This window comes from Camponotus floridanus, unplaced genomic scaffold (assembly GCF_003227725.1).
Source record: "Camponotus floridanus strain SB8 unplaced genomic scaffold, Cflo_v7.5 scaffold184, whole genome shotgun sequence".
NCBI classification, from domain to species: domain Eukaryota; kingdom Metazoa; phylum Arthropoda; class Insecta; order Hymenoptera; family Formicidae; genus Camponotus; species Camponotus floridanus.
Window position 1 is genome coordinate 20,965 of NW_020229308.1, and position 116,133 is coordinate 137,097.

Here is a 116,133-nt window from a genome sequence, read left to right on the forward strand (position 1 = left end):
AATTTTTAATCGCAGTAATGAATGATTGCGATTCGATAAAGATTTATCGTTGCAATACAGTTTCATGTCGTTAATTAATTTTTAATTAATTAACATTTATTAACATTCATAGCAAATTATGTTTCAAGACTAATCATAATCGTGTTTAACAAGAAAAATTATAATATACGAAGCGATTCTCACCACAACTTTATTACTCGAGAGTCACTGTGCGAATGATGACAATGCGGTAACGTTTAAAGCGCTACTGTTTATATTTTATATTGCCAAAGTCGAACGCCATGTTATCGATAATTTGCTAAAATATTTTATAAATTGTAAAATATACATTAGCGTGGAATATTAAATTATGAAGGTATTTTTATTTATTGAGTAAAATTGATTATTTATCATACAATTCACAAAGCTTTTGTTATGCTAATTATTTGCATCTATAATTCAATTATTTTACTTTGTGTTCTCTTACAGTCCCCCCTTCCCAAATTATATTTAGATTGTTAAGTAAAACGATAAAGTAAAACGGATAAAATATATCTGTGATTCTAAGTAATAAAATAATAATTATTGTCCGGAAAGATCGCAACAATCTAAGTGATGATTTAATATTTTGCATTATCATTCATTCGATTCTCGATTAAAATGTATATTGTTTAATTATAACAATAAGGATTGAGAAAATTTAAAGCATTGGTCGAAATATAGTTAATTCAAGTATTGTTAAAGAAATTTTATAATAATCAATGATGGATATCATAACATATAATTAAATCTTTTATCCTCTTTTACGTACCTCGTGTTTCAATTTTTATTTGCAGTAATAAATGATGCGATTCGATAAAGCTTTATCGTTGTGATACTGTTTCATGTCGTTAATTAATTTTTAAATAATTAATTTTTGTTAATATTTATAGCAAGTTATGTTTTAATATTAATCGTAATCGTGTTTATTAAAAAAATTATAGTATACGAAACGTTTCTTACCACTACTTTATTACTCGAAAGCCACCGTGCGAATGATGACAAAGCGGTAACGTATATCGCGCTACTGTTTATATTTCATATTGCCAAAGTCGAACGCCGCGTTATCGATAATTACGTGACATGTATTATTAATAATAGATATGCAGCAATAGAATTTAATAAGTTTTATATCACGTAAATAATCGTGAAAGAAGAAAAAGAATCATTAATAAAATTATTGATCGTTTCTTCGACTGTGAAAGAAAATATTTGGATTACTGGCTCATTTTGTGTAAATTATCAAAGGAAATATTCAAAATGAATAGAATAAACTTCGAAACCAACAATTAAATTACTAAATAAATTGCGATTTAAAATTCGCGAGAAAACGCGACGAATAAATAATTCGACAATAATCGGAATATTCGATTGCAGTTGCGCGAGTTAATAATAAATTTATAAAAAATTAATATGTGTATAACACTTATCATATTACACGTTATTTCATTATAATAATTAATCATTTGGCTTTACATTAAGTTTAAAAACTATATCTACAACAAATTCTATAATGGACGAGCTATAAGAAATTAGAATAAGATAAGTGAATAAAATAAATACGTGTTATAAGAATAAATTAGCATCAGATGTAATTGATACAATTTTTAATGTTCTTTTCAATAAATTAGATAAAATTACAAGAATGATCTTTTCTCGATCTTCTTTCTTTATGATTACTATACTGTAATATTTTCGCGATGGATGCAATACATTTCAAACAAATTTATTAAAAGTTATTTAATCTATCCTAGCTCATCCATTTTAAGGCAACAGATTTATCTACAATCTCCACTGTTACCTTAAAATTAAATAAAAGTTTTTATCACTCACCATGGCATTAAAGTGCAGCAGCGGAGTTATCGTTATCCATTATTATGTTGTCGTTAAAACTACGTCTGAAACATACAAATATAAAATTCATTTATAACAAGGCTGCGGAATTTCATATCCGGTGTGTAAAATAATAAGCAGATATAAACACATATGGGAAGATTTTATAAATTCTAAAATTATTTTTTAAATAGAAATTTTCATATTTATAAAAATCTTTCTCTCTAATTTTCTCTTTAATTCCTTTAAATTATAAGAACGAATTATTATGCGTACGATTTATAATAATTAATATACAAATAATAAATATTCACCATCAGGTTGCTTCGCCGATGCAAGATGCCTCTACCAGGCCTCCTCCTCCTCCTCTCATGTTGGCGCGCGATACTTTGACGACACTCCCGCACTCGCGAACGATATTTTTATATCGCTATTTTCGTTATTTTACGCGCGATACTGAACGACACTCCCGCACTATTTCGATTAAATGCGATTAAAAATTTTATATATAATCGCGCGATGTATATACTTAATATGTATATACCATTAACGGCACTCCCTAATATGTATATACCTAACGCGACGCGTTGACGAAGCGCTTGCCGTCCGCGGCACGTTGACGGCACCAACGACGCGAAAGGGTACTTAGCTTCCCTTTCAGGCACCTTAAGATTTATCATAAATAGAAAAATTTAAGATAAATCTCAAGACACCATCCAAGTACTAAGCCCTCCCACCGCGACAAGGTGTACCCCATGGGAGGGTTATATAATATATAATTTTATATATAATATAATATATATAATTTGGAATTTATTTTGTATATAGTATATAAACTTAAATTTACATAGCAAGACCGTAAAACAAAATCACTAGGATGATACTGTTTATGTTGGATACTATGTTGTTGTTTATTGTTGAAATATTTTAACATATTAATGTATCTCATATATCTAACGTATTAATGTATCGTAAGATTAAAAGATTAAAGTAATTACATGTTGTCATACATAACAATTGTTTAATTAACAAAGATTTAATTAATAAAAAGAATATTTAAAGCATTGATCAAAATGTAGTTAATTCTAATATTATTAAAGAAATATTATAATAAGCATCAATGAACGATCAATGATCGATATCATAATATAATTAATTCTCTTATTCCCTTTTACGTATCCCATGTTTCAATTTTTGATCGAAGTAATAAATAATTGCGATTCGATAAAGATATCGTTTTATGTCACTAATTGATTTCTAATTAATTAATTTTTATTAAAATTTATAGTAAATTATGTTTCGATACTAATCGTAATCGTGTTTAGCAAAAAAATTACAATATACGAAGCGTTTCTCATCACAACTATATTACTCGAGAGTCACTGTGCGAATGATGACAAAGCGGTAACGTATAGAGCTCTACTGTTTATATTTAATATTTCCAAAGTCGAACGCCGTGTTATCGATAATTTGCAAAAATATTTTATAAATTGTAAAATATACATTAACGCAGAATCTTAAGTTAATGAAGTATTGTAATTTATTGATTAAAACTGATTATTTATTAAACAATTTATCACGGAGCCTTTCGTTATGCTAATTATTCGTATCTATAATTCGATTGTTTTATTTCGCGTTCTCTCACATCCTAAATTATATTTAAATTATCAAGCAGAACGATAAAGTAACACGGACAAAATATATTTATGATTCTAAATATTAAAATAATAATTATTGTCCGTAAAAATCGCAATTATCAAAATGATTATTTTATATTTCAGATCCCTATAATTTAATCAATTTTCGATTAAATTGTGTATTTAATTAAGAATGATTGAGAAAATTTAAAGCATTGGTCGAAATATATTTAATTCTAATATTATATTCTAATATTATAAGGAAATATTGCAATAAGTATCGATGATCGAAATATCACAACATAATCACTTATCCTTTTTTATGTATAACATGTTTTAATTTTTAATGGCGGTAATGAATGATTGCGATACGATAAAGATTTATCGTTGCAATACAGTTTCATGTCGTTAATTAATTTTTAATTAATAACATTTATTAATATTCATAGCAAATTATGTTTAAAAAATAATCATAATCGTGTTTAACAAGAAAAATTATAATATACGAAGCGTTTCTCACCACAACTTTATTACTCGAGAGTCACTGTGCGAATGATGACAAAGCGGTAACGTATAGAGCGCTACTGTTTATATTTTATATTGCCAAAGTCGAACGCCATGTTATCGATAATTTGCTGAAATATTTTATAAATTGTAAAATATACATTAACGCAGAATCTTAAGTTAATGAAGTATTTTAATTTATTGATTAAAATTGATTATTTATTAAACAATTTATCATGGAGCCTTTCGTTATGCTAATTATTTGTATCTATAATTCGATTGTTTTACTTCGCGTTCTCTCACATCCTAAATTATATTTAGATTATCAAGTAGAACGATAGAGTAACACGGACGAAATATATTTGTGATTCTAAATATTAAAATAATAATTATTGTCCGTAAAAATTGCACTTATAAAAGTGATTATTTTATATTTCAGATCGCTATAATTTAATCAATTTTCGATTAAATTGTGTATTTAATTAACAATGATTGAAAAAATTTAAAGCATTGGTCGAAATATAGTTAATTCTAATATTATTAAAGAAATATTACAATAAGCATCATTGATCGATATCATAACATAATTAATTTTTTTATCCTCTTTTACGTATCCTGTGTTTCAATTTTTGTTCCCAGTAATGAATGATTGCGATGCGATAAAGATTTATCGTTGCAATACAGTTTCATGTCGTTAATTAATTTTTAATTAATTTACATTTATTAATATTCTTAGCAAATTATGTTTTAAGACTAATCATAATCGTGTTTAACAAGAAAAATTATAATATACGAAGCGTTTCTTACCACAACTATATTACTCGAGAGTCACTGTGCGAATGATGACAAAGCGGTAACGTATAGAGCGCTACTGTTTATATTTTATATTGCCAAAGTCGAACGCCGTGTTATCGATAATTTGCTGAAATATTTTATAAATTGTAAAATATACATTAACGCAGAATCTTAAGTTAATGAACTATTTTAATTTATTGTTTAAAATTGATTATTTATTAAACAATTTATCACGGAGCCTTTCGTTATGCTAATTATTTGTATCTATAATTCGATTATTTTATTTCGCGTTCTCTCACATCGTAAATTATATTTAGATTATCAAGTAAAACGATAAAGTAACACGGACGAAATATATTTGTGATTCTAAATATTAAAATAATAATTATTGTCCGTAAAAATCGCAATTATCAAAGTGATTATTTTATATTTCAGATCACTATAATTTAATCAATTTTCGATTAAATTGTGTATTTAATTAACAATGATTGAGAAAATTTAAAGCATTGGTCGAAATATATTTAATTCTAATATTATATTCTAATATTATATTCTAATATTATAAAGAAATATTGTAATAAGTTTCGATGATCGAAATATCGCAACATAATCTCTTATCCTCTTTTATGTATAACCTACTGTTTCAATTTTTAATCGCAGTAATGAATGATTGCGATACGCTAAAGATTTCTCATTGAAGATTTATCATTGCAATACAGTTTCATGTCGTTAATTAATTTTTAATTAATTAACATTTATTAATATTCATAGCAAATTATGTTTCAAGACTAATCATAATTGTGTTTAACAAAAAAAATTACAATATACGAAGCGTTTCTCACCACAACTTTATTACTCGAGAGTCACCGTGCGAATGATGACAAAGGGATAACATATAAAGCGCTACTGTTTATATTTTATATTGCCAAAGTCGAATGTCATGTTATCGATAATTCGTTGCCAAAATATTTTATATATTATAAAATATACATTAACGTGGAATATTAATTTATGGAAGAATTTAATTTATTGATTAAAATTGATTATTTATCGATCAATTCACGAAGTCTTTTGTTATGCTAATTATTTGCATGTATAATTCAATTGTTTTAGTTCGTGTTCTCTCACAATCCAAATTATATTTAGATTTTGAAGAACGATAAAATAACACGGATGAAATATATATGTGACTCTAAGTATTGAAATAATAATTATTGTCCGTAAAAATCGCAATCATCGAAATGATTATTTAATATTTTGGATTACTATCATTTAATCGATTCTCCATTAAATTGTATATTGTTTAATTAACAAGGATTGAGAAAATTTAAAGCATTGATCGAAATATATTTAAGTTTAATATTATTAAAGAAATAATATAATAAGCATCGATGATCGAAAGATTATGTTTAATTCTCCTATCCCTTTTTATGTATTTTCTGTTTCAATTTTTAATCGCGGTAATGAATGATTACGATTCGATAAAGATTTAACTGTATCATTGCGATACAGTTTCATGTCGTTAATTAATCTTTAATTAATTAATTTTTGTCAATATTTATAGTAAATTATGTTTCGATACTAACCGTAATCGTATTTAGTAAAAAAATTACAGTTTCTTACCACTACTTTACTCGAGAGTCACCGTGCGAATAATGACAAAGCCGTAATATAGCGCGCTACTGTTTATATTTTACATTTCCAAAACATCGAATTGCTCGAACATCGTGTTATCGATAATTCGTTACCAAAATGTTTTATATATTATAAAATATATTGTACATTAACATGAAATATTAAATTATAGAAGCATTCTAAGTTATGGATTAAAATTGATTATTTATTAAACAATTTGTCACGGAGTTTTTCGTTATGCTAATAATTTGCATATATTATTCGATTGTTTTACTTCATGTTACTTCATTTTACTCCGTATGTTCCAAACTTCCTTTCTTCTCTTACGTATCTTTCGTTATTTCTTTTTGTGGCATTCACTCGCTCACGAAAACACGATTTAATTATAATTAATCAAATACGTGGCGCACTTTGCACGAAACTCTCAATAATCATACAAAATAATTATACGAAACTTATATACGCACTTAAATGATAAAAGAGCAACATGATCTTTTTGCTACAGCAATTTTCGAGCTTTTTAAGAGACATTTTCGTGTATTAAATTATTCCATGTAATAAATAAAAATTATTTTGTATTAAGTTTTAAATTATATTTTACATTCACTTTTGTATTAAACTCTGTATTGAAAGAAAATAAAAATAAAATTTAAAAAAAATTTTTTCCTCGTATCTCCACCTTACAGAGGCATTTGCCGAATGAGGTTTGAGTCACTCTAATGAACCTAAGAGCTATGCCGGCAGTAACGTATAATACGCCGATATTCATATATGTAGACTATTTTTATATTTAAAATAATCTTAAGTATGATCTTAGATCGCGTCTTGAGATTCCGATCAGTTAGTAAAATAGTTGTATTTTAACTTACTTAAGACGATCTTAAATATAAGAATGAATTATGAATGCTGGCCTTAGATAGGGTTACCTATGCTGGACAAGTCGAAGGGAAAGAGTCAGACTAAGAAAGATATCAAAATTATATATATATATATATATATATATATATATATATATATATATATGTTATTTTTAATTATATTAATATTTTTGAATAAAATAAAAGAAAAAGAGACAGTAATTGAGAAAATAGAAAAAAGACAACTACAGTGATTTGAATATCTCAAATCCTTTCTCCTTCTCTTTCTCTCTTTCTCTCTCTCTCTCTCTCTCTCTCTCCTCTCTCTCTCTCTCTCTCTCTCTCTCTCTCTGAGTGATTTGAATATCTATACTCGAGAGAACAAATGTCCATAGAAAATATTTCCATGAACTCCATAGGAAGGAATAAGCATGACAAATGATGATAATCCCTATGATTTTAACACCAAGGAATATACAATAAACCATAATAATCCAAGAACTCGAAGAAGAAAATAATAGATAATAGAAATAGATAATAGAAATGCATAATGATTGGAAATGATTAGAAATTAAAAGACAGTATGAATACAACCTATTTATAAATAGTAATACTATTTTGTAATTATATTAAATTTTATAATTTAGTACATTGTATTATATAAAATATTAACCATAAAAATATTATGCAGGTAAGAAAATTATAATAAAAGTATATAAATAATGTTGACTATATTAGAATGGAACATATGAATTCTTTATATTTTATATAAAGGAAGAGATATTTAAAATATTTTGCAACTATATTTTTCAAATCTTAATTATAAAAACTTTAGACCAATCAGTGATTAATTTGACAAATTCTATACATGTATTAATAATTAAATAAGTAATAAGTAAATAAGTAAATAATTAATAATATAATAACTTTTTTAAATAATTAAAAAAGTGATTAATAAATATCAAAGATCAGTTTATTGCTAATTAAGATTTATAGAAATAACGGTTAAAAATGTTTTTATTTCATAGCAGGCATTTTGTGTTTTGTAAATAAAAATATATAAACATGGCAATGAATATAGAAAAATATTTCATCTTTGAACATTACATTGGAAGATTACAGTATCTTTCACGATTGCATAATTTATTTACTATCAATTTATATACATGAGTGTCTTGTTATACTCTGGTTACCGACATTTCATGCACATAGCACGGAACGAAACCAGAAATTGTGCACATGATACCCTCTGAGAACATTCATGTATATTGGCTTTGTAGTTCATGTCCACGTTTTCAAAGTCCATAGAGGGAATATCGCTTTCAGGGATCACCTAAAAGCAGGCCATGACATCTCTCAGTCTTCTCTCTGTGTCTATTTTGTAAATGGCTATTATCATGGAAATTTCATATAACTTCAACAATAGTAAAAATAATTATATAATTCAACAATAGTAAAAAAAATAAAATACATTTATAATTACATTTATAATTAACTTCTTTTTTGCTTTTACATTGACGAAGGTTCTTCATTTCTTTTGGAGTATATTAAGTTTCTTTTATATTTAACTTTTATAAAAGGTATAATTATTAATTTTTATAATATTTAATATATAAAAATAAACTAGAATATTTTGTGTTATATTTTATTTTTAATTTTATAGTAAATCGTTGTGATAAAAAAACTATTATATGATGACCATAGCGATTAAATATTTTACAAATTACTTTTTACACAGATTAATAGACTTTTTATTACTTAAAGAATGTTTATCTTTATATTACAGTAAATGGCGATAACCATAGCGGTGATAGTGATGGATATGTTCTTAATATACACTATCAGTTAATATTAATAATAAAAAGAGAGAGAGAGAGAGAGAGAGAGAGAGAGAGAGAGAGACCACACAAAATTTATTTATATTAGAAATTTATTTAATATACATAAACGTCTTGCGTTACAACACTCACGTTACCGACATTTTTGTGCACATAGCACAAGCAGACATCGTGCACATTATGTATTATCCATAATTGAATTCCATATTTTTATGTCCACAGAGAAAACGTATCTTTCGGGAATTATCTAAAAACGGACCATAGCGTCTCTCATTCTTCTCTCTGATATATCTTGATTATATTTTTAATGAAAGAAAAAGAAATTTTATAATGATTTATTAAAATTTATAGCTATTTATTAATCACAAATCTTGAAGAAAATTTTCGATGTTCTATGAATTTATATTATCGATTGCGAATTTCGCATAAGACAAAATTTTTCAACTATTTGATGATAAAAAAATTTATATGATTTCTTGATTCTGATATTATAATTCAACATCACCATAGTAAGTAAATCAGAATTAATTAATAATGACATGAGATCTGGATATCATATTTCATTCAATATTATATTTATTTAACAAAAATTTAGATGTATACACATCTGCATTGATACCAACACTGTGTGTCAACACTAATAAATATGGATTTTATATATAAAATTTGTTATTCCTAAATAAATCTATTTAATTATTATTGATAAAACTGACAAATCAAAGAGAGACAATATCTGGACTTAACAATTCAAAAGGGACTCATAAACCAACTTCTTTATATATATATTTTTCAATAACAATATTTTATAACAGTATTGATCAATTTTAATATTCTTACAATCTCCTTTTAATATGAGGAACTCCTTTTAATATGAGGATAAAAGGAGATTAGAATGAAAAAAATTCTTGGAACTATAGAATTTGTTCGGTGTGGCTCTGACTATTAAATATTAAAAATTAAATCGATCGCGACATTTCATTCAGTGGACATTGTACTTTGAAATCAAAAATACATTGTCATACATTATCATAAAGTATAAATTTCACTGCTTTATTCGACAATAAGGATACATATTATTATAAAAGAATTTTCAATTGAAGCATGTCAAATGAATTGGCAACAATATATTGTAATACACATGATAATTGCATAAGCGCTTTTAGTGACATCATTACAATCCTTTGATTTTTTAAAGAATTATGAAAAATGCAGTATAACTTACATTTATTTTATTATTATAACTTACATTTCTTTTGAACTTCATTAATTATGATTTAAATTCCAAACCCAAAGATTGTACAATAAATGATAAGATGTCGGTACTTTCTTCAAGCTAAAATAAAATATTTCCTCTATTATCTGATATTTTTTTAAATAAATTCAATTACACACACACACACATCATCATCATCATCATCATCATCATCACTTACCACTTTCATGGTTGGTTTTCCACCTCCATGACCTGCTTTAGTATCTATTCTTGCAAGTATTGGATTTTCCTGCTTTGATACGTTTCTAAATGTATACTGAAGAGTTGCTATTAATTTAAGAGTATGCAAGGGTACAACACGATCATCGTGATCAGCAGTTAGAAGCAATGTTGCCGGATATTGTACGTCATCAGGAGGTATTCTTACATTGTGTAAAGGTGAATATTTCAACAAATTCTGGAAATGCTTGGCATCATCCGAACTTCCATAATCCGAAACCCAAGCGGAACCAATAGTAAACTTATGAAAGCGCAACATATCCATAACTCTATAATCAAAAAAATTTTTATTATGTACCCCGCGCGCATGACAATTATAAAAATGCTAATAACAACTAACCCCACTTGAGCTATAGCTGCACCAAATAAATCAGGTCTTTGATTTATGCATACAGCAACAGCCAGGCCACCATTACTACCACCTTGAATTGTCAATTTTGTCGAAGTAGTATATCCATTTTCTACAAGATATTTTGCCGCATATTGAAAATCATCAAATACATTCTGTCTATTGAAGAAACGTCCTGCATTATGCCATCTTTCTCCGTATTCACTATAACAAAAAATGCCGCATTTTTCATAAATAAATTATTTTACAAAAGGTTTTTTTATGTGTTCTATATTCTTACATACCCTCCTCCACGGACATTAGCAACAGCAAGTATTCCATTTAAATGTTGTATAAAAACAAGTCTTGTAACACTGAATGTAGGTTGAATACTTGCATTAAAACCACCATATCCATAAAGTAAAGCTGGCATAGTTCCATCTAATACAGCATCCTAAATTAAATATTTTTGATAATTTTAATATTGATTTAAAAAAATATAGACAAAATACATACATAAATTTAAATAATAATCTTAAATATTCTTAAGTCAATATTACATTTGTCAGGATAGTAACTTTTTGTATTTTTAGAAATTTCCTATTATAAGCAGCCAATCAAAATGTTAAAAAGTTTATTGTATCACAAATGTAATATCAGCCTTAAGTTTTTATTTATTAAATGCTCACAAAAATCACATCAATAATTAACACAGTTAATATTTTATTAAAAATGTTTTTTTTTAATATACATACACTCTTTGTTACTATAAACATGGGGATTTTTGTACCATCCTTGCTTGGATAAAATATTTGACTAGTTTTATATAAACTTGCATCAAAACCTTTCACTTTAATTTCACGCAATATCTATAAAAACAAAAATATAATTTATCAATTTATAATTATATTTGATAAAACTTTTTATTGTATGTGAAATATATATATCATACTTGTTTTAGATATTTTTTTTAAAAAACAGATACTAACTCGTGGTTCCTCTTCTTTTTTCAAATCAATTGTATATATAATGCCAGGGGTTAGGAATGATGTAAATTGGTAAAATATTTCGGAATATTTCTTCTCGCCTGAGAATCCAACAACAGTACCAAGATCAAGAGGGAATGTTCTAATTATTTTACCAGTTTTTAAACAATGCAGTTGCAAGATATTCTATAAAATATGCAATTATCAATATCTACTTTTTGCAGCCGTTATTCTAAACATATTTTGTATATATATTTACCTTAACATCTTGTATGTAACAAGCAACAAATTTGTCTCCATCTACAGCATCAGCCCAATCCAACACATTCTCAGGATGTTCTGGTAAAAGATCAACCCATTTGTCCTGCCCATAATCTAACAAATCTATAGCTATTAACTTGTAGTTAGGTGCATTTTTATTTGTGCGAAACACAGCTTTGGTACCAACATTGGTTATATACTGAAAATATATAAAATAGGAATAATATAAATGTTACAAATAATCATAAATTTAAGAGCCAAATATTTATTACTAACTTCATAATCAGCTTCAAGTTTATCAACAACCTGCGTCAATGGCAAATTGTTACTTATGTCCATTCCAGCTTTTAATGGAGTAAAATATACTAAATTATCTCTGCAATCTTTCAGAGGAGTAACAATGAGCCAGTTGCCACAATCGGATACTTCGGCACCTCTAATAAGATAAAAAAATATGTATATTAAATATATATATATATATAAAGAAATCAATTTTATAATTTATTTATATAACTAATTTTTCAAGCGTTATGTATGAGTATATAATCAGATTTTTTTTTAATATTAATTTATCTAAATATAACTAAATAATTTAAGATTTGTAAAAGTGTATATAACATTTTATACATATAGATATCTATAAATATACTATAGTATAAATATATATAATTTATATTATATTGTTATGGAAAAAATTAAAAACTGGAATGGCAGAACTCACATCCTCCACAATGGTTCTTCAGGAAATTCAATTGCAACAACATCATCTGATTGTGATGTACCAACAATGTGATAGCATAGTTTTTGATTTTGATTACCTAAAGTTTCTGAACCGTCAGTTTTTCCTTGTTGGTCTCGATATTGTCCATAAAAGATGCCACGATTGTCATGTGTCCATGTAATTGGTGAGAATTTTACTTTTTCCAAAATTTCTGGATATTTTTCACCTATATAAATAAAAAAGAATTTATATATCTAGTAAACACAAATAACAGTTATATAACCAATATAGTATATAACCATTAGTACCAAATAGTATATAACCATTAGTTATAATTTCTCACTCAACAATATAACTGTTACACATGTGTTATATTACATTTATATTGTTAAAAGTAAATTATAATTCATATACATACATACATACATACATACATACATACATACATACATACATACATACATACATACATACATACATACATACATACATACATACATACATACATATATATAATATATATATATATATATATATATATATATATATATATAATATATATTCCTAAAAAGTAAAATATTATCAAGAAAAATAACATTTTTAAGATTTTTTTTACATCATCGTACCAGTTTGTGCATTCAAAAAATGGATAGTACTCCAATCAGAACCACTTTCAGATAATCCATATGCAAAAATGCTACCATCTTCGCTAAAACTGCTACTAGTAATTGCAACTGTACCATCTTCGGAAAGAGTATTAGGATCGAGAAATACCTTTGGTTCACTTTCAAGAGTATCTTGTACATATAAAACACTGCAATAATTTATTAATTATTAATTTAAGACCTGCTCTCATAAACCTATTTATATATAAAAAATATGTATCAAGCATTGTACCTTTGGTTTTGTAAACCAGTATTTTTATAAAAGTAGTACTTTCCACCATGTTTGGCAGGGCAGGAATATTTTGGAAAATCCCACAATTGTGTCAATCGTTCGTGAATACTGTCACGTACCTTACATGCAGCCAAATATGGCTTAGTGATAGCATTTTGAGCATCGACAAAGGCTTTGGTTTCCGTCGAGTCTGGATCTTCCAGCCATCTGTAAGGATCTGCTATCTAAAAATAAAAGTATATATTTTTCATACGATATAAAAACTACAAAATTATAAGCTACAGATATATCTTTTCCTTGAAATACAGCTTGAAATATTTAAATTCTATTTATATAAAAAAATGCCTTTCTTTATACAAACACTAATCGCTATTAGATAAAACATATGTAAAATATACAAAAATCAAGAGATCAATCGAGCATTGTTGATTGATAAGCGAAAATAAATATTCCCATAAATTAACATAATTTTCTTCAAGAGACACTAACCTCAACACCGTGATAATTATCGACGACGCTCTCATCCCTGCGCGCCTCGGGATACTGTATCCTCGTCATAATCGTGTTCCTTTTTCTTTCAGCGTCCTCCCGCGCACGATAAATCGTCGCCTATAAATATACACCGAACTTTGCTAATGATATATTTACACGCGCGCAGAGTCTCTTTCCACACGCGCCAGTTGTCAGTGGAAACCTAACGCTGCGAATCACGTGAGCCGAACTGACACCTCAGCGTCGATATGCTCCGCTTCTGTATGAGGACAAATTTTTCAGCTATAGATTCCAAATAATTCCAATGAAAAGCCGAATAGATTCCGTCTCAATCAAATTTATGCATAAATTTCCTTTCTGAGCGAATGATGTAGAAAAAGACGCCAGTCAAGGTCACGTGATCGTCGCGACGTTTGTCTGTCAGTGTATGTGTGTGTATCCCGATATAGCCGAAAAGTCTGCATGTGCACACATGCATTTCCATTCATTTATAACGTACTATCGGTTAAGACTACGTTCTGCTTCAATTAACAATATATTATTTATGAATGAAAATATATGAATGATCTTTTTATTATTGTCCCTGCTGGCACCCTCTATATCGGGATGCACAGAACACATATGTCTGCATAAATGGAGCGACTGCGGTGACAGATAATAACGCGTATGGAAAACGAGAACGCACGAGAAGATGTGTCTTTAACGAATTGATAAATTGATGATAAATTCTTACAGATGTAGATATCAGGCAGCTTGACGATTGTAAGTCACCGACGATCTTTGCCAAGATGTTGAGACTTCCGAGTATCCTGCAGCACCGAAATCTATTCAACGCGCGTATCATCACGTGCGTACCATCCTCTCCTCGCATCGCGCCTCGATGTGACTTGCGAAAACGTTCTATTTCCGTGGCGCGGTTTAATTCGAGCGCTCTTTGTTGCGAGGTGATAGTTAAATTTTTACTTTTTTGTATAATAAAAATACATACATATAATAAAAATATAAATAATAAAAATATATCAAATTATGCACATATGAATGCTTGTTTCTCTTATAGAAAATAAAAATATTCCTATTATGCATAATTATTTTAACCAACTTTCTTATAGAGAGAATTTGCGTTTCAAAAAATTAATTATTCCTAGATTAATTTTGTTAATTCCTTCAGCTCGTTATAATTATCGATATTTCTCTAATTCAAATGATTGAATCAATTATTAGTTTTAACGATAGTTAATATGCAATCAACGTATATCAATGTATGGCAGTAAAATTATTCGGATAAACATGTCATATAAAAGTAGTAATGATCATATGTTCGGGTTCATACTGATCATATGTTAATTGCTTGACACGAGACAAGCATCGAGAAGCGATATTGATCCACGAATTTTGTTCCTTTTTAATTTTTGTGCATCGACATATTTAAGTTCAACGTCAGCATTATTATCCATGGGGGGGACGGAAGGGTAGAAGGGGTATAGAATGATAAGGCCTTATCAGAGGACCTCGATAGCCCTCTCTAGGAGTGTAGCGATAGCAATTGACACGTGAACAACTTTGCAAGTGGTCCAACACACTATATATTGCAACATATACACGCACTACTATCATAGACGTGATATCTCGACATAAGTGTTATAAATAGTCAAGGAGAGCGGTAAAAAGAAAAGATTTGAGTGCATTAATCAGCTCGAACGAAGTAACGCGGCAGTTGATACGATGTTTGTTGCGACATCCATGATCGATTAAACGATCATGTACTTTATTCATATATTACATATATAATGTCTTTGAAAGATGACGGAAGATAACTGGGACACCCTGTATATAGCTTGGTATTTTATAAATATATTTTATAAATTCGAGATATGTATTATAGATAATTCTAATATTAGAAAATTTAAAATTATAAAAGTAATGATCAGAGAAAAGAGAAAAAACATTAAATAGTTTCTCTTTAGATTTTTAATTCTATTAAAGCCACAAATTTGTTGATTATATTTTCATTCCATGATCAATCAATACTAAGGTTAAAATCAATTGTGTTTTCAAAATTCAGAGAAACTACATTTAAGATACATAAGATTTTTTTCAATCAGACTTAATCGATGCCAGAGTTCTAGAGTATCAATGAAATTTTATATAACGAAATTTATTCGCGTGAAAATAAGAGATATAACGAAGCTTTAAGAAGCTTTAAGAAGCTTGGACAAAATTAAAGCTTGTCATTCCGATAAAATATTACATCATTATATCAATAGTGATCTTGAGAGTTGTTAACTCGTACAAATACTAGCAATCCAAATCAAATTATTAATAGAATTTGATTTGACCAAATAAATATCATTAAATAAAGCTTGCACATCAGAACTCCTTTTTAATGATAAATGAGAAAAGATGAAAGAAATAAAAAACAAAGAAAAAGTGTCATATAAAAAACATCTGTTTTATATATATATATATATATATATTTTTTTTTTTTTTTTTTTTTCCCTAATTTATAAGTATATGAACTTTCTCTGATTAAACCTACAATTCGCGCAATATTAAGATCATGATTCTTAATTTTCACATGTTATTGATAAGAAAAAAAGAGAAAAAGCGAAAGAAAATATTTATAAAATATATATTAAAACTTTTATATATAATAAAAAAGAATTATTACGTAATATTTTCTTCGTATACCCTTGTATGTTTATACGTTTTTTACACGCATATTAGCTATAAAATCGACATACAGTCAATATCGCAAAACAAGACGCCATAATGTATACATGGTTCGAAAACGTACTTTTCAGATAGCAGGCAAACAGGAGGGTGGGGTTCTTATCGCAATATTTACGCATCTGAAATTCGGTCGCGAGTGGGGATGGATGGAACAGGCGAAGAGAATGGCTGTCGCGACTAATATCACGCACCGGTCAGCTGTACTTTGTGCCTCGAACCCAGATAACCTCTCCCCGAGAAACTAAACGAGATCCCCTCTCTCTTTACCTTCGTCGCGGGAAAAAGTCGCGCATCGTCTTCATATAAAATCTAAATCCGAGAGCACGTCTCATTCCGCGCTCACCGACTGCAAGCATCGACGAATCGAGGAAAGTTACTTGTATCTCGTGCGAACTACAGCAATCGTCACCAGCGGGCATCGACGGTACCTCAGAGATTCTTACTTCCGGCGCGGGTGAATTTAATTTGAAATTCGAACTGTCAGCACACGGAGGAATGCAAAAGGACTGTCGAGATTGTTTGGGTATCCGGTACCGCATCTACTCCCTGGATCAGACCTGGAAGTGGCTGCACCAGACTATCGCCCTGCACGACTACCTGATTTCCGTGACCGCGACTCAGACCAACGTCACGAGACGTCTCCGCCATTAATAGACATCGAGATACACCGACCAAGCCAGGGTTGATCTTGCAAGAGGTTAGAATTTACGACGCGAAAACCTCGCGATTTGTTTCAGATCAAGATTAATATATAGATAAAGAGACGGCACACGTTACGTCACAGGGTGACGTTAATCAGGTAGTTCGCAGTTAATCTACCGTTCGTGAGTCAGGGAGTTCTACGGTTTCTTCGCACACCACGCAATGTTTCTGCCAACCAGACTGATCGTTATCGCCAGACGCTGCCTCCCGCGTCTCGATAGCATTGGAGTCGCCAGACACGCGTCCACCTACAAGACCACCTACACCAAGAGAAATGAAGGAGTGGATTCGATCAAGAAGTCGGTATTCATGTCGCAATCCACGAACGTGTTCGTCAATCTGGCGCTGGAGCATTGGTTGTATCGCAACTTTAACTTTTCCAATCATCACGTATTGCTCTGCTATATAAACGATCCTTGCGTGGTGTTCGGTCGTCATCAGAATCCCTGGCTCGAATGCAACGTTCACGCGGCCGAGAAGGAAGGCATAGCTCTGGTGCGACGAAATAGCGGTGGTGGTACTGTTTACCACGACAAAGGCAATCTCAATTTGACCTTCTTCTCGCGAAGAGATAGATACAATCGAAATTATAATCTCAAAATCATCACAAACACTTTGCTTCGACATTGGGACTTAAACAGCGAAATCAACAAACGCGATGATATTATAGTCGACGGAGACTACAAGGTGATTATCTAGAGACGTCTTATTTGTATCCGCGAAATATGTAATTTAAACATTTTTATTTATTATTGTGTGAATTAAACGACTATTATATAAGATTTATATATAACATGTCAGTAGATATAATAAATATCATTATATAATGATATATAATGTGAAAACAAAATATTTCATTACAAATGATGAATGCTCTTTAAATGTATTCATGTGATTTCTAAAAATAGATTATACTCGTTACGAAATATTATAATTTATTTATTCTAAATTTATTTTAAAATTACAAATTGTTTCCGAATGTTACTAACGTTGATACTGATTTTTTGCAAGCAAAAAATTTAAAGAAATTGATAAAAATAATTTTTCCTATTTTAATTACACAATATATAATATATTTTTTGTATTATTATGTAGGTATCTGGTATATATTTTTTCTGGTATATATTTTTTGTATTATTATGTAGGTATCTGGATCAGCTGCCAAATTAGGAATGTCAAATGCTTATCATCATTGCACACTTTTAGTTAAAGTGAATAAAGCCAATTTGAACTCTATTCTTGAAAAAAAAGAGGTAAGATTTTTGTCTTTGATATAATCGACACATATATGCAATACATGTGCTTTTTAAATATGTGCGTGTATATACATCCTGAAAAAAACACAATTTCACAAGACAATAATATTGCGGTGACATATCAATATCACGCTATTGTTTGCAGATAATTTCATGATTTATTGTTTAAATATGAGAAGAAAAAAGATAACTAACTAATACATTCTTTCAGAATGGTATCGTTACGAATGCAACAACTTCTACACATTCAGCAATAATGAATTTGTCCGACATAAATCCAAATATCCACATGAAAAAACTTATAGCTTGTATTGGCTGGGAATATATGCGTACGAAGGCTCTTGTTTGTGAAGACGGAGAATATGATTTCGTTCAACAACAAAAAGGCTTCCAGTATATCAATCCAAACGAACATTGGTTTCCTGGTGTGTATCGGAAAATTGATTTATTACTCGAAAAATATATTGAAAATAAAAAACATGATTTATTTTTTTTAACAATTTTAGAAAAAATGCTTACTATCACAATTATTGAGAGAATAAAATACATGTATATCTAATATTCGCTAAAACTTATTAAAATATCTTCATAAAATGGAATTATGTATGTACAGGAATCAATCAGTTTATCAACGACTTTGGTTCCTGGGATTGGAATTACGGCAAGACGCCGAAATTCACAATTACTCGTACGTTCGATGTTTCCACTAATGATGATAAAATACATCGCTTAAATTTAAACTTGGAGATAGAAAACGGTATCGTGGAAGGAATCAGAATGAACTTACCCGCTGGATTAGTATCAACTAGTGATCAAGATGTGAGTGTGATTAGCAATCTTCGTGGGACAAGATACAACCATGAAGTGACAGAAAAAATAATCTCCGAGATTGGTAAGATCGTTACATTAAACACGATCCAAAGCATAGATGAAAACAATGTAAGACGATTTGATGAGGCTACGCTACAATGACCTAATACTTCAGATAGTCACACGTCTGTTTGAAGTTTATGTTAATAAAAAAAGGACAATATATATTATAGATATATAGATATAATTATTAAAATTATATACTTTGTATTATGTTATTGTACATATAATGTATAATGTGTATATAGTATTTTATACACACAAAAAAAAGTTAAGAAATTTTTTATTTTGTAATATATGTTATTCAGTAATATATGCTATATCATATCAATGCATTGTTTATTTATTTTAAGAATATCAAACAATAAAAAATTATGCGCATGAGTCTTTCATTATTGAAATAATTAAGAATATGATGTATTTTATATATTAATTTTCAGTTGCATTATATAAGTTAAGCTTATTATATAAATACAATAAATTTTTTAATTAAAATTTGTATTAAATCGTTGATTGGCATATAAAAATAATTTAAATTTTTTTTTGTTACTATAATGAAGAAAGATTTAAAATAATATATATTGCATTAACAGCATACTCTGTTTCTACGAATTTTATCTATAAAATATATTAAATCTGTTAAATTCATTTTTTTTAATTTAGAAAATTTATTTTATCTCAAAATCATATTTTGCTAGATATTTTTTCATAAATGCAAACAATATAAATGAGTACTATCAACATATTTTACATTTATCTATGCATTAATGTCGTTTTACAAATTAATAATAATATAACATTATCTTATAATCTAATTATACCCTGTACTATTTGTGGCAGCATCATCATTTAAGTTTAATGTAACGCTTGGATTACGATAAAGCCCTGGTCGCAGCATGACTTCACGATATGGTGGCGGTGGAGTATCAGGACAAGATACCGCGTCTTCATGGAAAACAGAATCTTCAAACTGCCATAAACTTTGCAGTAACGAAATTCTTTGAGCATCGTTATCTCTTGGCTGGCGATAGCCACAGCAGCAAGATATTTTCTTTGTGAGCCAAATATAACATGCAAACATGCCACAGGCATTACCAACTAAAAATCCAAGTGCGAGGAGCCAATACGACGATATAGCATTTAATGTTTTTGTAAAGTTCGCATTGTTTGTCGCATTAACACAAGTAGTCATATTTTTGTATATCGGTGTAAATGTAGAGTGCTTTTTTGTTATCACATTTTTTTTAACGTTTGAATCTGAAATGATCGAGGAACGATGTTTTATCTGTGGATTATAGACAATCATTTTTTCAAATTTCTTTGGCTCTAAATTTTTTTTGCATATTGGATAATATTGTATATTCCTACGAGCCAAATATATTTGTAAATCACGCGTAAGTTGATCACAGGACCAAGGATTTCTGAAAAAAAAATTGCATAAAGAACATACAAACATCAATTATTAAAATATTGAAATATAAAAATTTTTCTAAACATTTAAAAAAAATTACAGATATAATAATATATAAAAATAAGCATTTTATGAAAAATTGAATATTAAATTAAATTAATAAATTTCTCGTCGTCTCACCCCTCTATTGATAATGTTTTTAAAAATTGCAATCTATTCAAGACGACATTATCTAATTGAATCATCAAGTTATTTGAAAGATCAAGATTACGAAGATGTGAAAGTCCGAAAAAAGCATCCATCGGTACATAGCTAATTTGACAAGAACTCAGAATTAAATCCTACACAAAAAAATGAGAATTACATTTATAGAATTATTTCAATGTAATATTGTTAGTGTAATATTTTCATTGTAATGAAATTACAACACATTTACACACATGTATGTCCTTTTGCTACGTTTTTTAAATTATTTACATTCGAAAATAATTTAAAAAACAAAAGAATATTTATATATATGTATATATATATGTAAATGTGTTACAATTTCATTATAATCAAAATATTACATAATTAGCATTGAAATAATTTATTTGTGAAAAATATATTGGTATATTCTTATTCGTAAAACATTATACATTTTATATAAGATAAACATATATATGTAATATGACTGTACATATTTTTTAATGTTTAATTTATATTATCATTACCGTGAGCCAAGAATTCTTCAATTTTGGTACTTGAGAATTAAAATTATTTTTTGAGAGTCGAAGTATTCGTAAATTCTTTGCTGATATAAAAATATCCGACAAAAGGTAGTAAAGATGATTCTGAGATAAATCAAGAACTGTTAATTCAGATAATCTATCGAAAGCATTTAAGCCAATCTCGCTGATTGCATTTGTAGAAAGATTGAGGTATTTAAGTCTCAACAATCCTGCATCCTAAAACAAAAAAGAAAGCTCAAGTTATTTGTAAACAATCAGCGGGAAATATTCAGAAATTAAAGCGTTTATACATGCTAAAAGAAAACCTCCACTCTTCGATATATATTTATGTATAAATGGATTTATTAATTGAAAATATTTTATAATTTATAATAATTTAATAATTTATAATAATTCGTTTGTTCTTCTTAGAATATATTTGAAATTTTATTTATTACATACTACGAAAAAGTTTTCCTAATTATTCGTTGAAATTTAAAAAAAATTATATTATTGTTTTAAAAAACGGTTTTTTGATTTCTTAAGAAATGGCATGTATGACAAAGCTAAATATTCTGTATAAAAATTTATTTTCTTTCATTTTTACTGCGTGTGTGTACGTATTATATTCTTTTTAAGTATTATATATTATATTATATTCTTTTTAAAGATGATCTTTTCTTTTTTTTAAAAAATAATTTATGACCAACATCTTTTATATAAAAAAAATAAAGATTTATAAAAAGTATGCGTAAAAAAGAAAATATTACAACTCAAATGTCATAATGTTAACTGAATTTTAAATAATAGAATTTTAGAATTGTAAATAAGAATTGTAAATAATAATTGATGTTTGACAATTGTCTAACAAAAGAGCTATACATAGATCATTTTGATTTATTGTTATTGTTAGAAACACAACCAGTATTTTACCAGGTATTTTAAGTTAATTTATTAATTTTTTGTATCAACCATGATGAATAAATAGATGGATTTTTTGTTAAATATCCGTTGCATGAAAAATGCGCCTGTATGCATACTCACCGCTAGTTCATAATTATTTAAAATAGATATCGAATTATTCGACAAATCTAAAGCTTGCACGGTGCTTGGCACACCTGTATGAATGCTATAAAGATGGCGTCCGACACAAGAGGCAGATTGCAATCCATACCAAATATCGCAGTCGCATAACAGTGGACATTTTTCGGATGTCGAGTGCACTAAAACACCAATTACAACTACTTGAAAGACAAGAGTAATAAATAAGGTTCTAAATGTTTTACGTGTCATGGCGAGCCGTTCAAATTGTACAGAGAACGCAAAAACGATAATTTCGAAGACGAATCATCATTGATATCTGACAATTTTTCATTCGATATACATCGTCGGTTCTTCACGAAGCACGAAATTGCCGTGCACTGGTTTAATCTTATCTCGCTAACGTGTGGCTATGACAAAGCGATGTATATACTGCGACGCATCATACTGTTATCCAGTTTTCCTTTGTACAAAAAATGTGTTGCTGATGTCTAGATTTCTAGTAATAATAAAAATTTATCGCTATTATATCTATTAGACAGCTAATTGTATAATTGTCTATTAGAATTGTTTATGACGTGTAGAATTTATAGCAGCAAATTCCAGTAATATTTTCTAACAAATTTAGATTCCATCGCCGAATATTAATCACTGCATTTTATAAAATTTCGACTACAGTTGGAATGATCTTTGTTAAAAAACGATTTTTCTGTGTATCAGTCAAATTTTATAATAAGCATGATTAATTTAAATGTGAATAAACGCAACAGGAAGATTGTTTTTCTAAATTTTATTAAGAAATCAGATTCTAAATTCTATCTCTATCATTTAGATTGATTAAATGAAAAATGTATGCGATATTACAATATTTGTTAATCATCATTTCATATTTAAATTCTATTTTTATTACTTAGGTTGATTAAATAAAAAATATATACGGTATTACAATATTTGCTAATCACCAATTGACATTTGTTAATCACCATTTGTCCTCTTTTAGGTAGTTTTTTATAGAATTATTTTTCAGAGAGTTATTACTATTGCAGGAGATCATTTTTTTTTAATGCATGCTTTTTAAGAATTGGCTTTGCAGGAAATGCTAATCCTATTAGGAGAAGCAAACACGTCCAGACAAGACATATTCTATGGGATTTTAAATGATTTATGTGAATTCTATCTTTGTGACTACAGCCTGACCTTATATAAACTTTCTCTTTAACAGAGAAATTTCTATACTTTTAACATACATTGCCAAACTTTCCAATTACAATTTTTTTCTGTAAACTCGAATGGAATATGTTCAATACACAATGGCATATTCTATTGCGTATGAAACACTTTTCTTGGAAAAAATGCTTTATCGCAAACCAAGAGAAAGAACCGCGATAAATTTGTACATCCTACCGAAAAATTCTTCCGGTTGAGAAATAATCTTCCAATTTTAACGGAAATGAACGCAAATTCTTCAAAATTTTCAAATATAGTAAAATTCGTCAATTTATCAAACGAAAAATGGTTGAGTTAAAGTTATTATCATTTTAGTATATTATTATTTATCCTTTGACCTTTTGATATAAATAACTTTGTCAGTAATTTAGAAAAAAGTACACAAGAAGAGATCTTAATTTTTTAATTCAGCAATTCTTTAGATACATCTATATCTTAAGTTGATACATATTTTACTGTAATTTTTACGATTATTTAATAAGTAATTTGTAAGAAAGAAAACACAAGGACAATATTATCTCTATTTGTAAAATTAACTTTTGATGCACTTTTGCGATCAGTTTTATTTACCGATGTAATTATTAATAGTAATACGATATTCAAATTAATTTAAATAAAAAAGAGATAAGTATATATATGATCTGTATAAGAAATTTCGTGAAACAAATTAGAATTTTTCGTCGTAGCTTTTGTTGTGACTATAATCTTGTGATTTCGAAATATTCTTATATATGTTGGCGATATATTTATACTTTCTAAGGTCTACAATTGAAATATTAGCTACTGTATGGCTTTCCTGATAAAAAGAATTTTATTTATTTATTGTTATTAAAACTAACAGATAAGAAAAGTTAAACACCATATTTCAGAAATGTACATATACACATAAACATAGATTCATGGTATTATTAAGCCCCGATTAATCGTAATGACGGGATTTAAATGAATCGCGCTGGCTGAAGAATCGACAGAGACATCGGGTCGCGACGCGTCAACGACGGGGACGACGAGAGTCATCGGGGCCTTCGGTAAACGACGCTCATTACCCTTTGGCGCGTCTTCCGTACTTATAATGAGGGTCAGCGATTACCGAGCTTAACCAGCGAGGCGCGTATATTGCGCAACCCGTCCACGGAAATAAATCTAGGATAGGCTGCTGGGAACGCGCGTGGACCGTTGCCTTCTATTTCGCCGGTTCGCCTTCTCCACCTCCGCTCTCCCCTTTCACCCTTCCCCCTCCATCCCCCGTCACCATCGTAACATCTTCCGGCCATTTTCATCGGGGCGTCCTCGGCGACGCCATGGCGATCACCGCCGGGGAAGCCTCACCTTCGCGACCAACGCCGGGCGGACGATGATCGATTGACCCCGACAGAGGTCTCGAATTAACCCGGCATTAATAATCCGTCCTCGTCACCCGAGGCTCCTCGCCTCTCCCGCGTTCGACGAACGACGCGAACGTTCGTCGGGCCGTCGATTCAGGAAAAATGCGTCTACTACGCATCGGAGAGCGGAGTACGCGCGACGGGAACGGGAACGACGTTGCACGCAGCTCGCGCGGACCGTCCACTCTCTCGCGTTTCGTCACTGGCGCCCTCAGCTGACGCGCGTCCCCTCCCTGCGTCGCCGGCCCGCGACTCGCCTACGTACGATATGCGTCTCTTGGAGCGTCTCTTGGAGCGTCCGCGCGCTCTCGATTCTCTCGCATTAAACGAGAAACGATGGGAAAGGATGTAGCATGTACGCGACAGGCGACGCGGGCGATTCGTCCTCGTTATTCGTTAAGAAGGTGAGCTTTCGTAAAAATATCTCCTCGCCCCGCGAGGCGTCCCGCTGCTGAGCAGACTCTCCACTCGCCGCGTGTCGTCATCGAGCGACTCAGCTGACGCAAAATGGCCGCTCGACGCTGACAGCTGAAGCGGAAAGCGTGTTTTTCTCTGCAAAGACGCCACGGGGGGCACGAGCGAGATCGTTTCGCTGAACGATACGCGGCTCGTCGATCTCACGTAGAGGCGCTTCGATAAAATATGACGTATTTCGCGAGAAATAGGACGCAGTATGGCATCGAGGGATCGACGGGAATGTCTCGCGAAGCTGGATGCTTTGCCGAGCGGCCGGCTGCTCGTGTCGTTTCGTCACCGACATTCTCAGCTGACGGCGAAACAACCGCCTGGGCGTTATTTTGCGTAACAGCTGATCGCCGCTGCGTGACAGCTTCGCTGAAAAATCGCCCGTACTTTCATCCGCTCGTTGAAATTCGACTCCAAGAGCCGGTCGCGAGGCGTCTCGCGTCCCGCTGGTCTCGCATTCGTCCGAGGGACACGCGCATAAAGTCGGCGTCGCTTCGCAGAAACGCCGGGAACGCCGAGTACGCACGGCGGAGAGATGAGGGAGAGAGGGGGAAGCGGAGTGGAGCGTCTCGTCGGGCAGGCGCTCTTTGCCTAAGCGCTCTAGCCTGCGATTTTTTCCCGTTTCTCTCGTTGTCCGGGCGGAGGGCCAATCGGAGTAAGTAGGTCAGAGCGAGCGGCCAATCGGCGCTCGAGGCCGGGTCACGTGGCTTTGTTGTTATCTATCAGCTGTTTTTCCCGGACGGGCGGGCGGCCGGCCGGCGCAGTGAAAGCCGCTTGGCAGTCTGTCCTCTCAGTCCCTCCCGGTCGCTCAGCTGTGCATCACATGTCGGGTAGCGCGAGTCCTTCTCCCGTACGGATCACTGTTAAACGCACGACCGCGACCCGGTTAAGCCGTCGTCCAGCTTCGGATTACCGTCTTCTATCATCGGCGCGCGTCAGCCCCGTATTATTATGCTGTCAGCCAACGTGTGCACGCCAACGCATCGCCACGAATCGATCACGAAGTGCCTCGAATATGCGGACGGCGTGACGAACGCGGGCGACGGTGCACGCCGCTTTGTTGATACGCTGAGTTCTGTGTTCAGGCCGCGGAGGCCGCCGCGTCCCTCCAACGTCTAGAGACTCCTTCCCTTCCTTTCCCCCCGCCCGCAAATTTAAACTGCCACCGCCGCCGGCGGCAGGCACATACCGGTGTGATCAGTGCGTGACGAAAAGTTGGACGGTACGATGACCTAAAGCGGGATAGAAGAGAGCGAGTGTGTGAGAGAGAGAGAGAGAGAGAGCGAGCGATAAAGCGAGCGTTCCCTTGGAATTTAACCGTGGTGGCCGAGTGAGCCGGCGTCCTTAGGGGGGTGCGCGTCGAACACGCTTGGCAAGCGTGCGCGTGTTGTATCCTCGAGCTTGAAATTTCGAACTCTCGCGTCGTCTTGGCTACGCGCGCTCCCGCATCCGGGGTGACTCTGTGGATCCGCGAGTGCGCCGTATCCTCGTGTCCTCGTGTCGACCGTCCCCTCGAACACTGTTGAACGGAGCGTGCTCCGAGAGGAGGACGTCTGTCAAGTGCCACGTGCAACGGGACACTCCGCGCGAGAGGAAGACGGGCGATCGTCCTCGTCGAGGGAATCGATCCATTCATCGATTCGCGAGCAAGGTCTAAGAGAGAGAGAGAAAACAGGCATCCCGACCACCGAGCGATATCGCGTCGTCGGCAGAAGCTCTGAGAAGCGAATAATGTCGACGGGCAAGAGGCTAGCGAAGCGCAGCATAATCGGCACCAGGGTGTGCGCTCCCGGCGAGGACGGCAAGTACTACAGCGGCGCCATTTACGCGGTGAAGACGCCGCAGGCCGCGTCCGCCTCCGCCTCCGAGTCGCCGCCGGGCCAGAAGAGCGTGACGCCGAAGACCCTCTACTCCGTGCGCTTCGACGCCGTCCCGGGTGGATGCCCGCCGAACCCCAGCACCGAGTACTCGGATCGCGACCTCATCGGCCCCGGCTTCGGTTCCGTCACCAGCGCCCGGCTGGTACCCGGTCAGAAGGTATACCTGACGTACAACGGTAGGGAGATCCACGCGGAGGTCACGGAACATCGCCAGCATCTCGACGAGGTGGACGTGGTCATTGCCCCGAACGGACAAGAGGTGAGTTTACATTATGCGCCTTTATGTACGCGCGTGTGCGCGCGTGCTACGCGTGTGTAAAATCTCGATCGTCGGTTCGCGCCTTGTCACACGTGTGACAAGTGTGACGAAATTTATCGTTGGCGTTATTCCCGCGGAATTACGCGCCGTAAATTATAGCGCTGCGAAGAGAAATAATATTTGAGTTATTCGCTTCAACGTGTACATGCAGCGTGAGAGGTGATTTAAATTCTCAGCTGACATCGACACCTTTCGCCGGTTCTATTTTTTTTTCTTGTATTTTACTATTAATTAATACTATTAATTAATCTAGTAGTTAATTAATACTATTAATTAATTACCGCGATATTTTTCACCCCGTGGAACCTTGGGAGACTGTGAGGTATCCGCTCAAGTTTACATATCTTGAAACAAAGTTGCATGCGCAATTCATTCGATGAGAAACGCCCCTAGTGCTTTCCTGACTTGTCGTTAGCTAACTTTAAGAGTGACGCGACGTGCATTCTTAAAAAATCGTGACGCGTTTCTTCTCTCCGGGAGTCATTTCGAGTAAACTTGGATAAGATCGAAAGTCGCGCGGCCTTGCATTTTTATTTCGCGTAGAAGAGACGCATTTGAAAGGAAGAGAGGTCGCGACGCGTTCTCGGGGGAACCGGTTGTAGACGCCGCACATGTCACAATGAGATTGGGGTATTCTTAGCGACTGACGGGTTAACGATCCTTGAGAAGATTAACGAATCGAAGGCGTAATGCTGCGGCCGGCATACTACGAGATATACATGGCGTCATATCCCGGGCCTCTCTCTTTCTCTCTCTCTCTCTCTCGCTCGGACGCAGATTAGCGACCTGTCAAAGAGCGCGCTTGCGCGCGCGCTACCGCCCGTTTCGCGAGATGCGAGTGCTCCATAACGGAGCAATACGCTCGCCCGATAACATCGAGCGGCCAGTATCACTAGATCCGTGCGTGATCTAATTTCGTCAGATTCATGCCGGTTTCCCCCTTCGATGGAACGCGACGCCGCGTCGATCCAAGATGTACGCGCGCGCGGGAGGGCCGCTGGGAATAATCCGAGTTACAACTCGGAGCTTGTGAAGCTTCTCGCGAGAACGGAACGAGAAAGAAAAAAAAGATTCACGGCGACAAGACGAAGAGGATACGGGCGGGCTATTAAAAAGAAGGAGAATCTCGTAAAATTGTCGACGCGAACCGGCGACAGCGACAGGGACGGCGCGGTGTGCGCGCGTGTGTCGTTAATCAGAAAATTTAATTTTCGTGACCTCGTTCCTAAAGTGGACGATCGAGTGGCTGGCCCATTTACGCGGTGCGCATGAGCGCGCGGACTCTCCTCTCGCCCTGCGTTCATGGGATAGATGATGGGCGAGCGGTGAGGAGGGGAGAGGAAGAGGGAGGCTTTACCTCACCACGCGTTGCATCCCAATTCGAACGCGTTGCTAGATGCTTGGCTTCGAGACTCACGCCGGAGAATCCAGCCGCGCCTCATTTGGCCTTCTTTCCCTTCTCATCGTCATTTTCGGTAGAAAAGCTTCCCGAGCGCTAAGAGAATGATTTTATATATAATGAGACGAGACACACGGAGTAAACTTGAAAATATCCGAGTCCTTTTCGCACTTTTCTCTCACGTTTTTTTCTAAATAGATTATTTTTATTTGCTTCGTTAAATGTCCGAATTAAATAAATCATATGTGTATTTAAAGAGTTTGATTTTATAAGCATCTGATTTTTGATCTCTCTCATCTTGTTAACGGAAAATATGGATCTTTTCAAACGCAAGTATAGAGTAATTGTTTATCATTTCTTGGGGTATTATTGAAATGTCAATAATAACTTAAAAATTGTTAAAAAATTGTTATATCTAAAAAGTTCAATATAAACTGCGTTATTTTCGCGGCTAGCGTAACAATTTATGAAATCAATATGCGACACACATGTACGAATATTAAAATAATACAATAAATTTACAAAGTTGACCAAGAAACCAGGGGCTCGTGCAACGAAATCCGAGATGGCAAAATTGAAAGTCGATAAGAGCGGGTTAACGAGTGGGTTAACAGAGGGAAACGCGTCGTTGACGTCACACGCCTCGCGATCTGTCAATTTTCTCCCGGCTCGAATTACGGGCCATTCCGCCGCATGCATTTTTGCACGCTCATGGAAACGCAGTATGCCGTGATAAATGCCTATAACGTGAGGACTAAATCGTCGCAACTACAAAATTTCCACACGATGACAATCTTTCGTTTCGCCCTCCTCTCTCGCTTACAGGGGGATATTTCTGTCGGACGAAATTAAATAACTCGCCCAACGCAAATAATAATATTGACTTAAAATTGAATTTCGTTAATTCGCAATCGGTTTTCAATGATCGATAGGCTTCGCTGATCCTTGCAAAGGTGGAAAATCTCCCTCGCGTCAAGCTTATATTTCTACGCCGGAATTTCCCGACACAAAGGGAGTCTTATCCCTCGGGTGTAGTTCGTCCACGCTCGGTGAAGCGTGCCGGAGAAATATACACGTAGTCGTGATACCGCTACGTATAAGCGCGTCGAGATTCGTAATGAGAGGCACTGGCAGCTCCGCGCGCACGCACGCACGCATGCACGCTCGCATGCGTGAGCGTGCGAGCGGGTACGAGGCGATAGCCGCGGCTTTTATGCACGCGCGAAGCGGATACGGTAGTACTCGCCCGGTGCACCGGCTACCGGGGGTGACCCCACGTGGAACGCATTAACGCGATATCTCCTTCTCCCTCTCTCTCTCTCGCTCCATCTCCGTTAGACAGCTCAGGCGTGACCGGCGCGCGGCTCCATTTCGCAGAAACCGTGTTGCGCTGGAAAAACGAGCCGTATCCGTACAGTACGCGTCCGGTTTTTCGCGGCTTTTATTGTACAAATCCCTCCCTGTCTCCCCACGCCCCCTCTCTCCCCTCTCCGCCGAGCGTGTCACGCGTCCCGGTATCATTTCGTCGGGATCGCTCGACTAACCGTGGCGCGTCGTCTATGATTTATACGATTGGATTTCTACGTCAAATGCGTGTATCTCTGAAGAACGGAGCGAAGTGTCCTCCGGCCATGAGTTTTGTCTCGATCGCAAGGTAAGCAGTTATACGTCTTTTTGTTTTCGCGCAACCTTGCAATTTTGCGGGACGTCCTCGCGATTTCCGTACACGTGCGTATGCGCGTGTAAATGATTGACGCAATCAATGCACGACGTCTCGATTCCCCCGAGTTTTTACGATCCGGTTTGTACGCTCTATCATCGGCTATAATCGCGAGGCGCCGCGATTAACGTCTCGATAGAATTCCAAGGCGTAGTAACGATTCTTCAAACGAGATATCTCCTAGACATTTGTTTACACGTGTAATATAGATAGGCAGAAGAAGAGCGCATGTATGGCAGATTTTTAACGTCGCCGAAGGTCGCTCAATCGTGAATCGATAAATAGCGGAGCTCGTTAATTTAAATACGTATAATACAGACGGTGATTTTCGAAGCTTACGTATGCTTTTGCGCTATTTTTTTGCGTCTAACAAGTTTATGTGAGACGCAAACATTTTCCTCCTATGTCAGAGTTTACAACGAAATGTTAATTCATCATTAACCTTTAACTGTTTGATGAATCAGGAATATTCGAATAAGCGTTTGAATGAGATGCTTTCGTATACGTGCATATAAATGCTATACATATAATTTCATAAATTATCATCTATTTAGTTAATTAATTAATTAATTAATTTTTGTCATACAAATAATTGGTAATAAAAATTAAATTTCATCTTATTAAATGTCATTTTATTCCATACAAACAATTAAATTTAATAAAAATTAAATTTCAGATATTTATTAAAATATAAAAAAATATAACTTTTTTATTGTTATACTTTTTAATATTAATATTAAGGGAAAAATGAAAGCAAACAATGAAATCTTTATACCGTACGCAGTCTGTTATGTTAATGATGCATAAGCAGCTGAGCTAAAGGTTAATGAGTGATTGAGATGCACTATAAATTTTTTTTGATACGCGATACGCATTGAAGCGTAAAAAAAATTACAATTTCGTTATGCAATTGAAATTTATGCGCAAGTAGAAGTGAAAATGCAAAATTTAAATGTTTCAATTATTGTTGAATGTTTTAATTATTAATTTTGCGCGTCAAGATTTTAATTGCGACATTAGTAATTAAGTTTAATGGTTGGTTCATGTCAGGAATAATTAATACAGTATAGTATCGTTGCCAAAAGATGTCGATGTCATTTATAAACGTATCTTTAGTCGTTCAATCAGTCGTCTTCATCCGAGACAAATATAGATTTCACTAACCACGGTCATGACTTATCAGCGCAACCTTGCAAGGTGAAGTCATTCAAATACGTAAAACGTCAACGCACTGACGCAAATGGACGATCACATGACGGATGAAGTTGAGTACCGCTGAATCGCGCATTTTATTGCGAGATGATGGCGGAACTCGGCACACGATGGGAGAGTGTTCTTCGTTAAATAAACATACACACAACCTTTTACATTTTTGCATGAAATTTACATCTCTAATTCCGAAGATATATAAATTACATTTTAATAATTAAAAATCTTTCCAAGGACGATAGAGAACTCTCTATCGATAAAACTTCTCATGTGTTTTATTGTATTTTGTCAAAAAAATCGACTGAAGTAAATAAAAGAAAGCATTGATCTCGAATGAGGGAAATTAATTATAATTTTTTTTACTTGGACAATAATTAAATTTATAAGACTATCGCGCGTTTTTTCATATTTATATATTTTTTCCTATTTACTATATTTATATTTATATTTATTATATTATCGTATGTATTATATTTATATAAATAAATATATTCTAATTGTATTATATTTATTGTATTATATTCTAATTGTATTATATTTATATAAAAATATATTCATTTTTTATTTATTTTTTATATTGTCTATAACTATTATCGAGAGGATAAAAAAAGGATTAAGATTTTTAAATTTATAAAATATAAATTTGGAATTTTGCGTTATAAATTCACCGCCGCCTCTATATCAAATGCAGCAAAATTGCAAATTATTTGCTCGTCGTGGAAGAGAAAAAGACGGTCGCGATTGACCACCGCCGGCTCCGGATGCATCTCACTCGCGATGATGGGAAGGTAGAACCTGGTGGAACTCTACGACGTTACGCGATTTAAGAATGCGTTTCGCGGAAAGTGCACCGGCCGTGCCACGGAAATATCCGGCTGTGCATTCGAAATAATGGCCGCGGCGTTTAACGGTGTCACCAGTCACCGGTACGGTACAGTACGGTACGGTACGACGCGGTGCGAGCCGATTGAGTAAGAGAATTCGCGCGAGCGCTCACACGCTTCTCTCGTGCGTGAATCCAAAGATAGACATCCCGGCACCGGCCGGCCCCGCCGGTCGAACCTGACTGCCCCCAATTGTAACACATACGTATAAGCGCGCGCGTCTACGACGACGCGAGACGTAAACAACGCGTCGAACTCGTGCGTGCGAGACTCGCGTCTACCGGCGTGTCGTAGGCCGCGAATGGACGAACTGTGATGTATAAAGGTGAGGTATCAACGAGACTGCACATATATAGGGTGTCAAGGCAATCTCTTCCCCCAAAAAGACTCTTGTAGCTCGAGAGCTTTTCAAAACACTATGATAAAATATTTTTTCATTGAGTATTTTTCAAGTTATGAGACTTATAATCTCTCAGTTTTACATAAACCATAAAATATCTAATAAAATATTCATTTTTCGATTATCTTAGAAAAAATATGTAACTTGCAATTAACGATTACGATTTTTTTTTTCTCGAAACAATTATGTGTTTTCTTTTGATTGACACCAATTGATTCCTCTCATTATTTTGTATATAAAAGTATTAAGGTAAGATAATCGAAGAATGAATATTTTATTATTAATATTTTATGAATATTTTACTATAAATATTTTATGGTTTATGTAAAAATTAAGAAATTATTTCAAACCTCATAACTTGAAAAGTACTCGATGGAAAAATACTTTATTATAGTGTTTTGAAAAGCTCTCGAGGTAAGCTACAAGAGTTTTTTGTTTGAGAAGAGATTGCCCTGATATCTTGTATATAGGGTGTCCCCGAAATCATCGAAACAATACACCTGAATAACTCGTAAACAGTAGAAAATAATTGTTTAAATAAATTTATAGAGTATATAGATGGCAAGCTAGGAACATGATGTCATCACCATCTCATCATTTTATAATTCGACGTAAATCATCCGACTCAGTTTTCTTTATTGAAATCACCTGATATTTTTATAAATCAATCAACTCAATAAAATCAGCATAAAAATTTATAAAGGAAGGAATGAAATAATTTATTTAGGATATTTTATATATACTTTAATTTGATATCTATATATATATATATATATATATATATATATATATATATATATACATCTATATATTTGATATATAAATTATGAAATATCTCGTAAAATATTCAATTTTTAGCTATTTCGTTTGAAACTTTTTACGTCGAATATTGATTAGTCCAATAAATGTACGCTAAAAAATATAAAGTGATGACATTACGTCCAGCTTGGTCCTACACACTTCACAACTTTTATTTAAATAATTATTTCTCTTACACCTGCTGTTTACGAGTTATTCAAGTGTATTTTCCTCCGGACGCTCTGCACATATATATACGATGTTGAATCGTCATTGAGTAACCTCATTGATTGGTAGTCTCTCGTAAAGCGTTTGCTCATCTGGTACTTTATTTCGTCATTGACCCAATATCGGAAAAACGAGCTACGCACAAATATACCGCAGAAATTGTTACGAACATTGCTAATAATTGGATAACATTACAGCGTATCATTAGCGGAAATTACTGACTATATGACTGTACATGTGTACGCACGTGTATTTTGTATACGTACACGTGGTGTGTTGCGAGATTAATGTACAAATATTTGATCGAACCAACATTTCTGCGACGCGCAAAGGACGTCTCGCGGATGTTTCTCCGTAAACCGCGCAATCAGGCCGCATTATCTGGGCCGGGAGCTAACGCTTCCGGTAAATAACTCCGTCTTATCTTTCCGCCGGTGCGGCCTCCGGAGTTTTAATATCTTCTTGCTGTTTTTTGTTCCGTCGTAGCCTCGCTTATCCCACGAATGCCGGTTCGTTTCGGATTCGTGCGAGAGAGCCTGCGCCTCCCGTCCATCCAACAGCTGTCGACGGCCACAAGATGATACCCAACGGATAATTCATCGCTCCAGTTACTCGCCACGACAGCAGGTGGTCAATCTCTCTCGTCTTGTCAAGGTTATCGCGAAGTTAAACGCTAAGAATCCATCATGCGGAGAATTTGCTCGCGTCGCTTTCCACAGATCGGAAGTTTTCACGACAAGGCCAACATCCGGTTTAGATCATGCTCGCTCGTTTAGAATAGAGAAAAAGAAACGTGATCATTGTCGATCGGAGAAAGTTTGCTCCTGGGCATATGATATCTTTAATAAATTATCGTTTTCTCGACTATTGATACATTCGAATTAAACGCGATATAAAAGGCGATTAAATTTCTGCAAAATATACAGAGAAAGTTATTGAGGAGACTGAAAAGATAAATAAATGTAAATGTTTCAAGACTACAAAGAAACATCACGTATATTCTTAGTTCTATTCAAATAAAAAATTAGATTCTCTTATGATGTTGAACACGACTGTCACTTGGCGAATAAATCCAACATTTAAATGTACGGTAAGAATACGATCTGCGGAGGTAAGACTATTATTGTCGAACGTTTAAAACGGTATTCGCGATGATGCGAGAGATTTCTCGGCGTTGAATTATGTCATATGCGCTCGCATCGCTTGGTCAGTAAATAGGTTACGCAAGATGGATCGCGGATATCTACTTTGCACGCTATTAAACCAGGCCAGCATCGCCGGCGTGTGTGCACGCGTTGTTCGCGAGTCTAAGCGCATGATAAACAGCACGAAGAGAGAGAAAGAAGTCGTTCTAGAAGTGCTGCCCACATCATATACGTATATCTTAATACACTTCCCAGAGATCGACACGTTTTAAAGTATATATCATTAAGTCAATCACTTCAGGAGAGGGGGCGGGGAGAAGAGGGGGATATACAATTCAACTTAGACGAGAAATAAAAAAAAAAGAGAGGAAAAATATGTTTGATAAATATTACATTTTATAAATGTATTTGCGAGTAAACTTATCGAACTCGTCAATCTTACGTTTGACACACGTTAAATGTTGGCCGGTAAATTATTGCCAGACTGTTATTACAAATACGTGGCTGCATAACTCGAGCGATTTTTCCAAAAGCGTCTCGAGAAAGTGCATCTGGTGAATGTTAAGACATTTATGACACCTAGCTTAGCTCGCGCTCTTCGACCAGGGTTCTGTTATCCGCGTCGGCCATGCGTGCAGCAGCGCGACTTTCTTTTTATTAATATAATCAGACACGCCTGTTGCCACGAGCTGAGTAAGCCGTGGAGAAGTCGACGAACCTAACTTACGCGTCTTAAGGACTCTCTGTCACGGAGTTCGATTTCTAAATCTTTCTCTTTTTAATTTCTTTCGTCGTCACGAGTCGGTACGACTCGAAGATCTCCTCTTGCGACATCGTATGCTTTCTCGATATTTCGCGAATTCTTTCGACATTAATTCGCGAGTGTAATCACAAAGAATGCTAAAGAGACGTTTCTTCTTCTCACACACCACCGTTAGATATGAATCATTTTTTACAAACAACTTTAATTAATTTAATTACTTCCATAATCTATTATTGCATATATAAATACTAACTATTATAATACACATTGAATACGTACTAAATATTATAATACACACTGAAAAAAAAGTAATGTTGAATTAACATCAGTGTAATTGAAATTTATTTTATTAATTCAATAACATTACTAATCAAATCAATACATGATATATTGATTTGATTAAAAATGTTATTGAGTTAATAAAATAAATTCCAATTACACTAGTATTATTGGTTCAACATTATTTTTTTCTTAGTGTATAATTATTAAAACATAAAAACACAATCTAGAATTATTGCAACATAAGTACATGGTAAAGAGAGAAATGCTTGCGTAAATAATGATTAAAATACTATGATAGACAAACGCGGAAGAGAAATAGACAAATATAGGATGTCTCAAAACTCATAATGAATTTTTCAAAGACAGATTTCTGGGATCATTTGGAGACAATTTTTCCTCAGCGAAAATGTCGATGAAGACCATCATTTTTTGCATGTTCCCGATTTTGTCATCATATAATATATCTTTGCAATTAAGTCTTAAATTAAAACTCAACTAAAGTAAACTCTATTTAAAATTAATCGAAAAATGTGGTTTTGTTAATATTTTATTTCTGCAAAGCTTAGTTTACGAAAAATCCCTTATTTCCAATCACTTATAATTCGAAAATTATTATTATTAGTGGCTCGACATTTTCGTTGAGGAAAAATCGTCTTCAGATCCCAGGAATCTGTCTTTGAAAGAGATTCATTATGAGTTTTGAGACACCCTCCATATGTATCAGAGCTTCTTATAAACAAATTACATTTACAATTATTCTTGCAAGCAAATTACAATTCCTTTTTAATTTTTGCAGAAATTAAGCTACTAACGTAACGAATGCTTATACAAAAAAGTTTGCTAGTTTAATATAAAACAAAACTTTCTTTTTAACCCGAGATCATTCATAGGTTGACGATCGGTTTTCGAGAAAAAAAAACATCATCTCAAAAACTCGAATTATAACAACGGGGCTCCAAGTTCCATTTGGTCTCCGTTAAAGAAAAAAGTCCCAGTGTAATCGAGAAGTTTATGACATAAGCGGAAATTCATCCACTCGTGCTCGAAACGATACCGATATTCCTCGTGATACGATTGCAACGAACGTTATCGAAAGCTATTTATATTCGCGACGAAATAATTGTTTTTATTTTTACAAAAGCCGCGGATAAGATAAATAATGTAATCCGAGCATTACAGTCCTTCCCACCCTCTCTCTCTCTCTCTCTCTCTCTCTCTCTCTCTCTCTCTCTCTCTCTTTCTCTCTTTCTCTCTCTCTCTCTCGACTCGCGTTCGAATTCGTGCTTGGACGACAAGGCGGACTGAATTCGTAAACTCGACCGTAGGGCAACCCGGCAATGCAACACCGCTGTCCTCACCTCGGGTTGCTGCCGGCCGGTCGACCCCGAGAGAGTTGGTTTCCTCCCCTCTCTCCCCTCCCACCCTCCCCCTCCCTCTCGCCGCGATTCCGCGACGAATGCCAACGTCGTGTCGCAATCATTAGCACGCTCGGGAACAATCACCTTGGATATTGAAACGGCTTTGTCACGGCTCGCAGCGGCGCGATGCATATACGCGCGATCGCGCAAAGGTTCATCGCGATTCGACGTGACGTTTTTCCCCTTCGCAATAGGTTAAATTGCGCGTCTCGGTCGTCGCCGCGAACCAAGAGGAGTCGTCGGCGAGAGAGTCGGAATTGCGAAACGGAACGCGCGCGTGTCGGTATGTCTTCACCCGGCGTCGTCGTCGTCGTCGTTCTGGAATTCCTCCATCGGACGAAATAATCGCCGCCGACTCGCCCACGCTCGCCGCGCGTGCCGGGATACGAGAGCTCGCGCTCTCGTATCGCGAAACGTGTTACGACCCTGTCGCCGGCGAGCGAGACCTTCGCTGGCGGCGATCTCCCAGCTCGCGTAAATCGGGAGATCGACCAACGATTTTTTTCCGCCTCGAATCAATGTACCGCGAAATTTATGCAAATTACTCATTCAAATGTGAGACAAATGGATTCCTGCATGTTTTTTAGATTGAATTTCGAAGGCGAGTGATAAGATATTCCGAGTCGTGTAAAATGCGATCGTAAAAATGTTGCGCGGCTACGATACGATTTAGATATTGACTGCAGGAAGTGGAATCGAAGCTACGGTATCTAAATTATATTTTATTAGCTTCGGCACTTGTTTGATTGAAAAGCGATTCTTTTTTTTTCCAGTTTCTTTCAATATATTTTTGTGGGACTCCAGTTGCTCGATGTATGTCAGATCCCAATTTTTATGCCTCGTTATGAACGCGAAAAGTACTATAAAAAATTGCATATTAAATAATATAATATATTAATTAATTATATATTAATTAATATATATTAATATACAAGAGAAAGTGTGTTATGGAATATATTCAACAATATTGCAAGACAAATGAATTTCGCCAAAGTGACAACTCCGAATTTCGACTCAGCAATTTTTTTACGACCTTGTCATGCGCGATTGATACATATTAATTGGCGAATCGAACAGGACGCATTCCTGACATTTCGAGAATGCTCACGTACATGTAGCAAGATTCGTGCACGTGTTCTAAAGGTGACGCCTTACCTTACCGTCCAGCTGAATACGAGAAGCTTATCGGTTATAATAATTTCAAGTTTAAGTTCGCCTTTGTAAAATCAGCTGATGCCTCGCGGGACACGTACGTTTGCGCGCTCTCCCACCCAGCGATAACTCGCTCGTAAACCAAGTCCCAGTGACGTAACGATGCAGTACACGTTGTAAATTATGATCGATAATGTAACCTTGTGCGTGCGGAGGTAACACACGGGAAGGGAACGGAGGGGAGAGGGGGAGCACACACCGGCTTCCGCGAGAGACTCCCCGTCGATCTCTCTCTCTCTCTCTCTCTCCCGCGGTCATTATTATTCCTTCCACTTAACCGGCAAGGAAATCATCTTGCTGCGCAGCGATAATACGCCTCGCTTTAGCTTTATGCGTGGGCATTTTTTTCCGACTCCGCGATTTACGATTAGCAAGAAGCGGAATATCGAGACGGGGCGGGTACTGTAAAGCGCGAAATTGATCGCCGACTGAATTCGCTGCGTTTTTTGCGGCGCGCGCTGTAAACCCGCATTTGCGTGGATTACGTCGGTTGCATCGCTGCCGCAATCGTAGACGAAACGCAAAGTAACCGATGCGCGCACCTAGCTGTCCGTAAATTATACGATTGGTCGCTCAAGGGTAACACTTATCGATTTTCCAAGTACGAGAATGCTCGCATTTCGAGAACGGAGACGGGCACGACAAATTGAACTTTTTTTTCTTCTCATTCTTCGTCCGTCCGCCTTGATTTCGCGCACTCGTGCGCGATGAGTTCTTCGAGGGGAAATTTTCTCGCGACCGAAGATTAGCTTCAGCTATGATGCTCGTGCGGAAACATCATTTTCACGATGCTCCTGGATCCGTGCAATCAGGCTGTTCGAGGGAAACAATGCGTAAAACTCGGTCGTTTCGACCGACGTTGCGTCGATGGCGCGAACGCACGAGAGGAACTCGCTCTCGAGAGGCTCGCGCCGGTTGTTGCGCCGCATAGAACACGAGGACGAGGAAAAGTGGCGCGTATTCGCTACATCGAGGAGAGAAAAGCGAGGTCGGGCCTTTCTCAGAAAAGTGGGTCGAGAAGGTATCCGATTGTATACACATACGCGCAGAGGCGTCGGCCACCCGCCGCGGCGTCCTTGTCTAAAACGTCGCACGTGGTTAGACCGCTTTCACATATATGTCACGATTTTTCGTCGTGCGTTTCGTCCGATAAAATCGGACGAGATCGTAATCGAGTATTTAGCCTTTCGGATATCGGGCGGGTGTCGAAATGCGTTGCAATTGGCCGAGGCCTCAATCCGCTAATGTGTCAAGAACGACCGACAGAATGCAATAAGAAAGTTTACGCAATATGTTTAACGATACGTAATGTATCTTAGATCTAGCATTTTTTGTTGGCATGCAATTTGTATAATCGAGCTTTTCTTCGATCGATGAGAAATATTGCCATGTGTTGCAAGCCTTCAGTTTCTAAACATTGAATCTATATCTAATTCTTAAATTGTAACCATTAAATAAAAGATTATCCGTGATTAAATTATTTAAAATAAATTTTAAATTTATTTAAAATATGTAAATAAATTATATCTGTAAATTATTTAAAATATTATAGGAGAAATTAAATGAAAAATAAAAGTATCCGTTTATTCTTCCGTATTTACTTTACGAAAATTTCTTTGTTGTTTACACACGTTTGTAATTTAAGGACAATTGCTCCCTCAATATTTTTCGAGAAAAATTTGCTCCAAATGCAGAGAATTCATAGGTAGTTTTATGGCGATGTTCCGTTATGAATTCGCACGGCGGATTTACTATCGCGAATTCACGGGGATGTAGGATAAACGAGTGACCGCTAGTCTTCCGCTTCATCGATTTAAGTGATTTTGCAGCGGATGCTGCGCCGCGAAGAAATTTCAGACCGGGAAAAGTAGGCGGAATAATCAAGAATAATCGGAATAATCGCGTTTACTGCGTGTGACGTTTTATTGCTAGCGTCTATTGCACCGGCAATTTGACCGAGTTGAGAGTGCGAAGAAGTCGGATTCTCCGTTTCGCGAAAAGAGGCGTGATTCTCCCGCGCGCTGAAGCGTGAATAATTGGCGTTTGTACGTGTGTGTGTTTGCGTTATGTTATTGTTACAACTAATTACGGCTCGCGAGCGACGTGCCGGTGTTTGTCATGACAGAGTATCACTCGAGGAGTGGCGATACTTCGTCACAAAAGTAAAAAAAAAAACTCATCTGAATATGCAAATCCATTGTCGGTGGCTGTTTGTGGATTTCGTCATCGCTCGCGGTAGCGGCTTTAACGAACGAGGTGAAAACTGCCATTTTCACGGTATTATATCATGCACGCGAGCCGCGCACATCAACGTCGGTCACGAAACTCTCGAGGCTCCGCTCATCGGCAGGAGAAATAAAATATCGCTCGAAAGTCTTTTTTTTTTCTTTTTTTTATGAAGGCGTTGCTTGATTCCACCACCTGAATCTACAAAGTGCCGTAGAAAAAAATGACGTAGAGAGTAGGAAGTTCCATAATTACATGTTATTCTTGCACACCATTTCCTCATGATATACCGCACAATCCGACATCGATATCGTTTACGCTACACTTGCTCAACTTTCGAATGCAAATGCGCACGTATAAATGCATCACACGCATGAAATCGCGAGCGTTCTCGTGCTCGTTACGCGTAATCTTTTTTATCTTAATGCGTTCTCTTCTGGCTACCTTCTGGCTACCTTCTGGCTACCTTCTTCGAAGGGAAGAGAAGGAAGGAGGGAATTAAGATTGCGTTTCGAGCCATCTTTATATGCACACGCCCTTCTAGAGCCGTGATCTTATATCCGTTATGTCGAAAACAAGACACCTCTATCTCTTTCTTTCTTTCTCACCGGATGGGTGGTGCGAGGACGTTAAACGCGTTCATTCATCGCACAATCACTTTAATAGCGGGATGTCTCAACGTCCCGGTTTTTCGACAGTTCTTTCCGTCCTGACGGACTTTCTCGCTTAAATGTCCCAATTCTCCAAGTATTTTAATAACATTTTAATTTTATACAATACGGAGATATATATATATTTTTCCTTTTTCTCCAATACTCTCGCATAATTAAACACTGCCAGATTTTCTCATTTAAATACCTCGAATCCCAAAAAAATATTTCTACAAAACTTTAATTTTATATCACAAATATATGCGTAAATCGAATATATTTTAATTAAATTCTGCATCTCCCTGAAATATATAAACATTCTCCGAAGCATCATTAGGCGATACCGCTTTTAATCCGTTTCTTCGATTCACCGGTGAATTAAATCGAGCCGATACGAGGATTAAGAAAGAATTCCGATAAGGAGGACGACGGTAAAGAGCGCGAAGAGCGGATGCGGGGGCGGGGACGGAAGGAACGAAAACAAACTTTCGCTGCGTACGACGGGGAGCCTCGGCGTGGTTTCATACGCGAGTAAAGGCGCGTATATAAAGAGCCTCGACGACGCGATTCTCTCGTCGAGGCTCGGAGGCTCGGAGGGGGGTGGGGAAGGGAGAAGAGGGAGAGGGCGGTGAGGAGGCGGAGGGCAACGCGAGAGACGAGAGGGATCACGAGGGGGATTTAAAAGGGGGCCAGGAGAGGGGCGAAAGGCGGCCACGTACGTACTCTGTAACACAGAAGAGGAGCGTGTGCCAGGCCGTAGAGCGCGTGGTATTTTACGCAACGTCGGCTGTGATATAACGGCGAAGTATAGCTTCGCCTCTCTCCCCCCCTCTCTCTCTCTCTCTCTCTCTCTCTCTCTCTCTCTCTCTCTCTCTCGGACGTACTACGCCATACGCGTGGGACACGCAACGTGCGTCAAAACGCGGCGCGAAGGCGCGCTAAAAACGGCCCGCGTATGCTTGGTAACGAGGACGTCGAGTCATTCGCACGTACGAATCGTTAACGGTAAATATTGGCCGATGTGCGCTCTCGTCGAAATCGATCGTTCGATGCCGTAATTCGCGAATCGTACAACGGCGTCACGGGAAGAGGCGACGTCACCGGGCCTCGTCCATCTCGTTGCGAGGCTCTCCGTCTCGCCAATTCGCGAGATACGCGATACGCGGATGAATCCGGGCATCACGGGGGAGAAGCGACATCATCGTTCATCGTGTAACGTATACGCTCATTTTTCGCGACACGTGTTGCTGCGGAATATAAAATTTCAAACACGTCCCGAGACCCTTGGGATACGTATTCGCGCGCAACGAGCTTTACAACGTCTCGATATTTAGGATGAAAAATATTCAAAGATACTAGATTTCTCTCTCAACGTCGATATGCGCGTATTAAAGTATCGTTCTCCTGGAAATCTTCTCTTGGCAATCTCTAATTCGCGAAACATGCCATGCGATACGCAAAGCCGCTTTGCATATTGCGGTCGCCGCATGCCATTTCGCCTCGACAATGAGAGCCGGCGGTGCATAATAGCCGCCGTTACGTCGGAGCTCCTCGTGCACGGGCGATCTATCCGCCGCGCATGACGCGCGCGCGAGAGAGAGAGATTCATGGCAATGGGTGTGGGTCGCGTTTACCCGGTTTCGCTGGACCCGGCCGAACCCAATGACCTAAATGATACGGCGAAGCGGGTCGCAGCCTAGATTCCGCCGCGGGGGCCGGCCTTTTGCCGCGCGCGCCGACAATGGGCAAACGCGGCGGTATCTCGCGCAGCCCAGATTTTCACTTTCGCGCGGGAGTCGACACTCTCGTCTCTCGCGAGATAACCAAGTGTATCGGGGAGACTCGCGGATAATCGACTCGAGGGCGAGGGAAGGGGGATCTAGATCTCGGAGACTGCTTTCGCCGGGTATCGCGGAACTTATTATCGCCACCGCTGCGTGCGCGTGCATCGCGAAAAATGCGCTTGAGCGGTTGCACCTCGGAGTATCTCGTACGTATACGTGTACACATGTTCCGTCATCTCGGTATCGTTCGTTTGAAATTAAAATGCATTTCTCTTCCCGTTTCTTGTCTTCTCTCTCCTGTCGGTCCGTCTTAGGTTACGTGCGTTACGAGATATCAATGCGGGTGTTTCGATGCGTGTACGCACATGGCCGCAACATCGGGGGCGTCACCCAAGTTGGAGATACGTCCGGCGCGCTCGATAAAAGTAAAAGACTAGGAGATAATAAGATGCGCCCGCATGTGTAATAATCGACATGGCCGATTACGAATGCAGTCATTGATGCGATCGAGCGTTACGTCATTACGAGAGGCCGGTAAAAGCGGCGATACACGCATACGTAACGAGCGATCGCGCCAGCCCAGATTTTCACTTTCGCGCGAGTGAACGTTGACACCCTCGGCGTCCTTCGATAGACGCAGAGAGAACCGCATCGCCGTTCTATCATAGAAACTCGCCCATGGGCGGTCACGACGGGGGAGAAACGTAATAATTACGTTTCTCGGCGATAAACGCCTCGCCTTGTTGGTTAACAATGCGAGCATGCTCGCCCTGTGATTAAAAGCGCCGCCGATAATTGGCCCGGCCGTTTTATGCGGGATAATAAATTATTTCCGATAATTTTACGATTTACAATATTACTTTTTTGCGACTGGAAAACGGGATAGAGCAAAGTGCGCTCCGCCCCCATCGCAACCGTGTTGACAGCAACTGCCCCGTCGTGTCAATTTCGTAATCATCGCTCGCCGATGACGTCAGCGCCGGACAAAAATTGTCCCGTGACGGGATCTCACGGTGGCCTTTTGAGGTGAAATTACTGTAAGCCACTTTTTCCTGCCTTTTTTTTACACAAAGTGCAAACAACCTTGTGTTTTCCTCTCAAACGTAGTATTATAAATTTTGTTCCGGAATAAAAAATTTGATTTTTTTCCCTTGAGAAAGATAGAAAGATGTAAGAAAACGAGATTTTTATATTACGAGGGACTTCCCCATCTGCTTTTCGAGACCACTTTGGAGAGTCTCGGAAACGCGCGCGTGTCTTTGACAATTCGCGAAACGAGTAGGATTGAGGCAACGAGTCCACGGAACCGGCGTTCGGTTGCGTATGGACTTTCCAGAAGATTGCTAACTGCGTAATGACCTGTAATGATGTGTGGGAAAGTCCGTTGCGTTCGGGATCGCCATTGTAACGTCTCGTCGCATTCTTTGCTCCACGAGTAACTACGAATAGTCACGAGTCGAATAGAAAGAGAGGACAGAGGGGAACTTCTTTCTCCGCGAACGTCATTCGTTGCGTCGATGTGTGGACTACCGTTATCGCCGCGACGTGACCTGCTTTTTGGACCCTTATGTCCTCCCGCTTCCTTCTTCCTCGTGCCGTTCACTTGTACAGGTAACAGCGCTCCGACAGGCTAGAAATGGGAGACGGAAATGAAGAACTCGCTAGAGGAAAATGCGACCAATTATTGAAATTGACGGAAGCAAATCCCGCGTCCCAGAAAGTTACTCGCTCGCGGCCGAGCGGAAATCCCTTATCGCGTGAAAGATACGCAAGTATCCTCCTATCCTAGCGCGAAATACAATTTCGCTACCGAAGCACCCATCGCTACTTATCTCGATTTATATCGATAAATCCATTTGGAAAATTGTACTGTGTCTACTTAATGTTGTAAAAAAATTTCCCGAAAGTGTCCTTATTTTTCAGATATTTTTGTTTAATATTCCAGGTAAGGAGAATATTTTAAAGATTGTTTGGTGCAATTTCCTACAATAAATTTGTTTATTATGTGCGTGTTTATTATTGCGTTTTTTAATGTCTCACTCATACAAAGGAAAAACACACACTATTTAAATTTCAAATGTCTACAAATATACTGAAAAACTGAATTTTCTCTTTAGTAAGATAAAAACTTTTAATTTACGCAACATTTTCATTTTTTATCACTAAAAATCGCAATAAAATGTATGTATTGTATGTTCAACGTTTTGATAAAATATTAAATATATAAAAATTGAAAAAATAGATATATATTTATATTTTAAATCGTATCTATCTCTGCTTATGATATAACAATAAAATTATCAAAGAGAAATTTTTTTTATTTTCCGAGTCCGATAAAATTTCATGAGAATTTTCTGATTTTTCTCCGGTATAAAAAAATTTTCCGAACAAATCCAGATTTTCCAGAGAGTAAAGACACTTTGTTCTAAATATATATTCGGAAGCAGCAGCGTATTCGGCGAGAAATTATCGACATTGTTGCCGGAACATGAATACTGATGTATTTAATCGAGGCCGTCAAAGTTACGCAACTTCGTTTATAATGTATCTAAATTAAATCATTTATTTTTTTTTAACACACAAACATCGCGATTCTTCGATGGTTACCTGATGAAACGTTTTAACAGGATCATGATGGTTTCTGCAATATGTGTGAACGCAATGATGAAGTGACGTAATAAAAGACCGGTAGCAAAAGAGAATCGATGACGACAAGCGCGTTAAGGTCACAGAATGAATGGGGAATTTATCAGTCGCGCGATTGACCATTATCTATTGCTATTTATCTCGAACCAAGGTTTTACAAAGTGCGAATCGCACAAAAAAATATTTCGATTCCTTCACGATATATTGATGGTGCGCTAATTTTTTAAATTTTTATTTACATTTTGCAAGAAGCGATTACAAAATATATAGGGAGAGACAGAGAGAGAATTTTCTTAAAATTTTTGCAAGACTCAATTCTAATACAATCACATAATTTTGGACATCAATTATTCGGAATGAATCATTTCTTACAAAGATGTCTATTTTTGGAACAAAAATTTATATCAACTATACTCTATCTTCGTTTCGTAATATTCTCACTTTGGAATCATACTTTTATACTTTATTTATCGCAGTGTAACAATTAATTTTAATTATCGCTAGCAGCGCTCGGAAATAAAAATCTCGAAAATAAATGCATTTTTATTTCAGTTTAATCAACCCAATTGAAAAGAGATTACCGCATTATCGCTGTACGCTCGTTTAATGCAAATTAGCAGGTTTTTTAATCGCGTCTTTTATCGGGAAAAACGTCATATAGATGCTTTTTATTAGCCAGTTTCTGCTTGTACGCTCGGCGACGCATTATCTCTTTGCAGCTGACAATCGCTCATACTTATTCCTTATTCAGCTTGATGCTGCTCGCGGATGGGAAAGGAGGGGGGAATTCGCGGATTGAACAGCGGTATGACGTCAGTGGTAGTAACTCGACACAGTGACACCGATCGCCGGCTCTGCCGGAGACAAGCCGGCCGGTGTCATCAGGACGGTCTCCGCTCATGCTGTTTTCATTCCTTCTGTCATTGGCAAAGAATAGTGATGTAAATATATACACAACCTCATAGACTTTCACTTCTATACGAGCATCCGCTCTTTACGTTTATCTTTTTCTAAAGGCGATGGCTCTCGCAACACTTGACGACAAGGATAGACGGTTGCGAAGGTACAGACCGGCCGGCATGTTTATGAAATCGTCAATGACAGATAAAAGTGGCAAAACAAGTCTAAAGCAACTCAAAAACATTGCGTTGCATGAAATTCTCGACAAAGGCTGCACCGCCAACTTCGATAAAAACAAGAAGGAAAATATCCGGAGATTATTATCTCAGATTACTGCGTGTCAATTGAGGGTTAATCAATTCGATAAGGAAACACACAATATGCTACCTAATATATTCAGCTGCAGATTATATGGCGATAAACTGATTATATTCGACGTGATTCAATATCTGTAATTAATTTTCCGCAAAATTGTAGTATCTACTTATCTTCATTACTCACTAATGTTCTACCTCTTGTAAACATTTTGTTTTTATTACATTTTAATATTATTTATTACGTATATATACGCCATTCAAAATATCATCGAGGATACAAAGCGTGGAGAGAAACTCTGATAATATTTCATGTGTAATTAACGCTCCCGCAAAACAAATCTTCCGATACCGTATGTCTCTTTGTTCGTTATTCCGAGAACATATTAGCAGGTGATTTGCCATGAGCGATCTATATTCTATAAAACATCAATCAAACGCATGCCTTATCTCCTTGAGATAAGAGATGTCGTCGCGCATACGAAGATGTCGCGAGTCTCATTGTGCTTGACATGACAATGACAAAGCTCAGGACAAAAATATGTTGAAAAATTACATTTTTACATTTTACGCCAAGGTTCTTTTTCCCATTTCAGTGCTTCCACATGCATTTGTTTCCCAAAAAAATAATATATATTAAAATTAATTTAAACAACAAACTACATTTAAAAGCTGTAAATAATCGTTTACATAACATTAATTAAGAATACGAAAAAAATTTATGTAAAATGTAGTAATTTCAAAATAGCATTTACAAATCGAATAATACATGATAGGTTTTTATTAAATTAAACTATAATAAAAATACTAAAAAATCTTATAATATAAAAGCTCTGAATATTTACTACATGAAATTTAACAATTGATGATTGGCTAACAAAATTTATTTCATATTTTTAATCGTATAACATTGTTTTTCCCGGTAAATGATTCTACATGTTCAAGCACCATATCCTTTGTTTATATCTTATCTTTTATACAGGATGATTGATCTTTCGAGACATTGCACCATGGCATTGACACGTTATCAGAGTCAAATGTAACGATATACGAATCTAAAATGGCGACGAACGTGAGATAACGTGTCTGGTATTGTCACTTGGAATGCGAATAAATATGTATCGAAATTTTCTTCACGTCGTTCCTCATCGTTACGAGAAGTGGAAACGGAAATTGAAATTGCCGCTTTGATTATCGATATATAAATAGTTAGTTTAAAAATAGCTCGGTCAGGTAATTGCTCCGCGAGCAGGTAACGGGAGACGTGCGATTTCAATGTCAAGTTATACTACCGGGTTGTACAGATAAGAATTCTATTCTCGCGGCCAGGAAACGCACAATGCAAAGAAAAGAAAAAAATGAACGACGAAACATGTGTTTACGCGTATATCAACATGCGAATAAGTATGTAAGAGATGCTCTTTATCGATTTATCAGATACAAATCTCGCGTAGCACGCGGCGCGAATAAACAGAAGTGACATCAAGTATCCTCGTTGCCGGATTCTCGCAGCCTTTTATTTGCCTATAATATATCAAGAGAGAAAGAGAGAAAGAGAGAGAGAGAGCGAGGATATCGATGTATCTAATACCGCTCGGAGAACACGTCACGCACATGGTATTCGTTTAATCGATTGCATCTTCACAGACTGACCGCTCTATTTCACTACAGTTATGATGTATTGATGAAATAAGTTTTCATACGTTATAACTTCTTGATATCTCGAGCTGTTACGAGCTGGTAAAGGCAACACGGGGCAAGGCGTATTAAATAAATCAGTATAAAAATAATTGCATAATTATTTTTTCATGATTGCTCTCGTGGTTCTCATGAAATATAAAAAATTTAAATTTTACTTATAGAAATTTTACTTATAGAAGGGAAAAGAGTGTTATAATAATGTAATCGATCATTAACTATTTTTAAAGAATTTTTTTTTTATTTCTTGAAAAATATACGGTTTATATTAATGTGTGTGTGTGTGTGTGTTATATGTCTAATCGTTTAAATGATACGTACGGCAGTAACAAATCCTGATAAGTATTTATTATGCCACTGGATGATATTTTTTAATGCGCCTTCTCTTTCGCTCGTTTTTTACGTCGTCAAAATTTTGGTAAATGACATTATTTATTGATACACGAATGTAAACTTGAGATAACTTGAAAGTCCCGCCTACTATCGCTCTTGATTAATAGAAGATTTATCAGGTAAATATTACTCCTCGCGATATAAATTGGATAGTGCAAGTGCATTTGTTTGTTTGAAGATAAACTGGTGGTGCTTCCTATATAAAAGAAAACATAATTCTTGCCGCGCATATCACTCCAAGTAAATTATAATTATCGTCACAAGTTTTTTAATTTTTTACAGTTGAGCTTAACATATAAAAGCATTGTATAGGTACGTCACGTTTAATATACATACATATATAGTCTTGCATGTATTATTTATCGTTATCAATAAGTATTGTATATCTAATTATTTTGGCAAAATTTATGGATTTTTTACATTTATTATTATTTAAAATTATTCTAAAATTACTTCGTTAAGAGATAACCTGTGATTAATTGCGTTTATTAAAACAATGCTTAAAATGTTAAGAGAATGTTTTTTCTGCAATATGCGCATTAATTTTTAATCATGCCGAGTAAATACCTTTAAGCAAATTTTAATTATCTATATCTGATTGAGGAATATTATTGTTAAATTCGTCGAACTTGATGAATCATTTACCAATCTTTTAAAGTATATAAAAATAAATATTGTCCAGAAGAGCATGAATGAATAATCACGTTACAGCACTTTAAGAAATTATATATATATATATATATATATATATATATATATATAATACATCATAACTATAATTATATAAATTTATGTACTGTTATTTACAATGCATAATCTCTTATTCATTTTTTAAAAATTGTAACACAACAATATTTTATTGTTAAAATTTTCCTGTTTTCTGTGATAAAATTCTTTTTTACTATTATCAATATATTATGACACATATACTATTGTTTAATAATAACTTTTATTACAAGAAATCAAATTCCTACATATATTAATATACTCAAATGATAATTTATGCTAGTATGCTATTTTAATCGCAAATTGATTGTTTTTATCAGTTAACATGAAATTGATGTTAAAGATTAGGAAATATTGTAGAATACACTTTTTCCAAATTTGAAATAAGTAAAAAAGAAATTTATCAGAATTAATTGCTAATTAATTGCTCAAAGATACCGTAAATTATATACGGAATACATTTAAAAAATAATCAGAAACGCTTCCTCAACATTTGTATATTTTTATATTTGTATATTTTTTACTGCAAACGTAAATTATATATTATCTCAAAAATAAACGAGCAATTAATTTTATAAATAACAAATAATAAATTAACGAAATTATGAAAAGCTTACCTCATGGTTTCTCCGTCCGATGTCTTCTCTTCCTTTCTCGTTCGTTTTGTCTTTCCATCCCATCGTTCTTTCTTTTATTGCTCCTTCATGGCACTCACTCGCGAAAACACGGTTAATTAAGACTGCGCACACACTAATCACTGAATATGACGATCGCCTCGCACTTTATTTCCAACATATAACACGTATTTTATTTTACATTGAGAGATGAGAGAATGCGGAAATGTTCACGTTACACGAAGCTATGATCCTCTCAGTATTGAAAAATCAGGCGATTAAATTCGCGCAATGTACTTCTCTATTGTTATAAATGTAACAAATGATATATACGCATTTTACAGCAATGTTATTATCTTTCATTACAATATTTTCATTACAAAAGTGAATATATATATATATATATATATATATATATATATATATATATGTATATATCTACAAATTAAAATGAAAAATATCGATAAAATGTGATATCTCAAAGACTACGTTATTGCTCCGTTGTATGTGCGATCGAATAAATCACAAACTATTTCAACAGATCATGAGTATTAGTACAGAATTTACGCGCGACACGCAGTCGAGAAATATTAAAATATGATATAACAACGATCCCTAAGAATAGCGACGTGTTCTGTTTACATTCTTGCCGGTACGTCGGTGTGTTACGCCCGAGGGGCACGCCCCACCACAACGGGAGATGTCGAGAGAGGGGAGAAGGACAAATATGCGTAGAGAAAGACTATTGTTATTCTCTCAACGATCATATGTCGAACGAGTCGCGTTGTACGTTGTTCCTCAATACAAAAATTTATCGATATATCTTGATAGAGAAATTACGATTCCATCCAATAAAATTAATCTTTCTTATAGTTATGTTTTTTAAATTAATTAGACGCGTTTTTAGTAACACGCGAGTCGATTCGTTTTATATCTGTAATATTTTATTAATGACTGAGAAATTCGAAAATGGCACCGATAGCTTTAATCCGATAATGTGCGATCCTACGCGATATTATGTTAATACTAGATTAATGCTAGTTGAGTCGCGATAATCGCGAAGATTAATTAATCATACAAGTTGATAATCGATAAATGATACTAGGAAATGATCATTTGGCATCTTCTAACACTTTGTCGCGATCATATTTGAAGAATATACGAATCGCGTGACGTATTATTTTATAATATATTGTTTATATATTTTACATGTGTATCCTTTTGTGTATATCTTTTGTTTACGTGCGGTGATCCTGTTATCATTTGCGTGACGAGATCCAACAGAACTGTTACATATTCGATGCGTGTATTATCTCTTGATTATTCCTTGTACAAGTATTACTAGCGATTATCAAGTGATTAAATTAATCATTACGATTATCGTTGATTAGTCATTATCTTGCGTAATACGCAAGAAAGTGTATTACTTTAATCTGTCCAATATCACTTTCAAATTTCTCAATCATTAATAAAATATCTCTATAAGATATGAAATAAATTGACTCGAGCATTATTGAAACGCATTTAATTAATAATAGTTATTAATATATTTTAATATTTATTAACTGCGTAACTCTCTTTTTCGTAAATTCAGAGCTTACATTGATGATCTGTTGAAATTACGTATATTTTATGTTATTTATATTCGATGGAACCAATCGCACGAGTCATCGAGGCATACAATGTATTCTTAGATATCGCATTCTATGAATATCAATCATTTAATTTCAATTTTGTACGTATATATCTGTTTAATTATTGCATTGTAATGAAAAAATTAGCAAAATTACCGTAAAAACAAGATAGATGTTATACGCGATCTTGACCGCGCAATTTTCCAGTGTTGAGCAGATCATAGCTTCGTATGACCGTGAGAATTTCGCATTCTCTCGCAAATGTAAAATAAAGTGCGTGTCGGTAGTGCTATGTAAAGTGCGGAGCGTTCGTCATATTCTAGTGATTAGTCTACGTGCGTGGTCGTAATTAACCGTGTTTTCGCGAGTGAGTGTCTCCACGAGTGCCTTGGAGGAGCAATAAAGGACAAATGGAAAAGGAAGAGAGACCCGAGAGAAGACAGCAAAATCACGAGACGGAGAAACCATGAGGTGAGCATTTTGCAATTTTATTACTTATAAAATTAATTGCTCAATTATTTTCAAGGTGGGTAAATTTACACAAGCAGTGATAAATGTTGATCAAGCGTTTTTTATTACTTTTTAAACTTGTTTCGTGAATAATAAGTTGTAATATTTTTGAGCAATTAATTAACAATTAATTCTGATAAATTTTTCTTTTTATTTATTATAAGCATTTCTCGAAAGTAAAGATGCTACAATTATAATACTAGAGAGCATTACATTTATTTAATATCAATTTTCTGTTAATTGGTAAAAGTAATAAATTCGTGATTAAAACATACCGACAATAAATTAACATTGTATCGAAATTTGATTTTTCTCGATAAAAATTTCAGATTAATAAAAACACATTAATAAAAATTAATATACAGAGTGTTTCATAAGTGGTGGGCAAAATTTCAGGAATGGATTCCTCATGCTTAGAGAAGAAAAAAAAGTTAATCTCACAGGTCCAAGTTCGGCGGCCTGAAAAACATTGTTGATGCCTATAAAAGGACTAAAATTTTGTATTACAAAAATCTTAATAACTCAAAAATTAATCATTTCCGGACCTATGTTGATTAATTTTCTTTTCTTCTCTAAGCATGAGGAATCCATTTCTGAAATATTGCCCATCACTTATGAAACCCTATATACTAAATATTATTCTAAAAAAAATCCATTAGAAATTTATTAAAGAATCTGCGATTAAAATAATCTTTGTTAAGCTTAAGACGTAACATCGAGACTTGTCTTTCTCTTTATATCGTCAATGTTATCGCGCCGATAATGAGGGAAAAACGTCGGCAAAATCTCGGCCATTCGAGTCGAGAGAGGAATCCTTGATGCAACCTCGTGTAACAAAGATCCGCGGCTCGCCGCGGCTTTGTCCTTTCTCGCGATTGGCAGAATCGCTGTCGGGCGGCCGTTTCTAGATTCTCGTGTGGTCGCTTTCCTAATAGACGCTCGTTACTCACGTTCAGGTGCAAGCTGCACGTGGAAACCCGATTACGCAGTTGCCGTTGCGAGCGGGAATAAAGCCGGCGCGCTGATGAGGATCGGGCCGATCCAACGGAACAAAGAAATCCTTGAGGCTCGGGCGCGATGGAGATAGCGGATACAATTCGCGTTGTTGGGTGCCCCTCTTAGATAAGAGCCGTCGACGAGTTTCGCAATCCGCGCGTCAATTAGAACGCAATTTAGAGCGCTTTCTCGCGGCGAGTTCGATTATTTTTCCGGGGGAAGCTTGTCGCGATACGTTGCAACGTGTAATTTCATATAACTTAGCTCTCTTCCTACAGAGAACGAATGATTATCGCGGCAATTTTTATCCCAGTTTTGCCGGATTTGAGCGATAAATGACGCTAGATTACGGGAGCGAGATGGTTATGATTCCCGGTAATCTCGAAAATCTACGCTAGAAATGTCTCCCGCACACGTAATAGAGACACGAAATTCGAGGACGACGAGAGCGACGCTTTAACCTGCTCGAATTCGCGAATTATGATGTAAAGTACGCTTCATCCTTGAAATACGGGCATTCTTGAAAGTCACTCGAGTGCGTTAACTGCGATTAGCGATTTTCGTATCCATCCCTGTGGAAAATCTCGGGAACGTGGAAATTTACCTGCCAATCGACAAATACATTTGCACCGAGATACATTCTAGTCTAAATTATTCCGTCGCCTTCCAGATAACGCGTCTTTCTGACCACTGATAGGAGACTGTCCCATGCAATGGTTGCGTCAAAAAGACGCTCACACACTTGCTCCATTTTTCACTTGACATTTTCACGGGATATTAATTGCAAAATTGTAATTTCGGAGCTGTAAATAAAAATTTCTCGAAATTATTAAATTTCTTTCTTTTCAATCGGCTTAAAAAATGAAATGTCTTCTTGTCCATAATCGACGAAATGGGATATTAATTGCAAAATAATAATATGTAATTTCGGAGCTGTAAATAAAAATTTCTCGAAATTATTAAATTACTTTCTTTTCAATCGGCTTAAAAAAAGGAGTGTTTTCTTGTTCATAATCGACGAAATAGGATATTAATTGCAAAATAATAATATGTAATTTCGGAGCTGTAATTAAAAAGTTCTCGAAATTATTTTCTTTTTAATCAGCTTAAAAAAAGAATTGTCTTCTCGCCTATAATCGACGAAAACAACAACAAGCAAGAACCGTTATCTCCCGGATAACTTTATCCGGCGATTGAGTAATCTTAGGAGTATTCCTTATATCTATGATATTTACACAGTATATATTAAAAGCTCTCAGAAGCTAAGACAATATGCATTACATTTGTAATAAAACAAACAAATCAAGCATGTCAGGAGCGTACTTTCGGTTATCGCGGCTCCGTTTGTCCATCGTGAAACAATTTAATCAGATTGATAAGAGAGAAATCCCGGTCAATCTAAAGCATCGTCGAGGAACAAAGGAAAGCGTGACTTATCTGCAGCGAAGAGATACGTTGATGACAAGGTACGCATTGAAAGAGCAACTGATTCATCGGCACGCAATGGTTCGTTGCGACAATGACAAAGGTCATCCTTGAGTCCCTATTTGGCCGACAAATAATATAACTGGTAATAATATAACTGGTCCTTTATGGACAGGCTATCCGTGCGGTGTCATCTCGAAGAAAAAGGAAATCAGCTTAACGCCGAGCGACAGCATCTCGCATACTGATAATTCTATTTTTACTCTCGGTATATCGGGCATGATTAGTAAAAACTGGCAAATGTTATATCGCGATATATCGCGGTTACGATAAAGCTGCACCTGATACGCGACTACCGGCATAACCGGCTTCTCCCGATGATGTAACGCCTGTTTTGCTTATAACTACTTATTAATAAGATGCATATACATTTATTGTCGTAACAAAGATAGCTGATGACTGAAATTTCGATTAATCAAGGCATAAATTATGCAGAGATAAAGTTATGTTGTCCATGTGAATTTAATAAAACTCTTAAAACTCGTGAACTTTACATAACTCTTGTTCATTAATCGGTATACAGATATCGCGAGAGAAATGAAATTATTCAATACAGCACGCATAATACGAAGTTACATCATAGATATCAAGGAAAAATTTGGCGAGTGAGATGAAAATCTGTTCCGTGACAAAGCGATCTTGCAGAATCGCTCTCCAGATTAGAAATAGACTTTAAAGCAGCGTACATATGTATAATTACGTAATGTGCAATTGACGTGTGAGAACTGCGAGTGGTTCTCATAGTAAGGTACCTCGAAAAAAGACTGAAATCAACCGTTATTATTAGATTTCTTAATATAACGACAATAGACAAGAGTTCAAGGTGGGACAAAAATAAAGCACACAGCAAGAAGTGCAACCTTGAGGATATTATGCAAGAAATTGAAGCATAGAGGCAGCATGAATGACGCTGTTGCAAGAGCTTCAGTTAATACAGAAGAAAAGTTTTCATTGTTCGTGAGATCTGCAACTCGTGGGCGATCGAAGTCGTGACGTCAGAGACGCTGTAATCCTTTCTTAACGCGTCGTCACGATTTTCTCGCGGCGACCTCTACGGTTCTCTCTCTCTTTCTCTCTCTTTCTCTCTTTTTTCTTCTCATCTATATTTTCTGACGTCATTGCTACGCCAACACGAGGCGAAATAAGTTTATAATAGAAGCAAAAATCCGTTAAACGAAAAGAGACGAGTTCCTGTGCAGGAAAAGATCATAAAAAATAATTAACAGATTTAATTTAAAAATTTCGTTAAAATATTTTTGCAATAGACAAGAACCTTTCTTCTTCAATCTTTGTTAAGATTATTTTTCGCAAGTCGACAAAAATGCGATTCCGACATCATGATTTTCACAATATTCCTGCAAGTCTAACTGACGCGTGTGCGTGACGTCAATGGAATCATTCCGTTCATGTTTTGCAGGAATCATATTTATGACGATTTAATAACTACAAAAAAAAAACGGTGATGACGGAAATGACGCAACATTAGCAAAAAAACAATTTCAAAATATTTTCTTCACCGAGATATAAAAGAAATACCCCAATATATAATGTCAAAACAAGGTCTACGTTCGCTATAGACAGATATCCGATCGAAATCATTTTTCCGTGGTAACGAACTCGATTGCCATAAATATCCTGTCATAATTTTTGTTCTATAAATACTTTCTACGGTACGATCGCCGAGTTAATATAACATGGCATCAACAGACCGGCAAAAAACATTGCGTTTTTTCTTATAAACGTCTCGTCTGAACAATATATAGGCGAATACATCTTTGCAAGTAAAATAAGAATTCGAATACCGTAGCACTTTAAAGGAAGTATAACATGACATGAATAAAGTGTTTACACTCGCCTTCTCAAAACGCACGTATTCACATACAATTAGACGGATAAATAATAATACTTATCGCTTATAATAAATTTTTTTTATCTATTCTCGCAAAAGAGAACATCGCTAAGATACATTAAGAATCACGAATTGCTGGAGAATTGCATACTAAATTTATGGACCGTATCTGAAATATGAGAATAGAAATACCCGTTATATCTGTTCTTCGTATGCAATCAAAGGTTACGACGTTGAATGCCGTGAGGCATTCCCAACGTTTCAGCATAAAATTTCTACGTTACGGTTGAATATATTATATTATACAAGGTATAACTTAAAAGCATGAGGTATAAATCATTTATTTAAACGATAAATCGTAATTCAGAAACATAACGAAATAAAAAACATAATTTGTTCAAAGAGAAAAAAAATAATCTCTCATCTAATGAATATTGAATAAATAGGAAAGATTGATTTTAGAGAGCTTTTCCGAAAGTTTAACGACGAGAGGCACCCTTTATCAAGATAAACCAGTTTTTTCGCGAACCCAAAGAACGGCAAAATTACGAGAGAATTTCGATTGAGCAGAGCGAGCATCTGTTTATACGCTAGTAAACTAGTTTGGTAAAGATGACGTAACGTGTTGCATTCGCATCGTTCGATATCCGGTCGATTGTTTCCTCGTAAACCGCATCGCGATTGCTTTTCAGAACAAAGTCGTGACGTCAGACGGGGGATAAAGGCTGCATGTGCAAAAAAGCTGCAAAGGAAATGTCACAACGCTCTTTATGTTAGCTCACGTTCGCCGACCAAGTGCAGCTGGTCTCACAATCGGACTCTCTCGATTCGCGAGGAGCGAATTTTACCTGGTCCCGTTACGCGTCGACGAATCTCGGTGCATTCTCCGATTCGGGTCACGGCTCCGTAAACACGCCTAATTTCCTGCTGACATTCTTGAATCACACGTGGACGTGGAACGCCCGAATTCCTCGCGAACGTCTTCGTTTACAGTCTTTGCACGACGACAAACTTGCGTCGATTCCGCGAAACGCGATATTTCGGGTATTACTATGAAGAAACATCCGGCCCATACATCCTACTTTCGAATCACCTGACCTATCTAAGTAAAATATTGTAATTACCTTTTTTTTGTCATCATCCGTGCGCTACTAATCGTATCCTGTTCATGCAAATGACCTGTTGAAGCATGGGAATCTAGCGGTCGTATTTCGCATTTTATTTACGTAAATTAAATAACGCGAAGACATTTGCGCGAAAAAATAATACCGAAAAAATAGTACCGAAAAAATAGTACGCAAGCATTGTTACGTGAATATTAATTAATGCGATAGTGATGTATTACGTGGAAACAATGGCAAATTAAACAATCAATCGTCGCTTTCCATTGCAATTAATACTCGATAAAGGGTTAATAAAAACAAGCAATCTTTCTTTATGGAAATATGCCTTATTGGCGGTTACGACACGGAAGTTTGCGAGTTCTTTTCCACGATCCGCTACAAGTATAGTTTTATACGTCGAGCTCGAGTTTACAGTTATCATTGTGTTGGAATGAAACGCGGCATTTCTCTTTCCTGTTTCGCGATACGGTCTACGTCGTAGGATCCGACATAATTAAATCCGGAAAGTGTCCCCGACACGTGTCCAGGATTGAACAATTGATTCGGTATCCATTACACGTGTACATTCCTCGCACGAAAGACTATAAGAGGCATACCAGGTACTCGTGCGTTGTCTAGTTTCACAGGTGTTCCAATAAATTCGTGCTAGACAAACACAATCAATCGTTCTTTTGAAATTTGTAAAGATTAAATATACACATGCTGTAAATAATTATATTTTATCACCGTTTGCCCGCACGCAAATTTAAATAATATCCATTTTACAAATAGGTCTTTACAGACAATATTTTGCGATAATAGTTGCAAATGAGGTAATGTTGAAATAATTCAGTAAATCAATTTTATCTGAATAATCCATTCGGTATATTTCTCTCCTCTAGCAGGGACAATTTATTTCTTTAATTAGTTAAAAAGTGTGTAAAATACGGTATCATGTACTTATTTAAGATATGAGAATTATCTCTTATAGATTACTGATGTCAGTATTAATTAGTAGTAGTAGTCAGTATAAAACAAAATAATCTATTGTATCTATTTTAAAGAGAAGGACAATTTAACGCGCATAAAGAAAAAAAAACAAATTTTGATATTAAAACCTTAAACGTAATACATACAATTATGATAATACCATGCATATAAAATTTTTCTATATTACAAGAAAAAAAAGATATAATATAGATATCTGTATAATGTAATAAATATAATTAAAATTTATCTCAGTACTAGAGGAGATAAATATACCGAATGGATTATTCAGATAAAATTTATTTATTGCATTATTTCAACATTGTCTCATTTGCAACTATTACCGCAAAATACTGTCTATAAAGACCTATTTGTAAAATGGGTATTATTAAAATTTGCGTGCGGGCAAACGGTGATAAAATATAATTATTTACTTAACCGCAATTGATCCATGATGACAATGAGAATATTAGGTTAACAGCGAGGAAAAGTAATAATGCCAAATATCCAGTCGAATTAATTCCCTCGAAACAAGTCGAATTAATTCCCTCAATCATGCGCCGTTTACTCGCGATCGTCATAAATACTATAATTCTTCGTCGTTAGATTTTGTTTCAATTTAGTCACATAGTGTATATATCCACTGGAAATTCCATTAATGCTGAAAAAAGTCGCATAAACTAGTAAAGAAATTATATTGATCGTTTTGAATCTATTTAATATGTTTTTTACATAACTCTATTCGACTTCAAATCACGACACTACATTCAATAGTACATTTAGCGTTAAATGTACTATAAATGTCATCCTTTATTGAAAAAGTTAAAAGCCATTTTCGTATTATGCAGATAAAATGAAGGCGATAACAGAATTAAATACGCAATAAATATATAGACCCAGTTCAAGTCTAATTAATTTAATCTCTACTGGAAATTATTATGAATAATTAATATCACTACTCTCGTAACAAAAAATACGTTTAAATATCGAATTGTAAAAAGCATTTAAATGACACATTTTCCTTATTGAAAAAGATCGATTAAGATCTGTGAAGTGTTCTAACATCTAAAACGTGGTATTACTTGAAATATGATTGACAATATTAATCGCCAACGAATGCGCATTCCATGCAATAGTATTCGCGGCAGCTGTGTTAAATTTAATCTCGAGCGTATTTTATATTATTGCTCAAGTAAATCCCGTTGCCCAAGCGAGGCGATTTTGTCGTTGCGACACGCTCGGTATAGCGAAACACTTCACCGTCTTCGAGTAATCCGTCGTGCCGCGCTTTAGGGGAGCACAGCTCACTTGTGAAATGAAGCAAAATGCACTTTCACCCGGCATTGCGTTTCGCAATCTCCCGCGGCGCGGATTCTCCGATCTCCGACTTGGTGGTCGTCGTCGTCGTCGTCGTCGTCGAAAGCAGATTCCCCAGTTCGCGTAGGAATCTCCGTTGCTCGTCGTCCTAATTATCGCAAACTGAGTTTTGCGGCCTCGTTATGCCTCCGTCTGTCCGCGCGAGGCTCGACACTTTCGACTTCACCAAGCATTATGCGTCGTCCGATTCTCTGTATCAACGCACTCTTTGAACGTGTGTTGTTGTAGCATATACGTATATCGCTGCGGAGAAAGCAATAAAATCCTTATACGCGGGAATGTGTACGAGCATTAACTCTTGACGCTCCAACCGAGTTATAAATTATGATAAAGAGAGAACATTAATTTTGTAATACATTTTTCGAGAATACATAATTATAAATAAACATAAATATTGTATTATATCATACACATTTGCATAACACACGGACACACACGCGCGCGCACACACGCACACATACATGTATATTATATGCATGACTATCGACATCGCAGAAATGCGTGCAAAGCGTTAAACCAACATGATTTCGGTGAGTTGAGGGAGATATTTGAAATATTGCCCGCAGAGAAATGAGCCTCGAATCCATTCGTGATAACGAAAACATGTCAATTAACGTAAGATACATTTTGCCCACTGACTCATCGAAATCTACGTCAGTTTCAATCTCTGATTGTAGACGTTAACGCGCATCGCCGTCGAGTTTGCGGTTTTTCGCTGTCCGAATTCTCCGCGGCCGAACGGATGATGTCATCGGATTTCGATATCGTTATTTAAACGCGCATATTTTTCAGGCGTGTCATCGCAAGATATACAAGCGCAGCACGGACGGAAGTTTAAGGAAGTGGCAAAGTGAGATGCACGAGTTTAAACAAGGAGCGAAGGTAAGGTCATCGACTCGCGCGGCCGCGATTCCTCGTCTTCCTCTTTCTCTCGGGGGGAGATGTAGACGTTATATTGCCGCGCGCGCGGGCGCGATATCGCGGGGAAAATGAGCGGGCGGAGGAAAGAAATTGGAAAGTGGTCGGTGAAAGTGTTGAGGCGGGCACGAGGCACGTGGCCTGGCGAGCGTGGCTCACACGAGTGGACTTCCTTCACCTCCTCCTCGTCGTTCCTCGTCATTGTACCCTTCACCTGTCACCGTTCCCTGTACTCGTATCGTCTCGGGATCAATCCACGCCAACCTTTTCCTCTGTCCCCTGACCTTTGAGTCTGGCCGTAGAGGTGAAAGGGTTCAACCGGAAAAATCTCGGCTCAGAAGCTTTCAATGGCGAGCTTCTCTTTTTCTCTCTCTCTCTCTCTCTCTCTCTCTCTCTCTCTCTCTCTCTCTCTCTCTCTCTGTCTCTCTTTTTTTCTAAGTGGGGAGGGATTATTATTTCAATCTGGTTTCCTATTTCCTTTTTCTGCTGAATATTCCGTGCACGAAGGCCTTACTCGTGTCTGCGCGCAACGCGATTGTATGATTTTATAGAGAGACATACATGCGGTAGACAGCGGGAAATAATGCACTGTCATTAATATTGTAACAACGATATGAGAGGAGATAAGAGGGAAAGAGTAAAGATCGTAGTTGCGATATACGCGTTACAGATACATCGGCGAGAACGTTAAACGAATAGCTTGTTCATAGAATGCGATTTTCTTTACTTTATTTGTGTCGCTTTCCGGATTTTGCGCTTAATCAAACGGCATCAAGTTCAGCTTTCGAGATTCGAAACACGAAGGTCGGGCAAAGAACCGCCGCTTCAACTCGTACGATTTAACGTAGCGCGAACGTCGCGAAAGCAGATAAACCGAATATCGAATAACGCTTGACAGCTGCATATATTTTAACAGCTGATGACTGTTGAAAACGCATCAGCGGGAACACGACGGGCAAGCGTGGGCTCTCGCCACACCAGCGTTTATAATTCAATCGCTTTGTTTCCATTAAATTATGATTAAAGCCTTCTCACGTCGCGGTCCGATGATGAACAACGTAATAAATATGCGCGACATGTATCTATCATACGTGTTACTACCGTATTTACATGCCGAATTCATTCGCGCGTGATTCCTACCTCCGCTAGAGAATTCAGGTATGACACCATAGCTGTATCGTAGATTATCCGAGATTAATTGAATCTCCCCATCCCCATCCGCGCGACTTAATGTACCTCGGATACGTTTACGTATCAGGAGAATGCGCCAAGGCTAATCTCGTGCTAAGCACGTGCGGAATCTCACTATCGAGACACTCGATCTCATTTATTGGCAAGTACCGTTAATTGAATTTGATAATCTACACGCACGCATTTCGCGTAGGTCTACCTTAATCCATCCGTATATCGCTCTATCGTCGCGGGAAAGTGAACGTCTCGCGAAGTGAAGCGGTCGAGAGTTATTGCGGTTAATTAATCGCGAGGCAAAATTTTGATCGCGCAAAATTAGTATGTGTCACATACGTGATTGATATTTCGACCTAGGAATTAAAGCCGTCGGGGAATCCCGCGTGTTCGAAGAAAAGCAATTAAGTAATGGAGTTATATACAGCGGGAATATATGTGGCAAACATATTATTACATTTGCCACATAAATCATCCGCCATAAATATATATTTCACAGATGCAAATTGGGTAATTATAAGGATCTATTAAAATTGACATTTTTAATCTGTTGACGAAGAAGCGATCGTTTTCATCATGAAACCTGTTGGATTACGAATAGAGAATAAAAATATGTTAATAAAAACAATGTCTCGTAAATAGCCACATGTGTGCGCGAGAAAACAAGATTAATAAAGTATCTAGCGAAGAGAATGATATACGTGAAAAAGTTTGCAAGTAAGCGCCTTATATAATTTTCCACTACACAAGTTGGGAATATCAAACTTATATCGTTCAATTTATATGGAAGATTTTTTCGAACAAAAGTTTACGCGACATAAATCATGTAGAATAACAGATTTGGAAGAAAAAATGCGAAAGATAATTCCTTTTTTGGATATTCAGAAAGTATTTTAAATAGAAATTTAAAGTTTCTCGTGCGCGAGAAACAATAAATCGAGAAATAATCATACACGATACTTTCCAGCGTGTATTTTTTCATCTCTTATCATCTCATTGATGTCCATAAGAATCGATAAATTTTGCAAAAAAATACATCGTAGGATCAATTAGCGTATACCGTGCGTCAAATAAATTTCCGCGATGTATATTTTCCGCATCTTCTGCTCTTGTAAGAGCTGTGAAGCTCTTGGCGAGATTCTTGCCCCAAGCTATCGAGAGGAACCGTCCCTTTCCGTTTGGAATCCCGGTACGGAATTCTTCGAGAAAATGCCATTAGCGATAGCAAAGATATTCTCATACAAGATATCGAATACTCAAGAAGATGCGATACATAAATCCTTTTTTACTCTTATTCACACGATCGTTTTGCAGTAAATATGAATTTTTTGCAATGAAAAATATAATAATATTTAAATAGTATTTTTATTATTATCGTTAGCAGTCTTGAAGATAGGTCTAGAAAATAAATTAAATACTAAGTATTATGCGCGTATTAAGATTTACATTAATTAATAACAAACGATATATTCATATCTATAAACTGCTCCTTATGTTAATTCGAAATTGCTACTGATTAATTTATTACCAAACAAATCTTTATATTATTTAACACATAATATCGAGGGTAATGTAATAATATACATGTATAATATAATGTATAATATACATGTAATCGTCATCGATGTGCAAAACTATTACATATATATATATATATATATATATATATATATATATATGCTTTTATATATATTTTATATACGCGAATATACCGATTTATCGTATAATATATATCAATATTAGTTTGATATTCGTAAAAATATATTTTATTACACATATCCCAGCGAGATGTGTGGATACGTTACAATCCACACAAGTAGCCATCGATACCTTTTAAGTAAACACGTTTGCTTTGCGCGAAAATCCCGAAGTATCGATTTCGAGGAGCGTCGCGTTAACATACGATGGTCCGCGAGCTAATCGCGATAAAATCGCGCGCGTATCATCGTCATCTACGCACGCGGAGGCACGATAATGCGAATATAATGATGACGTTGCCGCGGGTTAATAGCCTATGCCTCGCCGACTTGGTTTCGTGATCATTTGTAATATAAATATGCGCGAGCGACACGTATGACACGCTTACATGCGGTATGTCGAAATACAATAGCACGACACGGAAGTGTCCCGTGCATTCTTTACAACGAGAAAATATGGGCGCTAAAACGTGACTTTTACGTGACGGATTCGGCTGTAGCGACATTCCTTAATGTTTTTTCGCGGGATTAATCCTTTGCGAAATTGTTTGCGAATTATTGTAATGATTGGTATAAAAAAAGTTTGAAGAAAATAAGATAAACTCATACACACGCATATGATCCATGCATGTGATTTAAATATAGCTTTATATTTGACTTTAGCATTTATAAATGTTTTTTGTGGACTTTAAACAATTAAAATAATCTTTCCGCTGTTTTCTCTTACAAAACATGACGTGATATTTTAAGGTATACAAACGAATTTAATTGTTATATTTTTAATAATATACAGAGTGAATTTTATTTCGTGTGTCAATCTTTTTATCATGCAGGAGATTATCGACTGTATGATAAATTGATCGGTGCATAAATGTCAATTTTTTGATCGACCGTATCGAAGGTCCGAATTTAATATGTACAATAATAATAATAATAATAATAAATCCATACTACATAAGTGCAGTTTTTAATTTGCTTTAATTTTACACATTATATTCGAGCCTTTGATACGGTCGATCCAAATAATAATTGACATTTATGTACCGATTAATTTATTATGCAGATAATCTCTCGCATGATAAAAAGATTGACACACGAAATAAAACTCACCCTGTATATATTTTAATATTATTTAAATATATATTTTTTCTGACTAATCGATGGAGATCTATATCTCTTTGGTATCAGAAATGTAATTTATTACTCGAGATTATGGCATACACAACCAAAAACACACACAAACAAATGGAATCATACTTAATTCAATGATTCAAGAGAATAATGTTCACTTAATTGTCATTGATATGTATCTTTGTAAACGAGTTGTTTTACAAGAAGATTTTCGTCGAGCATATATGTTTATACAAGACAAATGCAAAGTCGAAACATAAATTATTAGTTGCCTGCTAATTTTTAAACAGGGCGGTGGTATCAAGTGATAAAGACTCTCACGCAATCGAAAATTAAATCGATGTAAAACCTTGAACATTTAAAAATATCGATAACTAAATCTAAATATAAATTTAAATTAATAAATATTTATTACGTTTTATATAAACATTGTTCTTGACAAAATCTGATTTCGCAAGCGAAAATTTTCGTCGTTGAATAACGAGTCCATTGCGAAAGTCCTGTTAAGCGTTTCATTTGACGTTTCGCTCCAGTTTGCGAGCATTACATATGTATATCATACACACACGTGTAAGATTCGCGAAGAAAGGTGCGGCAGCGAGCAACGGTTCTGCTTCCTCGTAAACACTCGAAACCGGAACTTGCAATAACCGCATACCACGCGCACCGTGTTGAGCAAAATTACCAAAAGCTGTCACGTTGCATTTCTTTCGGGTCCCTTACGAACATGTTTGTATACGATTTATGTACACGAACGATCTCATACGTGACTTGACGTCGTTACGTATCTGTTTCACGATTATCGCACGATTAACATCGTGCCTCGACGTAACCGACAATTTGAAAAAAAAAAAAATATTTCGCAACACAAACTTTACATGGAGACGTGATGAAGGGGCAATCGCGAAATGCGATAGTTGGACCATGTGTAGTTCCGATAATACGTCCATTGGAGTAGCGCGCTCGGAGGCAATTGTAAAGGGGAAGTGTGTAATTGTTCGCAATTAAGTCTTGCCGGTTGCGAGGGAAAGTCGCCAACTCGCGTCGGGATAGGTTCAAAATTTTGCACTTTCTCCGATGTTGCGCGAATACTTGAGCGTAATTACGCGAGTTTGTATGGAATGCCTTTGGAAATTCAATTCAAACTTTCGATTTACGCGGTCGAAACGTTTCATAGACGGATGAACAGCTTTCGGCTGGAACATTCCATCCGAGATTGAAAGGACGTTATGTCCTCGTTCATTAGTGTTTGATAGAGCATAGGATCTACGTGTGCCGGTGATTTCTCACGTTGCAAGAGAATCGTTCAGAAATCTTACGGTTTTTTATCTGTACATGCATTTGTATAGCTAAGCTCTTTGTTTCATTGAAGGCTGTGCGAAAACTTTATCAAACGTGGTCTGCTAATTAGACTGTGAAATATTTCATTTAACAAATAAATATGTATACACATGAGAAAGAGAGATGGAAAAGAAAAGAGATTGCGTGTGTGCTTCATATGCATTACACACATACACACACATGTATTTATTTATTCTCATATTAAATATAATATTAAATATAATGTGTTTAGCATGGATAAGAATTTAATATAAGATTCTTATGGTATATATTATGTTAGATGTATAAGAGATTTTCTTATTATTATATTATCATGTTTATTAATTTCTGCAAAATTTGAAGAAACATGCAAGTTAGAAATTTATTATTCGGAATGTTACATGTCAGAGAAAACATGAGATTTTTATAAAACATTGAAAATCAGAGAAACTGCATCTGATTTATAAATTGGTATTTAAATTTTTGTTACAGGGCACCATGAGCCTAACCAAACGCATAGACGAGATCAGGTTGCTCGAATCACGTAAGAGTGCCCGACTGGCTGATCAAGACACGGATTTTGCCAGACTCGCCGATATGGCTGGCGATCGTAAGCGAGCGTCCTCCCACTCCATCGACGTGCCACACGTGATGGCGTAAGTTTCCTCTCTTTTCCCTATTACTGTCTCTTATCTGAGATACTTTTATGTTGGGCCAGTAGAGATAAAGTCCCGTACGTACGAACAGCCACCGATTGATAATAAACTCCCTAGCCAAATTACCTTTTTGAATGTCATTTGAAAACAAAATACATTTCAAGAAGTAATGCGGTTTCACTCTGATAATTATGCAAATTTTACACATTCCTTCGGTAAAAGTTATTCAAACATTTCGTGTTAAATATTCTGAATTTTGTTTCGTATGAATTTGTTGCATTTTTGCCGTGTCATATGCGATATTATAATTTCGCGTATAACCTGAAATGTATGTGTTACTTAAAAATCATGATTGTAATTATTGGAGGAGAAATTGAGAAATTATTCGATTCGACTTGAATATATTTTTTTTGGCAAAATATCCTCTTATATCTATTTTCGAATTTTTTTCAAATAATAATCAATTATTATTGAATATAAATTTTCTAGATCGCGAACTGCCCTTGTCTCAGTCCTATCCAGTTCTTTCCTATCTATGACCCACAACCTATGGAAATGTCCTCTTGATATACATGTAATAGATTCTTTAAAATTCTCCTTGCTCGTGAAAACTCAAAGTGACGTAAGTACAGTTATATTCAGTATGTAAGTATCTAATTTGGCGCATTATATTCATGTTAATTGATTCTTAAAAAATCGCTCATAATAATATAAATCAATATAAAAATATTTGATAGTGATATAAAATATAATAAAAAAATCAGTGAAATTCGCATCATAGAAGCTTAAGTATTTCACAAAAGAAAATGTATAATTAAAAGCAGAATAATTATTCGTAAATCTTTTCTATAAAATTGAAATATAAGCGGATTTTTTGTCAGGCAGCCCTTGTTGCCAGATACCTATTATATACTAAAAATCTTCTTAGCAATCTTAGGTTATTGCCAGATGTCACACAATAAGATGTGATACAATAAGATTTATAAATTATTAGAGCACCATTTCTTTATATATATACGTATCAGAGAATCTTGCTTTTCTCGTCATATAATGCTGGCAGGTCGACAAGTACAACTTTCTCTTTTTGCACAAATATATATAAATATATATATTGTATGGAATATATATATATATATATATATATATATATATATACACACATATTCCATACAAAATATAGCTATAAAGACCTTATACGAGGCTGAAAAGAAAAAGCTGAGAATCTGCAGGTTGCGTATATAAAGCAAAAAACGAAGGGAGAGTCCATTCGCAGATCGTTAGACCGTGAATGCACCCTCGCTAGGCACCTGTCTCTCACCTTTGTATCGCACGCAAGTCCCCAGAATGCTTTGTAACTTTCCTCACCCCTGGTGAATGTCAGTGAATATTCGCTATATTCGGAATATCACGGCAGCAAAATAGTCAATCGTCCGGCAGATATTTTAGAGAAAATTTCTAACACGAATGCAACGGTACAATTTGTTCGTGATTGCAATTTCCGTTTCGTATTTCAATTATATGATTGGCCATGTTATTATTAATAGCATAAATTTAAATTAAAAATATATAGTAGTTGTGTCATTCGAGACTGTGATACATCTCTCGTACTTCACATTCATGAATGAATAAATATAAATAACAATATTTTGTTATAATAAAATACGTACGTACAGTTATACGTGAATTGTTGTTACATTTAAATAGAATCCAAACATGGCGATCGACGTTGCATAGAATTCGTTTATAAAATTATTCGATTGAAAAACAATAAAGTTTTTATTCCGCTTATTCATACATAGCGAAAGATTTTCGCACTCTGCGAGCCGTCTCGGGCCTATGACCTGCGAGTCTCATTTCAGACGAAATTCTCTCTTTATCTCGCTCCCTCTTTATCGTCGTTTCTCTTGAAAAGGATAGAGCGGTCGTAGCCCGACCGAACCAGACGACGGACTGGAAGGTTAATGACCCCTCCCGTCGACTTTTCGTTTAGTATAAGCGAAGTCGGTCCTCGACCTCCTCGAGGATCCTCTTACAAAGGACACTGGAGTAAATTCGTAGGTATAAGATGGCTCGTAGACGTCGCGACGTAGTTATACCCAGGTAGAAAAATGCCAATGTTTTTGGTGGAACGTGCGCACACCTGGCCCTGGCACGACCTGCCCCACGTGAAAGGAAAGGTCACCGAAGAGAAATCGAATGCCTTTCAAAGTCCGATGATATCGACGACGAAAGCATGCGTACATTCGGACTACTGTCCAGCAAGACCTTGTATCGCGTCCAAGGTTTTAAATCTAGTAGAATTAATCTAACGATCGTGCAAACGTTTAAGCAGATCGAAACGATCGAAACAATCTTCTTACGGCTCGATAATATGGCAATTACGTCTGCATATCCAGGAACGTGCACGAAGAAAGTAGCTTAGATGGAAGATTATTCTTATTACGTTGGACATATACGCACGCACATAATATATCGTGTCTTGTTCTATCTGAAACTAGAATTCTTTCTCTTATAAAACCTCGATTTTATATGGTAGATTGAAATGGTTGAAATAATCGACGATCTTCTACGATTCGCAATGATATGGAAATTACATTTGAACATCTGGAAAACGTGTAACAGTACTTTAGCTCTGTTTATTCAAATATTCCTTTTGCAAAATAAATAATGCAAGAATTTATATATATATATATTTTTTAAATTAATTATCGTGTCGTTTAATCAAAGGAAATTAGACAAACTAGAATCCTTTTATATAAAATCTGCTCGATTCTAAGTAACAATTTTAAATAATGGTAGGAAATTAGAAAACCCCGTTCGCAAAGTAACTCGCACCAAGGTATTTTCTCTGTTATATGTCGTACATATATATACCGTTTATTCTTTCTGCCTTTCGCACGCAATCGTGCACGTCAGATGGTGCAACGTGAGTACGTGCGCGTGCGGGTTTGCGATAATTGATGCCGGCAAATTGAGCAACATAGCACTTCTCCCCGTTCCCTCTCGTGACGTAATTCCATACACTTTCCGCGCGATTTTTCGCCCTCTCTTCCCTTCCCCCTTCTCCCTCTCGCGAATACATTTGTCTCTAACCGTTAGCGAGAACAATCAGCTCCGAGCGATGAAGAGAAGAAAATATTAGCTCGTCTCGTAATAAAGCACGAGATCCCTATTCACGTGTGCGTCGATTTTACATGCATTCTCGTCCGATACATTTTTTACGGTCGTGCACACACACTTTACTCGCTCTCATACATCGATGAAAAAAAAAGAAAACACCCCAAGTACGGGGACGCGAGATGGAGACCGCGAGATTGGAACGCGAGGGAGGAACGATAGCTCCGAGCATGAGAGACGCGAATAGCTACAAGAGGAGATGGAGGGGCAGAGGGATGGAAAAGGGGAGAGGGGAGAGGGGACGCGGATAATCCGAAATACAACTCTGAATTTTCCGAAGTTGCCACGTCAACGGGCGCAGTGAGTCAGTAGGTTAGCTTACATAATTTCGAACGGCGGTCTCCGCGCGCCGGCGAGGAGGCAGTCGACTTGGTTTAGGAGAATTAGGTCGATCAATACCGCGGCCGTGCTATATAGGTCAGGTGCACTACCACGCTCCGCGTATGCGAGAGAGCGCCTGTGTTCCCCCCTTCTTCCCTGGCCCGACACCTAGCAACCCTCCCGCGCGTGCCACCCACCCAACCTGGTCACGAGCCACCCATCGGCACCGGGACAAAACCCACCACTCCCGCTTTCAACTCAAAACTCGGCCATTCCCTACTTTCGTTCTCTCGCATCCCGCTCCAGTTACTTGCTCGCGTTACGTTAACGCGTTAATTGACTCCAATCAATCCGGGGACTTGTGTTCCAGTTGGTTCTTTGCGAGAGATCGAATTAAGTGGTCATTATCTCGGTCGCTAATGGTGCGGAATTTGCCTGGAATGCGTGGAGCTCCTTATTTCCCTCTGTCTCCGCTTTCCTTCATGAGATATTCAGCGAGGAATGCGGAAAAGAAATTGAATAAATTAAGGTATTTGTCTCGGAAATTGACCAAAGATCGCGATAATATATTATAAGTATCTAATACGATAATGAATGCTTTTTTTTGCAGATAAGTATTTATTTCTAAAAATCTTTAATTTTCTTAAAATGTGGGATGATAACATCACATTCTTAAATCATTATTTTAGTATAATATTCATGAAATATAATATTAAACTATCTATTTTAACCTTGAAAACATTTTCAAAGAGAGACACGAGGTGCACGAGTCGTATATGGCTTCGTTTGTTGTATACTTCGTGCTAAGTCGAGTTAAGTTATTTGCTCCATGACCCACAATAATCATCAAGGTGCCGAGATCCGGATCGAGGAAGCGAAGCGAGGAAGGTTTCGCTATTCCTATCTCGAGCCGGATACGTGCGAACGGTAAATTCGCTCCAACTCGCGCGATCTATCGTTCTATCCACACAAAACGCCCTCGTTTGACTAAATTCCCGTTCTTGCACCAGGACCTGACCTAGGCCAAACGCTTTCCTCGAGCCATCATGCATGTTCGTGCAAAGATGCGCCCCCAGAAGGCTAGAAAAGAGGATTGTTCGCAGCGTGGTCTGCAATCTAGACACACGTACGCACGCATCGTCAAGGTCTTTTGCGCGACAAAATATGTCAGCTACCAGCGCGTGATCTTGACCTACCCAGCATAGCGACACGCAGATGTCATTTCAGTCGTGCGACGAGAACGCGGCCTCATACGAAGCAGAAAAATTAATGCAGATTATGCGGGCGAATTGCGTAATTCGCGTGCGTATATCATCGGGAAAAGGCCCGATAAGTCTCGAAATTGGGAATCGCACCGCGCGTGACGGCTAGTAGTCGAACCGGTACACGCACACATAAATCACACGGACACGTGTAAGCGTCAAGGTGTAGTGCCGGTCACTTATCGGCGTTACACGCGTTTCCACGCCGCTCCCTCATTCATATTTCATCGTTTTGCTATCGCAGTGACGTCATTCATCGACCGGAGACAGGTGGACGCGTGGCATTGTTTTCGGTTTGCCAAATGCCCCGTCTCCTACGCACCGGGAAAATGTATGAATTGATAATAGAATCGCGCCAAGTACCCTCTATTGTCGATGTCGACGTCTTGCGGGGGATGTTCCGGGATGGTCGAGGCGGTGGTGATATGCGGTGGGCGGTTAAGGTGGCCAAACAAACTGTAGATCGTGCCAGACTGGGGCCGCGGATCTAGGTCGATCGATACAGCTACGTACCTACCGGCGCACCGGATAAATGGGTCAGGTACACGTGGAGAGAAGTCTCGCGCTTCGTTTTCATCCCGCTCGTTCGCGCTCCCCCATCGGATGCTGTATAACGCGCACGATATCGCTACTTGTTGAAGAAGAAAAAGTGGAAGATGAAAAAAATGATAAAGCAGAAGCAAGAGGAGAGGGTGGAAGGGAGAAAGGGAAGGGAGGATGAAGAGGAAGAAGGAGACCCGCGGCTCTCCTTGAGCAGCACATGGCGCTCGGTCAAGGGGTAGGTTGACTGCCTAGATGGCAAATCTGGGACAATGAAACGAGACCGCGTGCTACACGTGTACTAACACATTGCATTGTAGTATGCATACGTCGCGCGCATACTAGTGTGAACGATGCGAAGACCTTGTTCGAGGAAACTTTTCTTATACGTGAGAGGTCGGCGAATAAGGCAATCTCTTGTTTGCCACTAAGTGATTCTACTTAAAGAGAGCGCTCTCTAAGATGTTTACAATAATACTGTCTCTCGCTAACCCTTGTAGCATACGTTTTCTTGATGACAAACTCCTCGAGATATTGAATCTTGTTTAAACTAATACCAATAAGTATCAAAGATTCTTCGCTAGCTTTGAAAAAAATGATGTTTATATGCGAAATGTCGTAACGTAATAAATAAAAATGCAATTTTAAATAAATCCCAAAAAGATTAAATAAAAAAATTATTATAAAAGTTTCATTTTTATAATTTAATTTATATAATTTAATTTATATAATAGGATAATTTATCGTATATATTTATATGTATTTTACTATCCAGAGATGTTTGTATGTATTATATTTTATCCAAGAGTGATTCTATTTAAAGAGAACACTCTCTACGATGTTTACAATAATACTATCTCTCGCTAACCCTTGTAGCGTACGTTTTCTTGATGATAAACTCCTCGAGATATTGAATCTTGTTCAAACTAATAATACCAATAAGTATCAAAGCTTTTTCGCTAGCTTTGAAAAAAGTGATATTTATATGCGAAATGTAACGTAACGAATAAAAATGCAATTTTAAATCAATCCCAAAAAGATTAAATAAAAAACTATTATAAAAATTTCATTCCATTCCATTTCATTAAATTATCCATTTCATTTCATTAAATTATAAAAATTTCATTTTTATAATTTAATATATATAATTTAATTTATGTAATAGGATAATTTATCGTATATATTTATATGTATTTTACTATCCACAGATGTTTGTATGTATTATACTTTATCCAAGAGTGATTCTATTTAGAGAGAGCACTCTTTAGGATGCTTGTAATAATACTATCTCTCGCTAACCCTTGTAGCGTACGTTTTCTTGATGATAAACTTCTCGAGATATTGAATCTTGTTCAAACTAATAATACCAATAAGTATCAAAGATTCTTCGCTAGCTTTGAAAAAAATGATATTTATATGCGAAATGTCGTAACGTAACGAATAAAAATGCAATTTTAAATAAATTCCAAACAAATTAAATAAAAAAACTATTAGAAAAATTTAATTTTTATAACTTAATTCATATAATAGGGTAATTTATCGCATATATTTATATCTATTTTACTATGCACAAATGTTTGTATGTGTTATACTTTATCCAAGAGTTACAACCGTTCTATACTTTGTCACTTGACATTGAGCATTTTTTATCGCGCTATCAATAACTGATTTCTAAAAAATTGATTAGACATCTTCGAGATTAATAATAATCGGTACATAGTTTGAAGATATAAATCATACTTCACGCACGTGAATTTGAAGAGGATGAAATATAAAAGAAAGAAAAATAAAAGAAAATAAAAGAAATAAAATAGAAAGAAAATTTAAAGAAAACAAAGAGAGAGAATTGCTGTTCGATTCACTGTCGTACATTTCTTCTGTGCAAAAAAATGACGGTATCATCTTGTCGCGGATACGAAAAACGTCGCGTTCCGAATACTCCTCCGCCGAGGGCAGGTCACCAGGGTAAATAGCGGTCCCTGCGCACCCTACGGCGAAAATGGATTTCTAGCACAAGGACGTCGGCAACGGGGACGAGTCCTTCGAGCGTTCCCGTAACGTAAACGGGGAATTGGGTCGCCGAAGTGAGGTCGGCGAAGTTGAAATCAGGTTGGCCGGGTTGTTCTATCGCGAAATCAGGTCGCTCGATACAGGCCACAGCCGCGTTCCCGTAACCGAACCCCCGTGACTGACCCCTTTTGTACGACTTTGTAACCTGGATACCGCCGGAAACTGGATCACCCCCCCGTGTACTCGTTATCGTGTCTCTCCCGAAGGTTTTGTCCGCGTCGGCCTTGCTTCCGTGATTCCAGAAAAATACTTCCCTTTCGCGTCATCCCCGCCGCAATTTTTCCATCGCGGGAAAAATATCCTTCTTGCGCACGCGAAGGATAAGAGGGGTCGCGTGTTGGTATGGTTTCGCGATATGTGCTTGCGAAAGAGATGCGATTATAAGGTATCGTTCATATGAGTTTTATTGTTAGCACATATATTACAATTTCGCAAAAAGAGAGAAATTTATTTAAATGTTTATTTCGATCTTAAACCTAAAGTCGAAAAATACAGAAGATTTAAACGTAGCCAAATTCATGTATAAAATATCTTAAATATTCCTGATCTACAGTTATTAACATTTAACGGTAGAGAAAAGAATGATAACAATTAAAAGTCAAAGCGGCATCATAATGTCCAACAGCTACATTTCACGCACACTTTGCTCGCATGAAGAGTAATACCGTTACATACGTTAATCTATTTTTCTCTTTATTATCCTTTACAAAAGGGCGTCACCTGTCGGTATCACGTTTGATCAAAATATAAAAAAAATACTTATTAAATTAAAATATGCAGGGGCTTCGTGCGACATTATACAAGCGTCTCTACAAACATTTACATCAAGATACTTTTTAATTTATTAGATATGATGCAATTATATGCATTTAAGGTTTACTCTCTTTGCAAGCGCTTCGTGTCTCACGCTAGACCGATGCCGCTTTGTAAACGGACAAGTCGAGTTATTATGGGCTTCGCAATCATCGCATTGCAACAATATTAATCCTCATGTGAACGGTACTTAACGACACAAACGAGAACCCCTTCACATGCATACGAGCTCCATCGGACCGTTGGACGGTAACCTAGTTTTGCGGGCGCTGGAACATTCAGCGACCCAATTACACCCCGCGGCGGGGATGCTGCACCGCGAATACGGATCAACAAGCTTCCCGACCTATATAACGTGTCCCGGATCCACGAGCTGTACTTCCTCGCGAGAGCTCGCGCTGCCGCGGATCGATCGTTTGCGCGTTACGTCATGCTGCTTTATCGTCAATCTCTCGCGTGAAAAATTGAATTTGGAAAAGCGAAGAGCCACTTGTCAATATTTACAAGCGGTATCAGCAATATCTCGGAATTACGCGTTTAGATGCGGATAAGGAAAGTTTTGCCGGTCTTTCCTCGAGCGTGAAATCGGATGCGGATGTGAGCCGCGCTCGTTGTCGAAGAACCGTTAAGCTTTTTGCCACGCAACGGACGTGGGTAAACGAGGTAGTGATTCGCGATATCTCGATCGCTCGAAAAAAAGAAAAAATTATCAAGGGGGAACATGTTCCTTAACGATCCGTCAGATCCGGCCGGTCTGTCTAAGTCGCGCGCTCGTCCTCCAACTGATCGCGTTGCGTAACGTTATGTCACGACGGTAATAGCATCGTGTAACATCGGCCAGGCGTGCGGTACCATTTTGCGATTTCCACCAACGAGCTCGATTGACTCGTCAGAAGGCTCGCGATATGTATCGGCGTGGCCGCATAGCGGATAACGCTTCGCCATGAAGTCGTTCCCGCTAATGGCTTTATGGTCACCTCGCTTTTGCAAGGCTCTACCTGCGCGCGTCAATATTTACAGCATCCGCGTCGCTCCTGCCACGATACGCAGACATAGATAAACGAATCTATTCAACGAGGAATGCCGCGTATTCTCCTTAAGAATTTCCTGCGATCTTGAGATCCGACACGAAAATAATTATTAAAGTAAATTGAAATTATTGCATGCGTTTTTAATTATTTTTTATCAATTTTCAACATTGATTACATATGATCGGAAAAAATAAAAGTTTATTAACTCAATTTAAAAAAAAAAATTATTTTTGCCAATCAAATTGATATTTCGATTTTGAAAAGTACAGTCAATTTTATCGAAATTATCATAAACACATTTGTTTTCGTACGCTTGATATACAACAAAAGGAAAATTGACATAATTATTTTATAATTAGCGGCTATCGTGTTCGCCGAGCAGTATTATATCAATATTCATTAATGCAAGTAGAGAAAGAGGAAAGGAAAACCTCGTTTGGCCGAGTTTGGCGAGATTTCGATTCTCACGACCCAGTTTTTTTTCTGTCGCTGTAATTTACACATGATACTCAAAAATTGTTCCCTTCTCTTTTCTCATTTCTCCTTTTTCTTTCTCCAACCGTTGTCCGCTTTAAACGTTTCGGTCAATTCATAAACAAATCCGTGTGCGAAAGAAACTTAATGAGTAAAAGCGACCGTAACGAGGTAATTTACTTTCCTTCTCATCGTAAAATTCTGCGAAACGCGGTCGAGAAACTTCCGGTATCGCGACTAAGAGCGAAAACATACCACAACAAATTTCTTTATCGATGAACAAGCATTATATGATTTTTTCAGACAATATATGCGTTTATATTATGCATTCACAACCGATGTATAAGTTTTTTTTTCTCCGTGTTTTGAAGCTGTTACTGCTTAATAATTGATATTACGTGGTACATCATGAATATAATTGGTATTATATAATACAGTGACGGTGTATAGTCATATACGAACCGGCTGGTAGGCGTGTGTACTATATTTTACATGCTAATTTTCAATGTCAATTCGTTGGAAATATTCAGCATTGCGTATTCACACGTATCTTTCTTTATCCAGAACCTCGAGAAGGTAAACTATACCGTTTTATTTTCGATTCAAGTCTGTTTTTGACTCGTTTTTAATTATTAGATCATTTTAATTTAATTAACTATTTCTCTTAGCAATTTTGAATTTAAAAAACTGATGAATTTTTATTCGATTAAAATCATACAGGTGTCCGTTTGAACTGGAATGTACCGAACACGTATAGGATGTGCAAACAGAACGGCAAGATTAAAAAGATAAATCCAATCAACGAATAGATGGATAGAACAGTCGATGAGCGGTAAACGACGCGTTTTCTGGCGCGTTATTTCTTATTTTCGACTGAGATACTCTCGAACGGATTTCCTCGCGTAAAGAAATATGCCCGTTTCTTTTTAATTATCCATCGGGCCGATTATATCCGCGTGCTCGATCCCTCAAGCCGTGCAAGCGGTATAATTCACGCATACCGGTTAACGGTACAGCTTAGACTCCAAACGGTTTCGACTCGTTTCTCTTCGTAGATCGAGCGATCTACGCCGTTTTAATTAAACTCTTGAATTCGTTACTTCCGCAATAATCATAAGTCGATCGTAATCTCGCAATTAACGAGCAACGATCGTACGTGCGTATCGGGTAGATTTAGAAAACTGGGAAAGTCGGGGAAATGCGAATGCCATTAGGACGAGCTAATTTAAAATTTCCAAGCGAATAAAAACGAAATGAACGCTGCTTGATTTTGCGATATTTATAAAGATATTTATAAAGAAAATTTATTTTGACAGATCTTGATTAGCATTGCACGAGACTAGTTTTGAAGATTTTTAAATAATTAATGTCAAATTGACATCATTGATCCTGTCAAAATTATTGAATTGTAAAGAATCTAATATATATATATGTAAATTTTTTAAATAAAAAAATATCACTATATTATGTGAATTTAAAAGATTTTGTTTTAAAATAAAAATATTTATATTGATAAATTTGTAGATATAATTAATACAATATGAAAAATACGATTAATATAATATAAAATTTTACATATTTAGCTACACAAAATTTTGTGCACGCGGTTCTCTGATTGTACAGATGCATGTAAATCGCGTCCTAACATCATATTGTATGTCAATTACTTTTTTATGAAGATAATAAATATATATATTAGAAAGCAAACGATGATATATAAATAATAATTATCTTAAATTATATATTATAAGTATTATTTTCAGTCTCACTATTAAATAAAAATTAATAATAAAATCGAGACAAGAGACAATCTATACACAAAACCAGATGTTTGCTACAAAAATTCACTCAAAACCGAGACAAAATTGAAGTTTTCGATATTAACACAATATTTTTACGAATATCTTACGCAACCCTGATCTTACCCTATTATCAGCCTCGGAATCGACTCGGATCTTCTCGCCAAGTGGCGCAACGCATATAACGGATCGGTACACGAGAAACGGGACAGCCGCAAAGTGTGCACGCTCGGGAGGTGTTGCTTTCGAAATATCGGCTGGTACGTGCGTCATTCCTTATGCCGGCCGGCGTTCTATGTTTCACTTTCGACTCTCGATGTACTCGCGCGTTCCGGGAGTGGAACACGGCTGGCTTAGCGACGGCCTTGACTACGTCGTCGTTTCTGCGCTCCCTCTCTGGCGGTTTTGTCCTTCGCGCGATATAGGTTCGAGAGGGCCCGCCACCTTCTACGGGAGAACCGCTCTATTCTTCTAGCTATGCTTGAGATATCATCGCGGAAAGCATGCACCGCCAGTCGAGCGAGGGATCGCGAGATAATGGCATCTTTATGCGTTGCCTCGCGCACTCGAAAAAAGGAACGGCTCTTGTCGAAATTGACAGAAATTCGATCGTGCGAACTTCTGTATAATTTTGTCACGTGTTTAGATTCTTATATGGATAAGAAAAATTGATAGAAATATTTTATTTATAATACAATCGATTTATTTATTCTCCATTTGTTTTTTACTTGTTGGCATGTTTCGATATATTATGAATATACGCGCGAATGTATCATCTATAAATATATATCTATCAATAATATATATCTCTAGTCCTTAATTTTCTAATAAATTTGTCTATTTCTGGAAAAAATTGAAATACACATTGTACGCGTACTTTACATTTCCCATCAATTTATGTCAGATGTACGTTTCGTTTGACACTTTTCGCTCGCTTGGAAAGAAAAGCTCGTAATAGTAGAGAAAAGCAGTGGACGACACCGATTCGTACAAGTGCCTACGTACGGACATAGATACGAGCTCCACGTGCAGTATTAACGCGGAAATCTATAGTCTTTCCTGGAAAAGTGACTATCGATTATAACTCTTGTGCTACCGGGTATTACTGTACCACATCACTCGGTACATTCGGAGTAAAAAAATGGAAAAGAGAGAGACTCGACTTGTCATTTCGCGCGGTTTCAAGAAAATATTATTTTAGATTTAAATTTGGCTGTTATTTGAAAAAGATTCTTAAGAAAGAGTTACTTTGGACTCATTTTGTACCCTTCCGCATTTATAAATGCGCCTCTTTTTCTTCGTAAAAGTTTCTAAAATTAATTACTTCCACGAAGAAGCGATGTTATCGAGAATTATCAATGGATATCCAATGGATTTTTAGAATTTTGATTCGTGGAAGATTTTAAATAATCTTAAGTCGAAATAAAATTTTAAAAACTATTGTCGCGCAAATATTGATTAATATTTAGAGCATTATAAATTTTACGTAAGTAAAATTTTTAAATTAAGTAAATTTAAATAAATAAATTTATTTTTCTTTACTTATTTGAGCCAAATTCCTAATTATAAAGTTTTAATAAATTTAATCTAAAAATAAGCGATGCAACGCTTATGAATATACGCGTATGTGTTACACGTAGCGGAACTATAGTACGTGGTAATGTATATTTCAGATCCAGGAAACGACGGCCGAGCTCGAACAATGATTCCGAACGGATGTACAGCGGTTGGGGCGAGAGGGTGCTCTGCGGACGTGAGGGTTGTCGCACCAACGAACGCGGTGATTGCATGGACGAATGCGCCGCGGCCCTGGTCCTTATGTCACTCTCGTGTTCACCTCACAGTCCTCACAACCCCCCGCCACTTCACTGCCAATACAATTATGGTATATATTATATATTGTATTCTAATTCATTTTCTATCATTCGCTCAAAATATATCGTCAAAAGGCAAAACAAATTTTCTCCTCATCGTTTGCTATCTCTTTTCTGTCATTTCTACGATCGCGTATATTCATTTATTGCTTGAATTATTCTTTAAGTCATTCGTATTATTTATCGTTATAAAATAATAAGGTATTTTTAAAAAGTAGTTGAAATATAATTTTTCAATCGGATCATTTATTAATCATCTATACATCGTCTTACGTCTCATTTACAAATAAATTCATTCCGTATATTTTTGCAGCGCAAATCCTTGAATTTTTTCGAGCTTGCGCGATAATTGAAGAAATGAACCTGAAGGGAATACGATCTGCGACAGGTTCCTGGGGGAGTCGTGGAGGCGGAGGTGGAAGTATGGTCGCCGGTTCGCCCGGCGTCGGCGGCATGTCAAACAGCAGTAGCAGCAGCGGGGCTTCCTGGCGAAGCGGTACCCCCAGTCCACCCCTTAGCGAGGAGGGTGTACCGACCAGGAGTTCGCCATGCCCGACGACCTCGCATCCCTCGCACAATCAACCCCACTATCCTTACAACGCGTCCGGCTCGTCGTCAAGCAGTACTCCCGGCTCGAGCACGTTAGACGAGGGAATAGTACCCGACTACATCGAGGAGCAGCACCCACGTAAGAAGGTGAGTAACCTTTTCCGATGTTCGTTCACCTCCTCCTTATTCGGCGACGCATACTTTGGTCAATATTTCCCGCGTCGCACAAAAGATTTGGACGTGTTAATTCGGACGATGGCCCGAAATGGCCAGGAATAGCGGGGGATCTCTCAGAAATTTGTCGGGGGAAAATCTAAAAGAGTTCCTCGTGTCGCACACAGTCAATTAACACGTTGCGTATCTCACCGTATTTACTTGGCAATGCCGTAAAAAGCTACTTCCGCTATCTCTCTGTCAACGCGCTACCGCTGACCTTTGAGGCGAGTTTCCAGAGTCGCGTATTCGCGCTACTTCTAGGAGCGAGCTGCCCTCATCCGCCTTTGAGAGTCTTTATTAACCTTAATCTCCGTGAATAATGTATACTCTCGCGTCAACGCCCAATTCAGTTTGCCAAGTCTCTATAGACGAAGAAAAATGGTTCTTATAAAATTCAATTAATCGTCGCTCATGTTTTTTCGGTTGATTTCGATGTTTGACGATTACGATTGAAGTCAAATATGATCATTTCATGAATTAAACGTCAAGCTATTTATTTTTTCAAATTGTTCTAAGACGTAAACAATAAAATTGAATTTCGATGCGTATTGATAAAAGTATTTTTTTTTTATCTCTTTATGTTAGCGACATTGAATATGACTTCCTTGATGCTTACTTATATTAAAATTGCATGTTGAAGCAACCTTCGCGATGAGAATACAAGTTCGCCGTGATAAAAATCGAATAGCCTTCGAGAAGCCGTACGCTTGTGTCTCCATGATTAATTCTTTCCGTGTTCGCGTAGTAGTAGTACGTGATAGCTTAATTAACGTCAACGATAACTCTATTGCGTAAGACGTCGGCGTGTCGGGGCATCAGGGTGAACCTTGCATGCGTATATCGTTCAATCTGGGCTTAGATTGGATCCGCTTCCCCGAGGTTCTCTCGTATTTCTTACACGTAGGAAACTAATGATTCAGTTTAAATTTCGACTTATATTTCGATGCGGAAAAAATATATCTTATTATATGGAAAAAATGTTACAAGCAAACCTTGAGAATTTTTATTCAAGTCCTTTTTGTGTGTTTAATGGCATCATGCATAGCGTAATATCCTAAGCATTGAAATGATTCCCATTTTAGGAGCACACGTAACCACTAATAATGCAATTTTGCAAAAATAATTGCGAATAATGACAAGATAGAACTCAAATTTGAAACATATTTCTATTAAAAAAATAGTTATTAATTTAAATTATTATTAAATTATTAATATTTATTCCTTAGCATTTATTATAGTAATTTAATGTAAATGTACATGTAGAAAAATAACCAACTTATTAAATTATTAATTAAATTATTATAATAATATTTGTATAACTTCACAATCATGTGCTAACAATATTTTCTCATCCTCAACATTTTTGTTTCAATATTTCTTAGAAAGTGTCAGCTTAGAAAGTATCGGATTAATTTATTTAAATCCCTAAGTGATAACATTTGAATACAAGAAAAATGGAAAAAATGGCGATTTTATGTATGATATTGTTTCGCTATTGTTACGAAAGAGCAAGAGAGGGAAAGGACATGATCGAGGCTTAGGATATATCGCGACATGTTGCGCGTGCTGACAGTGATGGTTTCGCGGGACGGCCCTGACCGGTCAGAGATGCAGGCGAGGAGTCTTGATCCAAGAACCAAGCCCGCGCGCGCGATGATGACATAAGCGCGCCGGCCGAGCCAAGGATGTAAACACGCGCGGCGGATTTTTTGGTATTTCGTAAGACGGCTAACAAGTCGGACCTTGAGGTATTATCGCCCCGCGCTAATCTTAGGTACTCGGCGCGCGCGTTCCTTCGCCTGCCGTTTTCGGACGCTTGCACGCGGGAAAATCGCGATGGCGGTCCCCGAAATAGCCGCTGAAAGGGAGCGCGGAAGGTCTACGTGTAACGCGTATCGACTCGCTTAAAGCCGCTGCTCTAAATTGTCCGATTTTTTTTTTTTCAGATTCGAGCGAAAGTAAACCAGGACCCGATCGAGACGGAACCAGGCGCTTGCGCGACTTTCGAAAGCGAACAGGTGAGTTTCGATTTCCATTCTTATGTTTATAACCGCAGGAGACCTGGAAATCTCGCAGGTGCAAAATTGCCGGCCCCGTTCCTTCCTTTAACTCTATAATGTCGGGCTATTTTCTGCGGTCTCGCGAATATCGACGGGGGTCATAGGCAATAAGACAAATCAAAGACAATCCAATTTGTTTCGTTTTAACAAGGAAGACACATGATGTTTTCCGTTCGTACAATTTATTTTAAAATTGAGTTGTTCTCAATATTCTCTCGAAGGAAAAATGTCTTACGATTTGCATTCGAAGTATAAATTGTTGTTACGTCTGTTATCTGAATCGCAACAGTAAGAGATAAGCAATCTCGCGTGTCCATCAACAACAACAACAAGATTAGGCTTTTTCCTCGAAAGTGTAGCAACTTCAAGTATGAAGTTTAACGTGAAATATTTGGAAATCGATAAAAATGAAAGGCGGAAATATATCGGAAATATACCGGTTGAAAAGGAAGCGTAAATTACTCGCGATCGACATCATTCATGCGGGTGCAATTCACGGGTGCCTTCGATAACGAAGACGGAACAAACGGCCTCTCGTGTAAAGCCCGACTCTACTACTATCGCCTACTACTACCACCACTACTCTACCGCTCCTCGCAGATCAATATTATTCGTAACCCAGTTTTCTCGAAGGTTCCTACTTTCACCGATGGCTGCGAGCGAGGCAACCGCTTAAAGTCATTCATCTCGATTCAATCGGAGTCAGTATAATGTCGCCGGACAAATACGCGCGAGTCATCCGCGATTCTGGGTGCGTAGATGATGGCACATCGATCAGGTTCGGCGTATAATTTGCGCGGCTTCAACTTTCACTCGCGACTCGCCAACACGCGCGTACTTGGGACGTACGTGTGACCAGCTTCCTCGGACGTTCTCGCGTATTTTTTGGCATTCTCGTTTTTTTTCCTCGAGTTTGTCCTCATTTCATATTAAAAAAGCACAACACGCGCGTTTCGCTCCGTTAAAATTTCAAAGTTGAATATCGCTATTTACTACGCTTTATCGTACAGCACAATACGCTCGGAGAATAATAAAAAAAATATAGAACAATCCCTGATAAGATAAGTGATAAAATATATAAACGCTTCTCGCCCTCCTTTCGAAGTCCGGGGAACGTCCCAGTTTTCTTCCCCCATGTCTCGCGCGAAAGAGAAATGGTCACCCTGTGCGTATCCATGCACCTGACCCAATTGACCGCCTCAAGGATATCTCCGCGAGAACACACGTGTCCAAGGTCGTCGGTGTCGTTTCTTAGATTCTGTCATCGCCTAATGCTCGTCATCGAAAGGTCGCTCGATCGAGATAGGAGAGAGACGATGCACCACCATTTCCATATCGTATCCATGAACGACGATCCCGATAGACAAATAAGAGAGGGAAAGAGAAATACAGAGAGAGGGAATAAGCACGGCCAGGAAGTCCTAGTCCGAGTGTATTGCATCGTGGAACGATTGCGTTCGCCTCCCTCCCTCCCCCGCGCACGCGCAGGCGGGCACATATGCACATCCACGTGTGCAGTGCCGTAGCCGTGCGAATAGATCGACGAGAGTACTCTTGAACGAAGATTTCCTTTGTTTCTAGCACGTGCCGCTTTAACGCTTCGAATATTGAAACCATGATTCGACAAAATTTTCCGAGGATTACATGGCGATTTTCAAAAAGCTATTTAGTCGAGGGAAATCGTAGAATATTTTTCGATGAAGATTACATATACAGGGTGTTTCTTAATAAGTGCTAAAAATTTTAGGAGATGATTGAGGGGGATTTATAAACATTAAAAAGTTTTAATAAAAGATTGAATAGGGATTGCTCGTTTCATCCCCTAACAATACGGGAAAAAATATTAATAAATAATCTTTTTACTAGTAGAAAATATCCACGTAATTTCATTTCTTTAACTTGCTCCAAATTTGAGAAAAAATAAAAATCTAATTTTTACTCCCATTTTTGGAGGAGGGTAACTCACAGAGAGGGAGTATATATTTATGAAAAACCCCCCCTTAATTTTCGACAAAGAATCATCTCCTAAAACTTTTCGTACTTATTAAGAAACATCCTGTATATACACACCGGTTAAATGATCAGAGATATATCGATTCTTCTTTCAATTGTTCGCTTTTTTTCCGATAAATTAAAATTTTCTTACCAGTTATCGACTTGCGCATATATATCTTTACTAATTCCCGAATAAATTATCGAAAGCGAAGAATTAAATCAATATGAATCAAGTCTTATTGAAAGGTCGTGCACGCGCCGGAATATGGCACATGTGCCATATCCAACTTGCACCTCCGAGCCTTTTAAAACTCGGTTTCGTTTAAGACGACAATTTCCTTGCAGATAATCAAGCTTGAAATTGTAATCCAAATTTAAACAGACAGCCACTCATCATCGATATTTACTCGAATCTCCTTAAAAAAAGAAGAGCGATAAATCGAATTTAATCCTAGAAATTATGACACAACGTTGGATCTCGAGGCAAATACGCAGAGTTTCTAAATAACTCGAAGATCTTTCTGCAGATACGATCCGCGACGATCACCGAAATGATTTTTTGATACCGGTACATACGCAAATGAACCGAGACCGAAGCGAATCTTTAAACAGCGAGACAATCTGTCGTAATCGACACGAGGCAAATTCCATTAAAATACGTCGCGCACGCGCCAGAATATATCCTCGTTGACGCCTGCACATGGACCTAGATCTCGGAGCGGCGAGGACCGGCGCCGTTGGTGCATCGCGTCGCAGTGCACAGCACGTGACGTCACCGCGAGCGGCACGTGCCCGTTCCCCTGCCCGCGCTCCCCGTTGCCCTCGAATGCGGCATCGCTCGGTAACGAGAGGGGGCGAGACGCGGGGGAGCAGCTACGAGGAAAAGGGGGGGCTAGAGGTGCGGAGGAAGGTAGTTAAGGTCACCGTGGCCCTGACTGCACGCGCGCAAAATTATATCGGTGTGCGACTGTCGGTGACGTGTGCGCGCGCGCGCGCGGGCGGGTGTGTGCGTTGAATTGTGTGCAACGCACGGAAGATTTATTTCTAGTTCCGCGTGCTACTGCTTTTCTAGCCGGAGGTTTTGCCGGTTAAATGCACGAGTCAGCACGAGCATCCCAATGGCGGACCTTGACCGTCGGCTCTGATGTTCGGTTGGTCGTCATACCGTCTGGGAATCGGGATGTAGATCTTGCTACCGCGATACCGCGTTACTCGACGAAGTTTCCCGATTATCGCTCGTACTTCGTAAGCGGTAGCTTTCAGCCACTCGGCCTTTGTGATACGCGATGCACCATTCCTGCGACGGTGCCAGGGATTGTATTTCGGTTCGAAATGCGCTCTCGTTGTAGACTTTAAGGGAGACGTAGTGGCGATGATTGCGGCACAAGTCTAGGTCGACCGAGGAAATTGGATGAGTCCGCTTTTTCGCAGACACGCACGAGGGAAGCCCGAGGAAATATTTCGGAATTTTATCAGATACTCTTTGCCTTGTATCGAAGAAGCGAATGATAAAAGTACTTCGATATTTAAGGATGTTTTGTATTTATTTTCAAAATATTGAGAATTTAATGAAAATTGTACAGAAGGTCTTTACATATGTTTAGAATCTTCAGTACAATTTTTAAAGCGATTCACTACAGCGTTCACAAGTTATAAGGATTTTCATTTGCACCGAATTAACACGTGTTCTTATGGGAAACGTATAACCACGTCGATTCAAATGACAAAAACACATGGAAATAATATTCAGAATTTGTTTAAAATTTGCAAAAGTTTAGATACAGAGGAAATATTTGGTCAAATAATATTATACAAGTACTAACTGGTTAAAAAGATATTAAATATAATTCAATCAAGTTAGCCATGTATCTGTCACAAGACGAACTTCTCTGCCAAAAGTGAATCATTTCAATTAACAAAATTCGGAATATTTCAGTAAAAACGCAATAAATATTAAAAGATACATCTCTGCACTGTAGCTAAGATCAAATGGTAATATTCCACACAATTTCTTACTCAAAACAAAAGTGGATATATTCGTCAATTTTGATTTTCCGCTACTTTTGCTGGAATTGTACATACAAAACATCCTTAATTTGTCGAAATGGAAATATTTGGCAAATTCAATCTTTCTCGTAAGAAAAGATTCTTTCATTTCTTTTACTGTTCAAGAGATTTCATACGGAAAGAAATCCAATTATTTCGTCAATTGTACATGTCTAAAAGATCAGAAAGATTTTTGCATCGTTATTATTCACGCATTTATTCAAAGAAATGAATCTACTCTCGCTCTTTTCACCTCGAATAACAAAATCTTAAAGCATTCCCGTTTAATATCTCCCCTTTATTTCTTTTTGTAATTTATGTACATGCAAATCTGTCTACATCGCATTGTGCGCGTTACATCTGTCGATGAAGCAACGTGCAAATTGCTCGCGAGCGCGGAGAGAGAATAGACTATGACGCATACGAGATCTGAACTTGAAAAGTATCGCCGGCTATCGGATGCATCGATTCAACGGCGATTGCGTCGACATTTGCGTGCGCGGGCTGGCCGGCCCTGCCGGGTCGTATTCCGATATACTTTCGTCCACCTTATGTAATACGTTGCGTAAACTTGACGTTAGCCGTGTAATGCTCGTCATACATATATTTCCGCGCCCGGCAACAACCACGGCTCAAGGAGGATCCGGCCTTAGCAACGTAATCGTATACCCCTCCGTATCATTTCCTCGCTCGTATTCTAGATACTCGGCCCGGAAACGAAGAGACATAAGCGATAATAAGTGAGCGGATAGGTGGCTTTTCGTCGTCACGATGATTACGTTTTAATTCCGCGGAGGATGATGTTATACGAGAAAGTAATTTTCCAACGCGGAAAAAATTGCATACCCCTGATAAAGACCGCTCTCGATCGCTCGCTTCGAAACTGTGTTAGTAACAGTGACTCGTAAAACGGTTTGATCTCGAGTCTCTATCAAGTTGGAAACAAATCCTCACGCTACGTCTCGCTTGTGCTGCACAAATCGCAGATAAAATCTACCGCGCGTGCAGAGTCAGGGTCATCGCTTGGCAATATGATTTCTAATTACACGATTTCCGATAACGAATATCGACGCGATGAATAGGATATTGCTCTACTAAAATTCCAAGAACGCATTCGTGGAAGGAGATTCCCAGTTTTTGCATCCTCTTGATAATACAATTCGAAAAACGGAATTCTCCTTCAACGCGTCTTTCGCTTTTCAGGAAATAACGTCACTCGAGCCGGGGATTTTACACGCGTCAGAAAAGTTTTATCGCTTCATCCGAACCTGTCGTTACTTCGTCCCGCTATCAGTTGTAAATGTTTTTATAACAAAATGTCAAACAAAATGATTCCATTTGCGTGATGCGCCGTAGGCATCGCATGACATAAGTCAGCGACCATGACACCGACATTACGTACGTAGGAAATACTCGCCGTCGTCTCTTTCTTCTTCTCTTTGTCCGCTGTATCGCTATTAATTCCCGCCAATTGCGCGTAATTGATTGTTTTCTCAAAATATGATAAATTATCGCAATCTTCTTGAGCCTTATGTATATTCGGCTTGCATTGAAATTCAATACCTCTAGTCTTTTTTTTTATCCATTTTGTTCGACAAAAGTCAAATTCAGTTATCCTTTTTCCGTAGTGTTGATAAGTTAAATTCAATTTGTCAAAGAATAGAATAGAAACGAGTTTGCACATATTGATGTTGCTTTATCACACGCATATATTTAAGATATTAAATATTCAGATATAGATATTGAATAAAAAATTAAGGAAATTAAATTTAATTAAAGAATTTTTCAGAATCGGTTAAATTCGTAAAATCATAGTCGGACATTTAAACTTCTAGAGCCTCTGGCATTGAATTTAGCGCATTCTGCAATTTCGTTGGAAATTTTCTACTGGAAATAATGCCGGGATACTCTGTTCAAAGTCACATTAATATCAGAAATAAAAGAAATAAAATCAAGAAATAACGTATATTATTCTTCGAAAGGCTGCATCGCGTATACAGTTTTAAGAGTAGCCTTATTATTAGTGACTACCGCCTCGATGACCTTGTAAGGTTTGACGTGGCAGTCATTGGATAACTGGAGAATGGCACCCTTCCCTCTGGTCAGCCAAGCAATAGGAGAACCTATCAGGTTGAATGAAAAAGGACAGCTACTTTTCAATACCAGTTTTCATTTAATTAATTTAGCAGATTTTACTGCCAAATTTATCAGCACGCACAATGAATACGAATCGAAATTCGAATATCGATCGTCATTCTTTACACAAAACTCTATTATTATAAATATAAAAGTCAGAAAAAGAGACGAGAGGTACATGTTTATTTCCTTAAACTTCATTATTAATAAATAAATAAATAAATAAATAAATAAATAAATAAATGAATGAATGAATTAATTAATTAAGACTACTTCCTAGTATTCGCGATTTCAATAAGGCAAAGCTGACATTCTTGCTTCGCTGGAAAGTTTAATATCTCGTACACAAAGACAAGGAGAAATCGTGACAATTTGGCATCGGTATTATTATACCTGACATGTCGCACTGAGACTGAAATTGCAATTGTAGCGTTACACGTCGGAAGTTCTTGCCCGCACGATGAGATAATCCTCCGAACGACTGTGTGTGTGTGTGTGTGTGTCACGCAGCTCATGAAACTTAGGAATTCCGCGCGCGATTCCTTGGATTCCTTATCCAAGTGTGTACGCGTCGTAGTGACACTGGCGAAAATATACAATCGACCGTCCATCCGAGATACCGTTATCGGTCGTGCCGGTTACATTCGAGCGCGGGACAGGTATAAATAGTTCACGGAGACCATTAGGAGGGACGTGCACATTAGGTAGGTGATAGGACGAAATTGTCATTCCGCCGACGAATGTTCCAAACTCGCCATCGACGTCAAGGTATGTCGTGCGTCACGTGTCAAGGGAAGTTTCGCAAACGGGATTGACAGCTAATAAAATTCTCGGTTCCTCAGCTGTGACGTCACGAGTAGGTTGAAATCATCCACGAGGTTTCTTTTCCTTGCGCGTGTATACTCGTAATGACGTCTTTCGGTTATTTCTGCTTTCTGTATGACGTCACGTAAAATTGCGAAAGATTTTTTATTTTTCTTTCATGTATTAACGAAAAAAAATTCCTTCGAGATACTATAAGAAAAATGTACAATTTGTCAAATTGCCCATAATTACACGATCATATTTAATAATTATAGTAATTGTTATATTATTATATCATTATATCATTAAATTCTTATAATTATATTAATAATAATATAATAATTTTCTTATGATGATTGGATTTAATTGTGTCTTTCCATATTCAAATACTAAAATATAAATTTATCAGGTGATATTACGTCAAAACTAATAATGATACCGCACATAAGGCTTTCATTGCAACTGTAATAGACATGCATATATCTAAAAAAAAAAAGGCAGTTTATTCAAGTTGTCGAATTGTCAATATTGCCTCGATTATTTTAGCTTACTACAGCGTGTGACGTCACGTCTGGAGCGTTGAGCTCTTTATTGCAGTCAATGTTAGACTGTTCATCACCTCTCCTCCCTCTCTTTCTCTCTCTTTCCCTCAGTCTCTGTCTCGCATTGTTAAAACTTTTTTCGGCTGGGAGGAGAGCCAAGGACGCGCGTTCGCGAATTTCAGCTGGTAACCAGGCACACTGCGGTGGGGATGAGATACCGTGCCATGCCACTCGTTGTCCTAGGTCCTGACTGCCTTTTTTTTACGCACGCCAAATTGACGCGTCGTCCAGCTACGCGGCCTCTTTATCGAGCGCGATCGCGACACGAGACAAGGTGTCATATTTGTTATTTTTTTCGGTTTAAGTTTCGCCGTTGCTTTCATAAAAAAATTGCTCGTAAATTTAATGATTATTCGATTTTTCGCGTTTTGCGCAGCATTCGCATATGAAGTTGTACGGTCTTTGGACTTTGTGTCTTTTATCATCGAATATAACACGTGCGGACGAGTTCTCAACGCTTCTGTTATTTTTGCTTTTCCCATGCACAGATAGATAGCCGTGGGTAGTCGACGACGGTGTTTCGTAATCCTCTCGATGACTCCCGTCGGTTTAGCGCGACATCCCGCTCTAATAATAAACGCTCGTGACAGCTAGATCTCTATCGTGGTGTGCGACGTGTATTTTAAATTCAAGGTGACGCGAATTTTATTGCGACCGCGATAATATCTCGACCAGTTTCGATCTTTCGATAATTATTACACTTGACGCAAAGATTTTTATAATATCTCGCGGGAGCCTTCTCGTGTCGTTTGACTTTGGAAAAAAAAAAAAAAAAAAAAAAACTCGACCGCGTATCGAAACGCCTTCTGCGCCCGCGCGAATGCCACGTGTATCGACCGTCCTCGCGTACTTTACCTTGACCTCCAGCTGCGAAAGTATCTTGTGCAATTAATGCCTTTAAGAGTCTGGCCGAGAAACGATCATCACGTGTCACGATGCCGATGATACATGGAATCTTTGACGATCCAGCATTATGCGAAAACGATGACACAAACACTTTGAGCGTTTAAAGCTCGCGATAACGTCTGTCGATTATCGTCGTTTCTCCGCGAATATAAAGACGCGATGGTCATTTTCATGATCGAAAAGTGCGATTTTTCTTCTCTCGGGGCCGGAGAGAAGAATCGCGATTAAGTCCCAGGTTAAGCTCGTCGGCTGGTTATAACGTTTTACATAAGCTGTTTCGACATCGGTGTAGACTGCAAGTAACTTTCTCTCGGATCGATCTCGAGTTGGAAAGTCATCTATCTCCTCGCGATTCTCTAGCCCACCAGTGAAACCGACGTGATCGATGAAAGTACTAAACGATAATACGCAATATTCGATTTTCAATATATTATTTTGATCATTCATAGCAATTTGTAAAACTTATCACATACAGGGCACAGTTATTTCTATGAAATATCTCTCAATAAAGGAGATTGATTTCAAAACGATTTAATTACTCAAACGATTAATTACTCAATAAAGGACATTGATCAAAACGATTTAACAACAGATAAGACATCTGAGAGAGAAATTTCACACAGATATAGTAAAAGGTGTCGTGGGAAAACTTCTGAAGCTTTTCGAAGCAGAAAGAGGCCAATAAAGACATGATTCCGGTAGATACAGTTGATCGACGCGAGCGACAGTATGTGGGACTAAACTTTTTGCATTCGTTTCGTTTCTCATGTTTTCGATGCCTTGGACACGATCGCGATCGAGTCCGCTGATAAAAAGGAATACATCTCGTTTCTGCGCGCAAAGTACGTAACTGTAAACTGGTCCTAAGACGGGCCGCGCCCACTTTATTGCTCAACTCGGCTAAGTCGAGGAGAACCGGTGGTGTGTGTCTACGGCATGGCAAGGCCGTTGACAGTACCGGCGAGAATCAATCGCGTTGTCACGCTCAAGCGGGCGCGCTCGCTCGCTCTCTCGCACTCCGCTCGTGCGTGCCCAGCTGATTCGTCGCGCCGTGCAAGAGCGGCAGCCGCTCACCGATCGAGGGTAAGAGCGCGCAAGAAAGACGGGGAGAAGTTTTATCCCGTCGAGAAAGTTTGGCTCGAAAATCACAAAGCGATTTATGATTCAATAAATGTACATAGGGATCGACCTAAACGATCCCTCCGAGGGATCCGGGAGTGAATAACGGGAGGCGGTATCAGAAAATTGTAATAAATAATAATGTAATGGGTAAAGATCCGAAAATGGGGACAGCGAAAAAGAATTAACCAGAAATACATCGTACGAAATCCTTGAGAATATAATTAAATTACGGGGGAAAGTGAAAGCTATCGTATAATGGATAAGGAAAGAAAATTCATTGTATCGAATTAATTACGATAACAAGAATAACGCGGAATCAAGGAAGTCGCCGTAAATTAAAAATATTTATATTGCGAGAGATAAGATGTCAGACGGCTTTTGAAATTGCGGGCAAAGATTCAGACGCTCGAATCTATAGATAATGAGTTTCGTCAATGATATGTCTCGACACAAAAAAAGATTTACAAATAAGAAAACAGAGAGACAGAGAGAGAGAAACATGGAGATGTCTGATAATTGACGATCAAATGCAAAAGCAGATAGTCCTGCCCTAGGGTAAGGTTACCTTCATAGTATCTCTCGTTCTCTCTCTCTCTTTCTCTCTTTCTCTTTCTCTCTCTGCGGTTTTGTTCAACCGGCTGGTACAACCGATCGACCAGTTAGGACCTCGTCCGGTGCCCGCCCACTCACCTTCGTAGAAAGATTCGCGAAAGTAATGACCTTGACTTTGCCGCGGCCCGAATCTAACAGTTGTCGAGCACGTGAACCCGGTTCTATCGGCGAATTCGGAAGGCGATCATCATTCTTGCAATCGTTCGTTGGCTGACGCAAGCGAATCTCGAATCTCGTGATACGAAGATGAATGACGATTGTTAGCGTCGCGAACAAAATCACGTGAAGGAGGAATGGCGAATGATGATTTGCAAGCGTTTTCGTTGCATTGATTAGCGCGAATTGAACGAAGTCCGAATATGCGCATACAAGTCACATATAGATCTTATGTTTCTAGTGCGATCGAATTCAACTTTGTGCCTACAGAGAAGATTGTGTATATAAACATGATGATGCTTGAAACAGTATATCTGTCATTGAATTGCGACGCATTTAATGGGAATATGCTTATTAGAATCTTGAATGCAGAAATGAAGTTTAAAGCGTAGAATAAACGGAGATTTTCGAGCGGATGTCTTTGTAACAAGGTGTGAGAAAAAAAGTGAATGAAAGAAAGAGAACTCTGTATCCGTTGCATTATTGTGTAATCACAATGCGAATAAGATGCTGTCTAATCGCGAAATGAAACGAGTTTGCTCGGAACAAACATGTCTTTAAAATACCTACTCCCTCATTCCATCGCATGACGTAAATACGTACGCATTTTCACATGACCATTGTATCATCTCTCGTAGATGTAAACACGCCACATTCGCTATTGAATAAATAAGCGTGCGAAATTGACACCCACAAAATGCACTTCTTATTTTTTCAAGTGCTGGATTTTGTGCCGCGCCGAATCCAAATTTAATTGTTTTTCATGCAAAACTTTAATACCATATCTTGTTATAAAATAATTTTTCCAATTTTGAATTCAATCTCTAAGATCTAGTTACAACAATTTGACTTGCATTAAATATCTGACATTGCAATATTTCTCTTTTTTTTATTATCTTCGTAACAATGTTACAATTGCAAGATACAAAAATATAGCTTAAGCGTGTAAAATAGTATAAAAATTATCGAATTTGTTCTGATTAATTTTTCATTTTTCAGATTTTATGATACGTCAAAAGCTCGATAAAATTTTTATAATGCTAAGAAAAGTTAAAGTTATTTTCATTTTACGATGAAAACACAGGGAAAGAACTTGACTAAAATTAACGGCGGACAATATTGATTACCAAAACGCTGCAAAATCACGCCGTGCGTGCAAATTTTTACTACCGTGCATACGAGCGATAATTGGACGGACCGAAAGTTCGCTAGCTATCGAGCACCGGTTCTCTTTTTACGCAATAAAATTAGCCGCGTGACCTTGTGGCGGTTATTGAACTTTCCTTGGCCGATACGACGCGTCGAATCGGAACATCCGTCGAGTTTGGAAACAACACGCATTCGCGTTTTACCGCCTCACCGATAAGCGTGCTCGAATAAATATTTCTTTTCTTCTTTCCTCTCTCAAGCGTAGTCATCCTTGAAAAAATACGCGTCTTTATTTAACCGCGCCAATCGCGACATAACGCGAGTGTGAAAATTGGTGAACTGCTTCGATTCCTCTTTATTCAACGCATATTAAAAGCAGCGCGAGCTGGCGAATGAATTGTATACTATCAATTCGTAAACAACTTTCACAATATTAATCCCAGTGTTGCACAATGCAGCAATCAATATCATAATTATTAGTTTTAATTTCTTCATAATTGATTCATTTCCTATTTTCTTTTAAAAAAATTATGAAATTTTAATAATTTCTTTTCACCAATTTTTATATTCATTATAAAAAGAAAATTAATATGAATAATCAGTAGTAATAAAAGTACAATAATCTTCTAGTATAACTAAATATAAAAAATTTACATTTAATACATCTAATATTAAAATCTAATATCACATCTAATAAAAAAAATATTTAAAATATTTAAAAATGAATAGATGATTTTATCAACGTTGCGCAGAAATTAAAGGAATAATGGAAAATTACATGTGTGCATGGAAGGAAAAGTCTCGTTTTTATTTTAACATTCCCATATATTAATATTCCACGTATCGAAAAATTGTTTGATATCTGTTTGCGCCAGAAACTATTAAATGGTTAACGGTGAATATGTGCCATGTAGCGCGCAATTAAAGATTAATTACAACGATTGTCGTCGATGTTTAAATTGTATTTTTAGTATTCAAACGGTACTACCAGTTTTCAGCTGTAGCTTTATCACGGGATAGGTAGACACGGAGACGAGGCGGGAGGGTTGGTTTCGTGTCTAACGAGGCCCGACCGCGCCGGTATATTGAATACAATGCGCATAAACGACGATAAGTCTATAATCTTGAAAAAAAAAATTGCATGTGGCTCGGAATTTTGTGTTCCGTAAAAATAATCTCTGCCCAGGAATTTCTTCTTTTGCGTATCTCTTGCTACGAAATATGCGAATATAAATGCGATAAAGATGATGCGATTTGGCCGCTTGTATTTCGCTTGAAAAACGTTTAACGCATATCAGCTGTAACACTACTCCGAATTTATTTCACTTTACTAATGAAGCCATTTAAATCACGCATCGTGCAAGAGATACAGCTAGCGATAGGCTCTGGGAATCTCGTGAACGCGTGAATCTTACTCATTGTCAGTGCAAACGCGCATCGAGTCATGCTCACGTTCTCACAAATGTCGCATGTAACGTGTCTCACTCTCGCGACTTTCTACCTTTCACCGTGTTTTCGCTGGATTCGCGGTTTTCTGATAATTGTGCGTGTTCCGCAGTACAGCTCATTTCAGAGATAATACATGCAAATTTTCGACGTCTCATTAAAATACAAAAATAGATATCGAAACAGCAAAACATTTAAATTGGAAATAATGGCGAATTGAAAAGAATAGAAACGATGTGGAGAAGAAATACAAAAAAGGATTGTACGATTGTTCTCTTGAGCGATGTGTCGATACGGTCTAGAGAGGCTCAAGGTATCTCGGCTCGAAAAGTGCATCGTCCTCGTTCGGCGTCACTTCTCATTTTCTCCCATCGGCTCTCTCTACGTGTAATATATACGTGTGTATATACATATATATATAGGGCTCGCTGAACGGGCGTCCTCCACCATTTCAACGAGATGCCAGCGGGGCCGCGGGGTCCACGTTGCAAACCGGCGACGTAAACAACGCGTCTGCGCAGGCGCGGCCGTTCCTCCCGCGCCGCCGTTTCTCTCGACAGTTCGCGTTATCCTCCTTTCCCCACGTTTCTCTTCGTCTCTCTCTTCCTCCTCTCTTATTCGCACGCGTCGCAGTCGCACGATCCTCTTGCTCGTGAGCATCGGCAACCATCGCCTAGCAGCCTTCTCAGCGACGGACGCGGCGCTGACCTTCATAAAGTCCGACACACAATGGCCGCGAGATCCGACACTGAGAATTTTCGTACGTGTCTGGAAATGCCGTCGAGATCGTAAGAGGATCGCCGGGGAAAGTCAGGCGACTAATTAGGGGCGAAATGCTCCTTGCGAAAATGTTGTGAATTTATTCGGGCCCGATATGGAGATTTCCTTTGTGGCTGCGACTCGGTAACAATGTTGGTATTCACCTCTCTTCCCGATGGTTGCAACATCGCGCTGTGCCGAAAGGCTCACCGGATGCCATTGTACTTTGGGGAAAGAGAAAGATAAAGAGGCAACGCACTGGCGGAATGTAAATATCGATAAGAGAGACGGAGACTGCGGACGACGCGATTTCAATCGCACGTTCAATGAATGAAAAATACAAATATTGATTCCTCTTTTATGTCTCGAGTGAAGTGAAAAAAAACACGTTTGTTTCGGAGCAAAATTTGGGAGCAAATGTTGTTTCAACATTTTATCGATTACCCGATCTATTTATAAATTCGTATCATTATAAAATTAGAATCGGTCAACATTATTATGAATTCCGTTCTTTGACACTCGTGCCCTGAAAATATGTAAACGTTCTGTATCAAGGTTTCCGGTTACTATCTCTATCGCAGCGACAGAATGTAGATATAGATTGTATTTCTCAATTCGATTATACGTATTTTAAGAGGAAAGCAGATAGCGAAGGTTGACTAACGATGGGCTTTATGTACAAGTAAACAGTGCTTTTCGTTCTTCCGGATACAACGGAAGGTAGCAAATGCGTCGAACATCCTCTGCTAGAGAATCCCGTCGTGACTCACGGGTGACTACTATCCTCTCCTCACCTCTCTCCGTGTATTTGAAGCGATTCTCTCCGTCTCTGTCCCCCTGTGTCGACGACCTCGGTTCTTCCTTGTAAATTGCACCGAATCGCGTGCTGCGACGTGTCCCAGCTGAGCGTGCTTTTTTCCAGCTCGCTACTTTACGACCGCCGTCGTTCGACGGGAAAACGCCGGGCTTTTGTTCTCCCTTGCCGTTGTTGCACAGATCACGTGGATCGCTCGATTACCGAAAATTTTTCCAACATTGCCGTTTTTTTTTTTTTTTTTTTCATCGTCTGCCTTTCGTTTCATTTCCGTCTCGGCAAGTTCATCGCGATACTCCCTCGAATAGAGTCGAATATCCCCACGTTCGTAGCTGGATCACGGTCCAATTGAACGCGCTTTATACGTCGTGGTAATAAAAACTATTAAGCACTATAGACGCGTCCATCCCTCGCAGAATCCACCGATTCTTCGACGACTCGACACAACCGGCCTTTATCGTACCTGCCGCATCACACGTGGCTCCTCCGCTCGTCTCGTTGCGGTCAATCCCTTCTCCTCCCTCTCGCTTCTTCTAGAGGATAGAGCTAGAGAGAGAGAGAGAGCTAGATCCCCCGTCCTCGTTTACGCCATATTCTGAAACTCTCCGCTCCTTATTACGGAGTCTCTCATCAGCGTCTACCATCGCCATCGCCATCGCCATCGTCGTCGCCGGGTATGAAGGTCTCACAACAAACCCGTAGGTTTTTCTCCCGCCACCCCGTATACCCTGTATACTCCGTGCGTGAGGCATCGGTGTGTTCGACGAAGGGTCAACGTCCGACCCTCACCACACGCCACGGATCGACGCGCGTCGTACACGCCAACACACAGAAGTCCGGTTTGTTTTGGTTTCCCGGGCGTTACCCGGGCCCCCCACTCTCTTCTCCAGTGACTCTGCCTTCTCTCTCTCTCTCTCTTTCTCTCTCTCTTCTTTCTCTCTTCCTTATTCGTCCTTATTCTCCCTCTCGCGGTCTTCTTCTCTCTCTTCCTCCTTCGCCCCACGATACATCCCTATGTCCGTGAAACCTATCGCGAGTCCCGAAATGGGGATTGACGGCGGAGCCGGCTAGTGACGTCGAAATGTGTACACAAAACGGTACATGGAGAATATCGTTAATCGCAAACGACAGTGACTTTTGACCCTCTCAAAAAATTCTTTATCTTAAGGATGTTTTGTACCTATTTTTAAAATATTGAGAATTTAATGAAAATTGTACAGAATGTCCTTACATATGTTTAGAATCTTCAGTACAATTTTTAAAGCGATTCACTAAAGCGTTCACAAGTTATAAGGATTTTCATTTGCACCGAATTAACACGTGTTCTTGTGGAAAACGTATAACCACGTCGATTCAAATAACAAAAACACATGGAAATAATATTCAGAATTTGTTTAAAATTTGCAAAAGTTTAGATACAGAGGAAATATTTGGTCAAATAATATTATACAAGTACTAACTGGTTAAAAAGATATTAAATATAATTCAATCAAGTTAGTCATGCATCTGTCACAAGACGAAATTCTCTGCCAAAAGTGAATCATTTCAGTTAACAAAATTCGGAATATTTCAGTAAAAATGCAATAAATATTAAAAGATACATCTCTGCACTGTAGCTAAGATCAAATGGTAATATTCCACACAATTTCTTACTCAAAACACACCAAAAGTGGATATATTTCAATATTGATTTTCCGCTACTTTTTGCTGGAATTGTACATACAAAACATCCTTAATTTGTCGAAATGGAAATATTTGGCAAATTCAATCTTTCACGTAAGAAAAGATTCTTTCATTTCTTTTACTTTTCAACAGATTTCATACGGAAAGAAATCCTACTTTTTGCTGGGATTGTACATACAAAACATCCTTAAAGAAGAAAATAAAGATGAAAGACTTTTTCAAATTAGAATATATCAGTGTATGACATAAAGAATGCAAATTAATTTTCAAATTTGTAACATTATTCCCTCTCGTATAATGTTAAATAACCGTATTAATATATCAGAATCGATGAATCTTGTGATTAAGACGAGGAACAGGTGCGGAAACCTCGGTAATCGTGGGAAAGGAAAGGCATCGAGCGACGCGGGAAAATAAAGCTCTGCCGCGCGCTCCGCACCTTCGCGAAGTAGCCGATGGCTCGATGAGAGAGTTCTCTCGGCTAAAGTGCGGAGAAAGTGCGAGAGCCGCGCGAAAAAGCAAGCTGTTGCAAAACGTGCACAGTTTGGAATCGATTTTTACGCCCACGTAACGGCGTCGACCGCGCGCGAATTCGCGAAACTGCAGCGTGCGCGAGGCACGTCGGCCTTGGGTAATCGACTCTCCCCGCGTGCACGCGATGACACACGGGTGCGCGAATATCCCGATCGCTCATCGATACGACGGAATGAACTCCGTCCAGCATCGTCCTCGCGCGCGACGAGAGTGAAACTCCTTTGCTCACGCATGGACGAGCGATTTGAGATCCATTCGATCTAATAAACCTCGGGCCGTTGACTTTTCGCATTCCTACGAGACGAATCACGACAGCGGTTCGTCATTCGAAACGATTCCAACAGAGACCCGAAGGAGAGATACGTTTCGCGCGTAACACGTGCGTCATTTTTCTCACGACGCGGATCTGACGCACGAACACGTGCGCACGCACGCACACAGGACGCGCGGATTCGCGCGCGCACGTTGTTGCGCAGTTCGCAAAAGCGCTGGGAGGAGGAGGAGGGGGGAAGGACGCGGCGGTACACTTGGCGTGAACGAGCGCCGGTAGGGTGGATGGCCTCCTCGTCCTCCGCGCGCACTCCGCCGTCGTGCGTGTGCATCCCCAACGGGCCCCGAGCAGCCATCTCTATCGCCGGCAACGTTGTATCGCACGCGATGCGCCCACGAAACGCCACGAAGCGTCGTTCATCGCGCGCCTCACGGCAACCCTGCCTCGGCTTACTCATCCCCGCGACTCGGAAGAGCGCGCGATGATATTCGCGCGCGCGCGCGGGAGAGATGGCTCCGCCAGATTTATCCCGCGCCTCTCCCCCTTTACCTAGGCCGCGAATAAAAATACGCCGCTACCGATTTTCCCTCCCTTTGACCCTTCGCGTATCGCTGGGGTGCCTTCCAATCGAGTTTTACGATAGCGCGCTGTCTTCTGCATCGTGCGTCATGTGCAACGCGATGCGTCACATTGGGTGTCCGATACACTTGTAGATACGAGTGTGTGTGCGTGTTCTTTGTTAAAAGGATTATTTTCATTCCTCGTATCATACTTTGTCCCTTATCTTCGAACTTGTCTCCTTGCTGACCAATGCTATGTAGGTCAGACAGACGTAACAAATCTCGCGAATTTTATGAGAGATTGATTATTAATTATTATACTATGATAATGATAGAGAAGGTAATAAATTTGTGAGTTCTTTACAAAGAAGCAATTTGATACACTTTCTATAAAGAAGATACGTATCCTTATACACATTTTTAGAAAAAAAAAAAATCCAGGAGGGAAGAGAGAGAGAGAGAGAGACAAAATAGTGCTCCGATTTTGAGGTCAGTACCCGCTATCTTTGAGTTCATTACAAAGAAGCAATTTGATACACCTTCTATAAAGAAGATACGTATCCTTATATACATTTTTGGAGAAAAACAAATCCAGGAAGGAAGAGAGAGAGAGAGAGAGAGAGAGACAAAATAGTGCTCCGATTTTGAGATCAGTGCCCGCTATCTTACGCACATAAAGACTCGCCAGGACGCATGGTGCCCTCTAGACTAATGCTATCGGAATTACCCCGTCGTATTCTAAAGGTCGTAAAAGGGGGGAAAGGGGGAGAAAAGGGAAGGATAGGGGGAAGGACTGCTGCGAAGTTCTCCGGAGCACGCCAAACCAAGTTGCCGAGGCAAAGGGAAAGACAGAGAGAGATGGCGGGAGAGCATTGCCTGCCGACCGGCGTAGAAGGTCTGTGACCTCGGCAGTGGCTGCGCCACGCCGTGCGCCGTGTGTACCCGGCGTGTACCGTTTCGGAGATGATGTCACTGTCACCCTACCGTGGTTTTTGCCAGTCGTCGCGAAGCGCCTCTCTCCATTCTCACCTGTCAGTCGCGTCTTTCAATCGAGCGCGACATCGATACGCTCTTATCGGTGCGCGCGCGCGTGCCTCGCGCTCTTGGCTCGTTTACCCTTTTGTCGGCCGCGTCACCCGGTATAATCTCGCGCGGTACACGACACGGTGTATTCCCGTTTCAGAGCTGATGTCACTGCACCTATCGAGGCCCTTGAAACCCGCCGAGTTGCCTCCTGCCGAACGACTCGTGTCCTCGCGTTTATCGCGTCTCGCCTTTTTTTTAGACGCGCGTCGATACACGCGCGGACACTTATCAGCCCCATCGTCGTTATCTTTTCTATCCGATACGCCGCGTGGAAAGGGAGGCGGACGCGTAAGTCGAGCCGCGCGGATTTCAGCGGCGACGATTGCGCGCTTTCCCAGATGGTACCTCGAATGTAAACTCACTCGTAAATATTCATGCATTCATTAGCTAGATTGAACGATCGACTGCGCGCGAATACGTACTTCGAGAGATATATGTATTTTCGCCATAGATTTATAATCCGTACCTCGAAGAAATATTCCCTTCATTAAGGCGCATTAAGGAGATTGTCTTGAATTCGTTTGCGTTGAAAAATATCCGCGTTGCATACCGGCCGATATAAAAAGTTAATTAGCGGCGTATTAATAAATGATTAGTCCTACACACATATATCTTTAAATTACATTAATTGTCAAATTCATGAATCCCGAAGCCGGTAGGGAATATAATCTTGAGAAAATCAGTCTTTGAAAAATACGAAATTCTATATCGAATCATTATAAAAATAGCGATTAATTATTTATAATATTATTGCTAGTTGCAATTGCTGCCGCCGAGGATGCGATTGACCGATTTCAGCTGATCCGTTCATCGAGAGAATAAAAGACCCACGTGCGATCTCTCGGATAGAAAATGATGAGATGCACACGGAACCTTTCGCGCTCGAAAATGTCAATTCCCTCCCCGTTCCTCGCGCATTCTTGGAGGCACGCGATCATCGGGTACCGCGTGGTCCACGCGCGAGAGGGACTTGTAATCCTCGCTCTCTCTCCTGGATCAATACCACGTGACCGGTGCGGCGCCGGCGGCCAGCCGATGTAAACAAAGAAACGTGCGCGCGGCGAGGCTGCCGCGCGCATCGATTTTCCTCTCCGGCTGCTTGGCTTGGCTTGGCTTGGCTTGGCTTAGCTTGACGTGACTTGGACGCAGGACCGTCTTCTTAAGACACTTGTCTGATTAGTCACATCACATGACATCCAATCGTTCGAACAAATGTAATGTAAAGTTCTCTGTTCGAAAATAATGAAAACATGAAAGATAGAGATTCGAGATGTCAAAGAGGACCGACATTAATTTATGATGTATGCCAACAAGGCTGTTTTGCACACAATAATAATATTCTAGCGATATGAACGATATAAGCGAATATAGGTAACTTAAAGAGAGCGTTTACTATTTTAATCATTTCAATAACAAAATGAAGAGAGAATTTTGAGAACTTATTTTGTATTAAATAAATCAAGAAAAAGTCGTGGCGTTTCAGAGGACGAACGACTGTCGTCCATTCAATTTAAATTACAACAGCCCTTCGTCAACTCGCGCCCACGCGAGAGTTGCGTTATGACGCGCCGATTGGTGTAGAGAATGACGTAAAACGGGATTGTGTGCAAAAGCGTGGTTGTTTCCGTTACTCTCTGCTTGTTTCGTCAAATACTCTCGCAATCAGACATATAAATCTGCCCCTAATTCGTCCGTTCATTCCTAACACATCGCTCTTTCTTCATCTTATTGATGATTATTAACGATTGTCATCTTTCTATTTGCAGGCAAATGCAGCGGTGGTCTTTAAGTGCGCTTGGCCAGGCTGCTTGGAAATCAAAGCGACCGTCGTGCTCATCGAAGAACATGTACGCCAATCACATCTGGGGTAAGCTAATACCCTAGATATAATACTCTTAGCGCGTCAAATGCGTTATCTTACTTTACGAAGATGAAGTGAAAGTGCACTCAAGCTGGTCTCAGGCGAAAAAAATCGTTGACATTATAATGGTACGATAGTATTAGTGTCCTCCAATAAAGTGCAGCTCTTTTAAGAGCTTAGCTTGTAACGTATTATTTTATTTTCGAGCACTATTAATGATGAATAAGATTATTATATCGTGTGAATAACATATATGTAACATTCGCAAATGAAGATTTGATGTATGCTCTTCGCGATTTTAATCCTTCTCAATCAACAGATTTACCTACAAAATAACACGTGAATCAAAATAGTGATTTGTTTTGCAGTCCAAAAAAGTCAAAGGGATGCGACGAGGACATGTCCGTTCACGAGGAAGACGATATGTCCGTTCACGAGGAGGAATTTTATTACCAAGAAGTTGCTGTGGATCACATGAGCTCGCCTCCCACAATGTCTCATCGGGATATGGCGAGACCGCCGCACGAGGATCCAGAGTATCAGAAGCAGCTTCGTCTTGAAGCGGCTCCTACCACGAGTAACTACATCGAGAACGTGATAGTTGGTGTCAGGGAACCAAACAGCGCGTTTACGATCTCACAATCGCCGGTGGGTAATCGCGCATCGACCTATAAACCATCGAATCACACGATCTTTTGACATGTGTTTCCTCTTTCTATTTCAGGGTACGCCCAACAAGCACATCAAACTGTCCCCGCGGCCATTGCAAGCGTGTCACCAACAAAACATGACAGCGTCCACGGGCAAGCCGTCCTCCCCGCGACGAACGCGCAGCGATGTTAAAAAGTGTCGCAAGATCTACGGTATGGATGCACGCGACCTTTGGTGTACTCAGTGCAGGTGGAAGAAAGCCTGCACCCGTTTTTGCAGCGAATAGGCCAAGCGTCCGCCCCGTTCGTACGTCCGTGGGCGGAAACCCTTGTCAAATCGACCTCAGAGTTTGCCAATGCTACGTTGAACATTAACATCAACTGCCAAATACCAATCATCGTCGAAGAAAGCGAAGCGTTGAAAAGGCTTTCACGATCTGGAACACGAGGCCGCCCCCGTTATTGCCGATTGTTGTAGCGAAAACGTTATATCCTGTAGGATATTACTTCACCAGTACCACTCATAAGAAAGCAAAGCTCATCAAATAAGCACCTCTTCCTCTTGTTTTCCATTTTGTTTTCCGTCGTCGGGACGACAAACACCAGTTTTGGAAAACGTAAACGTCACTCTACAATGATTGGCGGGTGGTTCTGAGGGCTGATATTCGTGTATGAAGTAACATCTTTCTCAGTCTAATTAACTCGTAGAGGGAATTCACGATGAAAGGTTTATCTGAACGATTTCTGCCCGTTCGTATTTTGCATTTGGCAAACTCCGACCGAATCCCTTAGCCGTAACGAGGGACTTTTCGATTAATAGGTAGCGAATAATTGGCGTGCGGAGCGAGGCAATTTTAGACTGTTGCATTCTTTGCGTTCTCAGAAGAGAACGCGAAACACGGCCTCGCTCCCAACTTCGCCCGACAATGAGAACCTTTTGGTTCGATACGTATTATACGAGATACGCACTCGGAGTGAGCATGCATGTTCTTCGAAGCGTCGTTTCCCGAATCGTTTCTTAGATCACTGCAATAGATCTTCCTTCTTCCGCCAAGAGCGCGATCGTGACGCGCTCTCGGTAATGACGGAACTAGAGGCGTCGAGCCTCAGGGATGCCGATCCCTGGGGAACGATCGAATCTAACGGACGAAGGAAAGACCGGCGAATCGATGTTCGGTCTGACCGATGTTCAATGCTAAACGAACGCAGACAGGCAAGTTAAAGAGTGTCGCGTGAAAAAAATAAAGCTACTATTTGTGATATTGTATCTAAATTTATTGAATCTGTGCCGCGAATCGAACAGGAAAGCGCAAGGATGGGTAAAGGCGTAAAGAAATGAGAAAAAAAAGAGAAACAAAATTTTATACACCAATTATACTGCCAGATAAATAATTCAAAAATTGTTGTTCAAACCTCTCTCGCACGTTAGAGAGGCATTATATGTTGCACGGCATGCGTCGCCGTATACCGGGCTTAGCCTTGTTAGCCTTCCGACGACCTAAGACCGTGTTCGCCAACAAAGGAGCTGCACGCGCATATTGGGGTAGGCTACGCAGTTGAATCGATCGATCTATTAAGATCTAGCGAAGGTCTCGCTCTAGATGACACATTCACGCAACGACACACACACACACACACACACACACAAACACATAATTGCGCGCGCAAAGAACAATGTGACATCATATTTTTGCGTACAGCCTACATCATTTCTTATACTCCTTTCTCGCTTTGGGCCATTCGCGGAACGATTTATTCATTTGAATATTATTTTAACGATTATTTTGAAATGTATATTTGATCTCGATAATATTTCTAATATACTAATATCCAATAGACATTTACAAATTTTATATATTGACGAATTTAATGAAACAATTTTTGCAAATAAATGACATGTTTTCAAAGAATTCGACATCGCTTAGACTCATCCTTACAGCTGTATTAAATTATAATGTCAGAAACAAAAACTTATATGAATCATTTTTCTTGTATGTATAAAACAAAATTTTCTTCGTATATCAGAAATTATAATCCCATATACAATGAAACAGATTTATTAGAAATTTTCTTTGTATTTATTCCTCGTTAATAAATGAATAATTTAATTTTCACATGTCCTTTTGATAAAACTATACTTTTAATAAAAATGGATGTATAATCGATAATTACAATATAATAGATAATTATTTATAATCACTTATTTGTTAATGATATACGATGAGGAAATTTCATTTATTTACACTATAAGATAAACTTTATTATTTATCAAATTATAATTATCCATTAATTTATAATTATATTTATATTTCTAAATATAAAAATAATATATTATTTTTATAAAATAAAATATTAAAATTAATATATTATTAATATATTATTACTAATATATTAATAAGATAAACTTTTATATATTAATTATATAAATTTTTTATATATTATTTATATAAGTATTATATTATTTATATTGACGATATGAAAAAATTTCAACATACGAGATAATATTTGTATAATTTTTCACTTCTGACATTATAATCTAATACAGTTGCAAGATAAAAAGCAAATTTTTAAAGTTTTAATGCAATAAATAATCGAAGTATTTCATATTTGATGGAAGAAAATCGCGGTGAGATAGATGTCGCATTAAATACTATATTAAATGGTTAAAAATAATTAAAAGCGACACGCATACACTCGCCACAATAAAAATTTCTTCCAATTTCCCGATCGTTGTTTATACTTTAGTATAATTATCTTGTATATTACATCTTATGTATATTATGTGTATTATCTTGTATATTTCAACCCTCGTTTTATATAATTATTGAATTTAATGTGCTAAGGATTAGTATATTAATATTGTTTATTAACGTCTCACGGGATTTAGATTTTATCAGCATAATGAAACATCATTTCTATTGACAAAACTCAAATTATGATTTGAGAATATAACTCGAAAAGAAATGAATAATTCTCGTAAAGGAATCGGTGCCTTTGTGTTCAAAATCATAAGCATCGCGTTTGTCAGTATTTTTCGATTTTTTAATCAATATATCATTGCATCTATATTTAAAAAAGAAATCGCTCTGAAGTCGTTAAAAAAATTATCAATAACAGCGATTGTGTTATTTAACACGTAATGTTGTCGTCGCACAGAAAAAAAATTAATTTTTTTGTCTCTCTAAATTCGCTGTATATTATAAAACACGGCTAATTATATCGAACTGTGCATTTTCTCGAATCTTACCGCGTTTTAGACTTTATAAAATAATATTCACAATTGAAAATTATTACAGCGAGCACTAATGCACTGTTGAGAGTGCTGATCATGTTAAAAAATTTTACACAGCATAATATTCACAATGATAGACAGAGAATCATGTACATAAAATACTCGCAAAATAAAACGTTAACATACAAGTACAGATAGCATAGAAAGTAATTGCCGTCCATGTAGGTTCCCTCCTGCGATCAAAATTGTTATGCTCGATTAGTCGACAGTCTTACCAAGGACAATATTTAAACGGAAACTGCTAAAGAGAAAGAGTGATACTATCACTTAATACTTAGTTATTAGCATAATTTTTCCGTCGTGGTTTTACTCTGTGCAATCTGTACACATGTAATGCATATAATGTTAAAAAAGTGCGGCGGTAACATTGAAGTTTATAATATTGAAAAGAAATTGTTTTTAAGGTTTTACACAGTTTTTATCGAAGAAAATTTTTTAAAGATATTATTTAAAAAAATTTTTTAAAGTTCTATGTAGCGTTGTTTCATTGACAGAAATATTTGTTGAGGTAATTTTGCTGATCTAATTCTTTAAATTTTATCATTTTTATTTATTTTTATTCATATTTTTGACTGTACATTTTGGGTCATGTATATCTTTACATCCGTTGCTGAGCATTTCTTAATTAAGTGCATCATATACAATGCATCGTGACTCAGAGTTGTATCTAATAATCTGACATCTGCGTGAAAGATTAAATCTAGCATTAAAAAATAAACTACTAAATTATAAATATGAACTATTGGTATAAAGAGATAATTTTGGAATTTTTAAATCAATAATCACAAACATACACAAAATATTCGGATACAATGTGTGAAAATTAAAAAGTACCAGAATTTCAGATGCAAAGGCATATGTGACACTGAATGTAGACGGATATTGAGAGAACATTGAAGCAAGAATCAATCGCCAATTTAAACCATTGACGAAACGACAAATAATAACGCATTATATCTAATATATTTCGCAGTAATAATAATACAGTCTTTTAGCTGTTCGTTTAAGGCTCCAACTTCGGGTAAAAATGCGGCACGGTGCGAAATCGCTACGCGTAAACTTGTATCTGTCACACATTTGGCAATAAATTCCCGATGGGCTCGGAGAAGTTTGTATATGATTCATTGCTGATCCCCGTGCACAATGATAGCTAGAGCCGACAGCTAGCCGTGTTAGAAACTCTCTCGACGGGTGTCGCGTTGAAGAGAATTTTGGCGGATACCTTACGTGGGATGGCACTTCGCAAATGTAAACAAAAGTACAAGTTCTTATTAACTGTGCCATTACGTATGCCAAATATTCTCTAATAAAAAAAAAAACGAGTGAGAAAGGAAAAACTCTAGAGAAGAAAGGGAAATCTTACGAGCGAAGTAAGGGAGGAAGGATGGAATATGCAAAGTTTCAAACATTCGTAACGAAAGCTTTACAGACTTAAAGATATCTCAGGTTTATTTCATACGAATACGTATCAACATACATTGTTGTCCCGTTCGAAGCGATCGATCGATCGATCGAAATACTTTTTTGTATCATTCTCATGCTCGATCAGCAAAAATATCGCTGTTAACCCATCGCTTCGAGCCGGACGACCGACTGATGAACATTGAACGTTACAAAGTGTAATATGTATTCTTCTTGCAATGTTAACGTCAATATTATTTAGTCAAATTTCCTCCCGTTGCAGCGGCTTGGGACACTGTATAATATACATAGAATCGCATTTAATCGGCAGCCTGAAGATTTTCGAGATCGCGTCGTGGTCCTATTACCACGTACAGCCTAAGCTAGATATTCCCCGTCAGCGATAAGCAACAGAGATCCCCCAGCGCGAAATATCTATTTGCAAAGTATTCTCGATCATCGCCGGCTCTCTCGAAACCGTTCACGTTCACGGGTGCTCAGGGGCTGGGAGGAGAGAGAGAGAGAGAGAGAGAGAGAGAGAGAGGAGGAAACCGCCGATACCTTGTTGAGTTGTGAACGTGCATCTCATTTGAAGCCAGTCACTGCACATATATTTATGCGTTCGCGGTATAATCTCATTCGGGGATTCAGATTATAACCGGACTTTCGATCGATTCGACAGGCGGGCCAGTTACGTGAGCGATCAGGAGGTTTGGTAGTCCCGTTATTCGCGGGGCCCCATCGGGGAAGACGATCGCTCCTCGGGATTAATATCGGGAGCTCTGTCCAGCACGTTTGCCGAGATGCCGAAAGAAGGATTGTGTTTCGCGGATTAAAAGCTAATGGCCGGGATTATCATACCAAAACGATCTCATATCGATTTAATGAACTGTAATTTTCATCAGTATGTACGGCCGAGCCATTCAGAAACGAGCGGCGGACCGTCGCTGTATTGGCAGATTTTATCGCGATGAAAATGTTGTTAATAACGCGAACGATAGAATCTGACGATGCGCGACGCGGGAGAGAACGTGAGGTGTTTATATGAAAAATGATTCTTTCAAATCGTAATGTTTTTTTTTTTGCTCGGCCGACCGTACAACGTAAAGACATATTATTATTATAATATATTATATTATATTATATATATTATATATTATTATATATTATATATTATATTATATATGATTACATTATTATATTATTATCATTATTAATTTTTATTAATTATTATTATTCATCGTCGTCGTCATTTTAACACTATTATATACTAGCGTCACTCATAGTACGTTAAGTAATATTGTTAAAGAGCGAAATCTTTATTAATATTATTACGTTAGGTGGATCGTTAATATTACCCTGCGTTAAAGAGGGTATTTTAAGAGAAGGATCGCGCGCGTTCGAAGAGTGATTCAAAAACATCGAGCAGACCATGAGATTAGAACAATCTCGCAAGACGTGCAACCAGCGACTCTATCATTCTTATATCCGTATATCGCTGCAAACAAGCTTCTATTTATCAATAATGCGTATAGTTATAAATGCTGTGATTATGTCGCATTATTTGACACTCTCGATTATTCTGACTGAAAAATTACGATGTGCAACGTTAATTACATTTGAGTGTAAATCTTATCGTTAAGACATCGTAATAAAGGTATCTAACAAAACCATATATCAAGTTATTGTGTGATTTATCTCACCGTGTATATATATATATATATATATATATATATATATATATATATTCTTTTTTTTCTCATAAGACACGCATTCTCAAACGTGTAAAGTAAATATATAAAGAAATTTTCTACAAAAATTGTGATATATGTAAAAAGATCACGCATAATTTATATATATATATAATATAATATATGTTACAAATTTAATGTTAATCTTATCTTTAAGAATCTATTTTATTTATTTATGCGCGTATACATTTGTTTCACTCTTTCATGGATATAATTGAGATTTAATAAGTGCGAGAAATTTGTGAAATTTAGATATGATAATACTTAATTTGCGCTAACCGTAAAATCATAAGAGATTAAATATCGGATCCTATTAAATTTCTCATAGATATATTATGACGCTGTTTAGTAGACGTCAAATCTTTAATAACGCAAACACAATCGGTAAGAATGATACACTATTATAAGTCACGTTTGATAATAAGTACTTGATGTTTTTCAGAGATACGCGCTGTGAGATCTCACAGTACTATTGCTCAATGCATATTCACTTGCGGTAGACTTGCGTCTGTCACACAGATATCACCAAAAAGTAGTTCATATTCGTCGCCGGTCGGTACTTCGGTACTTATGCGATAATGAGACATAATCGCAGCTTCATTCTCGCCGCATAACTTTTACATAACTAGATCTGTATATAGCGTAGCTAATTCGAACACACTTATATTTATGCGACAAAAAAGAAAAGAAAATATTTCAGACATCCAGGTTGTAGTGATTATATAATCCGAATAAATTCTCAATTATAAACTATCCGCTGGATATATGTATATGTATCCTGAAAAAAAAGCAAAGTCTAACGACGACATGCCGAATCAGATTTACAGATCGTATATACTTTCGTAAATGTTTCTATACAATTTATAAGAGAAAGCACAAAAGAAAAAAAGAAAACAGGCGCAGAGATCACTCGCTAATAAATGCATATCTTGCGGATATAGAGACACTCGTTATTGAATCAAATGTACTTCGGAAGCATAAACGCATCGCGACCGTACTTTTATAGCAGAGATGCCTGTTGGATCACTATACTGCCGAATCTTTGTATTTTATCCGTTCGTCGAAGTTCTTCTTTGTCGTATTTGTAAATCGCGCAGAACGTAGCGCGGCAACGAAGTAACTTGCAATCAATGCCGACGATAGTAATATAAAAAAAACAGATACATACAAATATATATATATATATATATATATATATATATATATATATATAACATATATAATATATAATATATAATATACATATATAATATATAATATTTATATATATATTATATATATTTATATAATATTTATATATTTATATAATATAATATATTATAATATAATATAATATAATATTATATAATATATATAATATATATAATATATATAATATAATATATATATAATATAATATTTATATATATGTTATATATATCTATATATTATATATATATATATATATATATATATATATATGTACACACACACATGCGATAACTCAGAACGAAGGATAAAATCGTATTCCTGTATAGTGTCGATGTCGAGTCGAATTTGTGCCGCGGTGAGACGCGACCCAAGTTCTTGCGAAGGAATTTTAGAAAAGTTGAATGACTGTCCCTACTTAGTTAATCTATCGCGACGCGAGTCAATCGTATCGCCAGACGTTTAAAAACATAGTAGCATCTTAACACATGTTATAATACGAATACATAGCGAATAATAGGAAGAAGAGGCGCGTGAAGCGCGCTACGCGAAAAAGATTGTAACGCTGTAAATTGCCTTTTGTGCGCAAAACACTGGCATTCTGATGCATAAGATTAAGCCGATAAAATGTGAATTGTCACCGTAGCCGGCTGTAGGTCGGAAAACCGCATAATTGCACCGCTGTTATTGGATAGAGAACGTACACAGCTAAAAATTCATGTATATAATGCAAGTAGTACTACAAATTCACATACACACGGTGTAAAGTGGTTGCGCAAGCTCCTTAGAAACCCCAAATTTGATATTTTTTCGCCGTACATGCATCGAGAGAATACGCATTGTGCAATACAATGTGTGTGAATTATAGTTAGGATCATGATCATGAGAAATTCGCGGAAATTTACGTGCTGATGTATCGATTCCTAATCTTGAACAAAAAATTTAATATCGATTTTCCCCCAAACTTTTTTTTACAAAAAGAAATTGGTAAGATTATTGACATCTGATCATTTATCCTAAAGAGCACCATGCGAGTTAATATTATTATATGGACAAGAAATGTAAAATACAAGGAATGAAAAACAAACTTGAAAAATTTTTAAATGATATTTAAATAATGATTTTTCATAGATTGGGAATCCTACATTTCGCAGTATAGATTTTCGTTGATTTCTCTTAATATAGTTATTTTTTTGCGAAACAGTTACGTCGCTGGTAGCACTTACGATCGTCCCAACTACGTATACTCGTACGTGACAATAGAATATTTACCGCCGATGAACGTTAAAAATCTGTTTACCTTTCAATTGTCAGCGAATGGTTTCATTAATTTTGCTGAGTCTCGACATACTCTTTCGACGATGAATATTTAAGATTTTCATGAACGAGTAAAAGAGAGAGAGAAATAAAGTAACACAACTTTTGTCTGCGTCTCAGAGGCGGATGAATATTCTGAGCTAGATAATGATTATATAGTTTCATTAAACAATAAAAGATACTTTGTATTTTTTTCGGAGAATGTCCTTCTGTCTATGCTATAAGAATCATTATCGCCAAGCAACTTTTCGTAATAAAATTCATGCGAAGGTCAATACAAGTTGAATCAATCATTTCCTATATTATTTATATTTTAAAACCAATTCTTTTATTGTTCTTGCAACATATATTCCTGCTCTCCTAATCTGCTGCATCCCTTTTTATGTAAATCTTAAATTATAATGAGTTCTATAATTAAAAGTCATGTATGAAAAAATGCTACCATTCATATCAAGTTTTTAGGATTTTTATTTTCTTACTTTAATTTCCTATATATATCTTTAATATTTTTCAATCCTATTCATAGTTAAAAATCATATTTTTGTACGCATTCATCAATATCTCAAAGAAAATTTAAAGAAATCATTAATAAAGAAATTACATATTGAAATATATATACAATTATTGGAATATTTCATCATGTTTTTATGATGTTATTTAGAATTTCAATAAATTAATCAATAATTTCTAATATGAATGAACTGCTTCTGCGCTATCTTTTACTTCTTCATATATTCTATGACACCTTTTTCCCCTTTTTAACTATCTTTTTTTTCTTCATTTTCTATCATTATGTTCACCTCTGCAAAGCAGTAAGGACTTGATCAATATCTTTCAAATTTTCCTCATATATTTCTACTGTAAATTCATAATCTTTCTATTATATATTTGCTCAAAAAAATCGGCTTTTGATCCTCCATTATTTACCAATCCTATTTTTATTTTTTTATCTTTTTAATCCCACAATTCGATTTAATCTTATCTTTCTTTTACTAAACTTTTACTTTAAATCTTTCACTAAACTTGTAATGATAATACAATGTGTGATTTTATAATATTACATCATTTCACTAATATTTACATTTCAAGCACATGATATAACTGACTATTATTTTTTTTTATTGCATAGAAAATTTAATTATATATAAATTTCAAAAAATTTGAGGCAAATTACAGACTTTTATTTATTTCGAAATAAATTTAAAAATTGTGATAAAACGTGTGTACCTGTTCCAGGCGTAACCTCTGTCAACGATCAC

The 116,133-nt window shown here is 37.2% G+C and overlaps 4 protein-coding genes and 1 long non-coding RNA gene across 9 annotated transcripts; 3 read left to right on the forward strand and 2 right to left on the reverse strand.

Moving 5' to 3' along the window:
• Positions 1-10,136: 10,136 nt before the first annotated feature.
• On the reverse strand, positions 10,137-15,215 carry LOC105253151 (prolyl endopeptidase). Of its 2 annotated transcripts, none has more exons than XM_020028105.2 (13): positions 15,028-15,215; positions 14,292-14,411; positions 13,803-14,026; positions 13,532-13,719; positions 12,906-13,131; positions 12,461-12,620; positions 12,183-12,383; positions 11,927-12,109; positions 11,693-11,806; positions 11,243-11,391; positions 10,950-11,162; positions 10,551-10,878; positions 10,137-10,450 (listed from the first exon to the last, which is right to left on the reverse strand). In XM_020028105.2, the coding sequence occupies exons 1-13, from the start codon at positions 15,163-15,165 to the stop codon at positions 10,385-10,387; spliced, it is 2,310 nt and encodes a 769-aa protein (XP_019883664.1). In that variant the 5' UTR covers positions 15,166-15,215; the 3' UTR covers positions 10,137-10,384. The 2 variants fall into 2 exon arrangements, with proteins under 2 accessions (XP_019883664.1, XP_011259290.1); XM_011260988.3 differs by having other exon boundaries at positions 14,292-14,553; positions 15,028-15,162.
• Positions 15,216-15,829: 614 nt separating this feature from the next.
• LOC105253150 lies at positions 15,830-17,244 on the forward strand. Its single transcript, XR_889351.3, has 2 exons — positions 15,830-16,132; positions 17,096-17,244. It is a non-coding gene; the product is annotated as an uncharacterized LOC105253150 (long non-coding RNA).
• Positions 17,245-17,682: 438 nt separating this feature from the next.
• On the forward strand, positions 17,683-20,183 carry LOC105253153 (lipoyltransferase 1, mitochondrial). The gene is made up of 4 exons (XM_011260991.3): positions 17,683-18,413; positions 18,872-18,979; positions 19,194-19,407; positions 19,596-20,183. The coding sequence occupies exons 1-4, from the start codon at positions 17,889-17,891 to the stop codon at positions 19,952-19,954; spliced, it is 1,206 nt and encodes a 401-aa protein (XP_011259293.1). The 5' UTR covers positions 17,683-17,888; the 3' UTR covers positions 19,955-20,183.
• A 366-nt stretch (positions 20,184-20,549) lies between these two features.
• LOC105253152 (protein artichoke) lies at positions 20,550-23,382 on the reverse strand. The gene is made up of 4 exons (XM_011260989.3): positions 23,018-23,382; positions 21,977-22,210; positions 21,444-21,604; positions 20,550-21,273 (listed from the first exon to the last, which is right to left on the reverse strand). The coding sequence occupies exons 1-4, from the start codon at positions 23,264-23,266 to the stop codon at positions 20,664-20,666; spliced, it is 1,254 nt and encodes a 417-aa protein (XP_011259291.2). The 5' UTR covers positions 23,267-23,382; the 3' UTR covers positions 20,550-20,663.
• Positions 23,383-26,865: 3,483 nt separating this feature from the next.
• Positions 26,866-108,004, forward strand: LOC105253154 (zinc finger protein 395). 4 transcript variants are annotated; one of them, XM_025407709.1, is made up of 9 exons: positions 26,866-28,230; positions 62,433-62,522; positions 68,384-68,547; positions 81,708-81,919; positions 82,222-82,604; positions 84,620-84,691; positions 105,181-105,281; positions 105,644-105,923; positions 106,000-108,004. In XM_025407709.1, the coding sequence occupies exons 1-9, from the start codon at positions 27,823-27,825 to the stop codon at positions 106,210-106,212; spliced, it is 1,923 nt and encodes a 640-aa protein (XP_025263494.1). In that variant the 5' UTR covers positions 26,866-27,822; the 3' UTR covers positions 106,213-108,004. The 4 variants fall into 4 exon arrangements, with proteins under 4 accessions (XP_025263494.1, XP_025263495.1, XP_025263497.1 ...); XM_025407710.1 differs by having other exon boundaries at positions 26,867-28,230; positions 82,297-82,604; XM_025407712.1 differs by lacking the exon at positions 62,433-62,522 and having other exon boundaries at positions 26,867-28,230.
• The last annotated feature ends 8,129 nt before the right edge of the window (positions 108,005-116,133 follow it).

Coding starts and splice junctions, on each gene's coding strand:
- LOC105253151 (XM_020028105.2), bottom strand. CDS start 15,165: ATGCGAGGAGAGGATGGTACGCACGTGATGATACGCGCGTTGAATAGA. Junction 14,412..15,027: donor GCTGCCTGATATCTACATCT/GTAAGAATTTAT, acceptor GTATATTTATAG/GCGACGATTTATCGTGCGCG. Junction 11,392..11,692: donor TGTTTATAGTAACAAAGAGT/GTATGTATATTA, acceptor TATTTAATTTAG/GATGCTGTATTAGATGGAAC.
- LOC105253153 (XM_011260991.3), top strand. CDS start 17,889: ATGTTTCTGCCAACCAGACTGATCGTTATCGCCAGACGCTGCCTCCCG. Junction 18,414..18,871: donor TAGTCGACGGAGACTACAAG/GTGATTATCTAG, acceptor ATTATTATGTAG/GTATCTGGATCAGCTGCCAA. Junction 18,980..19,193: donor CTATTCTTGAAAAAAAAGAG/GTAAGATTTTTG, acceptor ACATTCTTTCAG/AATGGTATCGTTACGAATGC.
- LOC105253152 (XM_011260989.3), bottom strand. CDS start 23,266: ATGACACGTAAAACATTTAGAACCTTATTTATTACTCTTGTCTTTCAA. Junction 22,211..23,017: donor TAAATAATTATGAACTAGCG/GTGAGTATGCAT, acceptor TTTTTGTTTTAG/GATGCAGGATTGTTGAGACT. Junction 21,274..21,443: donor AAAACATTATCAATAGAGGG/GTGAGACGACGA, acceptor TTTTTTTTTCAG/AAATCCTTGGTCCTGTGATC.
- LOC105253154 (XM_025407709.1), top strand. CDS start 27,823: ATGTCGACGGGCAAGAGGCTAGCGAAGCGCAGCATAATCGGCACCAGG. Junction 68,548..81,707: donor GACGTGCCACACGTGATGGC/GTAAGTTTCCTC, acceptor TGTATATTTCAG/ATCCAGGAAACGACGGCCGA. Junction 105,282..105,643: donor GTACGCCAATCACATCTGGG/GTAAGCTAATAC, acceptor TTTGTTTTGCAG/TCCAAAAAAGTCAAAGGGAT.